Here is a 142,009-nt window from a genome sequence, read left to right as displayed (position 1 = left end):
CTGTATCTATCCTATACTCGTGGGACCTACCTATCTATCCTATACTGCAGGCACCTACCTATCTATCCTATACTGCAGGCACCTACCTATCTATCCTATACTGCAGGCACCTATCTAAAGTATCTATCTAACCTATACTCAGGGCACCTACCTCTGTATCTATCCTATACTCGGGGGACCTACTTATCTATCGTATACTGAGGGCACCTACTTATTTATCCTATACTGGGGGCACCTACCAATCTATCATATACTTGGGGCACCTACCTATCTTTCCTATATTGGGGGCACCTACCTATCTAATACTGGGGGGCACCCACCTATCTAACCTATACTCGGGGCACCTACCTATCTATCTTATACTGAGGGCACCTACTTATTTATCCTATACTGGGGCACCTACCAATCTATCCTATACTCGGGGCACCTACCTATCTTTCCTATATTGGGGGAACCTACCTATGTATCCTATACTAGGGGCACCTACCTATCTAACCTATACTGGGGGCACCTATCTATCCTATACTCGAGGCACCTACCTATCTAACCTATACTGGGGGCACCTACCTATCTAACCTATACTGGGGGCACCTACCTATCTAACCTATACTGGAGGCACCTACCTATCTAACCTATACTGGGGGCACCTACCTATCTAACCTATACTGGGGGCACCTACCTATCTAACCTATACTGGAGGCACCTACCTATCTAACCTATACTGGAGGCACCGACCTATCTAACCTATACTGGGGGCACCTACCTATCTAACCTATACTGGGGGCACCTACCTATCTAACCTATACTGGGGGCACCTACCTATCTAACCTATACTTGGGGCACCTACCTATCTATCCTATCCTCGGGGGACCTACCTATCTATCGTATACTGAGGGCACCTACTTATCTATCTTATATTGGGGGCACCTACCTATCTATCCTATACTGGGGGCACTTACCAAACTATCCCATACTCGGGGCACCTACCTATCTTTCCTATACTGGGGCACCTACCAATCTATCCTATACTCGGGGCACCTACCTATCTTTCCTATATTGGGGGAACCTACCTATGTATCCTATACTAGGGGCACCTACCTATCTAACCTATACTGGGGGCACCTATCTATCCTATACTCGAGGCACCTACCTATCTAACCTATACTGGGGGCACCTACCTATCTAACCTATACTGGGGGCACCTACCTATCTAACCTATACTGGAGGCACCTACCTATCTAACCTATACTGGGGGCACCTACCTATCTAACCTATACTGGGGGCACCTACCTATCTAACCTATACTGGAGGCACCTACCTATCTAACCTATACTGGAGGCACCGACCTATCTAACCTATACTGGGGGCACCTACCTATCTAACCTATACTGGGGGCACCTACCTATCTAACCTATACTGGGGGCACCTACCTATCTAACCTATACTTGGGGCACCTACCTATCTATCCTATCCTCGGGGGACCTACCTATCTATCGTATACTGAGGGCACCTACTTATCTATCTTATATTGGGGGCACCTACCTATCTATCCTATACTGGGGGCACTTACCAAACTATCCCATACTCGGGGCACCTACCTATCTTTCCTATACTGGGGCACCTACCTATCTATCCTATACTCGGGGCACCTACCTATCTAAACTATACTGGGGGCACCTACCTATCTAACCTATACTGGAGGCACCTCCCTATCTGCCCTATACTCAGGGCACCTATCTATCTAACCTATACTGCATGCACCTACCTATCTAACCTATACTGGAGCCATCTACATATCTAACCTATACTGGAGGCACCTACCTATCTAACCTATACTGGAGGCACCTCCCTATCTGCCCTATACTCAGGGCACCTACCTATCTAACCTATACTGGAGGCACCTACCTATCTGACCTATACTGGGGGGCACCTACCTATCTAACCTATACTGGGGGGGCATCTACCTATCTAACCTATACTGGGGGCACCTACCTATCTAACCTATATTTGAGGCACCTATCTATCTAACCTATACTCAGGGCACCTACCTCTGTATCTATCCTATACTCGGGGGGACCTACCTATCTATCGTATATACCGAGGGCACCTACTTATTTATCCTATACTGGGGGCACCTACCAATCTATCCTATACTCGGGGCACCTACCTATCTTTCCTATATTGGGGGGAACCTACCTATCTATCCTATACTAGGGGCACCTACCTATCTAACCTATTACTGGAGGCACCCTACCTATCAAACCTACACTGGAAGCAACTATATGGGCTACCCTATACTGGAGACATTTTTTAACAAGTGTAGGTTATGTGGGTGGGGCTGTGTGTGGGGTGTTGCTTGAGGATGGGAGGGTGTGGCTTGCAGGGTGTACGGAGCCCCATAATCTCCTATTGCCTGTGAATTGCATTTGTTTGAACATTTGCATGCGAGAGTGCGAAGGGTTAATAGATTTTTTGCTGTTTTCTAGCCACACCCCCTTCAGCACCTCCCTTTCCTTAATAACTTATTTAATGTCCTAACTAGAGGCGATGTGCCTTGGATATATGTATTTTTTTCTTGTTACTGACCCCCTGTGGCTAGGGTCTAATTTGGTGCACTCCCTCCTTCCCCTGTAGGTGTTTGTCAGCATGCACACAGCTTGTGCTGGTGTATGTGCATGGTTGCACATGGACACATAACGTTAGCTCCCTTGTGCGATTGGTAGGATGCACTATCTGTCCCAGGAGAGGACGTCGGGATGTGTGCTCCTAACCCATTGATAGGTTTGATGCAAATGAATGTGTTTGCATGTCCTGCACTATGCATGTTACAGGGGCCAGAGTTAGGACACCTATGTTTACCTGGGTACTTCTGCGCAGTGTAGGTGACTAAGCATAAGAATACATTCTTCTGTGAACTAAAGCCTCGGCTTTTAACTTTTAAGCTGTAGGGATAACAGTTGTGCCTGGATGAATGAATCTGTGAATGCCATTTGTTTGAACATTTGCATGTGAGAGTGCGAAGGGTTAATAGATTTTTGCTGCTCAAGATGTAGGCTAGATTGTTTTTAGTATTTTCCCGTTAATAATTCCAAATAGATGGTAGTAGATTATGTTAGAGGAAGGACGGGGGTTAAAGTTAGGAGCAAGTATACAACATTAGGAAAAAGCAAGGCATTTGAAGTTCAGAATAAGTAGGAAAGGGTCAGATTAGTTTTACCAATTGGGAAAAAAGAGTGGTTAGCTTGTGAGCTCCTCTGGAGGACAGTCAGTGACATGGACTATGTACTCTGTAATGTGCTGCAGGAAGATGTCAGTGCTATATAAATACATAATAATAATATGATAGGACATTAGACTATGGACTATGGGAGGATTAGAGTGTGAGCTCCTCTGAGGACAGTCCAGTGACATGACTATGTACTCTGTAAAGTGCTGCAGAAGATGGACAGTGCTCTATAAAATACATAATAATAATATGGTAGGACATTAGACTATGACTATGGTAGGGATTCGATTGTGAGCTCCTCTGAGGACAGTCAGTGACATGACTATGTACTCTGTAATGTGCTGCAGAAGATGTCAGTGCTATATAAATACATAATAATAATATGGTAGGACATTAGACTATGACAGGATTAGATTGTGAGCTCCTCTGAGGACAGTTAGTGACATGGACTATGTACTCTGTAAAGTGCTTCAGAAGATGCCAGTGCTCTATAAATACATAATAATAATATGGTAGGACATTAGACTATGACTATGGGCAGGATTAGATTGTGAGCTCCTCTGAGGACAGTCAGTGACGTGACTATGTACTCTGTAATGTTGCTGCAGAAGATGTCAAGTGCTATATAAATACATAATAATAATATGGTAGGACATTAGTCTATGACTGTGGCAGGATTAGATTGTGAGCTCCTCTGAGGACAGTCAGTGGACATGACTATGTACTCTGTAATGTGCTGCAGAAGATGTCAGTGCTATATAAATACATACTAATAATAATATGGTAGGGACATTAGACTATGAGTGCGTAAAATGCCCCCCCCCCCCCATGTGGAGACAGGTATAGGTGCCCCCTGTATAGGTAGCCTGTATAGTTGCCCCCAGTATAGGTTAGATAGGTAGGTACCCCTCAGTATAGGTTAGATAGGTAAATACCACCAGTATAGGTTAGATTAGGTAGGTGTACACAGTGTAGGTTAGATAGGTAAGTACTCCTCAGTATAGGTTACATAGATAGATGCTCCCAGTATAGATTAGATAGGTAGATTCCCCCCCAGTATAGATTACATAGGTAAGTGCCTCCAGTGTAGGTTAGATAGGTAGATGCCTCCAGTATAGATTAGATAGGTAGGTACCCCTCAGTATATTTTAGATTAGGTAGATGCCCCTAGTATAGGTTAGATAGGTAGGTGCCCACCGTATAGGTTGGATAGGTATGTACCCCTCAGTATAGGTTAGATAGGTAAATGCCCCCAGTATAGGTAAGATAGGTAGGTGTACACAGTGTAGGTTAGATACGTAAGTACCCCTCAGTATAGGTTACATAGATAGATGCTCCCCAGTATAGATTAGATAGGTAGATTCCCCCAGTATAGATTAGATAGGTAAGTGCCTCCAGTGTAGTTAGATAGGTAGATGCCCCCAGTATGGATTATATAGGTAGGTACCCCTCAGTATAGGTTAGATAGGTAGATGCCCCTAGTATAGGTTAGATAGGTAGGTGGCCCACCGTATAGGTTAGATAGGTAGGTACCCCTCAGTATAGGTTAGATAGGTAGGATTGCCCCCAGTAAAGGTTAGATAGGTAGATGCCCACAGTATAGGATAGATAGGTAGGTGAGGGTGCATGCAGTATAGGGGCAGGGGGAGCGGACCAGAGCGAAGTTTCAACTCACCTGTCCACGGCGTCTGTCACATCGGTAAGAGCTCCCCCTGTGATGACATGTGGTTACATCATCACAGGGGGCGCTGTTACCATCGCGACAGACACCACACGCCGGCCCGGGACAGGATGAAGATAGAGGCTGTGCATGGGGATCGAGGTAGGTGAGTTGAAACTTCGCTCTGCTCGCACCCTCACCTCTGCGCACACCCTCGCTCTGAGTCCACCGCCAGCAGCAGAGCGAGGCCCCCCTTAGTGTTAAGCCCCAAGTGGGGCGTGGCTCGGCCTGTATGCTGCGGCAAGCCTGACAGAAGAGACAGGAGAGTGAGCTATCTTACCAGGACTCAGTCTGCTGCACCAGTCCCGTTCGGCAGGGACATGAGAAACACACAAGATAGACAGAGGAGAGCACATTGTAGGAGGGGGGAAAGAACACAGACAGACCAGAAACTCCAGCAATCAAGGGCTGGATCAGACGGACGTCTGTGTGACATCTGCGTTTCTGTGCTTTCAAGCGCTGAACACCAATCACTGGAAAACCACATGTCGTTTAGTAAAGTCATTTGTAAGCGGTTATTGGCATTTGAAAGCTTAGAAGACTCTTAAAGAGGAAGTAGTAATAAAAGGGGCAGTACTATACTGTTCAAGGAACAGGAAATACATCACAGCTTTGTACTTCCTGTAAGTGATAGAGACATATTGTCTTTGTGCTCTGGTAGTTTTCTCCTGGAATTGCATTTTGTGTATTGAGAATGGATCAGCGTGAGGTTTGTCTGCTGCAGCTGAAGCTTCTTTCTTTGCGGATGCTTTTGATGAAGCGTCCATCAGGTCAGAGTGGTGTTCGCCGCCGCAGATGGGTGCATCCCATAACAGCACAAAAGGTCTAGTAAGGGTGTCTTTATGGCCCTTTACAGAGACCTTAGGAGGACATCCTGTGAAGTTTCACCAGTATGTGCGGATGTCAGTGGGGTCTTTTGATGAATTGTTGATCCTGGTGTCGCCTCTTATCTGTAGACAGCTAACCAACATGAGGATGCCTGTTAGTCCAGCTGAAAGACTACTGGTGACTTTACGGTGAGTCATGACAATATTTATTTTTATCCGTTTTTTTTTTTTATATCATTTTTGCATTTTTTTCTTTTCTTATTTATTATTTTATGATATATATTAAAATAGTGTACATGCACGGTCTTGGTGACTTAATCAACTCATTCGGGTTTCAATACTACCTGTATGCAGACGGTACACAACTTTACCTCTTGGCCCCAGACCTTAAAGAGAACCGAGGTGGGGTTCTAAGAATGTTATCAGCACACAGAGGCTGGGTCTGGCATATACTGCCCAGCCTCTGTTGCTATACCGCTCCCCCCCAAAAGCCCCCCCCTGCACTCTGCTGTCCCCCATAAATCACCCAGCTGTGCTATCGACACACATCGTGTCACAGTCGGCTGTTTACCTTATCCAGTGTCAGTCTCGCCGCTCCCCCGCCTCCTCCATAGCATCAATCCCTGCTCGTGTCCCTTCCCTCCAATCAGCAGGCGGGGATTGGTGCTATGGAGGAGGCGGGGGAGCGGCGAGACTGACACTGGATAAGGTAAACAGCCGGCTGTGACACGCCGTGTGTCGATAGCACCGCTGGGTGATTTATGAGGGCAAGCAGAGCGCAGAGGGGGCCTGGGGGGGAGCGGTATAGCAACAGAGGCTGGGCAGTATATGCAGACCCAGCCTCTGTGTGCTGATAACATTCTTAGAACCCACCTTGGGTTTCTCTATAGAGGGAACCTAAACTGAGAGGGATATGGATGTTTCCTTTTAAACAATACCAGTTGCCTGGCAGTCCTGCTGATCTCTGTGGTTGCAGTAGTGTGTGTTTCACAGACCTGAAACAAGCATGCAGCTAATCCAGTCTGACTTCAGTCAGATCACCTGATCTGCATGCTTGTTCAGGGGCTGTGGCTGAAAGTATTAGAGACACAGGATCAGCAGGAGAGTCAGGCAACTGGTATTATTTTAAAAAGAAAAATCCATATCCTTCTCAGTTTAGGTTCCCTTTAACTCCCTCCTCAAACATGTTCCTGACTGCTTGTCTGCTATATCCTCTTTCATGTCCTCCCGCTTCTTAAAACTTAATATGAGTAAAACAGAACTAATCATTTTTCCACCGTCTCTGTCCACCTCTCTGCCTGAAGTAACAATAAATGTTAATAACACTCCCATAACTTCAGTTCCCAAAGCACAGTGCTTGGGGGTAATATTCGACTCATCTCTCTCTTTTACTCCTCATGTTCACTCTCTAACCAGCTCTTATCTCCAACTCAAAAATATATCTCGCATCCCACCTTTTCTCACTCAAGACACAACGAAAATGTTAATACATGCTCTTATAATATCTCGTCTGGACTACTGCAACATACTACTTTGTGGACTACCGTCTAACAGACTGGCACCTCTCCAGTCGGTACTGAACTCAGCTGCTCGTCTCATTCATCTTTCTTCTCGATCTTCCTCTGCTTACCCTCTCTGTCAAGCTCTTCACTGGCTGCCAATTAACCAGAGGATCCAGTTCAAACTCCTAACCCTAATCTACAAAGCTCTCCACAATCTCTCTCCCCGGTACATATCCTCACTAATTTCCAGATACAAACCCAATCGCAATCTCAGATCGGCACATGATCTTCTGTTGTCCTCCTCTAGAATCACCTCCTCACATTCACGTTTACAAGATTTTGCATGCACTTCACCCCTCCTCTGGAATGCCCTCCCCCAACACATACATCACTCGCCAACCTCTTACTTTTGCTACCTTTAACCTTCCTGACGGTAAGCCCGAGCTGAGCTCGGGCTATGCCGCGCAGGAGGATTTTTTCAGGCCCTGCTGGGCCGATTTGCATAACTTTTTTTTGTACACGCAGCTAGCACTTTGCTAGCTGCGTGTCCTGCTCGATCGCCGCCACTCCGCGCCAATTCGCCGCTACCCCGCTACCCGCCGTGCCGCCCCCCCCCCCCCCCAGACCCCATGCGCTGCCTGGCCAATCAGTGCCAGGCAGCGCTGAGGGGTGGATCGGGACTCCTTTTGACGTCACGACGCCATGGCGACGGGGCAAACCCTACTGGAAATCACGTTCAGAACGGGATCGAAGAGGGTGGGGGGATGCAGCTGCACAGCCGCTGTCATGTAGCTAGCGCTAGGCTAGCTACATGATTTAAAAAAAAAAAATAGTGCTGTGCTGACCCCTGGCGGTTTTAATTGACCGCCAGGGAGGTTAAACATTCTCTAAAACTAATTTGTTTTGACAAGCATATGCGCTACCTTAGGCCACTTCCCTTTATCCTAAGACCAAATTGCACTCCTACTAGGTATCCTAAAACACACTGCCTCTATATATTTGCTGCATACTACCCCTCCTCCTGTTCCCCCCCCCCCCCATTCCCTTTAGGAAGCTCACAAGGGCAGGGCTCTCTCCCCCATTTGTGTCCTGGAAATCCTTATACATTTATTTATCATGTTACTTTTATCGCTGTCATTACCACTTCTGTATTTTTGTATTCTGTATTTTGTATCATTCTTGTATTTTGTCACTAATTATGTATCTTGTATATTGGTATACACCATTGTCTGTATTGTTATGCACCCCATGTTTGTTTCTTACTTTGTACAGCGCCACGGAATATGTTGGCGCTTTATAAATCAATAATAATAGTGTTTTTCTCCTCCTCAGATTTCTTGCTACTGGTGAGTCTTTTGCATCACTGCACTACCAGTTTCGTCTGGGAAGGTCAACAATACAGAGTGTTGTGCACGATACGTGCCGTCAGATTTGGGAGGTGCTGCAGCCACTGTATATGCCGGAACCAACGGAGGAGGTTTGGAAGGAAGCAGCCCAAGTCTTCCAAGCAAAAGCCAATTTCCCAAACTGTGTTGGTGCCGTCGATGGAAAGCACATCCGTATCCAACTCCCTGCAGGATCAGGTTCTCGTTATATCAATTACAAGAAATATTTTTCACTAGTACTCATGGCGGTAGTAGATGCACAGTACAGGTTTTTAGCAGTGGATCTGGGGTCCTACGGGAGTACCGCGGGCTCCAACATTTTCCGGTTGTCCAATATGGGTAAAAAACTCTATGCTGGACAGTTGAATCTGCCGGGACCCTGTCCCATTATTGAGGGTGGTGATCCTTTTCCACATGTGCTAGTTGGGGACGAGGCCTTTGCTTTGCATACTAACCTTATGAAGCCATTTCCTCGTACAGATCTGGACATATCCAAGCGTATTTTTAATTATCGGCTCAGCAGAGCTAGAAGGTATGTGGAATGTGCCTTTGGGATCCTATCTAACAAATGGAGGGTATTCCACACCACCCTAGTGATGACACCAGACAATGTGGAGAATGTTGTGAAGGCCGCATGCGTTCTTCACAATTTTGTACGCATGAAGGAAGGTGTAAATTCTGATGAGATCCCTGATCATGCTTTCACAGATACCCACAGCACTGCTGTGAGCAGAAACAATGAAGCTGGAGATGTGCGCACAAGGTTTGCAAACTATTTTGTGTCTCGAGAAGGCGCAATTCCATTCCAATACGAACAAATTTAAAGTGGATTCGAGGTGAACTTTTTACTCATTGCATTGCATTGATTGGTTGTTTCAAATTTTTCAATAAAAAAAACAAAGTTGTACAGTTGTTTCTAAACCATTTGACATGATGAAGTTTTCCAAAAGAATACCATTGCCTTCCGTTCTACTTTTAAAAGGATATGTATTTATTATGGAGGCTTACAGGTTTTATTGTGTATGTCCCATTGTCAGGTAGACACCTTCTAATGTTATCATCTTCTAAGAGGCACTAAATTGTGAAAGCTTCCATGGAGAATAACACACCAAGAATATAGAGCTGAACATATCTGTAGTTATTCAGGATTACATGCAAGACTTAAAGCTAATGGGAACCGCATTTAAAAAACAATGAAGCAAATGCTTACCTAAGGAGAGGGTAGGCTCTGGGTCATATAGAGCCTTCCGGCTCCTCTCTCGGTGCCCTCTATCCTGTGCTGGCTCCACCCCCTCCATTTCAATCCCCCACCGAAAGGATATTTGGAAGTCTTCAGGAGCCGTGTCCTCCCAAAGACGTGCGGCTCCATACTGCACAGGCGTGAGCGTGCAAGAGAGCGTGCATGCACAGGCACAGTACAGGGCCGCCCTTCTTCAGGAGCACTCGGGCTCCCTGAAGAGACTTCTGAAGCCTCCTTCGGCCGGGTAAAGCAGTATTTGACTAATTTAGTCACATACTGCTACCGGGCGAGCCAGCACTGGACCGAGGGGACCAGGAGAGGAGCGGGAAGGTTCTATAGGACCCAGAGCCTTCCCTCTCCTTGGGTAAGTATCTGTCTCATGTTTTTAAATGCGGTTCCCATTCACTTTAAAGTCAACTGTTATGGCAGCCTCCATATCTTTCTCTTCCTAGCTTACTTTTAGCTCCATTTTTTTGTTTTCTTAAACACTATAAAATATTAATATGTAATATATACATTTTAAGGAACTGTCTGAGTTGAAAAAAATATATACTTACCTTGGGCTTCCTTCACCCCCTAGCAGCTGAACCTCGCCACGGAGAGGAAATCCCGGGACACTGCAGCAGTAGCGAGGGACAGATCAGCTGTTAGGGTGTAGAGAGGAAGCCCCAGTCAAGTACATGTCATTTTTTTCAACTGTGACATTTTCTTTAAGTTTGCACCTGGACAAATAGTAAAGAAGAAATGGAAACCTTGGAGGGTATGGGTGTATGCCTATGAATTGCACTCATGTGTAGGAAAAGTAATTAGCATTATGGACACTATATATGATAATAAAGTACAGTATTCTGTCATTTGTACTACGTTAACCAAGCAGGAGTGTACTAATAGTGTATGCTTACGTTAACTATGGTTCAAGTATCATTAAACCGTTGTATATATACTTGGATGTACTAGTACAGTGATCTGCAAACTCTGCTCTCCAGCTGTTAAAGAGGAAGCGACACCCATGCTAACCAAAAAATAAAAAACACATATATAAGTAGATAATTACTAGTTCTACTTACATAACAGATGTATTGCGCTAGACACATTATGATTTCTGTGTATTTTATAAAGGAAAAGCAGAAAATCCTTTCCCAGGCAGTGGCCATCTTGCTTAGATAATGCTGACATCATATCCACCCTGACTCTGGTTTTCCCCCCTCCCTCCTCTTGCTCATTGTTTATTCATTAGCTACCCTCCTCCCAGAGTCTTCAGACACTCCCACTGGGGTGTATACTAGGAACTGCACTGTCTTATGTCATCATTGTGCGACTCAGTACAGCTGTGTTTACATCACAAAAGCAGGGTGATTTCAGAGCACACATTTTGTGTCTGCAGAGATCGGATTTCTGCTGTAGCTGCAGACAGGAAAAAGTAGCCAAAATGTTTCTAATGTTTGCAAAAGTTTATCTAATTTCTTGCATTACTGCTTGTTTTTTTTCTCTTTTTCAGAGAAAAAAAGGTACAGACCTGGCTACACTTATGCTAGCGGGGGTACAGACCTGGCTACACTTATACTAGTGGGGGTACAGACCTGGCTGCACTTATACTAGTGGGGGTACAGACCTGGCTACACTTATACTAGTGGGGGGGGGGGGGGTACAGACCTGGCTACACTTATACTAGTGGGGGTACAGACCTGGCTGCACTTATACTAGTGGGGGTACAGACCTGGCTACACTTATACTAGTGGGGGGGGGGGGGGTACAGACCTGGCTACACTTATACTAGTGGGGGTACAGACCTGGCTGCACTTATACTAGTGGGGGTACAGACCTGGCTACACTTATACTAGTGGGGGTACAGACCTGGCTACGCTTATACTAGTGGGGGGGGGGGGAACAGACCTGGCTACACTTATACTAGTGGGGGTACAGACCTGGCTGCACTTATACTAGTGGGGGTACAGACCTGGCTACACTTGTACTAGTGGGGGGTACAGACCTGTCTACACATACTATTGGGGGGGGAACAGACCAGGCTACACTTATACTAGTGGGGGTACAGACCTGGCTACACTTATACTAGTGGGGGTACAGACCTGGCTACGCTTATACTAGTGGGGGGGGGGGAACAGACCTGGCTACACTTATACTAGTGGGGGTACAGACCTGGCTGCACTTATACTAGTGGGGGTACAGGCCTGGCTACACTTGTACTAGTGGGGGGTACAGACCTGTCTACACATACTATTGGGGGGGGAACAGACCTGGCTACACTTATACTAGTGGGGGTACAGACCTGGCTACACTTATACTAGTGGGGCGGTACAGACCTGGCTACACTTATACTAGTGGGGGTACAGACCTGGCTGCACTTATACTAGTGGGGGTACAGACCTGGCTACACTTATACTAGTGGGGGTACAGACCTGGCTACGCTTATACTAGTGGGGGTACAGACCTGGCTACACATACTATTGGGGGGGGGGGACAGACCTGGCTACACTTATACTAGTGGGGGTACAGACCTGGCTACACATACTATTGGGGGGGGAACAGACCTGGCTACACTTATACTAGTGGGGGTACAGACCTGGCTACACTCATACTAGTGGGGGTACAGACCTGGCTACACTTATACTAGTGGGGGTACAGACCTGGCTACACTTATACTAGTGGAGGAACAGACCTGGCTACACTTATACTAGTGGGGGTACAGACCTGGCTACACTTATACTAGTGGGGGGACAGACCAGGCTACACTTATACTAGTGGGGGGGGGGTACAGACCTGGCTACACTTATACTAGTGGGGGAACAGACCTGGCTACACTTATACTAGTGGGGGTACAGACCTGGCTACACTTATACTAGTGGGGGTACAGACCTGCTTACGCTTATACTAGTGGGGGAACAGACCTGGCTACGCTTATACTAGTGGGGGGGGGGGGTACAGACCTGGCTACACTTATACTAGTGGGGGTACAGACCTGGCTACACTTATACTAGTGGGGGTACAGACCTGGCAACGCTTATACTAGTGGGGGTACAGTCCTGGCTACACTTATACTAGTGGGGGAACAGACCTGGCTACACTTATACTAGTGGGGGTACAGACCTGGCTACACTTATACTAGTGGGGGTACAGACCTGGCTACGCTTATACTAGTGGGGGAACAGACCTGGCTACGCTTATACTAGTGGGGGGGGTACAGACCTGGCTACACTTATACTAGTGGGGGTACAGACCTGGCTACACTTATACTAGTGGGGGTACAGACCTGGCAACGCTTATACTAGTGGGGGTACAGACCTGGCTACACTTATACTAGTGGGGGTACAGACCTGGCTACACTTATACTAGCGGGGGTACAGACCTGGCTACACTTATACTAGTGGGGGGGTACAGACCTGGCTACACTTATACTAGTGGGGGGACAGACCTGGCTACGCTTATACTAGTGGGGGGACAGACCAGGCTACACTTATACTAGTGGGGGGGTACAGACCTGGCTACACTTATACTAGTGGGGGTACAGACCTGGCTACACTTATACTAGTGGGGGAACAGACCTGGCTACACTTATACTAGTGGGGGTACAGACCTGGCTACACTTATACTAGTGGGGGTACAGACCTGGCTACACTTATACTAGTGGGGGTACAGACCTGGCAACGCTTATACTAGTGGGGGTACAGACCTGGCTACACTTATACTAGTGGGGGAACAGACCTGGCTACACTTATACTAGTGGGGGTACAGACCTGGCTACACTTATACTAGTGGGGGTACAGACCTGGCTACGCTTATACTAGTGGGGGAACAGACCTGGCTACGCTTATACTAGTGGGGGGGGGTACAGACCTGGCTACACTTATACTAGTGGGGGTACAGACCTGGCTACACTTATACTAGTGGGGGAACAGACCTGGCTACACTTATACTAGTGGGGGTACAGACCTGGCAACGCTTATACTAGTGGGGGAACAGACCTGGCTACACTTATACTAGGGGGGGTACAGACCTGGCTACACTTATACTAGCGGGGGTACAGACCTGGCTACACTTATACTAGTGGGGGTACAGACCTGGCTACACTTATACTAGTGGGGGTACAGACCTGGCTACGCTTATACTAGTGGGGGTACAGACCTGGCTACACATACTGTTGGGGGAACAGACCTGGCTACACTTATACTAGTGGGGGTACAGAAACAGAAGGTGCAGGAACCTTCAGTATAGTTAGCCAGGTATAGTGTAGTTAGGTGCAGGAACCTTCAGTATAGTTAGCCAGGTATAGTGTAGTTAGGTGTGGGTGCCTTCAGTATAGTTAGCCAGGTATAGTGTAGTTAGGTGCAGGAACCTTCAGTATAGTTAGCCAGGTTTAGTGTAGTTAGGTGCAGGAACCTTCAGTATAGTTAGCCAGGTATAGTGTAGTTAGGTGTGGGTGCCTTCAGTATAGTTAGCCAGGTATAGTGTAGTTAGGTGTGGGTGCCTTCAGTATAGTTAGCCAGGTATAGTGTAGTTAGGTGCAGGAACCTTCAGTATAGTTAGCCAGGTTTAGTGTAGTTAGGTGCAGGAACCTTCAGTATAGTTAGCCAGGTATAGTGTAGTTAGGTGTGGGTGCCTTCAGTATAGTTAGCCAGGTATAGTGTAGTTAGGTGCAGGAACCTTCAGTATAGTTAGCCAGGTATAGTGTAGTTAGGTGTGGGTGCCTTCAGTATAGTTAGCCAGGTATAGTGTAGTTAGGTGCAGGGACCTGCAGTATAGTTAGCCAGGTATAGTGTAGGTCGGTGCAGGGACCTTCAGTATAGTTAGCCAGGTATGGAGCAGTTAGGTGCAGGGACCTTCAGTATAGTTAGCCAGGTATAGTGCAGTTAGGTGCAGGGACCTTCAGTATAGTTAGCCAGGTATAGTGTAGTTAGGTGTGGGTGCCTTCAGTATAGTTAGCCAGGTATAGTGTAGTTAGGTGCAGGGACCTTCAGTATAGTTAGCCAGGTATGGAGCAGTTAGGTGCAGGGACCTTCAGTATAGTTAGCCAGGTATAGTGCAGTTAGGTGCAGGGACCTTCAGTATAGTTAGCCAGGTATAGTGTAGTTAGGTGCAGGGACCTGCAGTATAGTTAGCCAGGTATAGTGTAGGTCGGTGCAGGGACCTTCAGTATAGTTAGCCAGGTATGGAGCAGTTAGGTGCAGGGACCTTCAGTATAGTTAGCCAGGTATAGTGCAGTTAGGTGCAGGGACCTTCAGTATAGTTAGCCAGGTATAGTGTAGTTAGGTGTGGGTGCCTTCAGTATAGTTAGCCAGGTATAGTGTAGTTAGGTGCAGGGACCTTCAGTATAGTTAGCCAGGTATGGAGCAGTTAGGTGCAGGGACCTTCAGTATAGTTAGCCAGGTATGGAGCAGTTAGGTGCAGGGACCTTCAGTATAGTTAGCCAGGTATAGTGTAGTTAGGTGCAGGGACCTTCAGTATAGTTAGCCAGGTATAGTGTAGGTAGATTCTGACAGCCGCAAAATGTTACATGACGCAAGCTACCAAATAGGCGGTCGCGATCTACCGGTAGATCGCGATCAACTTATTGGGCACCCCTGGTGTAGCCAGTAGGAGGCCGCAGCATAGGTAGCCAGGGATAGGTGTAGCCAGTAGTAAGTGGCCGCAGCATAGGTAGCCAGGGATAGGTGTAGCCAGTAGTAGGTGACCACAGCATAGGTAGCCAGGGATAGGTGTAGCCAGTAGTAAGTGGCCGCAGCATAGGTAGTCAGGGATAGGTGTAGCCAGTAGTAGGTGGCCACAGCATAGGTAGACAGGGATAGGTGTAGCCAGTAGTAGGTGGCCACAGCATAGGTAGACAGGGATAGGTGAAGCTAGTAATAGGTGGCCGGAGCATAGGTAGACAGGGATAGGTGTAGCCAGTAGAAGGCCGCAGCATAGGTAGCCAGCATTAGGTGGCTGCAGCATAGGTAGCCAGTATTAGGTGGCTGCAGCATAGGTAGCCAGGAATAGGTGTAGCCAGTAGTAGGAGGCCGCAGCATAGGTAGCCAGGGATACCCAACCCTACCTCTGGTTGCACATCATCACCTACATTTGCTGTATAACAAGCATTGAACAGTTGTTGCATAAAACCAAAGGTATATGCTTTCAAAGTCAGTGTCCAATTTTACAAAGTTAATTATTGTTCATTGACGACATAGTTTTCCTGTTTCTACAGGTTGTGTAAGAAATAAAATTTATTAAAAAATATTTCAGCACAAAAGTTTTTACATTAAGTTTAAAAAAAAAAAATACAGATCATTTACATTTTCATGGGAACAAGGAGACATTCAACTACAACATGAGGATTTTGCGCAAGAGTTTGTATCCACAAAATCTACCATGAAGTAAGAGGTCACTTTTTATCCTCATCCAACCTAATCAAATCCTAAGGTGGCTGCGTCCACCGGTGTCCGTGTTTTCTTCAGTGCCCAGGCATCTCAGTGTCCGCACCTGTGCACTTAGTTCCTCTGTGCCGCCACACCATCCCCTTCCGATGCCGGTCTTGCTCTGTGACCCCTCCAATGTGACCAGTGCTAATGTCCACTGCTGCCGACATTCAACTTTTTCCCACTCCATACTCTAAAATACATACATAGCTCTCTTCCACTTATCTTTTTTTTTTTTTTTTTAACAAAAGACAGGATTAGTGTTAGACCTTACTGACAGTTATGAATATTTGAAAAGGATTATGGGAAGCAGCAGGGGGGGTCCCTACAGTATAAGTATAGGCAGGTAGGTCCCCCCAGTATAAGTATAGGCAGGTAGGTCCCCCCAGTATGAGTATAGGCAGGTAGGTCCCCCCAGTATAAGTAAAGGCAGGATGGCCCCCCCAGTATGAGTGTAGGCAGGATGGTCCCCCCAGTATGAGTACAGGCAGGTAGGTCCCCCCCAGTATAAGTATAGGCAGGTAGGTCCCCCCCAGTATAAGTATAGGCAGGTAGGTCCCCCCAGTATAAGTATAGGCAGGATGGTCCCCCCCAGTATGAGTATAGACAGGTAGGTCCCCCCCAGTATAGGCAGGTAGGTCCCCCCAGTATGAGTGTAGGCAGGATGGTCCCCCCAGTATAAGTAAAGGCAGGATGGTCCCCCCAGTATGAGTGTAGGCAGGATGGTCCCCCCAGTATGAGTACAGGCAGGTAGGTCCCACCCAGTATAAGTATAGGCAGGTAGGTCCCCCCCAGTATAAGTATAGGCAGGTAGGTCCCCCCCAGTATAAGTATAGGCAGGTAGGTCCCCCCCAGTATAAGTATAGGCAGGTAGGTCCCCCCTTGTATAAGTATAGGCAGGATGGTCCCCCCCAGTATGAGTATAGACAGGTAGGTCCCCCCCAGTATAGGCAGGTAGGTCCCCCCAGTATGAGTGTAGGCAGGATGGTCCCCCCCAGTATAAGTAGGCAGGTAGGTCCCCCCAGTATGAGTATAGGCAGGATGGTCCCCCCAGTATGAGTGTAGGCAGGTAGGTCCCCCCAGTATGAGTGTAGGCAGGATGGTCCCCCCAGTATGAGTATAGGCAGGTAGGTCCCCCCAGTATAAGTATAGGCAGGATGGTCCCCCCAGTATGAGTGTAGGCAGGTAGGTCCCCCCCAGTATGAGTGTAGGCAGGTAGGTCCCCCCAGTATGAGTATAGGCAGGTAGGTCCCCCCAGTATGAGTGTAGGCAGGATGGTCCCCCCCAGTATGAGTGTAGGCAGGTAGGTTCCCCCAGTATGAGTGTAGGCAGGTAGGTCCCCCCAGTATGAGTGTAGGCAGGTAGGTCCCCCCAGTATGAGTGTAGGCAGGTAGGTCCCCCCCAGTATGAGTGTAGGCAGGTAGGTCCCCCCCAGTATGAGTGTAGGCAGGTAGGTCCCCCCAGTATGAGTGTAGGCAGGATGGTGCCCCCCAGTATGAGTGTAGGCAGGTAGGTCCCCCCAGTATGAGTGTAGGCAGGATGGTGTGTGTGTGTGTGTGTGTGTGTGTGTGTGTGTGTGTGTGTGTGTGTGTGTGTGTGTGTGTGTGTGTGTGTGACAGAGAGTGTGTGTGAGAGAGAGACAGAGAGTGTGTGTGAGAGAGAGACAGAGAGTGTGTGTGAGAGAGAGACAGAGAGTGTGTGTGTGAGAGAGACAGAGAGTGTGTGTGAGAGAGAGATAGAGAGTGTGTGTGTGAGAGAGAGACAGAGAGTGTGTGTGTGAGAGAGAGACAGAGAGTGTGTGTGTGAGAGAGACAGAGAGTGTGTGTGAGAGAGAGACAGAGAGTGTGTGTGTGAGAGAGACAGAGAGTGTGTGTGAGAGAGAGACAGAGAGTGTGTGTGTGAGAGAGAGACAGAGAGTGTGTGTGAGAGAGAGACAGAGAGTGTGTGTGAGAGAGAGACAGAGAGTGTGTGTGTGAGAGAGTGAGTGTGTGAGAGAGTGAGTGTGTGTGTGAGAGAGTGAGTGTGTGAGAGTGAGAGAGTGTGTGTGTGTGTGAGTGAGTGAGAGAGGGCGTGTGAGTGTGGGCGTGTGAGTGTGCGCGTAAGAATGTGTACGCGTAAGAGAGTGTGTGCGCGTAAGAGAGTGAGAGAGAGTGAGTGTGAGAGAAAGAGTGAGTGTGAGAGAAAGAGTGAGTGTGAGAGAGTGAGTGTGAGAGAAAGAGTGTGTGTGAGAGTAAGCGAGTGTGAGAGTAAGCGAGTGTGAGAGTAAGCGAGTGTGAGAGTAAGCGAGTGTGAGAGTGAGTGTGAGAGTAAGCGAGTGTGAGAGAGTGAGTGTGAGAGTAAGCGAGTGTGAGAGAGTGAGTGTGTGAGGATGTGAGAGAGAGTGTGAGGATGTGAGAAAGTGAGAGAGAGTGAGTGTGAGAGAGTGAGTGTGAGAGAGTGTGAGAGTGAGTGAGAGAGTGTGAGAGTGAGTGAGAGAGAGTGTGAGAGTGAGTGAGAGAGAGTGTGAGAGTGAGTCAGAGTGTGAGAGTGAGTGTGAGTGAGAGTGAGTGAGAGAGAGTGTGAGAGAGTGTGAGAGTGAGTGAGAGAGAGTGTGAGAGTGAGTGAGAGTGTGAGGATGTGAGAGAGAGTGTGAGGATGTGAGAGAGAGTGTGAGGATGTGAGAGAGAGTGTGAGAGTGAGTGTGTGAGAGTGAGTGAGAGAGAGTGTGAGAGTGAGTGAGAGTGTGAGTTAGAGAGTGAGAGAGTGTGAGTGAGAGAGTGTGAGTGAGAGAGTGTGAGTGTAAGTGTGTGTGTGTGTGTGTGTGTGTGTGTGTGTGTGTGTGTGTGTGTGTGTGTGTGTGTGTGTGTGTGTGTGTGTGTGTGTGTGTGTGTGTGTGTGTGTGTGTGTGTGTGTGTGTAAGTGTGTGTGTGTGTGTGTGTGAGAGAGGGCGTGTGAGTGTGCGCATGTGAGTGTGCGCGTAAGAAAGTGTGTGCGCGTAAGAGAGTGTGTGCGCGTGTGAGAGAAAGAGTGAGTGTGAGAGAAAGAGTGAGTGTGAGAGAAAGAGTGAGTGTGAGAGAAAGAGTGAGTGAAAGAGTGAGTGTGAGAGAAAGAGTGAGTGTGAGAGAAAGAGTGAGTGTGAGAGAAAGAGTGAGTGTGAGAGAAAGAGTGAGTGTGAGAGTGAGAGAAAGAGTGAGTGTGAGTGTAAGCGAGTGAGAGAGTGAGTGTGAGAGTAAGCGAGTGTGAGAGTAAGCGAGTGTGAGAGAGTGAGTGTGAGAGAGTGAGTGTGTGAGGATGTGAGAGAGAGTGTGAGGATGTGAGAGAGTGAGAGAGAGTGAGTGTGAGAGAGTGAGTGTGAGAGAGTGTGAGAGTGAGTGTGAGAGAGTGTGAGAGAGAGTGTGAGAGTGAGTGAGAGAGAGTGTGAGAGTGAGTGAGAGAGAGAGAGTGAGTGAGAGAGAGTGTGAGAGTGAGTGAGAGAGAGTGTGAGAGTGAGTGAGAGAGAGTGTGAGAGTGAGTGAGAGAGAGTGTGAGAGTGAGTGAGAGAGAGTGTGAGGATGTGAGAGAGAGTGTGGATGTGAGAGAGAGTGTGAGGATGTGAGAGAGAGTGTGAGGATGTGAGAGAGAGTGTGAGGATGTGAGAGAGAGTGTGAGAGTGAGTGAGAGAGAGTGAGAGTGTGAGTGAGAGAGTGTGAGTGAGAGAGTGAGAGAGTGTGAGTGAGAGAGTGTGAGTGAGAGAGTGTGAGTGTGTGTGTGTGTGTGTGTGTGTGTGTGTGTGTGTGTGTGTGTGTGTGTGTGTGTGTGTGTGTGTGTGTGTGTGTGTGTAAGTGTGTGTGTGTGTGAGAGAGGGCGTGTGAGTGTGCGCATGTGAGTGTGCGCGTAAGAAAGTATGTGCGCGTAAGAGAGTGTGTGCGCGTGTGAGTGTGAGAGAAAGAGTGAGTGTGAGAGAAAGAGTGAGTGTGAGAGAAAGAGTGAGTGTGAGAGAAAGAGTGAGTGTGAGAGAAAGAGTGAGTGTGAGAGTGAGAGAAAGAGTGAGTGTGAGTGTAAGCGAGTGAGAGAGTTGAGAGAGTGAGTGTGAGAGTAAGCGAGTGTGAGAGTAAGCGAGTGTGAGAGAGTGAGTGTGAGAGTAAGCGAGTGTGAGAGAGTAAGTGAGTGTGAGAGAGTAAGTGAGTGTGAGAGAGTGAGTGTGAGAGTAAGCGAGTGTGAGAGAGTGAGTGTGAGAGTAAGCGAGTGTGAGAGAGTGAGTGTGAGAGTAAGCGAGTGTGAGAGAGTGAGTGTGAGAGTTTGTGAGAGTGTGAGTGAAAGTAAGTGTGAGAGTGAGTGTGTGAGGATGTGAGAGAGTGTGAGGATGTGAGAGAGAGTGAGGATGTGAGAGAGAGTGTGAGGATGTGAGGGAGTGAAAGTAAGTGTGAGTTTGAGTGTGTGAGTGAGAGTGTGTGTGTGAGAGTCAGAGTGTGTGTGTGAGAGGGTGTGTAAGTAAGTGAGTGAGAGAGTGTGTGTGTGTGAAAGAGAGAGTGTGAGGGAGTGAGAGTGTGTGTGAGAGGGAGTGAGTGAGTGTGTGTGAGAGAGGGAGTGAGTGTGTGTGAGAGGGAGGAAGTGAGTGAGTGTGTGTGAGAGGGAGTGAGTGAGTGTGTGTGAGAGGGAGTGAGTGAGTGTGTGTGTGTAAGAGAGAGGGAGTGAGAGTCAGAGTGTGAGTGAGTGTGAGAGTATGAGAGAGTGTGTGTGAAAGAGAGTGTGAGGGAGTGAGAGTGTGTGTGAGAGAGAGAGTCAGTGTGAGGATGACCCTTACCTTACAGCTCCTCTTTTCCCTGCAGGCTTCCCTCTGGCGGCTCCTCTTCTCCCTGCAGTGAGAGTGAAAGTAAATGTGAGAGTGAGTTTCAGTGTGAGTGAGTGTGCGACAGTGCGAGTGAGGAAGTGTGAGGGAGAGAGTATGAGGGAGGGAGTATCACAGTGTGAGATTGAGTGTGAGATTGTGTGTGTGAGAGTGAGAGTGTGTGAGGGAGTGAGAGTCAGAGTGTGAGAGTAAGAGATTGTGTGAGTGTGTGTGAGCTTTACCTTACAGCTCCGGCGGCTCTTCTTCTCCCCGCAGGCTTCAGGCTTCCCTCCGGCGTCGCCTCTTCTCCCCGCAGGCTTCCCTCCAGCGGCTCCTATGCTCCCTGCAGGCTTCCCTCCGGCGGCTCCCCTTCTATCCCCGCAGGCTTCCCTCCGGCGGCTCCTCTTCTATCCCCGCAGGCTTCCCTCCGGCGGCTCCTCTTCTATCCCCGCAGGCTTCCCTCCGGCGGCTCCCCTTCTATCCCCGCAGGCTTCCCTCCGGCGGCTCCTCTTCTACCCCCGCAGGCTTCCCTCCAGCGGCTCCTCTTCTACCCCCGCAGGCTTCCCTCCAGCGGCTCCTCTTCTACCCCCGCAGGCTTCCCTCCGGCGGCTCCTCTGCTCCCGCAGGCTTCCCTCCGGCGGCTCCTCTGCTCCCGCAGGCTTCCCTCCGGCGGCTCCTCTGCTCCCCGCAGGCTTCCCTCCGGCGGCTCCTCTGCTCCCCGCAGGCTTCCCTCCGGCGGCTCCTCTGCTCCCCGCAGGCTTCCCTCCGGCGGCTCCTCTGCTCCCCGCAGGCTTCCCTCCGGCGGCTACTCTTCTCTCTGCAGCGAGTGTGAGAGTGAGTGAGAGTGTGAGTTGTGAAATAGTGTGAGAGAGAGTGTGAGGGAGTGAGTCAGAGTGTGAGTGTAAGTGTGAGGGAGTGAGAGTCAGAGTGTGAGAGTGAGTGTGCGTGAGATGGTGAGAGTGAGAGAATTAGAGAGAGTGAGGGAGTGAGTCAGAGTGTAAGTGTGAGAGAGAGAGTGTGAGGGAGTGAGAGTGAGTGAGATAGTGAGTGAGAGTCAGAATGTGAGAGTGAGTTTGAGGATGTGAGTGTGCATGAAATAGTGAGAGTGAGTGAGTGTGAGGGCGTGAGTCAGAGTGTGAGAGAGTGCAAGGATGTGAGAGAGTGTGAGGGAGTGAGTCAGAGTGTGAGAGTGAGTGTAAGTGTGAGAGAGTGCAAGGATGTGAGAGAGTGTGAGGGAGTGAGTCAGAGTGTGAGAGTGAGTGTAAGTGTGAGAGTGTGCAAGGATGTGAGAGAGTGTGAGGGAGTGAGTCAGAGTGTGAGAGTGAGAGAGAGTGTGTGTGAGAGCAGTGTCCAAGGGATCTTCCCCCTCCAGAGCTCCACTTCTCCCCGCGGTTGCCAGGCTTCCATCCGGGTGGCGGCTATACCGGTGTTCCAACACTTTAGCATACCCGACAAATGCTACTGAGCATGTTGGAACACCGGCTCCTCGGCCTGCTGGCGGCGGCGGCAGGTACGTGTCCTGTCCTCTTCCTCCAGCGGCTATGGGGCTCCACTTCTCCCCTGGTGGCTGCACAGGCTCCGGGCAGCGGCGGTGATGTGGGCAGCGGCGGTCATGTGGGCAGCGGCTGAGCGGCGGTCATGTGGGCAGCGGCAGTCATGTGGGCAGCGGCGGAGCGGCGGTCATGTGGGCAGCGGCGTGATGTGGGCAGCGGCGGTCATGTGGGCAGCGGCGGTCATGTGGGCGGCGGGCAGCGGCAGGCTTCCTCCAGCTCCTCTTCCCATGGTGGCTGGCGACTAGTATAGACATCACATGCGGTGTCAGCCAACCAGGGAAGAGGACAGATGTGGGTGGGGAAGCAAGGAAGGGGTGGGTGGGTTAGAAGGAGGGGAAATGGGTGAATATATTATAGATAGGAGAGCGCCGGCAAGCAAAAGTCCGGCGATTTCGAAATAAATGTCCAGTAATGCAATACCCCCAAACAATACCTGCAGACATATTTTTTAAAATTTTGAATACAGCATAAGGATCTATATTGCACAAAAGACTCAGACCAGTTGCTGTTGAAATTTGATTTTTATGGTGACAATACCGCTTTAAGGAACTACAAGTCCCACAATGCATTGCAGGAGTTTAACAGCCACAGTCATGATTCATAAAGGCAATTGCACTGTGAGACTCCTTAACAGCTGGCGAGCCAAGTTTGCAGATCATTTTGTGAACAGTCACAAAAATAATCAAAAATACTTGTACAGATTATATATCTGTTCATTTTGGTATGTACGTCAGGTTGTATAAATGTGTATATTTCTGTGGCTTATAGAATAAACATCTCATATACATATATTTTCTATTATATAGAAAATATTATTTAATGGACAGATGTGCAGATTTGGGTAAGGACACTGCAATATTTATTTTCTTTTATGCTATACCAGTTGTCTTTTTAACCACTTAAAGAGAACCCGAGGTGGGTTTGAAGAATATTATCTGCATACAGAGGCTGGATCTGCCTATACAGCCCAGCCTCTGTTGCTATCCCAAACCCCCCTAAGGTCCCCCTGCACTCTGCAATCCCTCATAAATCACAGCCACGCTGCTGACAAACAGCTTGTCAGAGCTGGCTGTGTTTATCTCTATAGTGTCAGTCTGCTGCTCTCCCCGCCTCCTGCAGAACTCCAGTCCCCGCCTGCATCCCTTCCCTCCCTGCTGATTGGAGGGAAGGGACAGGGGCAGGGACCGGAGCTATGCAGGAGGCGGGGGAGCAGCTGAGACTGACACTACAGATGTAAACACAGCCTCACAGCACGGCTGTGATTTATGAGGGATTGCAGAGTGCAGGGGGGCCTTAGTGGGGTTTGGGATAGCAACAGAGGCTGGGCTGTATAGGCAGATCCAGCCTCTGTATGCAGATAACATTCTTTAAACACACCTCGGGTTCTCTTTAAGTACCAGCGGCCTCTGCACCCTTAAGGACCAGAGACTGCTGGTACAGAAAAGGCGGAATCCCAACGATCGTCGCACATACCTGCCGCAACCGCCGTCACCACCACACATCGGGAACCTGGGCTACCCCCTCTGCCATCTCTATGGCAACAAAGTTCCTGTGAGCCGGTCAGGAGCCGCTTTCATTGGCTCCGGACACTGTCTAACAATGTAAGCCAATGGGCGTTGCTTCCATTGAAAGACAGGGCCAGGAGCCAATGAAATCGGCTCCTGATCCACTCACAGGGCTCTGCCGTCATAGAGACCGGCAAAGTGAGTGAGATGCAGAGGAAGACGATTTAGTGGTGAGATCAGCAGGAGCGATGAAAACGATGGATGCGTGCCGCGGCGGTGAGTTGAAATCTACGCCCTGGCAGCCAGATAGCCAACAAAACAGCATAGATTTAAACTAGCGCAGTCCTTAAGTAGTTAATGTATGTCACTACTGTTGTATCAGAATAATTCCAGAGAGAAGCATGGAGGAAATCTGTGCATATTGTACAATAGTGGCTGAAACGCCTGATCTGCAAATTGCTGTCCAACAGACAATGGCCTCAATTCTTTAAGCTTAACTCCTGTCTTTAATAACTCTTCTGAGCTGTTTTACAGTTATCACAATTATATCACTATGGTGATAACTGTAAAACAGCTCAGCAGAGTTATTAAAGACAGGAGTTAAGCTTAGTGAATTGAGGCCATAGGATTAATAAGAAAGGCAGGCAAAAGTATGGGTGAGATGAATATAAATATGGCAGTCTCCATATCCCTCTCGTTACAGCTGTCCTATCAAAGACAGCCAGGGCCGGTTCTAGACTTTTTGCTGCCTGAGGCAAACTTGCACAGCACCAGACAATTTACTCTTCTTCATTTAATGTTCTCACATGACATGCTGCAGCTCAACACAATAGCTTTTCCCTAAAGATGCTCTCCTGCCTCCCCCCTCCTCACTCACTGTCAGACTCCTCACACAGCACAACAAGCTGCTTTTCCCCAATGATGACCTCTTCACTTTGCTTACTCTCCTCTCGCTTCTCCTCCTACTCTGACTGCATGCTGTTAGTGTATACATAGTACAAACATGCTGTCCCTGTAATCTCTGCCGCCTGATGCAAATGTTTCACATTGCTTCATGAGAGAACCGGCGCTGAAGACAGCTGAAGTCACAGGGCAATGTTAGCTCCAATATTTGTTTACACAGTTGCCTGCCTATGCTCCTCATCCTGTACCTCTAATAACAGCAAGCAGCAGATGACGTGTTTCTAACATTTTTGGGGGGCCAATTTTGTCAAGATTATCTGCATGCTTGTTTCTGGTATCACTCAGACACTACTGCAGCCAAATACATGAACAAGGTCTCCCAGGTCACTGGTGTTGTGTTAAGGAAATAATTATATGAAAGAAAAATATGTCAACCTCCACATTCCTGTCACTCATTGGTCCTTTAAAAGGACAAGTGAAGCGAGCGTGCTATGGAGGCTGCCATATTTTTTTACCTCTTAAACAATACCAGTTGCCTGGCAGCCCTGCTGATCTATTTGGCTGCGGTAACACCAGGAGGAAGGAGGGGGGTGGAGATGAGTGACGCAGGGCTGCAAAGAGAGGAAGCCAAGCAGCCCTGCTTTCTTTACATGCCCGGCAGTATGAAGCAGGGCGAGCAGGTTGGCGAATTGCCATGGGAACATGTACAAAGCTGTGTGGCCACGGTTCCCAAGCTGATATTGGTTGGGAGTCAGTCGCCCCGCGCTCCAGGCGCCCTAGACACTGGCCTATGTGGCCTGTGCAGAAATCCAGCCATGATTCTGTGGGGTGGTCTCTTCTATGTAGTCCCCCATATATTAGTAATAATAGAAATGTATCGTCTTAAAACAGAAGGTAATTGTGATTATTCAAGTTCGAGTGAGCTCTGAGGTATCCGTGTCCCACGATGCATCACTGGTGAATATGCAAATAATCCTTTGTTGTCCCTGAAAGCTAGCCAAACCTCCAGGTCCGCTGGAATGCAATGATGTGCCCGCTTGTTAATTGTACAGAGCCCCAATAATACAACATGCATATAGACTGCTTCGGATTGGTTGATCCTCATCAGTGCATGGCATGGATTAGTGTGGCTCTATGGACAAGGGCTTGAAGCACCCAGAGTTACATATTACCCAGCAAGCTCATGGTGAAGTTGAATCAGAACTCCTAGGACTGTGTAATAGGCTACAAAGAACCTAAAAGCCCTTTTACTAAAATGCTATGCAGAGCAGAAGTTTGCCTTCTTAAAACAGAAGGTGTTTGTGTGATTATTCAGAGTGGAGTGAGCACTGAGATGTCTCCCACAATGCACGATAGTGGTGGTCTCTGACATGTAACCCCCACATTAGTAATACAATAACTGATAGTGGTGATCTGTGCTATGTAATCCACTATATTATTACATTTATTGGATTTATATGTTGGCAACATATTACGCATATATTGGCAATACAATCATTGATGTTGGTGGCCTCTGATACAGATACATACTCTATACAGGATGAGCTTCCTCTACCATAGTTCCTGCACCCTCTCTGTAAATAATACCTATAGGTATCATTACTGGGGAAGAAAGATCATTGGAAAAGCCTCTAATTGTTCCATCTCCAAACTACTGGAGGCTGCAATTACCACTTTCACCACAAGATGGAGACGTCGTAACACTGAGCAGCAGTCAGGAGGTGATGCTGGAACGCACAGAGAAGACGAGGTGGAACGCATAGGCCGGAAATGGTGTGTCCCTCACATAGGTAGTCCCGGTGAGAGGCAGTAGATGTAGAGAGCAGATAATGTGGCTGCTGTATAAGCGATAATGGCTGACATTCCTCACCAGCAGGTAAGTCCCCTCCAGGCACAGATGTGATTCTAGCCTATGATAGGTCAGCAAGTCCAGAGATCCCCCATGTAAAGAGGTCCTGTCACCCTCACACCTGAGCTGTGTACATTATAAAGGAGGGGGACCACTAGACACCAGGGAACTGTATAGTGGAGGGAGGGGACCACTGGACACCAGCAAACTGTACAGGGGGAAGATGGTGTCCAGTGAACAGGGCCATGCAGATGGGTCCTTACGTGAGGGGTGCTCAAATTAAAAAAGGGGCCTCGCAACGCCCTCCTCCACACCCCCCTCCTCGTTTCTGGCTAGGGGGTATTGGTTGCCATGTGGGTGCTGAATGCAGATGCTGGGTGCCATGTGGGTTCTGGTTATGGGTGGGTATCGAGTGTCATTCGGGTGTTGATTGCAAGTACTTAGTGCCATGTGAGAATGAGATCTGGGTGCAGGTACTGGATGTCGTACTTGGTGTGACATGGGTGCGAATACTTGGCGCCATGCCTGTACTGGGTGCTAGTGATGGGAATTTCGGCTCTTCTCAGAGAATCGGCTCTTCTGAATCGGCTCCCATGAAAGAGCCGTCTTTTACGGCTCTGAATCGGCTCTTCATTAAATATCACTAGACACCACTCAGAACCGGAGTAAAAGCCCCGCACCCGTCTCCATGACAACGCCAGACTGCTTATCTGACTGGGGCAATCCCTCCTGCTACTGCTCTGCTCCGCCCCATACACTCCTACACGCTGAAAGAGCAGGACTACATCTCCCAGCATGCCTCAGCGCCCTTTATCACAGAGCAAAGCAGAGCTGTGTGGGGCGGCTGAGGCATCGGCTCTTTTAAAACTGAGAACCGGCTCTTGTCGTTCGCAGCAAAGAGCCGGCTCTTAGAGCCGGCTCGTTCGCGAACGACCCATCACTACTGGGTGCTGGCTATGGGTGGGTTTTGGGCGTAACATGGGTTTTGAATGCAGATACTTTGGGTATGGGTACTGGTTAAGTGAGTACTTAGTGCATATAGTGGGGCCCATGTGGAGGTTGTGTGCAGGTACTGTACTGGGTGCAATGTCAGGCCTGGGTGCAGGAACTTAGTGTAACTATCCCCACAGCTGTTCCTGCACCCAGGCCTGACATTGCACCCAGCACACCTGCAAACAGCCTCCACATGGGCCCCACTATATGCACCAAGCACTCACTAAACCAGTACCCGTACCCATGTGAGCATGAGTATTGGGTGCCAGATATGGGGGGGAGTAGTGGATGTTGGGAGAAGTAGAGGTCAGTGTGGGCGCTGCAGGATGGGGAAGTCATTGGGGGAGGGAGAGGTCAGTTTAGGTGCTGGAGGAGGTCACTATGGGTGCTGCTGGGGACAGGAAGGGTACTGCTGGGGAAAGGAAGGGTGCTTCTGGGAGAGGGAAAAATCAATGTAGGTGCTGGAGGAGGGAGGGGGTCAGTGTGAGTGCTGGGGGAGGCAGGATCACTGCAGTGCTAATGCTGGGGAGGGAGAGGTCAGTATGGATGCTGGGGGAACTGCATAAAGGAGAGGGACCACTAGACACTCACACCAGGAAACTGTATAGGGGAGGGAAGGGACCACTGGACACCAGGGAACTGGACAACAGAATGCTATGTGTATATGAGGGAGTGGGGCCACTAGACACCAGGAAACTATGGGGAAAGAAGGATGGCTATTAGACTCCAGGGGACTGTATATGGGATGCAGTGAAGGAACTGGACACCAGGAAACTGTGTAAGGGATTCCAGGAGTTCACTAGACACCAGGGAATGCTGTATAGCGAAGGTGGACCATTAGACATCAGGGAACATTGTGCAGGGGGGAGGGGGTGACACCTAGACTACCAGAGAACTGTATAGGGGAAGGGAGGGGTAGGACACTAGACACCAGGGATCTGTATGGGGAGAGGGAGGACCACTAGACACCAGGGAACTGTATGGGGACAGGGAGGACCACTAGACACCAGGGAACTGTATATGTGAGGGGGGACCACTAGACACCAGGGAACTGTATAGGTGAGGGAGGAGGCATTATACACCAGGGAACTGTATAGAGTAAGGGGGCATTAGACACCAGGAAACAGTATAGGGGAGGGAGGGGGCCACCAGACACCAGGAAACTATATAGGGTAGGGAGGTGGGCAATAGACATCGGAGAACTGTGCTGCATCTATAGGAGACCTCTAGTCTTCCCCCATTCTGTAAACCCACAATATAAGAAACCACAAATATCTCCAGATCTCGTGTACTGTAGCCAGTGACCACCCTGGTTTTATGCAGCCATTTATTCATAACCCGACAGCAAAGATGGCTTCTCATTGGATCCTGTGACTGCAGATCTGACCTCCTCTACCTGCTGCTTTCCACTACATAATTCTCACATTATTTCCATCTACAGGCAGCAAGGGGGGCTTATCGAGATCACATGACCACATCATTGAGGATGTCCGAGGACCAGAGTCACCTGACTGAGAGGATATTCCACCTCACCCTGGAGATCATCTGCCTGCTGACCGGAGAGGTGAGGAGGATTCTGGGAGGTCACATGACGTCACTCTTAGGTCTATTAATAAAACACATCCCTAACTAGAGAGGTGAGGGGGATTCTGGGAGGTCACATGACATCACTCTTATCTCCATTAATAAAACACACAGGTGACTGGAGAGGTGAGAGGGATTCTGGGAGGTCACATGACATCACTCTTATCTCTAGTAATATAACATACAGGTGGCTGGAGAGGTGAGGGGGATTCTGGGAGGTCACATAACATCACTCCTATCTCTAGTAATATAACACACAGGTGACTGGAGAGGTGAGGGTGCATTCTGGGAGGTCACATGACGTCACTCTTATCTCTAGTAATATAACACAGGTGACTGGAGAGGTGAGGGGGATTCTGGGAGGTCACATAACATCACTCCTATCTCTAGTAATATAACACACAGGTGACTGGAGAGGTGAGGGTGTATTCTGGGAGGTCACATGACATCACTCTTATCTCTAGTAATAAAACACACAGGTGACTGGAGAGGTGAGGGGGATTCTGGGAGGTCACATGACATCACTCTTATCTCTAGTAATATAACATACAGGTGACTGGAGAGGTGAGGGGGATTCTGGGAGGTCACATAACATCACTCCTATCTCTAGTAATATAACACAGGTGACTGGAGAGGTGAGGGTGTATTCTGGGAGGTCACATGACGTCACTCTTATCTCTAGTAATAAAACACACAGGTGACTGGAGAGGTGTGGGGGATTCTGGGAGGTCACATTACATCACTCTTATCTCTAGTAATATAACACACATGTGACTGGAGAGGTGAGGGGGATTCTGGGAGGTCACATGACATCACTCTTATCTCTAGTAATATAACACACAGGTGACTGGAGAGGTGAGGAGGATTCTGGGAGGTCACATGACGTCACTCTTATCTCTAGTAATATAACACACAGGTGACTGAAGAGGTGAGGGGGATTCTGGGAGGTCACATGACGTCACTCTTATTTCTATTAAAGGATCACTATCAGGAAAAACTAACATTTCAAATATGTGAAAACACATACAAATAGGAAGTACGTTTCTTCCAGGGTGAGATGAGCCATAAATTACTTTTCTCCTATGCTGCTGTCAATTACAGTGGTTAGTAGAAATCAGACAGAACTGACACGTTTTGGGCTAGTCCATCTGTTCATGGGGGACTCGCAGCATGGCTTTTATTCTTTATAAAGACATTCCTGAAAAAAAGATTTATACAGAGATGCTGGCCAGCCTACCTGCTCACTGCACACATTTTTGGCAGTTAGGCGGAGCAATTGCCATTCACTAGGTGCTTCTGAAAATAAAACCCTGAGGTCCCCCATGAGGAGATGAGCTAGTCCAAAACTTGTCGGTTCTTTCAGATTTCTACTACCTACTGTAAGTGACAGCAATGCAGGAGAAACTTAATTTATGGCTCGTTTTCCTCTGGAAGAAATGTACTGCTTATTTGTACGTGTTTACCTGTATATTAAATTTTAATAAGACACACAGGTGACCGGAGAGGTGAGGAAGATTCCGGGGAATTACTTAACATCACTCTTATCTCCATTAATAAAACACAGCTGACCAGAGAGGTGAGGAGGATTCTGGGATGGTCATGTGACATTATTGTTGGTCTTTCCATACAGAGTTTTCCTCCAGTGAAGTCTGGTGATCATGTGACCATCACGGTGCCCCCACTTCACTCCCTGATATCTGAGGGACACAACAAGCAGAAGATTATGGAAATTACCAGGAAGATGATGGAGCTGCTGACAGGAGAGGTGAGCCGTGCTGGCAATTATGGGACATTATCCAGTAACAGCAAGGGGTATATCAGGGTGGTGACTGTATCATTGTGTGCGTCAGGTTCCCATTTGTCAGGATGTCAACATCTACTTCTCTCTGGAAAAGGAGATGTCTTTAGAGGGACATAAGGACCTTTACAAGGACGTCATGATGGAGAATCAGCCGCCCCTCAAACCACGGGGTAAGAGGAGACTTTAATTTCTTGTACAGGAGAGAGCAGTATGCAGGGTCCACCTAGATCCCTTATCATCTGATAAACACATAGAGACAATGTATTCAGTCAGTGTGTGTGTTTCCTACAGATGTATCCAGTAACAGAAACCCACCAAAGAGATGTACAGGTCCTCTTTATTTCCAGGATTGTCCATCTAGATCCCTCATCATCTGATAAACGCATTGAGACAATGGGCCTGATTCACAAAGTGGTGCTAACAGTTAGCACGCTGGTGAAAAGCCCTTTATCACGCCTAAACTCAGTTTAGGCATGATAAGTTTAGGTGTGATAAGTTTAGGCATGATAAGTTTAAGCACCAACTGCGTTAGCACCGCAGTGCACAGCTGATCAAAAGTTTTGCGCTAGCAAAGTCTGGTGCACTTCGCATAGAGTTTAATGGCGCTGCTTTGCGTGCGGGACTTTGCGCACGATCTAAACTTATCTAAACTTATCACACCTAAACTTATCACACCTAAACTGGCTTTTTAACCAGCGTGGTGCAATGGTTATCACGCCTAAAGTCTCTAACTGGGTTAGCACCGCTTTGTGAATCGAGCCCAATGTATTCAGTCAGTGTGTGTGTTTCCTGCAGATGTATCCAGTAACAGAAACCCACCAGAGAGATGCACAGGTCCTCTTTATTCCCGGGATTACCCACAGGAAGATCCCCCTACCCCCCACCATTGTCAGGTAGGTGGCACTGAAGGTCACCAGAGACCCCAAACTTTGTGACATTATGTTCTGCCATTTAACCCTTTTTTATTTGTGCTAACATATCATCTTTTATTATGTTGGCTTAGAAAGAAAAATTGCCTGATATAAAAGTAGACGGGGAGGAGGAGGAACCTACGTGTATAAAGGGTGATCAGCAGTCTATGGAGGAGGGGGACATAATGAGAATAATTAAAGAGGAAGAAGGAGAGACGTATGTGAGGAGTGATCAGCAGTCTATGGAGGAGAGTGACATGATGAGGACCAATAAAGAGGAAGATCTTGTTCCAGAAGGTAGAACAGGTTAGTGCCCAAGAGGAAAAGTGTTTATACCTCATTACAGGCACACTGTGCAGTCACATTACACACCACACCCCTATTACTTCTCACATTCCCTGTGTACATAGTGTGTTTATACCTCATTACAGGTACACTGTGCAGTCACATTACACACCACACCCCTATTACTTCTCACATTCCCTGTGTACATAGTGTGTTTATACCTCATTACAGGCACACTGTGCAGTCACATTACACACATCACACCCCTATTACTTCTCACATTCCCTGTGTACATAGTGTGTTTATACCTCATTACAGGCACACTGTGCAGTCACATTACACACATAACACCCTTATTACTTCTCACATTCCCTGTGTACATAGTGTGTTTATACCTCATTACAGGCACACTGTGCAGTCACATTACACACATCACACCCCTATTACTTCTCACATTCCCTGTGTACATAGTGTGTTTATACCTCATTACAGGCACACTGTGCAGCCACATTACACACATCACACCCCTATTACTTCTCACATTCCCTGTGTACATAGTGTGTTTATACCTCATTACAGGTACACTGTGCAGTCACATTACACACATCCCACCCCTATTACTTCTTACATTCCCTGTGTACATAGTGTGTTTATACCTCATTACAGGCACACTGTGCAGTCACATTACACATCACACCCCTATTACTTCTCACATTTTCTGTGTACATAGTGTGTTTATACCTCATTACAGGAACATTGTGCAGCCACATTACACACATCACACCCCTATTACTGCTCACATTCCCTGTGTACATAGTGTGTTTATACCTCATTACAGGCACACTGTGCAGTCACATTACACACATCACACCCCTATTACTTCTCACATTCCCTGTGTACATAGTGTGTTTATACCTCATTACAGGCACACTGTGCAGTCACATTACACACATCACACCCCTATTACTCCTCACATTCCCAGTGTACATAGTGTGTTTATACCTCATTACAGGCACACTGTGCAGTCCCATTACACACATCACACCCCTATTACTTCTCACATTCCCTGTGTACATAGTGTGTTTATACCTCATTACAGGCACACTGTGCAGTCACATTACACACATCACACCCCTATTACTCCTCACATTCCCTGTGTACATAGTGTGTTTATACCTCATTACAGGCACACTGTGCAGTCACATTACACACATCACACCCCTATTACTTCTCACATTCCCTGTGTACATAGTGTGTTTATACCTCATTACAGGCACACTGTGCAGTCACATTACACACATCACACCCCTATTACTCCTCACATTCCCTGTGTACATAGTGTGTTTATACCACATTACAGGAACACTGTGCAGTCACATTACACATCACACCCCTATTACTTCTCACATTCCCTGTGTACATAGTGTGTTTATACCTTATTACAGGAACACTGTGCAGTCACATTACACACATCACACCCCTATTACTTCTCACATTCCCTGTGTACATAGTGTGTTTATACCTCATTACAGGAACACTGTGCAGTCACATTACACACATCACACCCCTATTACTCCTCACATTCCCTGTGTACATAGTGTGTTTATACCTCATTCCAGGCACACTGTGCAGTCACATTACACACATCACACCCCTATTACTCCTCACATTCCCTGTGTACATAGTGTGTTTATACCTCATTACAGGCACACTGTGCAGTAAAATTACACACATCACACCCCTATTACTCCTCACATTCCCTGTGTACATAGTGTGTTTATACCTCATTACAGGAACACTGTGCAGTCACATTACACACATCACACCCCTATTACTCCTCACATTCCCTGTGTACATAGTGTGTTTATACCTCATTCCAGGCACACTGTGCAGTCACATTACACACATCACACCCCTATTACTCCTCACATTCCCTGTGTACATAGTGTGTTTATACCTCATTACAGGCACACTGTGCAGTCACATTACACACATCACACCCCTATTACTCCTCACATTCCCTGTGTACATAGTGTGTTTATACCTCATTACAGGCACACTGTGCAGTCACATTACACACATCACACCCCTATTACTTCTCATATCCCTTGTGTACATAGTGTGTTTATACCTCATTACAGGCACACTGTGCAGTCACATTACACACATCACACCTCTATTGCTTCTCACATTCCCTGTGTACATAGTGTGTTTATACCTCATTACAGGCACACTGTGCAGTCACATTACACACATCACACCCCTATTACTCCTCACATTCCCTGTGTACATAGTGTGTTTATACCTCATTACAGGCACACTGTGCAGTCACATTACACATCACACCCCTATTACTCCTCACATTCCCTGTGTACATAGTGTGTTTATACCACATTACAGGAACACTGTGCAGTCACATTACACATCACACCCCTATTACTTCTCACATTCCCTGTGTACATAGTGTGTTTATACCTTATTACAGGAACACTGTGCAGTCACATTACACACATCACACCCCTATTACTTCTCACATTCCCTGTGTACATAGTGTGTTTATACCTCATTACAGGAACACTGTGCAGTCACATTACACACATCACATCCCTATTACTTCTCACATTCCCTGTGTACATAGTGTGTTTATACCACATTACAGGCACACTGTGCAGTCACATTACACACATCACACCCCTATTACTCCTTACATTCCCTGTGTACATAGTGTGTTTATACCTCATTACAGGCACACTGTGCAGTCACATTACACACATCACACCCCTATTACTCCTCACATTCCCTGTGTACATAGTGTGTTTATACCTCATTACAGGCACACTGTGCAGTCACATTACACACATCACACCCCTATTACTTCTCATATCCCTTGTGTACATAGTGTGTTTATACCTCATTACAGGCACACTGTGCAGTCACATTACACACATCACACCTCTATTGCTTCTCACATTCCCTGTGTACATAGTGTGTTTATACCTCATTACAGGCACACTGTGCAGTCACATTACACATCACACCCCTATTACTTCTCACATTCCCTGTGTACATAGTGTGTTTATACCTCATTACAGGCACACTGTGCAGCCACATTACAAACATCACACCCCTATTACTTCTCACATCCCCTGTGTACATAGTGTGTTTATACCTCATTACAGGCACACTGTGCAGTCACATTACACACATCACACCCCTATTACTCCTCACATTCCCTGTGTACATAGTGTGTTTATATCTCATTACAGGCACACTGTGCAGTCACATTACACATCACACCCCTATTACTTCTCACATTCTCTGTGTACATAGTGTGTTTATACCTCATTACAGGCACACTGTGCAGTCACATTACACACATCACACCCCTATTACTTCTCACATTCCCTGTGTACATAGTGTGTTTATACCTCATTACAGGCACACTGTGCAGTCACATTACACACATCACACCCCTATTACTTCTCACATTCCCTGTGTACATAGTGTGTTTATACCTCATTACAGGCACACTGTGAAGTCACATTACACACATCACACCCCTATTACTTCTCACATTCCCTGTGTACATAGTGTGTTTATACCACATTACAGGACACTGTGCAGTCACATTTCACACATCACACCCCTATTACTTCTCACATTCCCTGTGTACATAGTGTGTTTATACCACATTACAGGACACTGTGCAGTCACATTACACACATCACACCCCTATTACTCCTCACATTCCCTGTGTACATAGTGTGTTTATACCACATTACAGGACACTGTGCAGTCACATTACACACATCACACCCCTATTACTTCTCACATTCCCTGTGTACATAGTGTGTTTATACCACATTACAGGACACTGTGCAGTCACATTACACACATCACACCCCTATTACTTCTCACATTCCCTGTGTACATAGTGTGTTTATATCTCATTACAGGCACACTGTGCAGTCACATTACACATCACACCGCTATTACTTCTCATATTCCCTGTGTACATAGTGTGTTTATACCTCATTACAGGCACACTGTGCAGTCACATTACACACATCACACCCCTATTACTTCTCACATTCCCTGTGTACATAGTGTGTTTATATCTCATTACAGGCACACTGTGCAGTCACATTACACATCACACCGCTATTACTTCTCATATTCCCTGTGTACATAGTGTGTTTATACCTCATTACAGGCACACTGTGCAGTCACATTACACACATCACACCCCTATTACTTCTCACATTCCCTGTGTACATAGTGTGTTTATACCTCATTACAGGCACTGTGCAGTCACATTACACACATCACACCCCTATTACTTCTCACATTCCCTGTGTACATAGTGTGTTTATACGTCATTACAGGCACACTGTGCAGTCACATTACACGCATCACACCCCTATTACTTCTCACATTCCCTGTGTACATAGTGTGTTTATACCTCATTACAGGCACACTGTGAAGTCACATTACACACATCACACCCCTATTACTTCTCACATTCCCTGTGTACATAGTGTGTTTATACCTCATTACAGGCACACTGTGCAGTCACATTACACACATAACACCCCTATTACTCCTCACATTCCCTGTGAATATAGTGTGTTTATACCTCATTACAGGTACATTGTGCAGTCACATTACCCATCACACCCCTATTACTTCTCACATTCCCTGTGTACATACCTCATTACAGGCACACTGTGCAGTCACATTACACACATCACACCCCTATTACTTCTCACATTCCCTGTGTACACAGTGTGTTTATACCTCATTACAGGCACACTGTGCAGTCACATTACACACATCACACCCCTATTACTTCTCACATCCCCTGTGTACATAGTGTGTTTATACCTCATTACAGGAACACTGTGCAGTCACATTACACACATCACACCCCTATTACTTCTCACATTCCCTGTGTACATAGTGTGTTTATACCTCATTACAGGCACACTGTGAAGTCACATTACACACATCACACCCCTATTACTTCTCACATTCCCTGTGTACATAGTGTGTTTATACCTCATTACAGGCACACTGTGCAGTCACATTACACACATAACACCCCTATTACTCCTCACATTCCCTGTGAATATAGTGTGTTTATACCTCATTACAGGTACATTGTGCAGTCACATTACCCATCACACCCCTATTACTTCTCACATTCCCTGTGTACATACCTCATTACAGGCACACTGTGCAGTCACATTACACACATCACACCCCTATTACTTCTCACATTCCCTGTGTACACAGTGTGTTTATACCTCATTACAGGCACACTGTGCAGTCACATTACACACATCACACCCCTATTACTTCTCACATCCCCTGTGTACATAGTGTGTTTATACCTCATTACAGGAACACTGTGCAGTCACATTACACACATCACACCCCTATTACTTCTCACATTCCCTGTGTACATAGTGTGTTTATACCTCATTACAGGCACACTGTGCAGTCACATTACACATCACACCCCTATTTCTTCTCCCATTCCCTGTGTACATAGCGTGTTTATACCTCATTACAGGCAAACTGTGCAGTCACATTACACACATCACACCCCTATTACTTCTCACATTCCCTGTGTACATAGTGTGTTTATACCTCATTACAGGCACACTGTGCAGTCACATTACACACATCACACCCCTATTACTTCTCACATTCCCTGTGTACATAGTGTGTTTATACCTCATTACAGGCACACTGTGCAGTCACATTACACACATCACACCCCTATTACTCCTCACATTCCCTGTGTTCACAGTGTGTTTATACCTCATTACAGGCACACTGTGCAGTCACATTACACACATCACACCCCTATTACTTCTCACATTCCCTGTGTACATAGTGTGTTTATACCTCATTACAGGCACAGTGTGCAGTCACATTACACATCACACCCCTATTTCTTCTCCCATTCCCTGTGTACATAGCGTGTTTATACCTCATTACAGGCAAACTGTGCAGTCACATTACACCCCTATTACTCCTCACATTCCCTGTGTACACAGTGTGTTTATACCTCATTACAGGCACACTGTGCAGTCACATTACACATCACACCCCTATTACTCCTCACATTCCCTGTGTACATAGTGTGTTTATACCTCATTACAGGCACACTGTGCAGTCACATTACACATCACACCCCTATTTCTTCTCACATTCCCTGTGTACATAGTGTGTGTATACCTCATTACAGGCACACCGTGCAGTCACATTACACATATATCACACCCGTATTACTCCTCACATTCCCTGTGTACATAGTGTGTTTATACCTCATTACAGGCACACTGTGCAGTCACATTATACACATCACACCCCTATTACTCCTCACATTCCCTGTGTACATAGTGTGTTTATACCTCATTACAGGCACACTGTGCAGTCACATTACACACAGCCCACCCCTATTACCTCTCACATTCCCTGTGTACACAGTGTGTTTATACCTCATTACAGGCACACTGTGCAGTCACATTACACATCACACCCCTATTTCTTCTCACATTCCCTGTGTACATAGTGTGTTTATACCTCAGTACAGGCACACCGTGCAGTCACATAACACACATCACACCCCTATTACTCCTCACATTCCCTGTGTACATAGTGTGTTTATACCTCATTACAGGCACACTGTGCAGTCACATTACACACATAACACCCCTATTACTCCTCACATTCCCTGTGAATATAGTGTGTTTATACCTCATTACAGGTACATTGTGCAGTCACATTACCCATCACACCCCTATTACTTCTCACATTCCCTGTGTACATACCTCATTACAGGCACACTGTGCAGTCACATTACACACATCACACCCCTATTACTTCTCACATTCCCTGTGTACACAGTGTGTTTATACCTCATTACAGGCACACTGTGCAGTCACATTACACACATCACACCCCTATTACTTCTCACATCCCCTGTGTACATAGTGTGTTTATACCTCATTACAGGAACACTGTGCAGTCACATTACACACATCACACCCCTATTACTTCTCACATTCCCTGTGTACATAGTGTGTTTATACCTCATTACAGGCACACTGTGAAGTCACATTACACACATCACACCCCTATTACTTCTCACATTCCCTGTGTACATAGTGTGTTTATACCTCATTACAGGCACACTGTGCAGTCACATTACACACATAACACCCCTATTACTCCTCACATTCCCTGTGAATATAGTGTGTTTATACCTCATTACAGGTACATTGTGCAGTCACATTACCCATCACACCCCTATTACTTCTCACATTCCCTGTGTACATACCTCATTACAGGCACACTGTGCAGTCACATTACACACATCACACCCCTATTACTTCTCACATTCCCTGTGTACACAGTGTGTTTATACCTCATTACAGGCACACTGTGCAGTCACATTACACACATCACACCCCTATTACTTCTCACATCCCCTGTGTACATAGTGTGTTTATACCTCATTACAGGAACACTGTGCAGTCACATTACACACATCACACCCCTATTACTTCTCACATTCCCTGTGTACATAGTGTGTTTATACCTCATTACAGGCACACTGTGCAGTCACATTACACATCACACCCCTATTTCTTCTCCCATTCCCTGTGTACATAGCGTGTTTATACCTCATTACAGGCAAACTGTGCAGTCACATTACACACATCACACCCCTATTACTTCTCACATTCCCTGTGTACATAGTGTGTTTATACCTCATTACAGGCACACTGTGCAGTCACATTACACACATCACACCCCTATTACTTCTCACATTCCCTGTGTACATAGTGTGTTTATACCTCATTACAGGCACACTGTGCAGTCACATTACACACATAACACCCCTATTACTCCTCACATTCCCTGTGTTCACAGTGTGTTTATACCTCATTACAGGCACACTGTGCAGTCACATTACACACATCACACCCCTATTACTTCTCACATTCCCTGTGTACATAGTGTGTTTATACCTCATTACAGGCACAGTGTGCAGTCACATTACACATCACACCCCTATTTCTTCTCCCATTCCCTGTGTACATAGCGTGTTTATACCTCATTACAGGCAAACTGTGCAGTCACATTACACCCCTATTACTCCTCACATTCCCTGTGTACACAGTGTGTTTATACCTCATTACAGGCACACTGTGCAGTCACATTACACATCACACCCCTATTACTCCTCACATTCCCTGTGTACATAGTGTGTTTATACCTCATTACAGGCACACTGTGCAGTCACATTACACATCACACCCCTATTTCTTCTCACATTCCCTGTGTACATAGTGTGTGTATACCTCATTACAGGCACACCGTGCAGTCACATTACACATATATCACACCCGTATTACTCCTCACATTCCCTGTGTACATAGTGTGTTTATACCTCATTACAGGCACACTGTGCAGTCACATTATACACATCACACCCCTATTACTCCTCACATTCCCTGTGTACATAGTGTGTTTATACCTCATTACAGGCACACTGTGCAGTCACATTACACACAGCACACCCCTATTACCTCTCACATTCCCTGTGTACACAGTGTGTTTATACCTCATTACAGGCACACTGTGCAGTCACATTACACATCACACCCCTATTTCTTCTCACATTCCCTGTGTACATAGTGTGTTTATACCTCAGTACAGGCACACCGTGCAGTCACATAACACACATCACACCCCTATTACTCCTCACATTCCCTGTGTACATAGTGTGTTTATACCTCATTACAGGCACACTGTGCAGTCACATTATACACATCACACCCCTATTACTCCTCACATTCCCTGTGTACATAGTGTGTTTATACCTCATTACAGGCACACTGTGCAGTCACATTACACATCACACCCCTATTACTTCTCACATTCCCTGTGTATATAGTGTGTTTATACCTCATTACAGGCACACTGTGCAGTCACATTACACATCACACCCCTATTACTTCTCACATTCCCTGTGTACATAGTGTGTTTATACCTCATTACAGGCACACCGTGCAGTCACATTACACACATCACACCCCTATTACTTCTCACATTCCCTGTGTACATAGTGTGTTTATACCTCATTACAGGCACACCGTGCAGTCACATTACACACATCACACCCCTATTACTCCTCACATTCCCTGTGTACATAGTGTGTTTATACCTCATTATAGGCACACCGTGCAGTCACATTATACACATCACACCCCTATTACTTCTCTCATTCCCTGTGTACATAGTGTGTTTATACCTCCATTACAGGGACACTGTGCAGTCACATTACACATCACATCCCCATTACTCCTCACATTCCCTGTGTACATAGTGTTTATACCTCATTACAGGCACACTTTGCAGTTAAATTACACATTACACCCCTATTACTTCTCACATTTCCTGTGTGCATAGTGTGTTTATACCTCATTACAGGCACACTATGCAGTCACATTACACATCACACCCCTATAACTTCCCACATCCCCTGTGTACATAGTGTGTATATACCTTATTACAGGCACAATGTGCAGTCACATTACACACATCGCACCCCAATTACTTCTCACATTCCCTGTGTACAAAGTGTGTTTATACCTCATTACAGGCACACTGTGCAGTCACATTACACATCACACCCCTATAACTTCCCACATCCCCTGTGTACATAGTGTGTATATACCTTATTACAGGCACACTGTGCAGTCACATTACACACATCGCACCCCTATTACTCCTCACATTCCCTGTGTACATCGTGTGTTTATACCTCATTACAGGCACACTGTGCAGTCACATTACACACATCACACCCCTATTACTTCTCACATCCCTATGTACATAGTGTGTTTATACCTCATTACAGGCACACCGTGCAGTCACATTACACATCACACCCCTATTACTTCTCACATTCCCTGTGTACATAGTGTGTTTATACCTCATTACAGGCACACTCTGCAGTCATATCACACACATCACACCCCTATTGCTTCTCACATTCCCTGTGTACATACCTCATTACAGGCACACTGTGCAGTCACATTACACACATCACACCCCTATTACTTCTCACATTCCCTGTGTACATAGTGTGTTTATACCTCATTACAGGCACACTGTGCAGCCACATTACACACATCACACCCCTATTACTCCTCACATTCTCTGTGTACACAGTGTGTTTATACCTCATTACAGGTACACCGTGCAGCCACATTACACATCACACCCCTATTACTTCTCACATTCCCTGTGTACATAGTGTATTTATACCTCATTACAGGCACACTGTGCAGTCACATTACACACATCACACCCTATTACTCCTCACATTCCCTGTGTACATAGTGTGTTTATACCTCATTACAGGCACACTGTGCAGTCACATTACACACATCACACCCCTATTACTTCTCACATTCCCTGTGTACATAGTGTGTTTATACCACATTACAGGCACACTGTGCAGCCACATTACACACATCACACCCCTATTAACTCTCACATTCCCTGTGTACATAGTGTGTTTATACCTCATTACAGGCACACTGTGCAGTCACATTACACACATCACACCCCTGTTCTTTCTCACATTCCCTGTGTACATAGTGTGTTTATACTTCATTACAGGCACACTGTGCAGTCACATTACACACATCACACCCCTATTACTTCTCACATTCCCTGTGTACATAGTGTGTTTATACATCATTACAGGCACACTGTGCAGTCACATTACATACATCACACCCCTATTACTTCTCACATTCCCAGTGTACATAGTGTATTTATACCTCATTACAGGCACACTGTGCAGTCACATTACACATCACACCCCTAATACTTCTCACATTCCTTGTGTACATAGTGTGTTTATACCTCATTACAGGCACACTGTGCAGTCACATTACACACATCACACCCCTATTACTTCTCACATTCCCTGTGTACATAGTGTGTTTATACCTCATTACAGGCACACTGTGCAGTCACATTACACATCACACCCCTATTACTTCTCACATTCCCTGTGTACATAGTGTGTTTATACCTCATTACAGGCACACTGTGCAGTCACATTACACATCACATCCCTATTACTTCTCACATTCCATGTGTATATACTGTGTTTATACCACATTACAGGCACACTGTGCAGTCACATTACACACATCACACCCCTATTACTTCTCACATTCCCTGTGTACAGAGTGTGTTTATACCCCATTACAGGCACACTGTGCAGTCACATTACACACATCACACCCCTATTACTTCTCACATCCCCTGTGTACATAGTGTGTTTATACCTCATTACAGGCACACTGTGCAGTCACATTACACACATCACACCCCTATTACAACTCACATTCCCTTTGTACATAGTGTGTATATACCTCATTACAGGCACACTGTGCAGTCACATTATGCACATCACACCCCTATTACTACTCACATTCCTTATGTGCTGTTTGCCTGTGTACAGTGCTATACAGTCTTTGTACAACCTGTATAGCATGTGTGTGTGTCTGTACAGTATGTTTAGTGTGTGTGTGTGTGTGTGTGTGTGTGTGTGTGTGTGTGTGTGTGTACAGTGTGCGTGTGTGTGCACGCGCATACATTGTGTCGATATAGTGTGAGTGTCTTTGTGTACTGTGTGTGTGTGTGTTTGCATGCAGTGTGTGCATGTCTCTACAGTGTATGTATGTGCAGTGTGTGTGTATAGTGTAGTGTGTGTATGTTATGGTCAGAACTCTAATTCTGGCCACTTCGGGTTGTGGCCGGACAGAATGCGAAGTGGCTGTGTTGCAGTGGCCAATGTTAGGAATTAAATTGATGGCGGCTCCTCCCCCTGCCTCCCTCCTCTCACTCGACTGTCTTGCAGCCAGTGGCAATCCAGCTCCTTTTTCTCCTCGATGGCTCCGGCTCCTCCCCCCTGCCGACTCCTATAACCTCCAGGCAGCTGCTATCCCCTAGCCACCTTCTATCTCCCCTCGCACACCCGAGTCATTCGTCACTGCAGGCAGCAAGCACTTGCGGTACTTCCCTGCAGTGACGAACGGTAGCGGGGAAGTGGGTGAGGGGGGAAGATACAGGGTGGGTAGGGATACCAGCAGCCAGTGGTGAGAGGAGGGGGCGGGGGGAAGAGCTGGAGCTGCAGGACTCTATGGACAGACTAGTGAGAGGAGGGAGGCAGGGGGAGGAGCCAGAGCCGGCATCAATTTCATTTCTAACATTGGCCGCTGTAACTCGGCCAGTGGTGAGAAGAGGGAGGCAGGGGAGGAGCCAGAGCTGCTGCAATAAATTAATTTCTAACACTGGCCGCTGTAACACTGCCAGTGGTGAGAGGAGGGAGGCAGGGGGAGGAGCCAGAGCTGCTGCAATAAATTAATTCCTAGCATTGCCGCTGTAACACGGCCAGTGGTGAGAGGAGGGAGGCAGGGGAGGAGCCAGAGCCGGCATAAATTTCATTTCTAACCTTGGCCGCTGTAACACGGCCAGTGGTGAGAGGAGGGAGGCAGGGGAGGAGTCAGAGCTGCTGCAATAAATTAATTCTAACCTTGGCCGCTGTAACACGGCCAGTGGTGAGAGGAGGGAGGCAGGGGGAGGAGCCAGAGCTGCTGCAATAAATTAATTCCTAACATTGACCGCTGTAACACGGCCAGTGGTGAGAGGAGGGAGGCAGGGGGAGGAGTCAGAGCCGGCATCAATTTCATTTGTAACCTTGGCCGCTGTAACACGGCCAGTGGTGAGAGGAGGGAGGCAGGGGAGGAGCCAGAGCTGCTGCAATAAATTAATTCCTAACATTGACCGCTGTAACACGGCCAGTGGTGAGAGGAGGGAGGCAGGGGAGGAGCCAGAGCCGGCATCAATTTCATTTCTAACCTTGGCCGCTGTAAAACGGCCAGTGGTGAGAGGAGGGAGGCAGGGGAGGAGTCAGAGCTGCTGCAATAAATTAATTCTAACCTTGGCCGCTGTAACACGGCCAGTGGTGAGAGGAGGGAGGCAGGGGGAGGAGTCAGAGCTGCTGCAATAAATTAATTTCTAACCTTGGCCGCTGTAACACGGCCAGTGGTGAGAGGAGGGAGGCAGGGGGAGGAGTCAGAGCTGCTGCAATAAATTCATTTCTAACCTTGGCCGCTGTAACACGGCCACTTCACATTCTGGCTGAGCAGAACCTGTGGTCAGACTTTGGGTACTGGTTGTAACATATACATGATGTGTATTGCATTCTGTATATATAGTCTGTGTGTGTGTGGAGGCATAGCTAGATGTTTCAGCGCCCGAGGACAAAGACAGTTATGCCCCATAGTGTAACGCCGGGCACCAGGCCGGAAAAGGGACAAGGCCATGTAACAGAATGTGGGGATGGTCCTACATGGAGCAAATCTACATGGCCTTCGCAGCAGGGTACATAGGCCTGCCCAGCAGAATGTCTGATGAAGCCCCTCCCCTTTAATACACATGCCTGGCACATGTAAACCAATGAATACCGATATTGGGCCATTATCACAGCGCCCCTAGAGGTGGTCATGAACAATACAATTTTCCGAATGATCGTTTAGAAATGATTATTCATATGATCGATCGCAAATGATGCTTTGGAGCCTCTAACAGACAAAAAGTCTGCTAGCCATTCCAGTCAGATTAATGAGATTGATCCAGTCAATCTGTATCGATTTTGTCCATTAGTGGTCCCAAACAATCATTCATACAAATAATCGTTTGTAAATGATGGCCCGGCAAATTGCATCAGTAGTGGCCACCTTGACATATTACCAATTAAGAGGGGGCAGCAGAAGAACAGATTAGTATCTATTTACTGCCATCTCCATTTGACATCCTGGTTTTTAAAAATAATACAATTTAATAGGTATTTGTGAATCTTGTGACATGCTTATTACAGCAATAGCCTCCTGCACCAGGTCATCTGCCTGTACTAGTTTGTAGCATTTTCAGAAAGCTCTATTAAGGACACTTTCTGTTAAGCAGATTTTTTCAAGTCCAAATAATAAATAACACCACAATGTAGCCAGGCAAAAGCATCTGTCAATGCATCAGACTACATGTCCTCCACCATACCTCCTTCCTTGCAGTTGCTGTTTCTATCACTGCAATCCTCCTGACACAAGACAGAGAGATGGAGAAGAGGGGTGACATTTTTTACGAGAACTGCGGCAGCGAAGCCACCAGCACATCAACTCCGATCCTCTCCTCTTCTTATCAATGAAGGTCAGGTCCGGCACATTACCGAGGAACATAACTAGCAGAGAGATGCAGACAGGCAGAAAGCCAGCTGAATTTGCACCTGACAATTGTTTTGAGAAGCAGGAAGGGGCAGATCTTCTTCCCTGCTCCCTCATGCTTTCTGCCTGTTCTCCGCCCACTCTCCACCCACTCTCCGCCTCCTTACAGCCCTCTTCTCCTCGATGATTATGAAAGGGGGACTGGTTGTTGGCGGGGAATAGGCGGGGATATAGCTGAAAGCATGAGGGAGAAGGAGAGACGATCTGCTCGTGCAGGCATGAGAGGATGTTGCGGTCTGATCCAGCGCCTACCCAGAGACTGAGTACAATATGGGTGTATGTGTGACACAACCTGCTGTTCTGTATCAGGCTGATGACTAGAGACTGCTGTAACAGGAAGTGATGATGTTTCTCTATTTGCAGCGCGGAGTCCCGGCATCAGGAACCTCTCAGAGACTCATCTCTCTGTATCCACAGACTGTACAACGGATGATGTCGTCAGGAGATATTCTGCAGGAGGAAACCTCATTGCACCAAATATCCAGCCCTCCCTCCTTCCTTTCTCCCCCCACCCCTCCAACCCTGGAGGGCCTGGAGCCTGGGTGCAGGGGGAGAGATTCTGCTGTTCTGTGTGTGGGAAACGTTTTAAAAATAAGTCCGTTTTTGTAACACATGAGAGATCGCACAAGGGCGAGAAACCATATTTATGTTCAGATTGTGGGAAATGTTTTGTAAGTAGAATACAACTTATGTTACACAAGAGATCTCACACTGGAGAGAAACCGTATTCTTGTACTGAGTGTGGGAAAAGTTTTGCACGGAAACCAGATCTTACCAGACATGTAAAATGTCATATGGGGGAGATGCCATATTGCTGTACTGAGTGTGGGAAATTATTTCAGGACAAAACAGTCTTTGAAATACATAAGAGATCTCATACAGGGGAGAAGCCATATTGCTGTACTGAGTGTGGTAAATGTTTTCGGGACAATTCAATCCTTGGCAGGCACAAGAAATCTCACACTGGTGAGAAGCCATATTCCTGTACAGAGTGTGGGAAATGTTTTATGTTCAAATCAGACCTTAGCAGACACCAGAGATCTCATACAGGTGAGATGCCATATTATTGTACTGAGTGTGAGAAATGTTTTATAAGTAGAACACAACTACAGTTACATCAGAGATCACACACTGGTGAGAGGCCTTTTTCCTGTACTGAATGTGGGAAATGTTTTATGCAGAAATCCCATCTTTCCAGCCATGTAAAATCTCATCTGGGGGTGAGGCCGTATTCCTGTACTGAGTGTGGGAAAGGTTTTATGCAGAAATCACATCTTGCCAGACATGTGGAATCTCATACGGGAGAGAGTCTGTATTCCTGTGCCGAGTGTGGGAAATGTTTTCTGTGGAAATCACATCTTACTAGACATGTGATTTCCCACACCGGAGAGAGGCCATTTTCTTGTACTGAGTGTGGGAAATGCTTTTTGAGGAAATCGCACCTTACGAGACATCTAACATCTCATGTAGGGAGTGGCCATATTCCTGTACCGAGTGTGGAGAATGAGTTTTGTTTAAACGAGACCTTGGCATACACCAGAGATTGCACACAGGTGACAGGTGATGTTGCTGTGCTGAGTGTGGGAAGTGATTTGAACGGAAATCAATTTTTGTTCAACATCTGACATCTCATATAGGAGAGAAGCCAGCTTGCTGTACTGAGTGTGGGAAATGTTTTGCGTAGAGAATGCTGCTGAAATCCCACAATGGAGAGAAAGTGTTTTCGTAGAGAGTGTGGGAAATGATATTGTAAGAAGTCGTTCTTCCTCAGTATTCCTTTCAGGATAAATTATTCAGGACTAGCTCCTCCCCAGATACAGGGACCGCCCCATAATCACATGGTTAGTTCCCCCTCAGGTGCTGTTACTTCCTGGGTGCGGGGGGTGTTGGGACCTGCTGTTAGCCAGCTCTAGCCCCTCCCCTTTGATCCCGCCTCCTTCTGGCTCATTGGATGAGACATCTATAAAGCAGGAAGTTCTGGGAGGCGGGGAAGCCATTGCACACACAGAGCAGCTGGAGGTTTCAGGGTAAGAGTGCTTTGCATACCGAATGTTCTGCATGTTCATCTGATTCAGGATGTTGTTATTATTTTTTAATGATTTATATAGTGCCAACATCTTCTGTAGTGCTGTACAAAAACAAATAGTGGGGAGCATAGATACATGAGATGTTGAAAACTCTGTAATATCAGCACTTCCAGCAATACAAACACATACATTCCACCAAACCCACCATAGTCCCTTTCTCTTATCCTAACAACTATACCAACCCCTGCTATGCCACCAATCCCACCATATACATCCAGAATGGTCTCCTCTTACCCCAAGCACTATACCGGACCCCCACCATGCTACCAATCCCACCACACACATCCAGAATGGTCTCCTCTTACCCCAAGCACTATACCGGACCCCCACCATGCTACCAATCCCACCATATACATCCAGAATGGTCTCCTCTTACCCCAAGCACTATACCGGACCCCCACCATGCCACCAATCCCACCATATACATGCAGAATGGTCTCCTCTTACCCCAAGCACTATACCGGACCCCCACCATGCTACCAATCCCACCATATACATCCAGAATGGTCTCCTCTTACCCCAAGCACTATACCGGACCCCCACCATGCCACCAATCCCACCATATACATGCAGAATGGTCTCCTCTTACCCCAAGCACTATACCGGACCCCCACCATGCTACCAATCCCACCATATACATCCAGAATGGTCTCCTCTTACCCCAAGCACTATACCGGACCCCCACCATGCCACCAATCCCACCATATACATGCAGAATGGTCTCCTCTTACCCCAAGCACTATACCGGACCCCCATCATGCCACCAATCCCACCATATACATGCAGAATGGTCTCCTCTTACCCCAAGCACTATACCGGACCCCCACCATGCTACCAATCCCACCATATACATCCAGAATGGTCTCCTCTTACCCCAACCACTATACCGGACCCCCACCATGCTACCAATCCCACCATATACATCCAGAATGGTCTCCTCTTACCCCAAGCACTATACCGGACCCCCACCATGCCACCAATCCCACCATATACATGCAGAATGGTCTCCTCTTACCCCAAGCACTATACCGGACCCCCACCATGCTACCAATCCCACCATATACATCCAGAATGGTCTCCTCTTACCCCAAGCACTATACCGGACCCCCACCATGCCACCAATCCCACCATATACATGCAGAATGGTCTCCTCTTACCCCAAGCACTATACCGGACCCCCACCATGCTACCAATCCCACCATATACATCCAGAATGGTCTCCTCTTACCCCAAGCACTATACCGGACCCCCACCATGCCACCAATCCCACCATATACATGCAGAATGGTCTCCTCTTACCCCAAGCACTATACCGGACCCCCACCATGCCACCAATCCCACCATATACATGCAGAATGGTCTCCTCTTACCCCAAGCACTATACCGGACCCCCACCATGCTACCAATCCCACCATATACATCCAGAATGGTCTCCTCTTACCCCAGGCACTATACCGGACCCCTACCATGTTACCAATCCCACCACACACATCCAGAATGGTCTCCTCTTACCCCAAGCACTATACCGGACCCCCACCATGCCACCAATCCCACCATATACATGCAGAATGGTCTCCTCTTACCCCAAGCACTATACCGGACCCCCACCATGCCACCAATCCCACCATATACATGCAGAATGGTCTCCTCTTACCCCAAGCACTATACCGGACCCCCACCATGCTACCAATCCCACAACATACATCCAGAATAGTCTCCTCTTACCCCAAGCACTATACCGGACCCCCACCATGCCACCAATCCCACCATATACATCCAGAATGGTCTCCTCTTACCCCAAGCACTATACCGGACCCCCACCATGCTACCAATCCCACCATATACATGCAGAATGGTCTCCTCTTACCCCAAGCACTATACCGGACCCCCACCATGCTACCAATCCCACCATATACATCCAGAATGGTCTCCTCTTACCCCAAGCACTATACCGGACCCCCACCATGCTACCAATCCCACCATATACATGCAGAATGGTCTCCTCTTACCCCAAGCACTATACCGGACCCCCACCATGCTACCAATCCCACAACATACATCCAGAATAGTCTCCTCTTACCCCAAGCACTATACCGGACCCCCACCATGCCACCAATCCCACCATATACATCCAGAATGGTCTCCTCTTACCCCAAGCACTATACCGGACCCCACCATGCCACCAATCCCACCATATACATGCAGAATGGTCTCCTCTTACCCCAAGCACTATACCGGACCCCCACCATGCTACCAATCCCACCATATACATCCAGAATGGTCTCCTCTTACCCCAAGCACTATACCGGACCCCCACCATGCTACCAATCCCACCATATACATGCAGAATGGTCTCCTCTTACCCCAAGCACTATACCGGACCCCCACCATGCTACCAATCCCACCATATACATGCAGAATGGTCTCCTCTTACCCCAAGCACTATACCGGACCCCCACCATGCTACCAATCCCACCATATACATCCAGAATGGTCTCCTCTTACCCCAAGCACTATACCGGACCCCCACCATGCCACCAATCCCACCATATACATGCAGAATGGTCTCCTCTTACCCCAAGCACTATACCGGACCCCCACCATTCCACCAATCCCACCATATACATGCAGAATGGTCTCCTTTTACCCCAAGCACTATACCGGACCCCCACCATGCCACCAATCCCACCATATACATGCAGAATGGTCTCCTCTTACCCCAAGCACTATACCGGACCCCCACCATGCCACCAATCCCACCATATACATGCAGAATGGTCTCCTCTTACCCCAAGCACTATACCGGACCCCCACCATGCTACCAATCCCACCATATACATCCAGAATGGTCTCCTCTTACCCCAAGCACTATACCGGACCCCCACCATGCTACCAATCCCACCATATACATGCAGAATGGTCTCCTCTTACCCCAAGCACTATACCGGACCCCCACCATGCTACCAATCCCACCATATACATGCAGAATGGTCTCCTCTTACCCCAAGCACTATACCGGACCCCCACCATGCTACCAATCCCACCATATACATCCAGAATGGTCTCCTCTTACCCCAAGCACTATACCGGACCCCCACCATGCCACCAATCCCACCATATACATGCAGAATGGTCTCCTCTTACCCCAAGCACTATACCGGACCCCCACCATTCCACCAATCCCACCATATACATGCAGAATGGTCTCCTTTTACCCCAAGCACTATACCGGACCCCCACCATGCCACCAATCCCACCATATACATGCAGAATGGTCTCCTCTTACCCCAAGCACTATACCGGACCCCCACCATGCCACCAATCCCACCATATACATGCAGAATGGTCTCCTCTTACCCCAAGCACTATACCGGACCCCCACCATGCCACCAATCCCACCATATACATGCAGAATGGTCTCCTCTTACCCCAAGCACTATACCGGACCCCCACCATGCCACCAATCCCACCATATACATGCAGAATGGTCTCCTCTTACCCCAAGCACTATACCGGACCCCCACCATGCCACCAATCCCACCATATACATGCAGAATGGTCTCCTCTTACCCCAAGCACTATACCGGACCCCCACCATGCCACCAATCCCACCATATACATGCAGAATGGTCTCCTCTTACCCCAAGCACTATACCGGACCCCCACCATGCTACCAATCCCACAACATACATCCAGAATAGTCTCCTCTTACCCCAAGCACTATACCGGACCCCCACCATGCCACCAATCCCACCATATACATCCAGAATGGTCTCCTCTTACCCCAAGCACTATACCGGACCCCACCATGCCACCAATCCCACCATATACATGCAGAATGGTCTCCTCTTACCCCAAGCACTATACCGGACCCCCACCATGCTACCAATCCCACCATATACATCCAGAATGGTCTCCTCTTACCCCAAGCACTATACCGGACCCCCACCATGCTACCAATCCCACCATATACATGCAGAATGGTCTCCTCTTACCCCAAGCACTATACCGGACCCCCACCATGCTACCAATCCCACCATATACATGCAGAATGGTCTCCTCTTACCCCAAGCACTATACCGGACCCCCACCATGCTACCAATCCCACCATATACATCCAGAATGGTCTCCTCTTACCCCAAGCACTATACCGGACCCCCACCATGCCACCAATCCCACCATATACATGCAGAATGGTCTCCTCTTACCCCAAGCACTATACCGGACCCCCACCATTCCACCAATCCCACCATATACATGCAGAATGGTCTCCTTTTACCCCAAGCACTATACCGGACCCCCACCATGCCACCAATCCCACCATATACATGCAGAATGGTCTCCTCTTACCCCAAGCACTATACCGGACCCCCACCATGCCACCAATCCCACCATATACATGCAGAATGGTCTCCTCTTACCCCAAGCACTATACCGGACCCCCACCATGCTACCAATCCCACCATATACATCCAGAATGGTCTCCTCTTACCCCAAGCACTATACCGGACCCCCACCATGCTACCAATCCCACCATATACATGCAGAATGGTCTCCTCTTACCCCAAGCACTATACCGGACCCCCACCATGCTACCAATCCCACCATATACATGCAGAATGGTCTCCTCTTACCCCAAGCACTATACCGGACCCCCACCATGCTACCAATCCCACCATATACATCCAGAATGGTCTCCTCTTACCCCAAGCACTATACCGGACCCCCACCATGCCACCAATCCCACCATATACATGCAGAATGGTCTCCTCTTACCCCAAGCACTATACCGGACCCCCACCATTCCACCAATCCCACCATATACATGCAGAATGGTCTCCTTTTACCCCAAGCACTATACCGGACCCCCACCATGCCACCAATCCCACCATATACATGCAGAATGGTCTCCTCTTACCCCAAGCACTATACCGGACCCCCACCATGCCACCAATCCCACCATATACATGCAGAATGGTCTCCTCTTACCCCAAGCACTATACCGGACCCCCACCATGCCACCAATCCCACCATATACATGCAGAATGGTCTCCTCTTACCCCAAGCACTATACCGGACCCCCACCATGCCACCAATCCCACCATATACATGCAGAATGGTCTCCTTTTACCCCAAGCACTATACCGGACCCCCACCATGCCACCAATCCCACCATATACATGCAGAATGGTCTCCTCTTACCCCAAGCACTATACCGGACCCCCACCATGCTACCAATCCCACAACATACATCCAGAATGGTCTCCTCCTATTACAGATTACTGAGGTTATACTTTCCTTTTTGGTCACATCATTTAGTTTTATTTTCTCATCAATACTCAGAGATAAGTTTTATGTTATATTTATTATCTATATGTCTTTTTCTGCACCTGGTTATGTTTGGTTGAATGTTACTACTGATAACTGCAGACTTTATTGCTTATGACTATTTGTTATGAAACAAAAAACAATAAAAATATTGTTTAAGAAAAGAAGTTTTGAATTACGTGTAGTTTTCCATCCTCTAGAGATCTTGTTTTTGTTGAAATGCGCTGATCTGCTTTGGCCAGCCTTTCACAGAATAGTAAACTGTTCCTTACAAGCAGGTACGTTTCCTACTTTTTGAATTGGGATATGTGCAGGGGCGGACTGACCATTAGGGCACTCTGGCATGGGCCGAGGGCCCGTGGCCAGTAGGGGGCCCGCCCCTGGCATGATTGAGAGGCAGCGGTGGAGGGAGCAGGCATAGTAGTTACAACTCGGTTTCCGCTTCCAATCCCCCACAGCCTCTATCTCCTTCCTCTCCCCCAGGCGTCCATCACATTGGTAACAGCAACTCCCTGTGATGACATGACCACATGTCATCATAGCGGGCACTGTTACCAATGCGACAGATGCTGGGAGAGGAATGGGATAGAGGCTGCGGAAGGTGAGTTGTAACTACTGTGCCCGTTCCCTCCGCCGCTGTGGGGCACCTACCTATCTAACCTATACTGTGAGCACCTACCTATCTAGCTTATACTGGGGGAACCTACCTATCTAACCTATACTGGGGGCACCTACCTATCTAACCTATACGGGGGGCACCTACCTCTCTAACCTATACTGGGGGAACCTACCTATGTAACCTATACTGTGGGCACCTACCTATCTCGCTTATACTGGAGGCACCTACCTATCTAATCTATACTGGGGGCACCTACCTATCTAACCTATACTGGAGGCACCTACCTATCTAACCTATACTGGGGGAACCTACCTATCTAACCTATACTAGAGGCACCTACCTATCTAACCTATACGGGGGCACCTACCTATCTAACCTATACTGGAGGCACCTACCTATCTAACCTATACTGAGGGAACCTACCTATCTAACCTATACTAGAGGCACCTACCTATCTAACCTATACTGGGGGCACCTACCTATCTAACCTATACTGGGGGCACCTACCTATCTAACCTATACTGGGGAAACCTATCTAACATATACTGGGGGCATCTAGCTTATACTGAGGGGTACTTGCCTATCTAATCTATACTGGGGGCACCTACCTATCTAACCTATACTTGGGAAACTTCCTATCTAATCTATACTGGGTGCACCTACCTATGTAACCTATACTGGGGGAACCTACCTATCTAACCTATACTGGGGGAACCTACCTATCTAACCTATGCTGTGGGCACCTACCTCTCTAACCTATACTGAGGCTACTGTACTGTGGCTACCTATATTGGAGGCATCTACGCCTCTGCCGCGCAAGCAAGTGTGGCTTGCAGGTGTACGGGGCCCAATAATATGCTATTGCCGGGGGGCCCCATGAGGTGTAAGTCTGCCCCTGGATATGTGTCCTATTACAATTGGATTGAATTGTGGCAGGGTCCATTTAGTTTCTAGTTGGAATGTGACTGACGTTATCATCTGATGATTTAGCTGCCAGTGCAATCTGTACTACGACAACTGTTGGGGCGACGACCCCATGTGTGTGCAATTGAAGTGTGTGGTGCGGGTGTGGTGATCTGCGGGGAAGGGGGGGGGGAGTTTGGGCATAGGGAGGAGAGGGGTGCTGTTATTATACAGATAGTTTATTTTGTCCACATTGCTGCCCGGTCACTCCGTTAATCAATATACTCAATTATTATCCACCAATTGGTGAGTTGTGCAACAGCCACCAAACAAACTCTTTGTAATGACACTGTTTTTCATGTGGACGCCTCCGCGCGGGATGTGGAAGTTAATATCAGTTATGGATGCTGAAACATCTTTGGTGAATTACTGAGCGTTTGGGAAATATTGAATTAAGGGGATTCCTCAATTGAACCAATTGGTTCTAGTTGTATCTATATGGATGGATGCAACTCCTGGTAAATTCATTTAATTTGCTTTATTTACATATATATGTGACCTTTGAATCCTTAATTAAGACAAAATAAACTTCTGGCAGTTGAACGGCATATGCTAACTATAATCAGAGAAAAAGCATGTGTGCATCAACCAAGTGAACCTGACAAATCCGGCTTTGCAAATTTGGCCTATTGGCTAATCACGAGACATTGCTCATGCAACTAAGCATTTGCTTTCGCATGCCTAAATATGCAGGGTCAAAACCAAAAACCGCAAAACAATCGCCCTGCGGGAATTAGTTCATGCTATACAGCACTATCCAGGGGCGCCACGAGGAGGCTTCCCATTTGCGCCTGTCCGCCCCTTATGTGTCGCGCCCAGGTTATGCGCATATAGCAGAACGCAATGGACGTTGAGGTAAGTGCCTGTTTTTAATCCTGGGAGGTGTGTGCGGGCGGCTCTTCCCGGCGCTGGCCACGCTGGGGAGATCGCCTGCACCCCCTGGCCTCCACCTCCGGGGTGCCGCTGTGTGGGTTCCAGGCGGTGAGAGTGCCTGGGACCCCCGCGGCCCCCCGGTTGTATGGGGGCAATGGGAAGCCTCCTCGTGGCGCCCCTGGATAGTGCTGTATAGCATGAACTAATTCCCGCAGGGCGATTGTTTTGCGGTTTTTGGTTTTGACCCTGCATATTTAGGCATGCGAAAGCAAATGCTTATTTGCATGAGCAATGTCTTGTGATTAGCCAATAGGCCAAATTTGCAAAGCCAGATTTGTCAGGTTCACTTGGTTGATGCACACATGCTTTTTCTCTGATTATAGTTAGCATTGCATTTCTTTCTTCTGAGGGCAGGTAGTGAGTGGCTTGTTTTAGGAGGTGAGAGCCCTGGAGCAGGCTATTTGCGCCTGTCCGCCCCTTATGTGTCGCGCCCAGGTTATGCGCATATAGCAGAACGCAATGGACGTTGAGGTAAGTGCCTGTTTTTAATCCTGGGAGGTGTGTGCGGGCGGCTCTTCCCGGCGCTGGCCACGCTGGGGAGATCGCCTGCACCCCCTGGCCTCCACCTCCGGGGTGCCGCTGCGTGGGTTCCAGGCGGTGAGAGTGCCTGGGACCCCCGAGGCCCCCCGGTTGTATGGGGGCAATGGGAAGCCTCCTCGTGGCGCCCCTGGATAGTGCTGTATAGCATGAACTAATTCCCGCAGGGCGATTGTTTTGCGGTTTTTGGTTTTGACCCTGCATATTTAGGCATGCGAAAGCAAATGCTTATTTGCATGAGCAATGTCTCGTGATTAGCCAATAGGCCAAATTTGCAAAGCCAGATTTGTCAGGTTCACTTGGTTGATGCACACATGCTTTTTCTCTGATTATAGTTGAACGGCATATACTGGTAGTGTTTGGTGTTTTTAATAAGTTTCCTACTTGTCTGAAAGAAGCAATCATCAGGCCACTACTCAAGAAACCATCCCTGGATCCGGATATTCTGAGCAGCTACAGCCCTGTCTCCAATTTCCTCTTTCTGGGAAAAGTTATTAAGAAGGATGCATATCTCCAGCTTTAAACCAGGCTCTCAACAAACAACATCTTTGACCCCCTACAATCTGGCTTTCACAAACATCACAGCTGTGAAACAGCCCTCACCTAGATCTGCAACGATCTGCTCAGCCAGACAGAGGCCAGTGTTCCATCCTGATACTGCTGATCTCTCAGCAGCTTTTGAAACAGTAGATCATGAAATCTTGCTTAACAGGCTACAAGAGTACTGTGGCATAGATGGCTTAGTTCTCTGGTGGTTCAACTCCTTCCTGGCTGGCAAAACACAAAGGGTGGTTTTGGGCCCCTTCCTCTCCAACCCTGTACCACTAAAATACGGTGTACCCCAGGGCAGGATACTGTTCCCTTTGTTGTTCATCATATACATGCTATTACTTGGAAAAAATATGGTCTGACATACCACTGCTATGCTGATGACACCCAGCTATGGAGCAGTGCTTTTCGGCACTGCTAGATTTGGGCGCAGCCGGGGCCACCATAGACTATTATAGGAATCACATCTACAGCGGCGCTCAGTGAGTAACGTCGGTGCCGTCAGAAGACGGAGCCGAAGTTGCTTAAAAAACACAATAATTCGGCCTCCAGCAATAGCTGGACGCCGAATTATATCATTTCCCCACTATCCATGGCGGCCTGGAGGGGGAATAGTATTTAACACGGCCCGGACTTGTGCAGCAGCAGGATCAGCCTTATACCGGCTGTATCCTGCGCCCAAGTCTACCGGCGCTGATTTTAAATGTATGTCCCAGCTATATTTATCATACAGACCCTATTCCCAAAATAAACACATGCTTAGCTGAGCTTCAGGAGTGGATGAATGAAAACTGGCTTAAACTAAATTACAAAACACTTTCCTGTCATCTGAGGTCAGCTATCCATAAAATAGAGAATCATCTTCAAAATTGACATACTAACATTCAAATCTCGAAGTGAATTGGGCTACGGATACCTGAAGGATTTGTTGCAACAGTGTCACACCACCCACAACCTCAGATCAACTCATCTAACCACTTGTTCTTTTGCTTCTATTCCCTCCCATCTCATCCTACAGCTGTTCTCATTCTTCATACAGTGGCTTGCAAAAGTATTCGGCCCCCTTGAAGTTTTCCACATTTTGTCATATTACTGCCACAAACATGAATCAATTTTATTGGAATTCCACGTGAAAGACAAACACAAAGTGGTGTACACGTGAGAAGTGGAACGAAAATCATACATGATTCCAAACATGTTTTACTAATCAATAACTGCAAAGTGGGGTGTGCGTAATTATTCAGCCCCCTTTGGTCTGAGTGCAGTCAGTTGCCCATAGACATTGCCTGATGAGTGCTAATGACTAAATAGAGTGCACCTGTGTGTAATCTAATGTCAGTACAAATACAGCTGCTCTGTGATGGCCTCAGAGGTTGTCTAAGAGAATATTGGGAGCAACAACACCATGAAGTCCAAAGAACACACCAGACAGGTCAGGGATTAAGTTATTGAGAAATTTAAAGCAGGCTTAGGCTACAAAAAGATTTCCAAAGCCTTGAACATCCCACGGAGCACTGTTCAAGCAATCATTCAGAAATGGAAGGAGTATGGCACAATTGTAAACCTACCAAGACAAGGCCATCCACCTAAACTCACAGGCCGAAAAAGGAGAGCGCTGATCAGAAATACAGTCAAGAGGCCCATGGTGACTCTGGACGAGCTGCAGAGATCTACAGCTCAGGTGGGAGACTCTGTCCTTAGGACAACTATTAGTCATGCACTGCACAAAGTTGGCTCATATGGAAGAGTGACAAGAAGAAAGTAATTGTTAACAGAAAAGCATAAGAAGTCCCATTTGCAGTTTGCCATAAGCCATGTGGGGGACACAGCAACCATGTGGAAAAAGGTGCTCTGGTCAGATGAGACCAAAATGGAATTTTTTGGCCAAAATGCAAAACGCTGTGTGGCAGAAAACTAACACTGCACATCAATACCAACACACCATCCCCACTGTCAAATGTGGAGGCAGCATCATGCTCAGGGGGTGCTTCTCTTCAGCAGGGACAGGGAAGCTGGTCAGAGTTGATGGGAAGATGGATGGAGCCAAATACAGGGCAAACTTGGAAGAAAACCTCTTGGAGACTGCAAAAGACTTGAGACTGGGGCGGAGGTTCACCTTCCAGCAGGACAATGACCTAAACATAAAGCCAGGACAACAATGGAATGGTTTAAAACAAAACATATCCATGTGTTAGAATGGCCCAGTCAAAGTCCAGATCTAAATCCAATCGAGAATCTGTGGCAAGATCTGAAAACTGCTGTTCACAAACGCTGTCCATCTAATCTGACTGAGCTGGAGCTGTTTTGCAAAGAAGAATGGGCAAGGATTTCAGTCTCTAGATGTGCAAAGCTGGTAGAGACATACCCTAAAAGACTGGCAGCTGTAATTGCAGCAAAAGGTGGTTCTACAAAGTATTGACTCAGGGGGCCGAATAATTATTCACACCCCACTTTGCAGTTATTGATTTGTAAAAAAATGTTTGGAATGATGTATGATTTTCGTTCCACTTCCCCACCTGTACACCACTTTGTGTTGGTCTTTCACGTGGAATTCCAATAACATTGATTCATGTTTGTGGCAGTAATGTGACAACATGTGGAAAACTTCAAGGGGGCCGAATACTTTTGCAAGCCACTGTACATGTGCTAACATTACTATTTAAGCTATCCCTCTCCACTGGCATCTTTCTATCATCACTCAAAAAGGCTGTTGTGACACCACTACTTAAAAAAACATCTCTAGATTCCCTCCATCTTTTCAATCTACATGCATGGTCTTTGCAACTTAATCAACTCATTTGGTTTTCAATACCACTTATATGCAGATGATACACAACTGTTCCTCTCAGCTCCATTGATTGGCAGAAATCAAAGGAGCTGTGGATGACACAGGCTGCGGAGGTCAGTAGGGATTGGCAGAGAGGGGCTGCGTCAGAGGAGTGGGAAGAGAGGTGGAAGAGATGGGCAGCAGAGGTCAGTAGAGATTGGCAGAGAGGGGCAGCATCAGAGGAGTGGGAAGAGAGGTGGATGACACAGGCAGCAAAGATCAGTAGGGATTGGCAGAGAGGGGCAGCATCAGAGGAGTGGGAGGAGAGGTGGATGAGATGGGCAGCAGAGGTCAGTAGGGATTGGCAGAGAGAGGCAGCATCAGAGGAGTGTGAGGAGAGGTAAATGAGATGGGCAGCAGAGGTCAGTAGGGATTGGCAGAGAGGGGCAGCATCAGAGGAGTGGGAAGAGAGGTGGATGAGATGGGCAGCAGAGGTCAGTAGGGATTGGCAGAGAGGGGCAGCATCAGAGGAGTGGGAGGAGAGGTGGAAGAGATGGGCAGCAGAGGTCAGTAGGGATTGGCAGAGAGGGGCAGCATCAGAGGAGTGGGAGGAGAGTTGGGCAGCAGAGGTCAGTAGGGATTGGCAGAGAGGGGCTGCGTCAGAGGAGTGGGAATAGAGGTGGATGACACAGGCTGCAGAGGTCAGTAGGGATTGGCAGAAAGAGGCAGCATCAGAGGAGCGGGAGGACAGGCGGATGAGACGGGCAGCAGAGGTCAGTAGGGATTGGCAGAGAGGGGCAGCATCAGAGGAGTGGGAGGAGAGGTGGATGCAGTGTTGCCAACTTAGCGACTTTGTCGCTATATTTAGCGTTTTTTCAAATCCCTCTAGCGACAATTTTTTAAAAAAGCGACTAGCCACAAATCTGGCGACTTTTTCTTGTGTTACTGGAGACTTTTGATCTACTTGCTCAGCTCTGCATACAGTGACAACTAAAGGGAGATGGGTGACAGGGAATCCCCTGCACTAGGTCCCATGTCAACTTAGTATTGCTACACCCATATCAATTAGCATAGGATGCAGCAGCATCTGCCTTCTGTGTCTGAAGAAAAAAAAAGTAATCCTTTAAGGATCAATTAAAGCCTAATCTACACTCTCCTGTAAATGCACAGGAGTTCCCAGCATTCACACCGGGGCACCTGTACTTGTGCTGCTGTGCTGCTCTGCAAAAAAATCTGTGCAATGTGCAGCTGCCAGGTAGACTTCAGCTGACAGCATAAGTGTCATGTAACTTTATTAACACCAGTGGCTTAGCTAAGAAGCTGTGGGCCCCGATGCAAGTTTTACAATGGGGCCCCCAAGCACTCTCTACATAACATAACAATTGATACGACGCACCAAAACCTGCCAATGGCAACTACAGTGTCAGAGGTGCAAGACGGGGATGGGGAGCAGCTTGTTAATGATTACCACAATTCAAAGTATCTACAGAAGTGATTATTACCAGCACAGGACCAATAGAGAGATAATACTGTAGTTGAGGGAGGGCCCTTCTGCAAACCCTAGTGCTACGCCCCTGATTAACACTAACACACTGCATTGTATTTTCACCTTAAAGCACAACTGTAGTGAGAGGGATATGGAGGCTGTTATATTTATTTCCTTTTAAACAATACTAGTTGCCTGGCAGCTCTGCTGATCTCTCTGGCTGCAGTAGTGTCCGAATCACACCAGAAACAAGCATGCAGCTAGTCTTGTCAGATCTAATAATAATGCAAGAAACGCCTGATCTGCTGCATGCTTGTTCAGGGGCTATGGCTAAAAGTATTAGAGGTATAGGATCAGCAGGGCTGCCAGGCAACTGGCATTGTTTAAAAGGAAATAAATATGGCAGCCTCAGTAGCTCACTTGCTACAATTGTCCTTTAATTGCTCTAATCATCATAATCATTACCTCTTCTGCTAACAGCAATATATCCACACTTCATTCTTTCCAAAGCTTCAGCCCTGGCAGAGGTAAGGGGGGGGGGAAGAGGCCATCTTGTGGTGAATATCCTAACTGCAGCCTCCATTACGAATCCTCGCCATTCATCGAACTGTTATTGACTGCTGAGGAGAGGAGACGGCTAATAAATCACTGATAGTCACATCTCCATATGCACACTACAGGAGGCTGCAGTTGCTTAATTATCCACAAGATGGAGACCTCACACATATTAGCTGGAACGCACGGGGGGAGGTGGAACGCACAGACCGGAAGTGGTGTGTCCTTAGGCAGCTCTGGTGGTAAGAGGCAGGAGGAACATGGCTGCTGGGGATGTAACCATTTGTGTAACTCCTCACCAGGAGAAGGTGCAGCAGGTAAGACCCCTCCAGGCACACATGTGATTCCATCTGATAGGTCAGCCAGCCCAAAGACCCCCCCCCCCCCCCCCCCTGTGTAAAGAGACCCTGTCACTCCTCACACCAGGGCTGTGCAGCTCACATTAGGTATAGTCAGGCCTGGCAAATCCTTCTCTCCTGGGATCTCCCATGTAAAGAGGCCCTGTTGCTCCTCACATTAGGTATAGTCAGGTCAGGCAGCTCCTCCTCTCCTGGGATTGGTGCAGAGGGCAGAAGTTCTGTAGCAGCCAAGAGCATGAAGATGCCATCATGTCTCAGCAGGAAGGCGGGGTCAAGAGGGGGTTGAGGTGCTCAATAAAGGGGGGCACAGGGGCAGTGCATTTCCCCTCCCTGTATTCCAGCAGCCACTGTCCCGTGTTGCTTTTGTAGTAGACAGCTATAGCCTCCTCCATAACCACAAATATCTCCAGATCTCATACTGTAGCCAGTGACCACCCTGGCTTCATGCAGCCATATGTATTCATAAACCCGACAGCAGAGATGGCTTCTCACTGGATCCGGTGACTGCGGAGCTGACCTCAACTACCTGCTGCTTTCCACCACATCATCCTCTCATTATTTCCATCTACAGGCAGGCGGGGCTTATCCAGATCACATGACCACATCACTGAGGATGTCCGAGGACCAGAGTCACCTGACTGAGAGGATTTTCCACCTCACCCTGGAGATCATCTGCCTGCTGACCGGAGAGGTGAGGAGGATTCTGGGAGGTCACATGACATCACTCTTATCTCTATTAATAAGACACATGGCTGACCAGAGAGGTGAAGGGGATTCTGGGAGGTCACATGACATCACTCTTATCTCTATTAATAAAATGCACAGATGACAGGAAACATGAGGGGTGTTCTGGGGGGGTCACATGACATCACTCATCTATATTATTAAAACACACAGCTGACAGGAGACATGAGGAGGATTCTGGGAGGTCACATGATATCCTTCTTATCTCTATTAATAATAAAATACAATACCATTTCTATAGCGCTTTTCTCCCATAGGACTCCAGACTGGAGTGCAGACAATTCACTATGTAATAAAAACTTGTAGTATACTGTAACATGATATATAAACATAACTTCCTAATTAGCGGCCATGTTTTTTGTTTGTAAACACTGCCTAAAACTGGTGATTAAAAGCCAGGATCGCGGCGGGGAGCGGTGGAAATGGCAAAGAGGGATCCAGGAGATCACAGTGGCTCAATTGGTATGTTTTTTATTGTAGAAATTGGACAGTACAGATTCTCTTTAAGAAAACACACAGCTGACTGGAGAGGTGAGGAGGATTCTGAGAGGTCACATGACTTCACTCTTATCTCTAATAATAAAACATTCATCTGACCAGAGAGGTGAGGAGGATTCTGGGAGGTCACATGACTTCACTCTTATCTCCAATAATAAAACACTCACCTGAGCAGAGAGGTGAGGAGGATTCTGGGAGGTTACATAACTGCATAGTTTGTATGTTTTTGCCATGTTTGCTTGGGTTTCCTCAGAGTAATCCAGTTTCCTCCCATTTACAATTGGTTAATTGGCTCCCTCCATAAAAATGGTTTTAGACTGCAAAAAAAGAACATAACCCCATGACTGGATATGGTAGGGATTAGATTATGAGCTGCTTTAAGGGACAGTTAGTGAAATTTCTAAGTGCACTACATAAAAGTGCTGCAGAAGATGTTGGCACAATAATAACTTTTATCTCTATTAATAAAACACAAAACTAACCTGAGCGGTGAGGAGGATTCTGGGAGGTCATGTGATGTTAGTGTTGGTCTTTTCATACAGAGTTTTCCTCCAGTAAAGTCTGGTGATCATGTGACCATCACTGTGCCCCCAACTCACTCCCTGATATCTGAGGGACACAACAAGCAGAAGATTCTGGAAATCACCAGGAAGATGATGGAGCTGCTGATAGGAGAGGTGAGCGGTGCTGGGAATTATGGGACATTATCCAATAACAGCAAGGGGGGTGTCTGAATGGTGACTGTATCATTGTGTGCTTTAGGTCTCTAAAAGGAGTCCGGATGTCTCTATCTACTTCACTAACAGAAACCCTCCAGAGAGATGTACAGGTCCTCTTTATTCCTGGGATTTTCTACAGGAACATACCACCATCCCCCACGATGACAAGGTAAGTGACACTGAGGGTCCCCAGAGACTCCAGCTTCGTGACCTGATATTCTGCCATTTCACTTGCTTATTTGTGCTAACATATCTAATATCATTATATTGGCTTAGGAAGAAGAATTGGCTAATATAAAATTAGAGGGGGAAGAGGAGGAACCTACGTGTATAAAGGGAGACCGACAGTGTCTTGAGGAAGGAGAAGAGACGTATGTGAGGAGTGATCAGCAGTCTATGGAGGAGGGTGACATGATGAGGACAAGTAAAGAGGAAGAAGAGACGTATGTGAGGAGTGATCAGCAGTCTATGGAGGGGGGAGACATGATGAGGACAAGTAAAGAGGAAGAAGAAGAGACATATGTGAGGAGTGATCAGCAGTGTATGGAGAAGGGTGACATGATGAGGACAAGTAAAGAGGAAGAAGAAGAGACGTATGTGAGGAGTGATCAGCAGTCTATGGAGGAGGGTGACATGATGAGGACAAGTAAAGAGGAAGAAGAAGAGACGTATGTGAGGAGTGATCAGCAGTGTATGGAGGAGGGTGACATGATGAGGACAAGTAAAGAGGAAGAAGAAGAGACGTATGTGAGGAGTGATCAGCAGTCTATGGAGGAGGGGGACATGATGAGCACAAGTAAAGAGGAAGAAGAAGAGACGTATGTGAGGAGTGATCAGCAGTCTATGGAGGAGGGGGACATGATGAGCACAAGTAAAGAGGAAGAAGAAGAGGCGTATGTGAGGAGTGATCAGCAGTCTATGGAGAAGGGTGACATGATGAGGACATATAAAGAGGAAGAAGAAGAGACGTATGTGAGGAGTGATCAGCAGTCTATAGAGGAGGGTGACATAATGAGGACAACTAAAGTGGTGGACATTCTTTCAGAAGGTAGAACAGGTTAGTAACTAAGGGAACAAAATTTGAATTAAGTGTGTGTCTATAATATATATTGTTATTATTGCAATTTCTCTGCTCACAACTTGTCCATATTGTAAAGTTAACCATATATGTCCAGTGTAGTTGTGGAGAGTGCACCACCAGTCTGTTACTAAAGGAGGCACATGTGGTATCTTTATAATCGTGAGGAGTTGTAGAATACATTTTTTGTGTGTTTTAAAGCTTGGACGCACGTCACACAAAAAGTAGGTAGGGACAAACTCAATCCAACATAAAAAGTCATTTTTCAAATTATAATCAAACTTAGGAAAGTTTTATCAAAATTACAAGAGACATATGTGGTAGTATTTTAACCATGATAAGTAGCAGAATAGCTTTTAGGGTTGAGGCCCATGTCTTGTGTATTCTTTTTAGTGACAAACTGAATCAAAAGCAGTCAAATATTTGCATACTCTGTACCAAAATTAAATACTTGTGAAATAAAAACAAAGTGGGTGTGTGGCTCATCTTAAGTATCAAAAAAGTTAGCTGGTGGTCTACTTTGAACAAAAAAAGTCTTCTCTACCCTGCTGCACCTTGCACTGTATAGTGCGACTGTTGCCTAGACGTGTGCTCCGCTCATTGGAGAGGAAAATCACATAAACAATATTGTAAACCAGAGGAAAGGAAAAGCGTGCATCTCCCGTCAATCAAACTTTACTGGCGTGTTGTAACAGTCTGTATACATGCATCCATGGCGAACACGTTATATGTGAAACAAGTGTGCCATTGGTGCTATGCCAGGCATCTCTTACATGTCCAGACCGTGCAGGGTGAGCGGTGCAGGAGGTGGGTGGAGGCCCAGAGCGGTGGAGCGATGGCCGTTTCGCGTCTAAGCTGACGCTCGGTCACGCGTACCACTGTGACAGGAGGGGAAAACTTCAGGTCTAAAACGGAGCTAAGCTCCGCCTCTTCTGGAGGTTTCACTTCCCGTGGAACGTGGGACTGGTTGTCCTGGAGATTCGGATGCTGCAGTGGATGCGTAGGGGATGGAAGAAGTAAAGTTCCGCCCACCATTGCCAGGGCTACAAGTGTAAATAAACACAAGCCGTACCATAAATATATCAACAGTATGTACAAACCTATTTAAGCCGTGCTGCGTTGCATATCCACAAAAAATGTATGTACATGTGGTGATGCTCCATTATAACGCTGCACTGAGCTAAAAAAAAGGGATCTGGCAATCAATACAGTACGCCATGCAGTGTCACTACATGCATAGGACAAACATAAGTGAATTTAAAGTGACAGTGAGTGCAATAATGAAAACTTTAAAATTCACTAGGAAGGTTAACGGGGGGCCAGTTGAAGATATTGCTAAGGTATCTAGCTACAGGGCTTTACATAAGAATCCCTTACAAATTACCTATAAGAACAGCACATAGATTGTAACCTGTTCTGCCATACAATTATGGTGGGTGAATAAAGGGAGCAATTCCTGATTATAGAGCATACCACTTCCCCACATTACATTTCGCATCAAATCAGAATCACCTTTATTCGCCAAGTGTGGCAGGGACCGCACCCGGAATTTTTTGTGGACACACGGCAATTTGCATACAACATCGTCATGGTACAGATACTAGCTACATAGACACAACAGCAATTTGACAGACAGTACAGCAGATGGCATATATCGGTAGTGCAGAAATAGCAACCTCAACTTCAACATGGTACATAGAATGATTAGGGGATGACAGTTGGGAGATTACATGAATTAAGTAGGACAACCGCTAGGGGGAAGAAGGTGTTTTTATGTCTGGTGGTTTTGGTGAGAATGGTCCTATAACGGCGGCCTAATGGAAGGGGGTCAAAGAAGCAACTGCCCGGGTGAGAGGGGTCTTGAGTGATCCTGATTGCCCTAGACCTCATTCTAGATGAATGAAGGATGTCCAGGGGTGGCAGGGGTGACCCTATAATCCTCTCAGCAGCGCTGATTACCCTCTGTAGTTTGTGCTTGTCCCTTGCATTAGCCCCGGAGTACCAGACAATGATGGAGGAGCAAAGGACAGTCTCAATGGTGGAAACATATATAAATCCATATACACTCCTGCACCAGCCCGGAATTAAAATACTTATTACATTAACACAGCAAGATAAATAAGCCACAGTGTAAACTACGATACAATTATGAATATAATAATAGCAAAAACACCTAAAGTGAAGCTTTAAAGCTTCGTTCATAGAGGGATTAAGGGTCTAGCATACAAGACAACTCAATTTTGTCGTTTAGGCCTAAAGGGCCCATCGCCTCGGTTTTCAAGATCAATCTTGTTTCTTTTCTCAATAAAAGTCTTTCTCTGTCTCCTCCCCTTCGGGGTATTTCCTGTTTCTCCAGGCCTGCAAATTGTATGCAATCACCATTGCCTTTGTGTACCTCTCGCATATGTGCGATAAAGCGTGTGCAACCCTTCCCTAATTTGATAGAATTTACATGTTCACCTATTCTAACCTTCATCGGTCTAGTAGTCTGTCCAATATAGAAACGTTCACAGGGGCAGAGCATCGCATAGGCCACAAAATCTGTTTGACATGTAAAAGAATCTCCAGGACAACCAGTTCCACGGGAAGTGAAACCTCTGGAACCTGAAGTTTTCCCCTCCTGTCACAGTGGTACGCGTGACCGAGCGTCAGCTTAGACGCGAAACGGCCGTCGCTCCACCGCTCTGAGCCTCCACCCACCTCCTGCACCGCTCACCCTGCACGTTCTGGACACGGAAGAGATGCCTGGCATCGCACCAATGGCACACTTGTTTCACATATAACGTGTTCACCATGGATGCATGTATACAGACTGTTACAATACGCCAGTAAAATTTGATTGACGGAAGGTGCACGCTTTTCCTTTCCTCTGGTTTACAATATAGAATATAAGAAAATAGATATTGTTACTTTAGGAACTTGGCTTTTTAATCATGTATGCCATGAGGGTATTTTACTGTTATTTTTTGCAAATAAGGTCTTGTAATCATGGATAGAGTACAATGAGAAATAACAAAACAGAAAAAAGACACCTTTTATTTCCAAATAAAGTATTGTCATCATACATTGAATTAGGAATTTAATCTAAACATTGTAATAACCAGGAAGGATAAACAAATAAAATGTGTGGTTTTAATTTATAGTTAGCACTGTTTATTGTAAAGCTTTAATGGATGTAAATGGAGAAATTGTATTTTTTCTTTTATTTTCCCTTTAAAATGCACAGAAAATAAGGTAATTACTAAACAAAAATATCACCCACTAAAAGGCTAATTTGTCCTGAAAAAAAAATTAGATCATTTAGGGGTGATAAGTAGTAATTAAGTTATTGGTGAATGAATGGGAGCAGTGCTGACATGTGAACATTTCTTGGGTGCTGAAGTAAAGGATATGTGAAGTAAAATACCAAAGTTAAGTTTCACTTACCTGGGGTTTCTCCCGGCCTCTAGAAGTGTATCTGGTCCAGCGCTGCAGTTCTGTTGTTTTTCAGGCTGCCTCTGTCCTCTCTGTAATATCGATGACCCCCGGCTGGGGCACAGGCTACCGTACAGACATGCACCTCCTGTGATCGGGCACTCATGACTGGGAGCATTCTGCGCTTGGGCAGCTCAAGTCTTTGTGAACTGCGCAAGTGCAGAGCTATAGGTGTACGATCAGGAGTGTAGTATCCTGCGCCACAGCCGGGGGTCAGTGATCTTACAGAGAGGGCAGCGGCAGCCTGGAGGAAATGCAGCGCTGGACCAGATAGACTTCTAGGGGCCAGAAGAGGCAAGCGCAGCAGATTTGGGAGTAGCCGGCGCCACCATAGACCGTAATAGGAATTACGACTATAGCAGCGCTCAGCGACTCAGAAGACAGAACCCAATACTGTATTTTGGCCGCCAGCAATAGCTGGAAGTCGAATTACACCTTATCGCCACTATGGAGGAGTTATAGTAATTAACATTGCCGGGAGTTGTGTAGGGTGAGCCATTTACCAGCTTTACTCTGCGCCCAAATATCCATCGGCTGCTGGAGAGATACGTAGAGGGCACACTTCTCTTACGCCTGACTGGCTCCGACTGATGGAAGTACTGGAACCCGGTACCGGTGCTGCAGACATCAGAGGACAGCAGCATAGGAGCAAATGGAGCGCATGGGGCTGGAGGAAGCCCAAGGTATGTATAAATGTTTAACCTCCTGGGCGATAATCCCGAGCTCAGCTCGAGCTATACCGCCGCAGAGGATTTCTCAGGCCCCGCTGGGCCGATTTGCATATTTTTTTTTTTTCGTTACACGCAGCTAGCACTTTGCTAGCTGCATGTAACAACCGATCGCCGCCGCTCACGGCTGAACCACCGCTACCCGACGCGTTATAGGGCCCCCCCCCGCGCCAAGACCCCGTGCGCAGCCTGGCCAATCAGTGCCAGGCAGCGCTGAGGGGTGGATCGGGACTCCCTTTGACATCATCGCCATGGCGACGGGGGAAGCCAAACAGGAAATCCCGTTCTGAATGGGATTTCCTGTTTGCTCTGATCGCCGGAGGCGATCGGAAGGGGTGGGGGGAATGCCGCTGCACAGCTGCTATCATGTAGGTAGCGCTAGGCTGACATGATTAAATAAAAAAACATTAAAAAAAAGTGCTGCCCCGCCCCCCTGGCGATGTTCATGTATCGCCCAGGAGGTTAATGTAATCCAGCTCTGAGTCTCTTTAAGTGCACATGAGTAGGAGAACAATGCATTCGGGGGGGGGGGGGGGGGGGGGGTATAACAGAATGCAAGCGATGAAATGAACAACAAATTCCAAGACACAAAAGGGTGAGAGAACCCTGCCCTTGCGAGCTTGCAATCTATAGGAATGAGCTCATGATCTTTAGATTGTCAGAGGAAGAAACCATTCAATGTAATAGTTTCACCACCTGAAGGGAGCACATTGCCTCATTGCCTGGAAGGATCTGCATGGACCGGATCTGCCTGGAAGGATCTGCATGGAAGGATCTGCATGGACCGGATCTGCCTGGGAGGATCTGCCTGGAAGGATCTGCATGGACCGGATCGCTGCTCGAGCTCATGCTTCCTGTATTGGATGAGAGAAGACAGATTGGGAACCCTGTGATAAGAAGCTTCCTGTTACATACATGTGGTGTGACATTTATTATATGTAATGTGGTGCTGATACTTCATTAGGTTTAGAATTATTATATACATTTTATTGATTATAAATATTTATGAGCGTTCACAAACAAGGAGAGACGTCTTATAGATTAATGGGATGTTCCTTTTATTTTCGTTTAGCAACCTTCTGAAGTTCTATATCAGGCTATTAACTGTTGCACTCCATGGAATCCTCTAACAGGAAGTGATGATGTTTCTCTATTTGCAGGGCAGAGTCCCGGCATCAGGAACCCCTCAGAGACTCGTCTCTCTGTATCCACAGACTGTACAGCGGATGATGGTGTCATCATGCAAGATTCTTCAGGAGAAAAAAATGTTACTCCAAATATCCCCCCAGACTCCTCCAATCCTTTCAACCCCAGGAGGCACCATCCCATGCCGCAGCAGCAAAGAATATATTCCTGTACAGAGTGTGGGAAATGTTTTGGACACAAGTCAGACCTTGCCAGGCATGGGAGGTCTCATACAGGAGAGAAGCCTTATTCCTGTGCTGAGTGTGGGAAATGTTTTGGGTATAAATCATATCTTGTCACACATGAGCGATCTCACACTGGTGAGAAGCCCTATTCGTGTGCTGAGTGTGGGAAATGTTTTGGGTATAAATCATGCCTTATCAGCCACGAGAGATCTCACACTGAGAAGAAGCCCTATTCCTGTACTGAGTGTGGGGCATATTTTGTGAAGGAGTCACAGCTTGTCATACACATGAGATCTCACACGGGGGAGAAGCCATATTATTGTGCTGTGTGTGGGAAATGTTTTGGATATAAATCAGAATTCGTTCGACATCAGAGATCTCACACAGGGGAGAAGCCGTACTCCTGCACCGAGTGTGGGAAACAATTCAGGCAGAAATCTCACCTTGTCGGACACGAGAAATCTCACACAGGAGAGAAGCCACATTCCTGTGCTGAGTGTGGGAAATGTTTTAGACAGAAAACACACCTTGGTGCACACATGAAATCGCACACCGGTGAGAAGCCCTATTCCTGTCCTGAGTGCGAGAGATGTTTTGCACGAAAATCCCACCTGGTGGAACATGTGAAATCTCACACAGGAGAAAAGCTGTATTCCTGTGCTGAGTGTGGGAAATGCTTTGCACGGAAATCGCGACTACTCACTCACATGAGCACTCACCGTGTGGAGCAGATCTATTCCCATATTGAGTGTGGTTAATGTTCTGGTCAGATAATAGGGCTTGTGAGAGATTTAGAATTAAAGACTCTATTTGGTCCTCTGGCTTCCATTTGTCTTGATCCAAAATGACATTTGCTTGCTGGAAAAATGCAGATGCAGAATCGCCAGTAGGGGGCGTACATATGCAGAATCGCCAGCAGGGGGGTGCAGATGCCGAATCGCCAGCAGGGGGTGTGCAGATGCTGAATCGCCAGCAGGGGGTGTGCAGATGCAGAATCACCGGCAGGGGGTGTGCAGACACAGAATCGCCAGTAGGGGGTGCGCAGATACAAAATCGCCTGCAGGGGGTGTGCAGACGCACAATCGCCTGCAGAGAGAGGGGGTGCGCAGATGCAGAATCGCCAGCAGGGGGTGTGCAGATACAGAATCGCCTGCAGGGGGTGGGCAGATGCAGAATCGCCAGCAGGGGGTGTGCAGAGGCACAATCGCCTGCAGAGAGAGGGGGTGCGCAGATACACAGTCGCCAGCAGGGGGTGTGCAGAGGCACAATCGCCTGCAGAGGGGGTGCGCAGATACAGAATCGCCTGCAGGGGGTGTGCAGATACAGAATCGCCTGCAGAGGACGTGCGCAGATACAGAATCGCCTGCAGAGGGGGTGCGCAGATACAGAATCGCCTGCAGAGGGGGTGCGCAGATACAGAATCGCCTGCAGGGGGTGTGCAGATACAGAATCGCCTGCAGAGGGGGTGCAGATGCAGAATCGCCAGCAGGGGGTGTGCAGATACAGAATCGCCAGCAGGGGGTGTGCAAATGGAGAATCGCCTGCAGAGGGGGTGCGCAGATGCAGAATCGCCAGCAGGGGGCGTGCAGATACAGAATCGCCTGCAGAGGGGGTGCGCAGATACAGAATCACCTGCAGAGGGGGTGCGCAGATGCAGAATCGCCAGCAGGGGGTGTGCAGATACAGAATCGCCTGCAGGGGGTGTGCAAATGCAGAATCGCCTGCAGAGGGGGTGCGCAGATGCAGAATCACCAGCAGGGGGTGTGCAGATGCAGAATTGCCAGCAGAAGGGGGGTGCAGATACAGAATCAGCAGCAGGGGGTGTGCAGATACAGAATCAGCAGCAGGGGGTGTGCAGGTGCAGAATCGCCAGCAGGGGGTGTGCAGATGCAGAATCGCCAGCAGGGGGTGTGCAGATGCAGAATCGCCAGCAGGGGGTGTGCAGATGCAGAATTGCCAGCAGGGGGTGTGCAGATACAGAATCGCCTGCAGGGGGCGTGCAGATACAGAATCGCCTGCAGGGGGTGTGCAGATCCAGAATCGCCAGCAGGGGGTGTGCAGGTGCAGAATCGCCAGCAGGGGGTGTGTGTGCAGATGCAGAATCGCCAGCAGGGGGTGTGCAGATGCAGAATCGCCAGCAGGGGGCGTGCAGATACAGAATCGCCAGCAGGGGGCGTGCAGATACAGAATCGCCTGCAGGGGGCGTGCAGATACAGAATCGCCTGCAGGGGGTGTGCAGATCCAGAATCGCCAGCAGGGGGTGTGCAGGTGCAGAATCGCCAGCAGGGGGTGTGCAGAGGCAGAATCGCCAGCAGGAGGTGTGCAGTCACAGAATCGCCTGCAGGGGGTGTGCAGATACAGAATCGCCAGCAGGGGGTGTGCAGTCACAGAATCGCCTGCAGGGGGTGTGCAGAGGAAGAATCGCCAGCAGGGGGTGTGCAGTCACAGAATCGCCTGCAGGGGGTGTGCAGAGGCAGAATCGCCTGCAGGGGGTGTGCAGAGGCAGAATCGCCAGCAGGGGGTGTGCAGAGGCAGAATCGCCAGCAGGGGGTGTGCAGATGCAGAATCGCCAGCAGGGGGTGTGCAGATGCAGAATCGCCAGCAGGGGGTGTGCAGATGCAGAATCGCCAGCAGGGGGTGTACAGATGCAGAATCGCCAGCAGGGGGTGTGCAGATACAAAATCGCCAGCAGGGGGTGTGCAGATGCAGAATCGCCAGCAGGGGGTGTGCAGATGCAGAATCACCAGCAGGGGGTGTGCAGGTGCAGAATCGCCAGCAGGGGGTGTGCAGATACAGAATCAGCAGCAGGGGGTGTGCAGATACAGAATCAGCAGCAGGGGGTGTGCAGGTGCAGAATCGCCTGCAGGGGGTGTGCAGAGGCAGAATCGCCAGCAGGGGGTGTGCAGAGGCAGAATCGCCAGCAGGGGGTGTGCAGATGCAGAATCGCCAGCAGGGGGTGTGCAGATGCAGAATCGCCAGCAGGGGGTGTGCAGATGCAGAATCGCCAGCAGGGGGTGTACAGATGCAGAATCGCCAGCAGGGGGTGTACAGATGCAGAATCGCCAGCAGGGGGTGTGCAGATACAGAATCGCCAGCAGGGGGTGTGCAGATGCAGAATCGCCAGCAGGGGGTGTGCAGATGCAGAATCGCCAGCAGGGGGTGTGCAGATGCAGAATCGCCAGCAGGGGGTGTGCAGATGCAGAATCGCCAGCAGGGGGTGTGCAGATACAGAATCAGCAGCAGGGGGTGTGCAGATACAGAATCAGCAGCAGGGGGTGTGCAGGTGCAGAATCGCCAGCAGGGGGTGTGCAGATGCAGAATCGCCAGCAGGGGGTGTGCAGATGCAGAATTGCCAGCAGGGGGTGTGCAGATCCAGAATCGCCTGCAGGGGGCGTGCAGATACAGAATCGCCTGCAGGGGGTGTGCAGATCCAGAATCGCCAGCAGGGGGTGTGCAGGTGCAGAATCGCCAGCAGGGGGTGTGCAGATGCAGAATCGCCAGCAGGGGGTGTGCAGATGCAGAATCGCCAGCAGGGGGTGTGCAGATACAGAATCGCCAGCAGGGGGCGTGCAGATACAGAATCGCCTGCAGGGGGCGTGCAGATACAGAATCGCCTGCAGGGGGTGTGCAGATCCAGAATCGCCAGCAGGGGGTGTGCAGGTGCAGAATCGCCAGCAGGGGGTGTGCAGAGGCAGAATCGCCTGCAGGGGGTGTGCAGAGGCAGAATCGCCAGCAGGGGGTGTGCAGAGGCAGAATTGTCTGCAGGGGGTGTGCAGAGGAAGAATCGCCAGCAGGGGGTGTGCAGTCACAGAATCGCCTGCAGGGGGTGTGCAGTCACAGAATCGCCTGCAGGGGGTGTGCAGAGGAAGAATCGCCAGCAGGGGGTGTGCAGAGGCAGAATCGCCAGCCTGTGGGCTGGGAAATTTTTGTCTATGTGGTGACCAAATCAGTAATTTTTTTTTTTCTTGCTAATTTTCTCATAAGAGCTGGTCCACACTAGGTCCGGAAATGTATCCGTGGCTGCGTTTTTCAAACCTGATGAAAAACGGAGTCCCGGATACTAATGTTTAAAATAGCAGCCAGCCTCACCCAAGTAAAAAACGGATCCGTCTGCATTTGCGGGGACCCGTTTTCAAAACCTGAACGGAAGGTCCGGACCTGCTGCATTTTCACGCAACGGATCAGGACCACGGATACACGCAGGGGTAGTGAAAAGCAATGAGAAAACGCAACTCCAGCTCCACAGGCAAAAAACTGATGTGAAAACGGATAGCCTGAGCTTTATGATTGGCCCAAAAAAATCCTCCCACTCCTTCCTAATGATAGAGACGTTTTCTGTCAGGGAAAAACTGAACGGAAACTGATGCAAAACTGATGCACCTTCATCAGTTTGCAGTACAGAGGTACTTCCCCTAATCTTCCCCTGATCCGGACTGCAGTGTCCGTCCTGCAACTGTGTCTAGTGTGGACCTAGCCTTAAAGTTTTTTCTTTTTTAAACAAATCTGTGTATTGATATAATTCCGATTATCACTGACAATTTCTCTCTGCAAATGTTGTAACCCGCAGATTGGAGATAATGAGGTGAATTCTCAATGTTTTCCTTATGAATTATGTCCCCACGTCTTTTTTTCATCTTAAAGCAAGTAAGCGGGATATGGAGGTTGTGTTTTATTTATTTCCTTTTAAACAATGCATATTGCCTGGCTGTCCTGCTGATCATCTGCCTCTCATACATTTATCCATAGCCCCTGAACAAGCATGCAGCAGATCAGGTGCTCTGACTGAAGTGTGACTGAATTAGCTGCATGCTTGTTTCAGGTGCATGATTCAGACACTACTGCAGCCAAAGAGATCAGCAGCCAGGTAAGTGGTGTTTTTTTTAAGTAATGAGTACTGTATTTTCATTTTCTTTAACAAAATAAATGGCCTAGGGCTAAACTGTTAATGTACTCTAGAGAGAGGGGAGGGTTGGGTGTCCCTCAGCTAGCCACCTTTTATAAGGCTTCTCAACTACCTCAATTGTCTCAGGTTAATGCTCTCGACTCCTGCCTGGCTATGTATAGAATTGGACCTTTTATTACCACTAAGTATGAAAGTGATCATGCAGGCCCATAATATAGACTTACCTGCTATAAAAGCCATATCGGCCCACTCGTTCCTGCTATGGAAGTCCTGCTGGTTTAAATATGCCCTACAAACTCATCCATCATTCATAACTGTATTATTTTACAACCCTCATTTCATTCCAGGTTGTGACTCTTAAGCATTTGCCTGGTTGACTAGCAAGCATTTATATAAGACTGGCAAGTTTATTAGACATCACAAATGAATATCAACATCACAGTTTTTGGAAGAATTTTACCCTCCGCTATTCCAGAATCCAGCCGGTCGTCCATTTTCTTAGGTCATTTAAAATTGAAAAGTTTCCTACTCCCACTTTGAGGCACGCTGTAAAGATCGTCCCTTGGACAGCGGGTTTATCGCAGAACTCCATGCCATCATCCTGAAAGGATACCCGAGGTGACATGTGACATGATGAGATAAACATGTGTATGTACAGTGCCTAGCACACAAATAACTAGGCTGTGTTCCTTTTTTTCTTTCTCTGCCTGAAAGGTTTAAAAATCAGGTATGTCAGTGGCAGTTCCCGTCTGAGTCAGACTACAGTGTAACCCTCAGTGATAAGGAATTACAGTCATAAAACACTTTCCTAACAGAACATGGCTTCTGTGCACAGGAAAGAAATAAAAAGGGTCAATAGTTCATAGATGTTAGCTCTGGCATACTTCAATGAATGTGTCATTGACCAAAAACAATAAAACTGTAAAAACTTAAAAAGCAGATTTAAATATAAAATACAACTGTGGGATATCTAAAAAAAGAAAGTCATTTCTAGGAGGAGGACAGATACAATTGTTTATCTTATTGGTTTATTTTCACCTCGGGTGTCCTTTAATGACCCTTTGCCTGAGATGATACCTCCCTCTAGGCATAGATGGGAGTTGGACATTAACCTCAACATTTCTGAAAAGCATTGGGCCCGCTGCTGCTCAACTGCAAGGGAAAATAGTATGTACTATTCAACGTTGGAATCATCTATTAACCACTTCACATCAAGACCTTGTTGGAGATATATATCAATTTTTCAAGACAAACTGGGCTTTCATTGTATGGACAATTTATTTTTCCCTCACACACTTGTTTTCTAGGCATTTTGATGGGAAAAAAAGAGGTAAAAAATAATAAAAAAAAACATTATTTCTCAGTTTTACCCATTCCAGTTTAAAAAATACAACACTACTGTAAATAAAAACACAAATTTTGTTTGGCTCTATAGTTTTATCACAAAACTTAGAATATATTCCTGACACAATTTATGGTGAGGATATTTGATTCTGAAATAATGCTACAGTGTGTTTTTTTTCACTATGAACTGGGAAACATTTTTCAATGATAAAAATCAATCTTATTGGCTCAAGGAACAGATATTCCCTTTCACCAATTAGTGCTGCATCAGATAGTGCCAGAAATGTGCACAGGAGCAAGCCCAATCCTGCACAGCACTGCTTCAGCTACAATACGTATATCTACTGACTCGTGGCTTAGATGAAGTCACAGAGGACATAGATATACTGCAGTGGTGGGTAAAGTGGTTAAGCTACTTTATCGTTTCTATATTACTCCCGATAGACTTTGCAAAATTGATAACACATTATGGGGTTGATTCACTAAGAGAAATAATGCGAATAACCTCCTGTTACTTGTGCTATTGGCCGCGTGATCAACCCCACTGTCAGAAGAGCATGCTATGCTGCTGTATTGCAGCATAGCGAGTGCCAGTAGCTTAATGCCGCTCCACTCCTCCTGCCCTGAGCCTCTTGACAAGCAGCCTATTGGGCCAATCAGAGTGCGGGGATCAGGCCCTTGATTGCCTTGCACCGCCTGTCTCCATATATGGTGAAGTAAAGGAGGCTGTACTGTCCCATAATAGGACAGCCCCAGAAACCTCTCACCAGGCGTTCCGTGACCAATGCAGAGACCACCGGGCCCTCATACAGAGTCTGGAGTTTCGTTACACCTGCACACATATCTAGGAGGATGTGCCTCATCCAATTACATCTTATCCACGTGTATAGCTCCACCCCTTGTTGCTGCTGTTACTCCAGGTTCTGATCATCATTTGTAACTCATGAGAATATCCCTGAAAAAAGTTAAAAAGAAACCGTGACCATGAATTGAACTTCATCCCAATCACTGATACCCCCTTTCCCATGAGAACTCTATTCCTTTTCTCATACAGATCATCAGGGGGCTCTGTATGGCTGATATTGTGGTGAAGCCCCTCCCACAGGAAACTGTGAGGACCATGGTCCTGGCAGTTTCCTGTCTGTGAACCTAGTTGGATTGTGGGAAATAGCGGTTTATAGTTGTTTCCAACTGCCAAAAAAGCAAGCAGCATCTCCTTCCAGTGACATCACCTGCCAGCAGTAAAAATGTCACCATGTGACAATTGTCAGAATGTAAATCAGAGAGAGGAAAGATTTTACAATGGGCAAACACTGACTAAATAGATTTTACAAAATAAATACTATACCTGGTATTTTTGCCGATCAGGAGTGCTGTTTTTTTTACAGTTCATCAGAAAAACATTATTTAGTGGGCTTTGTGCAAAATGAAATCACCTTTTCTAAAAACCTCTTATGACTAACAAATATAGATAAAAAATAAATAATAATCTTTCAATATACCATAGCTCCTTCCTCGGCAGCAGCAGCTCCTCCCATCTCATCACAGCTCTCTGTGATGCTGCAAATATACAGAACAGAAAAGCAGAGCCAGAAGGGGGCAGGCTTGGGCTTGAAAAGACATCAGAGAAGACAGACTCAGCTATAATGATTCCTGAGCAAAGCCAGACTGAATGCTCAGTTGGGGATTTTATCAGCTGATAACAAGCAGACTGAGCAGTGAAGAATGAAGCAGAGAGCAGGGTGGGTGTTTTACCATATATACCAGTGGGAACATTAGAGAAAATACATGAGGGTGCTTCATCTCTGGTTCACTTTAATCCTGCTTTAAGTGGAAATTGCATGGTGTTTGCCCAGCTTTAGCCTGGTACATGCATCCAATGTTTTCACTAAGCCATATAGTGTTAATTTTATTATTTAGTACTTATACGGCGCCAACATCTTACACAGCACTGTACAGATTATATAGTCTTGTTTCTGACTGTCCCTCTTAGTTATATGATCATTTTTGTCTAGGCCCAGTTTTAGGGAGAAGCCAATTAACTGATCTGTATGCTTTCAGGATGTGGGAGGAAACCGGAGTGCCCGGAGGAAACCCACACAGACACCAGGATAACATACAAACTCCATGCAAATAGTACCCTGGCTGGGATTCGAACCGCACCACCGTGCTGCCCATGATGTTTGAGAGCTCATCCATTTCTAGAAGGCAGCACCACACAATGCAAGGAATGTCTCTGTGCAGTTATAGCCTGGATAGGAGGTAGCCACACCCACTGTCTGCTGACTCACCGCCGTGCTGCCCATGATGTATGAGAGCTCATCCATTTCTAGAAGGCAGCACCACACAATGCAAGGAATGTCTCTGTGCAGTTATAGCCTGGATAGGAGGTAGCCACTCCCACTGTCTGCTGACTCACCGCCGTGCTGCCCATGATGTATGAGAGCTCATCCATTTCTAGAAGGCAGCACCACACAATGCAAGGAATGTCTCTGTGCAGTTATAGCCTGGATAGGAGGTAGCCACTCCCACTGTGTGCTGACTCACCACCGTGCTGCCCATGATGTATGAGAGCTCATCCATTTCTAGAAGGCAGCACCACACAATGCAAGGAATATCTCTGTGCAGTTATAGCCTGGATAGGAGGTAGCCACTCCCACTGTCTGCTGACTCACCACCGTGCTGCCCATGATGTATGAGAGCTCATCCATTTCTAGAAGGCAGCACCACACAATGCAAGGAATGTCTCTGTGCAGTTATAGCCTGGATAGGAGGTAGCCACTCCCACTGTCTGCTGACTCACCACCGTGCTGCCCATGATGTATGAGAGCTCATCCATTTATAGAAGGCAGCACCACACAATGCAAGGAATGTCTCTGTGCAGTTATAGCCTGGATAGGAGGTAGCCACACCCACTGTCTGCTGACTCACCGCGCGCCGTGCTGCCCATGATGTATGAGAGCTCATCCATTTCTAGAAGGCAGCGCCACACAATGCAAGGAATGTCTCTGTGCAGTTATAGCCTGGATAGGAGGTAGCCACACCCACTGTCTGCTGACTCACCCACTGTGCTGCCCATGATGTATGAGAGCTCATCCATTTCTAGAAGGCAGCACCACACAATGCAAGGAATGTCTCTGTGCAGTTATAGCCTGGATAGGAGGTAGCCACTCCCACTGTCTGCTGACTCACCACCGTGCTGCCCATGATGTATGGGAGCTCATCCATTTCTAGAAGGCAGCACCACACAATGCAAGGAATGTCTCTGCAGTTATAGCCTGGATAGGAGGTAGCCACACCCACTGTCTGCTGACTCACCGCGCGCCGTGCTGCCCATGATGTATGAGAGCTCATCCATTTCTAGAAGGCAGCACCACACAATGCAAGGAATGTCTCTGTGCAGTTATAGCCTGGATAGGAGGTAGCCACTCCCACTGTCTGCTGACTCACCACCGTGCTGCCCATGATGTATGAGAGCTCATCCATTTCTAGAAGGCAGCACCACACAATGCAAGGAATGTCTCTGTGCAGTTATAGCCTGGATAGGAGGTAGCCACACCCACTGTCTGCTGACTCACCACCGTGCTGCCCATGATGTATGGGAGCTCATCCATTTCTAGAAGGCAGCACCACACAATGCAAGGAATGTCTCTGTGCAGTTATAGCCTGGATAGGAGGTAGCCACACCCACTGTCTGCTGACTCACCGCCGTGCTGCCCATGATGTATGAGAGCTCATCCATTTCTAGAAGGCAGCACCACACAATGCAAGGAATGTCTCTGCAGTTATAGCCTGGATAGGAGGTAGCCACACCCACTGTCTGCTGACTCACCACCGTGCTGCCCATGATGTATGAGAGCTCATCCATTTCTAGAAGGCAGCGCCACACAATGCAAGGAATGTCTCTGTGCAGTTATAGCCTGGATAGGAGGTAGCCACACCCACTGTCTGCTGACTCACCGCTGTGCTGCCCATGATGTATGAGAGCTCATCCATTTCTAGAAGGCAGCACCACACAATGCAAGGAATGTCTCTGCAGTTATAGCCTGGATAGGAGGTAGCCACACCCACTGTCTGCTGACTCACCACCGTGCTGCCCATGATGTATGAGAGCTCATCCATTTCTAGAAGGCAGCGCCACACAATGCAAGGAATGTCTCTGTGCAGTTATAGCCTGGATAGGAGGTAGCCACACCCACTGTCTGCTGACTCACCACCGTGCTGCCCATGATGTATGAGAGCTCATCCATTTCTAGAAGGCAGCGCCACACAATGCAAGGAATGTCTCTGTGCAGTTATAGCCTGGATAGGAGGTAGCCACACCCACTGTCTGCTGACTCACCGCCGTGCTGCCCATGATGTATGAGAGCTCATCCATTTCTAGAAGGCAGCACCACACAATGCAAGGAATGTCTCTGTGCAGTTATAGCCTGGATAGGAGGTAGCCACACCCACTGTCTGCTGACTCACCGCCGTGCTGCCCATGATGTATGAGAGCTCATCCATTTCTAGAAGGCAGCACCACACAATGCAAGGAATGTCTCTGTGCAGTTATAGCCTGGATAGGAGGTAGCCACTCCCACTGTCTGCTGACTCACCACCGTGCTGCCCATGATGTATGAGAGCTCATCCATTTCTAGAAGGCAGCACCACACAATGCAAGGAATGTCTCTGTGCAGTTATAGCCTGGATAGGAGGTAGCCACACCCACTGTCTGCTGACTCACCACCGTGCTGCCCATGATGTATGAGAGCTCATCCATTTCTAGAAGGCAGCACCACACAATGCAAGGAATGTCTCTGCAGTTATAGCCTGGATAGGAGGTAGCCACACCCACTGTCTGCTGACTCACCGCCGTGCTGCCCATGATGTATGAGAGCTCATCCATTTCTAGAAGGCAGCACCACACAATGCAAGGAATGTCTCTGCAGTTATAGCCTGGATAGGAGGTAGCCACACCCACTGTCTGCTGACTCACCACCGTGCTGCCCATGATGTATGAGAGCTCATCCATTTCTAGAAGGCAGCACCACACAATGCAAGGAATGTCTCTGCAGTTATAGCCTGGATAGGAGGTAGCCACACCCACTGTCTGCTGACTCACCACCGTGCTGCCCATGATGTATGAGAGCTCATCCATTTCTAGAAGGCAGCACCACACAATGCAAGGAATGTCTCTGTGCAGTTATAGCCTGGATAGGAGGTAGCCACACCCACTGTCTGCTGACTCACCGCTGTGCTGCCCATGATGTATGGGAGCTCATCCATTTCTAGAAGGCAGCACCACACAATGCAAGGAATGTCTCTGCAGTTATAGCCTGGATAGGAGGTAGCCACACCCACTGTCTGCTGACTCACCACCGTGCTGCCCATGATGTATGAGAGCTCATCCATTTCTAGAAGGCAGCGCCACACAATGCAAGGAATGTCTCTGTGCAGTTATAGCCTGGATAGGAGGTAGCCACACCCACTGTCTGCTGACTCACCGCTGTGCTGCCTATGATGTATGGGAGCTCATCCATTTCTAGAAGGCAGCACCACACGATGCAAGGAATGTCTCTGTGCAGTTATAGCCTGGATAGGAGGTAGCCACACCCACTGTCTGCTGACTCACCACCGTGCTGCCCATGATGTATGAGAGCTCATCCATTTCTAGAAGGCAGCACCACACAATGCAAGGAAAGTCTCTGCAGTTATAGCCTGGATAGGAGGTAGCCACTCCCACTGTCTGCTGACTCACCGCCGTGCTGCCCATGATGTATGAGAGCTCATCCATTTCTAGAAGGCAGCACCACACAATGCAAGGAATGTCTCTGCAGTTATAGCCTGGATAGGAGGTAGCCACACCCACTGTCTGCTGACTCACCACCGTGCTGCCCATGATGTATGAGAGCTCATCCATTTCTAGAAGGCAGCGCCACACAATGCAAGGAATGTCTCTGTGCAGTTATAGCCTGGATAGGAGGTAGCCACACCCACTGTCTGCTGACTCACCGCTGTGCTGCCCATGATGTATGGGAGCTCATCCATTTCTAGAAGGCAGCACCACACAATGCAAGGAATGTCTCTGTGCAGTTATAGCCTGGATAGGAGGTAGCCACACCCACTGTCTGCTGACTCACCACCGTGCTGCCCATGATGTATGAGAGCTCATCCATTTCTAGAAGGCAGCGCCACACAATGCAAGGAATGTCTCTGTGCAGTTATAGCCTGGATAGGAGGTAGCCACTCCCACTGTCTGCTGACTCACCGCCGTGCTGCCCATGATGTATGAGAGCTCATCCATTTATAGAAGGCAGCACCACACAATGCAAGGAATGTCTCTGTGCAGTTATAGCCTGGATAGGAGGTAGCCACTCCCACTGTCTGCTGACTCACCACCGTGCTGCCCATGATGTATGAGAGCTCATCCATTTCTAGAAGGCAGCACCACACAATGCAAGGAATGTCTCTGTGCAGTTATAGCCTGGATAGGAGGTAGCCACTCCCACTGTCTGCTGACTCACCACCGTGCTGCCCATGATGTATGGGAGCTCATCCATTTCTAGAAGGCAGCACCACACAATGCAAGGAATGTCTCTGTGCAGTTATAGCCTGGATAGGAGGTAGCCACACCCACTGTCTGCTGACTCACCGCGCGCCGTGCTGCCCATGATGTATGAGAGCTCATCCATTTCTAGAAGGCAGCGCCACACAATGCAAGGAATGTCTCTGTGCAGTTATAGCCTGGATAGGAGGTAGCCACTCCCACTGTCTGCTGACTCACCACCGTGCTGCCCATGATGTATGAGAGCTCATCCATTTCTAGAAGGCAGCACCACACAATGCAAGGAATGTCTCTGTGCAGTTATAGCCTGGATAGGAGGTAGCCACACCCACTGTCTGCTGACTCACCACCGTGCTGCCCATGATGTATGGGAGCTCATCCATTTCTAGAAGGCAGCACCACACAATGCAAGGAATGTCTCTGTGCAGTTATAGCCTGGATAGGAGGTAGCCACTCCCACTGTCAGCTGACTCACCACCGTGCTGCCCATGATGTATGAGAGCTCATCCATTATGTATGAGAGCTCATCCATTTCTAGAAGGCAGCACCACACAATGCAAGGAATGTCTCTGTGCAGTTATAGCCTGGATAGGAGGTAGCCACACCCACTGTCTGCTGACTCACCACCGTGCTGCCCATGATGTATGGGAGCTCATCCATTTCTAGAAGGCAGCACCACACAATGCAAGGAATGTCTCTGTGCAGTTATAGCCTGGATAGGAGGTAGCCACTCCCACTGTCTGCTGACTCACCGCCGTGCTGCCCATGATGTATGAGAGCTCATCCATTTCTAGAAGGCAGCACCACACAATGCAAGGAATGTCTCTGTGCAGTTATAGCCTGGATAGGAGGTAGCCACACCCACTGTCTGCTGACTCACCGCCGTGCTGCCCATGATGTATGAGAGCTCATCCATTTCTAGAAGGCAGCACCACACAATGCAAGGAATGTCTCTGCAGTTATAGCCTGGATAGGAGGTAGCCACACCCACTGTCTGCTGACTCACCACCGTGCTGCCCATGATGTATGAGAGCTCATCCATTTCTAGAAGGCAGCACCACACAATGCAAGGAATGTCTCTGTGCAGTTATAGCCTGGATAGGAGGTAGCCACTCCCACTGTCTGCTGACTCACCACCGTGCTGCCCATGATGTATGAGAGCTCATCCATTTCTAGAAGGCAGCACCACACAATGCAAGGAATGTCTCTGTGCAGTTATAGCCTGGATAGGAGGTAGCCACACCCACTGTCTGCTGACTCACCGCGCGCCGTGCTGCCCATGATGTATGAGAGCTCATCCATTTCTAGAAGGCAGCACCACACAATGCAAGGAATGTCACTGTGCAGTTATAGCCTGGATAGGAGGTAGCCACTCCCACTGTCTGCTGACTCACCACCGTGCTGCCCATGATGTATGAGAGCTCATCCATTTCTAGAAGGCAGCACCACACAATGCAAGGAATGTCTCTGTGCAGTTATAGCCTGGATAGAAGGTAGCCACTCCCACTGTCTGCTGACTCACCGCGCGCCGTGCTGCCCATGATGTATGAGAGCTCATCCATTTCTAGAAGGCAGCACCACACAATGCAAGGAATGTCTCTGTGCAGTTATAGCCTGGATAGGAGGTAGCCACACCCACTGTCTGCTGACTCACCGCCGTGCTGCCCATGATGTATGAGAGCTCATCCATTTCTAGAAGGCAGCGCCACACAATGCAAGGAATGTCTCTGTGCAGTTATAGCCTGGATAGGAGGTAGCCACTCCCACTGTCTGCTGACTCACCGCCGTGCTGCCCATGATGTATGAGAGCTCATTCATTTCTAGAAGGCAGCACCACACAATGCAAGGAATGTCGCTGTGCGGTTATAGCCTGGATAGGAGGTAGCCACTCCCACTGTCTGCTGACTCACCACCGTGCTGCCCACGATGTATGATTTCCATCCATTTCTAGAAGGCAGCACCACACAATGCAAGGAATGTCTCTGCAGTTATAGCCTGGATAGGAGGTAGCCACTCCCACTGTCTGCTGACTCACCACCGTGCTGCCCATGATGTATGAGAGCTCATCCATTTCTAGAAGGCAGCGCCACACAATGCAAGGAATGTCTCTGTGCAGTTATAGCCTGGATAGGAGGTAGCCACTCCCACTGTGTGCTGACTCACCACCGTGCTGCCCATGATGTTTGAGAGCTCATCCATTTCTAGAAGGCAGCACCACACAATGCAAGGAATGTCTCTGTGCAGTTATAGCCTGGATAGGAGGTAGCCACACCCATTGTCTGCTGACTCACCGCCGTGCTGCCCATGATGTATGAGAGCTCATCCATTTCTAGAAGGCAGCACCACACAATGCAAGGGATGTCTCTGCAGTTATAGCGGAAAATTGTATACTTACCTGTCGGTAATTTTCCTTTCCTGATGCATCCATGGCAGCACATTGGGTAGTGGCTCCGCCCCCCCTACCCCATAGGACCGGTCAGTATTTAAATAGAGATTAGAGCAGGTGCTCGCTGTCTTTTGTAACTATGATCCTCACCGAATAGCCGGGTGGGATCCATGTGCTGCCATGGATGCATCAGGAAAGGAAAATTACCGACAGGTAAGTATACAATTTTCCGCTTTCCTTATGCCTCCATGGCAGCACATTGGGATCTAACTATTTATAAATAAGGGAGGGAGGCTAAATATGCTGCATAACAAAAGAAAATTTATTCATGACAATATACAGAAGAGGAGATTACAGCTCTCCCAAATTCTACTGGAGTGTTTACAGAAACATCTACTTTGTAGTGACTAATAAACGTGTCTATAGTAGACCAATTTGCGGCCTGGCAGATTTTGGCTGCTGAAACATTAGAGTATGCCGCCCATGAGGATGAAATTCCCCTGGTCGAGTGCGCCCGTATAGTCTCTGGAGGTTGCAAACCGACAGCCCTATATGCTGCTTGAATGGTTTTGATTAACCAAGAGGCTATGGTTCTTGCCGATGCCGCATGACCCTTTCTGTACCCTGAGGGCACTATGAACAGATGGTCTGATGTTCTGAAAGGTTCGGTAGCTTCTAGATAAGCTTTTAGAGTCCTCGAGACGTCTAGGGTGTGTAGGATGGTACTAGAATCCTCATGAAATGCGGGTAAAGACCAATCTTGATTAATGTGGTATGATTTGACCACTTTGGGAAGGAAGGAATCTGCTGGTTTCAGTTGTACCCTATCGTGGAAGAAGGTGAGATGAGGCTCTTTACATCCCAAGGAACTCAGTTCCGAAACCCTCCGGGCAGAGGTAATTGCCACTAAAAAGACGGATTTAAGGGTCAAGTTCCATAATGAGCAGGACTGCAATGGTTCGAAAGGAATCCCTGATAGAAAGTTCAATACTAAAGGAAGATCCCATTTTGCATAAGATTGCTTCCTTGGTGGTCTGATTTTTATTAAGGCCAACAAAAACTGCTTGATCAGGGGATGTAAGGCCCATTTGAAGTCCGATAAAGCCGAGATTGCAGAGATTTGCACTTTGATGGCATTGTAGCTGAGGCCTGTCTAATCCGGACTGGAGGAAGGCCAGCACATGCTGAGGTAGCGGCTGATGAGGATTGAAGGATGATGCTGTGGCGAATGATGTGAACTTTTCCCAAATTTTGTAGTACGTCCTGTTCGTGGACGGTTTTCTTGCTTGAAGGAGGGTGTGTATTACGTCCGCAGAACATCCTAGCTGTTCAAGCTTCTCCCTCTCAACAGCCATGCCGCTAAATTCAAACGACCTGGGTTCGGATGGAGTATTGGCCCCTGCGTCAGCAGGTCTCTCCTCAGAGGAAGCATCATTGGCTCTGCTACTGTCAGGGTTAGGAGTAGAGGATACCATGGACGTCTCGGCCATTTGGGTATCACTGATATGACGGATACAGATTCCTGTTGTATCCTCCTCAGCAGGGTGTAGATCATAGGCGTTGGGGGAAATGCATAGGCTTTCGAAAAGTTCCACGGGGCGGTTATTGCATCCACTGCTTCCGCTTGCCTGAATGGATACCTGGCCATGAATCTTTTGCATTTCGTGTTGTTGGATGTTGCCATGAGGTCTAATTCCGGCTGGCCCCAACAGCTGCAGATTAGGTTGAATGTTTCCTGATGTAGAGACCACTCGTTGTTGTCCAGCGAGTTTCGACTTAGGTAGTCCGCTTGTGTGTTTAAGGTTCCTGGAATGTAAACCGCTCTGAGGGATAAGAGGTTCTGTTCCGCCAGATGGAAAATCCGATTGGCTATTTCCAGAAGGCAATGGCTCCTCGTCCCTCCTTGTCTCTGAATATATGCCACTGCCGTCCTGTTGTCGATGCGAATGAGACAATTTTTGTTCACAATGTATTTCAGGAAATGAAGTAGTGCATGGTATACTGCTTGGAGCTCCAACGAGTTTGATGATTGTTCTGTTACATCCTCCTGCCAGGAACCCTGGGCTGCCAGCTGATGACATGTCGCACCCCATCCCTTCTTGCTGGCGTCCGTCGTTATGATCACTGGAGCATCTGGTGTCAACTGGACTTGGCGATAGATTTTGTGATCTAAGAGCCACCACGTAAGGCTGTCTGTCATTGACTTGTGAAGTACAATCCGCTGATTTAAGCTCACTCTGTCCCACTGGTCGAGGAATCCGACTTGAAAGTCCCGTATATGCCAGTGGGCCCAAGGTAGCATAAGTATGGTCGCCGAGAGGGTACCAAGAAGTCTGAGGCAGTGCCTGGCAGATGCCGTGGAGGAGGTTATGATGGTTGAGATCCTTTGTTGAATGACAGGGACTTTTTCCAGCGGAATCGATATTGCATTTCTGTTGGTCTGGAAACGTGCTCCGAGGAAGACAAGGTCTTGGGTTGGTGTTAACTGGCTTTTGTCTGGGTTGATTAGCCACCCGAACTGCCGTAGAGTGTCCAATAGAATATGTCTGTGGTGCAAGATTATGTCCCGGCTGGTTCCCAGAAGCAGTATATCGTCCAGGTAATGGTAAACTCGGAGTCCCTGGATTCTGAGAAGGGCAATGATGGAGACGAGCACCTTTGTAAATGTTCGGGGAGCGGTCGAAATCCCGAAGGGGAGACATGTGAACTGATAATGATGCTCCTGTACTGCAAACCTTAGGAACTTTTGGTAATCCCTTCGTATCGGTATGTGCAGATAGGCATCCTGCAGGTCTGCTGACAGCATCCAATCGTTCTTGAGTATAGCTTGACTGATTGATTGGAGTGACTCCATTTTGAATGTTTCCAGGTTTATATATTGATTCAATTTTTTTAGGTCGAGCACAGGTCGAAGTTTTCCCGACTTCTTCTTTACCAGGAAAAGAGGGGAGTAGAAACCCTCTCCTCTTTGATCGAAGGGAACCAATGATATCGCCTGTTTTTGGATTAGTTCTTGTATATAAGAGAATAGGATGTCCTTCTTTCTCTGCGTTACTGGAATCTTTGTTGGAATAAAACGGAATTCCGGGGTTTTTTTGAATGTCCAGGAGTGACCTGTGGAAATGGTTTTGTTGACCCAATGAGATTTTATTTCCCTCTTCCAGATCTGTCGGAAGGAGCTTAGTCTGGCACCGACAGGTACATCCTGGACTTGGACACCGTCAAAAGGACTTCTTCTGAGTAGAGGGTACGTCAGAGGTCCTTTGCTTTGTATTCCTTTGTGAAGTAGCCTGTGTCCCCTTCCAGTCTTTTCTATAATTTTTTCCAGGTCGGTAAGCCCTTGCATTCCTATATCTATTCTGGGTCTGCGAAGGAGTAAAGTTCTGCTTGGTGGACCTTCTATCCTGGGGTAAGAGGCCAGACTTGCCCCCCGTGACTCTCGATATTGCTGTATCCATCTTCTCCCCGAATAAGGACTTGCCATCATATGGTATCTTACACCAGGCCTGCCTGGAATTAATATCTGCCGACCACGATCTGAGCCAGAGAGCTCTCTTGGCCGTGACGGAATAGAGCATGGCCCGAGCTGCTCCTCTGACCACATCGAAAGAAGCTTCGCCTATGAAGTCGGCCGAGAGTTTTAAGTCCTCGAGTGCTGCAATTATTGTGTCTTTATCAGCCTCAGCTCTCACAGCTGCTTCAATATTTTCCGTCCAAGACCTCACCGCTTTTCCCACTGCCGCTAATGTGATAGCTGGCTTGCATGCCCCTCCAGCCGAGGTGTAGACTTTCTTCAGGTCTAGGTCGGCCTTCCTTAATAGTACATCTTTAAAGGAAATGCAATCTTCCAACGGGAGCGTCATATGTTTGACGAGGCGGGTTATGGAGGCGTCAACAATTGGGGAATTTTCCAATGGTTTGGATTCTTCCGCTGGTAAGGGATACAGTTTTGATAATCGATTTGCTAGTGGCGGTTTTTTCTCTAGCCTTTGCCATTCGTCTTTAATCACTTCCTCGATCTCTATTAGGTAAGGAAAGGTATCCTTTGTCTTTTTAAGGTGGGTGTAATATCGTTTCTTCTCTTTCTTTTTGGAATTACCTTCCTCCATTTCATCTTCGGACTCCCACTCGATTGCCTCTCTAACCGATTTGACAAAGGAAGGTACGAGAGTGAAGTCAAAGCCACCTGCAGTAATACTGTCCGAAGTTGGGTCCTCAGCTGAAGTAAGCGGTTGAGACTGGTCTGCGACTCCTAAGGACGGAAGACTTGCAATGTATGTGTCCATAGACTCTTGAACAGCTTTCTTAATTAGTGCAGATACGTCTACCGACGATTGTTCCGTTTCTTCCGACTTCTGTATAAAACATGATTTGCAGACTAACTTTCCGGGCATCACCGGGTCACCACACGCCCAGCAGCTCTTGTGATGAGAATAGTAATCCGGAGTTTCGCCCCTTGGTGCATAACTTCTGGGTGGTGGGCTCCTTCTTCTTCGATAGGTGTAATAATCGTCATAGTAGTCGTGATAGTCCCTTCTGGGCGGAGAACGACTCCTTGAATGATATCTTGCACGAGAGGATGAATAGTATTTATCAGGAGAAGATTTTCTTGGTGCCTTCCTAGGGCTTGAGTCTCGTCGTCTTCTCGGGCTGCAATGAAACAGCCATAGTTGCTATTAGAATATGCACTCCCCAAAAGGAAAGGTAACCTACCTGAAATGCACCTACCTATCGGTTATTTGCTGGTCTCTGAGAGGCGCATTTGTGTCCGAAGATGAGGAGGAAGAGAGGTAGCTGAAAGGAAGAGTTAGCATTGTAAGCAATAGATAAAGAGACACAGGCAAAAAAATCCAAGCATGAAACAAAATGCACACACAGCGCATGACACGCTGGATAAAACTTTGCAGGGTCTTGAAAAAGGAAGAAAACTTACTCATCCGCCACAATGGATACTTCTGCTGCTATAGCAGAACGATCTCCATGATGTCCCTCCACTGCACGCCAAACGTGGTGAAGATGCGGAAAAAACGCTGCCGCCCCTCTCTGTTTAAGTTACTTCCTGGAGGGGCAGCAGCCGGAGGACAGAGGAGGAGTAAGTCGCGTCACCGCGCGAACACTGTGCGCGGTGACGTCATGGGCCGAGAGCGAGAGGACGCTTCCGCATCTAACCCCGCCCCCCCCGTGCGTTCCAGGAAGGAGAAGGCTTGGAGCGCACGCCGCCCGGAGACAGCGAGACTTAGAAAGGAGGCGGACACGCGCCGGGACAGACTCGTTTAGAGTCGCACAGGCATGGGTAGGTAGGTAGCAATATGATGCAGGCAAAAACTCCGCATATGCACTGACGGCCAGAGCAGATTAGTGCCCTATATCGTGCCCAGTGACACCTAACCCATAGCCAAGCCCCCAAGGCCAGCAGAACGGGGCATCCACCACAGCCCTAATTTATAGGACATAAAAGGGGGATCTTCACACAGGGAGGCAAATGTGTGGGGACTGCAAGATACAGTCAGATAGGTGCAAAAAAAAAAGAAATTTTCTGCCGGATTGCAGCCTTTCTGGTCCTATGAGGTGAGGACAGAAAAAAAAGACAGCGAGCACCTGCTCTAATCTCTATTTAAATACTGACCGGTCCTATGGGGTAGGGGGGGCGGAGCCACTACCCAATGTGCTGCCATGGAGGCATAAGGAAAGCCTGGATAGGAGGTAGCCACACCCACTGTCTTCTGACTCACCACCGTGCTGCCCATGATGTATGAGAGCTCATCCATTTCTAGAAGGCAGCACCACACAATGCAAGGAATGTCTCTGCAGTTATAGCCTGGATAGGAGGTAGCCACACCCACTGTCTGCTGACTCACCACCGTGCTGCCCATGATGTATGAGAGCTCATCCATTTCTAGAAGGCAGCACCACACAATGCAAGGAATGTCTCTGCAGTTATAGCCTGGATAGGAGGTAGCCACACCCACTGTCTGCTGACTCACAGCCGTGCTGCCCATGATGTATGAGAGCTCATCCATTTCTAGAAGGCAGCACCACACAATGCAAGGAATGTTTCTGTGCAGTTATAGCCTGGATAGGAGGTAGCCACTCCCACTGTCTGCTGACTCACCACCGTGCTGCCCATGATGTATGAGAGCTCATCCATTTCTAGAAGGCAGCGCCACACAATGCAAGGAATGTCTCTGTGCGGTTTTAGCCTGGATAGGAGGTAGCCACTCCCACTGTCTGCTGACTCACCGCCATGCTGCCCATGATGTATGAGAGCTCATCCATTTCTAGAAGGCAGCACCACACAATGCAAGGAATGTCTCTGCAGTTATAGCCTGGATAGGAGGTAGCCACACCCACTGTCTGCTGACTCACCACCGTGCTGCCCATGATGTATGAGAGCTCATCCATTTCTAGAAGGCAGCACCACACAATGCAAGGAATGTCTCTGCAGTTATAGCCTGGATAGGAGGTAGCCACTCCCACTGTCTGCTGACTCACCACCGTGCTGCCCATGATGTATGAGAGCTCATCCATTTCTAGAAGGCAGCACCACACAATGCAAGGAATGTCTCTGCAGTTATAGCCTGGATAGGAGGTAGCCACACCCACTGTCTGCTGACTCACCACCGTGCTGCCCATGATGTATGAGAGCTCATCCATTTCTAGAAGGCAGCACCACACAATGCAAGGAATGTCTCTGCAGTTATAGCCTGGATAGGAGGTAGCCACACCCACTGTCTGCTGACTCACCACCGTGCTGCCCATGATGTATGAGAGCTCATCCATTTCTAGAAGGCAGCACCACACAATGCAAGGAATGTCTCTGCAGTTATAGCCTGGATAGGAGGTAGCCACTCCCACTGTCTGCTGACTCACCACCGTGCTGCCCATGATGTATGAGAGCTCATCCATTTCTAGAAGGCAGCACCACACAATGCAAGGAATGTCTCTGTGCAGTTATAGCCTGGATAGGAGGTAGCCACTCCCACTGTCTGCTGACTCACCACCGTGCTGCCCATGATGTATGAGAGCTCATCCATTTCTAGAAGGCAGCGCCACACAATGCAAGGAATGTCTCTGTGCAGTTATAGCCTGGATAGGAGGTAGCCACTCCCACTGTGTGCTGACTCACCACCGTGCTGCCCATGATGTTTGAGAGCTCATCCATTTCTAGAAGGCAGCACCACACAATGCAAGGAATGTCTCTGTGCAGTTATAGCCTGGATAGGAGGTAGCCACACCCATTGTCTGCTGACTCACCGCCGTGCTGCCCATGATGTATGAGAGCTCATCCATTTCTAGAAGGCAGCACCACACAATGCAAGGAATGTCTCTGCAGTTATAGCGGAAAATTGTATACTTACCTGTCGGTAATTTTCCTTTCCTGATGCATCCATGGCAGCACATTGGGTAGTGGCTCCGCCCCCCCTACCCCATAGGACCGGTCAGTATTTAAATAGAGATTAGAGCAGGTGCTCGCTGTCTTTTGTAACTATGATCCTCACCGAATAGCCGGGTGGGATCCATGTGCTGCCATGGATGCATCAGGAAAGGAAAATTACCGACAGGTAAGTATACAATTTTCCGCTTTCCTTATGCCTCCATGGCAGCACATTGGGATCTAACTATTTATAAATAAGGGAGGGAGGCTAAATATGCTGCATAACAAAAGAAAATTTATTCATGACAATATACAGAAGAGGAGATTACAGCTCTCCCAAATTCTACTGGAGTGTTTACAGAAACATCTACTTTGTAGTGACTAATAAACGTGTCTATAGTAGACCAATTTGCGGCCTGGCAGATTTTGGCTGCTGAAACATTAGAGTATGCCGCCCATGAGGATGAAATTCCCCTGGTCGAGTGCGCCCGTATAGTCTCTGGAGGTTGCAAACCGACAGCCCTATATGCTGCTTGAATGGTTTTGATTAACCAAGAGGCTATGGTTCTTGCCGATGCCGCATGACCCTTTCTGTACCCTGAGGGCACTATGAACAGATGGTCTGATGTTCTGAAAGGTTCGGTAGCTTCTAGATAAGCTTTTAGAGTCCTCGAGACGTCTAGGGTGTGTAGGATGGTACTAGAATCCTCATGAAATGCGGGTAAAGACCAATCTTGATTAATGTGGTATGATTTGACCACTTTGGGAAGGAAGGAATCTGCTGGTTTCAGTTGTACCCTATCGTGGAAGAAGGTGAGATGAGGCTCTTTACATCCCAAGGAACTCAGTTCCGAAACCCTCCGGGCAGAGGTAATTGCCACTAAAAAGACGGATTTAAGGGTCAAGTTCCATAATGAGCAGGACTGCAATGGTTCGAAAGGAATCCCTGATAGAAAGTTCAATACTAAAGGAAGATCCCATTTTGCATAAGATTGCTTCCTTGGTGGTCTGATTTTTATTAAGGCCAACAAAAACTGCTTGATCAGGGGATGTAAGGCCCATTTGAAGTCCGATAAAGCCGAGATTGCAGAGATTTGCACTTTGATGGCATTGTAGCTGAGGCCTGTCTAATCCGGACTGGAGGAAGGCCAGCACATGCTGAGGTAGCGGCTGATGAGGATTGAAGGATGATGCTGTGGCGAATGATGTGAACTTTTCCCAAATTTTGTAGTACGTCCTGTTCGTGGACGGTTTTCTTGCTTGAAGGAGGGTGTGTATTACGTCCGCAGAACATCCTAGCTGTTCAAGCTTCTCCCTCTCAACAGCCATGCCGCTAAATTCAAACGACCTGGGTTCGGATGGAGTATTGGCCCCTGCGTCAGCAGGTCTCTCCTCAGAGGAAGCATCATTGGCTCTGCTACTGTCAGGGTTAGGAGTAGAGGATACCATGGACGTCTCGGCCATTTGGGTATCACTGATATGACGGATACAGATTCCTGTTGTATCCTCCTCAGCAGGGTGTAGATCATAGGCGTTGGGGGAAATGCATAGGCTTTCGAAAAGTTCCACGGGGCGGTTATTGCATCCACTGCTTCCGCTTGCCTGAATGGATACCTGGCCATGAATCTTTTGCATTTCGTGTTGTTGGATGTTGCCATGAGGTCTAATTCCGGCTGGCCCCAACAGCTGCAGATTAGGTTGAATGTTTCCTGATGTAGAGACCACTCGTTGTTGTCCAGCGAGTTTCGACTTAGGTAGTCCGCTTGTGTGTTTAAGGTTCCTGGAATGTAAACCGCTCTGAGGGATAAGAGGTTCTGTTCCGCCAGATGGAAAATCCGATTGGCTATTTCCAGAAGGCAATGGCTCCTCGTCCCTCCTTGTCTCTGAATATATGCCACTGCCGTCCTGTTGTCGATGCGAATGAGACAATTTTTGTTCACAATGTATTTCAGGAAATGAAGTAGTGCATGGTATACTGCTTGGAGCTCCAACGAGTTTGATGATTGTTCTGTTACATCCTCCTGCCAGGAACCCTGGGCTGCCAGCTGATGACATGTCGCACCCCATCCCTTCTTGCTGGCGTCCGTCGTTATGATCACTGGAGCATCTGGTGTCAACTGGACTTGGCGATAGATTTTGTGATCTAAGAGCCACCACGTAAGGCTGTCTGTCATTGACTTGTGAAGTACAATCCGCTGATTTAAGCTCACTCTGTCCCACTGGTCGAGGAATCCGACTTGAAAGTCCCGTATATGCCAGTGGGCCCAAGGTAGCATAAGTATGGTCGCCGAGAGGGTACCAAGAAGTCTGAGGCAGTGCCTGGCAGATGCCGTGGAGGAGGTTATGATGGTTGAGATCCTTTGTTGAATGACAGGGACTTTTTCCAGCGGAATCGATATTGCATTTCTGTTGGTCTGGAAACGTGCTCCGAGGAAGACAAGGTCTTGGGTTGGTGTTAACTGGCTTTTGTCTGGGTTGATTAGCCACCCGAACTGCCGTAGAGTGTCCAATAGAATATGTCTGTGGTGCAAGATTATGTCCCGGCTGGTTCCCAGAAGCAGTATATCGTCCAGGTAATGGTAAACTCGGAGTCCCTGGATTCTGAGAAGGGCAATGATGGAGACGAGCACCTTTGTAAATGTTCGGGGAGCAGTCGAAATCCCAAAGGGGAGACATGTGAACTGATAATGATGCTCCTGTACTGCAAACCTTAGGAACTTTTGGTAATCCCTTCGTATCGGTATGTGCAGATAGGCATCCTGCAGGTCTGCTGACAGCATCCAATCGTTCTTGAGTATAGCTTGACTGATTGATTGGAGTGACTCCATTTTGAATGTTTCCAGGTTTATATATTGATTCAATTTTTTTAGGTCGAGCACAGGTCGAAGTTTTCCCGACTTCTTCTTTACCAGGAAAAGAGGGGAGTAGAAACCCTCTCCTCTTTGATCGAAGGGAACCAATGATATCGCCTGTTTTTGGATTAGTTCTTGTATATAAGAGAATAGGATGTCCTTCTTTCTCTGCGTTACTGGAATCTTTGTTGGAATAAAACGGAATTCCGGGGTTTTTTTGAATGTCCAGGAGTGACCTGTGGAAATGGTTTTGTTGACCCAATGAGATTTTATTTCCCTCTTCCAGATCTGTCGGAAGGAGCTTAGTCTGGCACCGACAGGTACATCCTGGACTTGGACACCGTCAAAAGGACTTCTTCTGAGTAGAGGGTACGTCAGAGGTCCTTTGCTTTGTATTCCTTTGTGAAGTAGCCTGTGTCCCCTTCCAGTCTTTTCTATAATTTTTTCCAGGTCGGTAAGCCCTTGCATTCCTATATCTATTCTGGGTCTGCGAAGGAGTAAAGTTCTGCTTGGTGGACCTTCTATCCTGGGGTAAGAGGCCAGACTTGCCCCCCGTGACTCTCGATATTGCTGTATCCATCTTCTCCCCGAATAAGGACTTGCCATCATATGGTATCTTACACCAGGCCTGCCTGGAATTAATATCTGCCGACCACGATCTGAGCCAGAGAGCTCTCTTGGCCGTGACGGAATAGAGCATGGCCCGAGCTGCTCCTCTGACCACATCGAAAGAAGCTTCGCCTATGAAGTCGGCCGAGAGTTTTAAGTCCTCGAGTGCTGCAATTATTGTGTCTTTATCAGCCTCAGCTCTCACAGCTGCTTCAATATTTTCCGTCCAAGACCTCACCGCTTTTCCCACTGCCGCTAATGTGATAGCTGGCTTGCATGCCCCTCCAGCCGAGGTGTAGACTTTCTTCAGGTCTAGGTCGGCCTTCCTTAATAGTACATCTTTAAAGGAAATGCAATCTTCCAACGGGAGCGTCATATGTTTGACGAGGCGGGTTATGGAGGCGTCAACAATTGGGGAATTTTCCAATGGTTTGGATTCTTCCGCTGGTAAGGGATACAGTTTTGATAATCGATTTGCTAGTGGCGGTTTTTTCTCTAGCCTTTGCCATTCGTCTTTAATCACTTCCTCGATCTCTATTAGGTAAGGAAAGGTATCCTTTGTCTTTTTAAGGTGGGTGTAATATCGTTTCTTCTCTTTCTTTTTGGAATTACCTTCCTCCATTTCATCTTCGGACTCCCACTCGATTGCCTCTCTAACCGATTTGACAAAGGAAGGTACGAGAGTGAAGTCAAAGCCACCTGCAGTAATACTGTCCGAAGTTGGGTCCTCAGCTGAAGTAAGCGGTTGAGACTGGTCTGCGACTCCTAAGGACGGAAGACTTGCAATGTATGTGTCCATAGACTCTTGAACAGCTTTCTTAATTAGTGCAGATACGTCTACCGACGATTGTTCCGTTTCTTCCGACTTCTGTATAAAACATGATTTGCAGACTAACTTTCCGGGCATCACCGGGTCACCACACGCCCAGCAGCTCTTGTGATGAGAATAGTAATCCGGAGTTTCGCCCCTTGGTGCATAACTTCTGGGTGGTGGGCTCCTTCTTCTTCGATAGGTGTAATAATCGTCATAGTAGTCGTGATAGTCCCTTCTGGGCGGAGAACGACTCCTTGAATGATATCTTGCACGAGAGGATGAATAGTATTTATCAGGAGAAGATTTTCTTGGTGCCTTCCTAGGGTTTGAGTCTCGTCGTCTTCTCGGGCTGCAATGAAACAGCCATAGTTGCTATTAGAATATGCACTCCCCAAAAGGAAAGGTAACCTACCTGAAATGCACCTACCTATCGGTTATTTGCTGGTCTCTGAGAGGCGCATTTGTGTCCGAAGATGAGGAGGAAGAGAGGTAGCTGAAAGGAAGAGTTAGCATTGTAAGCAATAGATAAAGAGACACAGGCAAAAAAATCCAAGCATGAAACAAAATGCACACACAGCGCATGACACGCTGGATAAAACTTTGCAGGGTCTTGAAAAAGGAAGAAAACTTACTCATCCGCCACAATGGATACTTCTGCTGCTATAGCAGAACGATCAGGGTCCATGATGTCCCTCCACTGCACGCCAAACGTGGTGAAGATGCGGAAAAAACGCTGCCGCCCCTCTCTGTTTAAGTTACTTCCTGGAGGGGCAGCAGCCGGAGGACAGAGGAGGAGTAAGTCGCGTCACCGCGCGAACACTGTGCGCGGTGACGTCATGGGCCGAGAGCGAGAGGACGCTTCCGCATCTAACCCCGCCCCCCCCGTGCGTTCCAGGAAGGAGAAGGCTTGGAGCGCACGCCGCCCGGAGACAGCGAGACTTAGAAAGGAGGCGGACACGCGCCGGGACAGACTCGTTTAGAGTCGCACAGGCATGGGTAGGTAGGTAGCAATATGATGCAGGCAAAAACTCCGCATATGCACTGACGGCCAGAGCAGATTAGTGCCCTATATCGTGCCCAGTGACACCTAACCCATAGCCAAGCCCCCAAGGCCAGCAGAACGGGGCATCCACCACAGCCCTAATTTATAGGACATAAAAGGGGGATCTTCACACAGGGAGGCAAATGTGTGGGGACTGCAAGATACAGTCAGATAGGTGCAAAAAAAAAAGAAATTTTCTGCCGGATTGCAGCCTTTCTGGTCCTATGAGGTGAGGACAGAAAAAAAAGACAGCGAGCACCTGCTCTAATCTCTATTTAAATACTGACCGGTCCTATGGGGTAGGGGGGGCGGAGCCACTACCCAATGTGCTGCCATGGAGGCATAAGGAAAGCCTGGATAGGAGGTAGCCACACCCACTGTCTTCTGACTCACCACCGTGCTGCCCATGATGTATGAGAGCTCATCCATTTCTAGAAGGCAGCACCACACAATGCAAGGAATGTCTCTGCAGTTATAGCCTGGATAGGAGGTAGCCACACCCACTGTCTGCTGACTCACCACCGTGCTGCCCATGATGTATGAGAGCTCATCCATTTCTAGAAGGCAGCACCACACAATGCAAGGAATGTCTCTGCAGTTATAGCCTGGATAGGAGGTAGCCACACCCACTGTCTGCTGACTCACAGCCGTGCTGCCCATGATGTATGAGAGCTCATCCATTTCTAGAAGGCAGCACCACACAATGCAAGGAATGTTTCTGTGCAGTTATAGCCTGGATAGGAGGTAGCCACTCCCACTGTCTGCTGACTCACCACCGTGCTGCCCATGATGTATGAGAGCTCATCCATTTCTAGAAGGCAGCGCCACACAATGCAAGGAATGTCTCTGTGCGGTTTTAGCCTGGATAGGAGGTAGCCACTCCCACTGTCTGCTGACTCACCGCCATGCTGCCCATGATGTATGAGAGCTCATCCATTTCTAGAAGGCAGCACCACACAATGCAAGGAATGTCTCTGCAGTTATAGCCTGGATAGGAGGTAGCCACACCCACTGTCTGCTGACTCACCACCGTGCTGCCCATGATGTATGAGAGCTCATCCATTTCTAGAAGGCAGCACCACACAATGCAAGGAATGTCTCTGCAGTTATAGCCTGGATAGGAGGTAGCCACTCCCACTGTCTGCTGACTCACCACCGTGCTGCCCATGATGTATGAGAGCTCATCCATTTCTAGAAGGCAGCACCACACAATGCAAGGAATGTCTCTGCAGTTATAGCCTGGATAGGAGGTAGCCACACCCACTGTCTGCTGACTCACCACCGTGCTGCCCATGATGTATGAGAGCTCATCCATTTCTAGAAGGCAGCACCACACAATGCAAGGAATGTCTCTGCAGTTATAGCCTGGATAGGAGGTAGCCACACCCACTGTCTGCTGACTCACCACCGTGCTGCCCATGATGTATGAGAGCTCATCCATTTCTAGAAGGCAGCACCACACAATGCAAGGAATGTCTCTGCAGTTATAGCCTGGATAGGAGGTAGCCACTCCCACTGTCTGCTGACTCACCACCGTGCTGCCCATGATGTATGAGAGCTCATCCATTTCTAGAAGGCAGCACCACACAATGCAAGGAATGTCTCTGTGCAGTTATAGCCTGGATAGGAGGTAGCCACTCCCACTGTCTGCTGACTCACCACCGTGCTGCCCATGATGTATGAGAGCTCATCCATTTCTAGAAGGCAGCGCCACACAATGCAAGGAATGTCTCTGTGCAGTTATAGCCTGGATAGGAGGTAGCCACTCCCACTGTGTGCTGACTCACCACCGTGCTGCCCATGATGTTTGAGAGCTCATCCATTTCTAGAAGGCAGCACCACACAATGCAAGGAATGTCTCTGTGCAGTTATAGCCTGGATAGGAGGTAGCCACACCCATTGTCTGCTGACTCACCGCCGTGCTGCCCATGATGTATGAGAGCTCATCCATTTCTAGAAGGCAGCACCACACAATGCAAGGAATGTCTCTGCAGTTATAGCGGAAAATTGTATACTTACCTGTCGGTAATTTTCCTTTCCTGATGCATCCATGGCAGCACATTGGGTAGTGGCTCCGCCCCCCCTACCCCATAGGACCGGTCAGTATTTAAATAGAGATTAGAGCAGGTGCTCGCTGTCTTTTGTAACTATGATCCTCACCGAATAGCCGGGTGGGATCCATGTGCTGCCATGGATGCATCAGGAAAGGAAAATTACCGACAGGTAAGTATACAATTTTCCGCTTTCCTTATGCCTCCATGGCAGCACATTGGGATCTAACTATTTATAAATAAGGGAGGGAGGCTAAATATGCTGCATAACAAAAGAAAATTTATTCATGACAATATACAGAAGAGGAGATTACAGCTCTCCCAAATTCTACTGGAGTGTTTACAGAAACATCTACTTTGTAGTGACTAATAAACGTGTCTATAGTAGACCAATTTGCGGCCTGGCAGATTTTGGCTGCTGAAACATTAGAGTATGCCGCCCATGAGGATGAAATTCCCCTGGTCGAGTGCGCCCGTATAGTCTCTGGAGGTTGCAAACCGACAGCCCTATATGCTGCTTGAATGGTTTTGATTAACCAAGAGGCTATGGTTCTTGCCGATGCCGCATGACCCTTTCTGTACCCTGAGGGCACTATGAACAGATGGTCTGATGTTCTGAAAGGTTCGGTAGCTTCTAGATAAGCTTTTAGAGTCCTCGAGACGTCTAGGGTGTGTAGGATGGTACTAGAATCCTCATGAAATGCGGGTAAAGACCAATCTTGATTAATGTGGTATGATTTGACCACTTTGGGAAGGAAGGAATCTGCTGGTTTCAGTTGTACCCTATCGTGGAAGAAGGTGAGATGAGGCTCTTTACATCCCAAGGAACTCAGTTCCGAAACCCTCCGGGCAGAGGTAATTGCCACTAAAAAGACGGATTTAAGGGTCAAGTTCCATAATGAGCAGGACTGCAATGGTTCGAAAGGAATCCCTGATAGAAAGTTCAATACTAAAGGAAGATCCCATTTTGCATAAGATTGCTTCCTTGGTGGTCTGATTTTTATTAAGGCCAACAAAAACTGCTTGATCAGGGGATGTAAGGCCCATTTGAAGTCCGATAAAGCCGAGATTGCAGAGATTTGCACTTTGATGGCATTGTAGCTGAGGCCTGTCTAATCCGGACTGGAGGAAGGCCAGCACATGCTGAGGTAGCGGCTGATGAGGATTGAAGGATGATGCTGTGGCGAATGATGTGAACTTTTCCCAAATTTTGTAGTACGTCCTGTTCGTGGACGGTTTTCTTGCTTGAAGGAGGGTGTGTATTACGTCCGCAGAACATCCTAGCTGTTCAAGCTTCTCCCTCTCAACAGCCATGCCGCTAAATTCAAACGACCTGGGTTCGGATGGAGTATTGGCCCCTGCGTCAGCAGGTCTCTCCTCAGAGGAAGCATCATTGGCTCTGCTACTGTCAGGGTTAGGAGTAGAGGATACCATGGACGTCTCGGCCATTTGGGTATCACTGATATGACGGATACAGATTCCTGTTGTATCCTCCTCAGCAGGGTGTAGATCATAGGCGTTGGGGGAAATGCATAGGCTTTCGAAAAGTTCCACGGGGCGGTTATTGCATCCACTGCTTCCGCTTGCCTGAATGGATACCTGGCCATGAATCTTTTGCATTTCGTGTTGTTGGATGTTGCCATGAGGTCTAATTCCGGCTGGCCCCAACAGCTGCAGATTAGGTTGAATGTTTCCTGATGTAGAGACCACTCGTTGTTGTCCAGCGAGTTTCGACTTAGGTAGTCCGCTTGTGTGTTTAAGGTTCCTGGAATGTAAACCGCTCTGAGGGATAAGAGGTTCTGTTCCGCCAGATGGAAAATCCGATTGGCTATTTCCAGAAGGCAATGGCTCCTCGTCCCTCCTTGTCTCTGAATATATGCCACTGCCGTCCTGTTGTCGATGCGAATGAGACAATTTTTGTTCACAATGTATTTCAGGAAATGAAGTAGTGCATGGTATACTGCTTGGAGCTCCAACGAGTTTGATGATTGTTCTGTTACATCCTCCTGCCAGGAACCCTGGGCTGCCAGCTGATGACATGTCGCACCCCATCCCTTCTTGCTGGCGTCCGTCGTTATGATCACTGGAGCATCTGGTGTCAACTGGACTTGGCGATAGATTTTGTGATCTAAGAGCCACCACGTAAGGCTGTCTGTCATTGACTTGTGAAGTACAATCCGCTGATTTAAGCTCACTCTGTCCCACTGGTCGAGGAATCCGACTTGAAAGTCCCGTATATGCCAGTGGGCCCAAGGTAGCATAAGTATGGTCGCCGAGAGGGTACCAAGAAGTCTGAGGCAGTGCCTGGCAGATGCCGTGGAGGAGGTTATGATGGTTGAGATCCTTTGTTGAATGACAGGGACTTTTTCCAGCGGAATCGATATTGCATTTCTGTTGGTCTGGAAACGTGCTCCGAAGAAGACAAGGTCTTGGGTTGGTGTTAACTGGCTTTTGTCTGGGTTGATTAGCCACCCGAACTGCCGTAGAGTGTCCAATAGAATATGTCTGTGGTGCAAGATTATGTCCCGGCTGGTTCCCAGAAGCAGTATATCGTCCAGGTAATGGTAAACTCGGAGTCCCTGGATTCTGAGAAGGGCAATGATGGAGACGAGCACCTTTGTAAATGTTCGGGGAGCGGTCGAAATCCCGAAGGGGAGACATGTGAACTGATAATGATGCTCCTGTACTGCAAACCTTAGGAACTTTTGGTAATCCCTTCGTATCGGTATGTGCAGATAGGCATCCTGCAGGTCTGCTGACAGCATCCAATCGTTCTTGAGTATAGCTTGACTGATTGATTGGAGTGACTCCATTTTGAATGTTTCCAGGTTTATATATTGATTCAATTTTTTTAGGTCGAGCACAGGTCGAAGTTTTCCCGACTTCTTCTTTACCAGGAAAAGAGGGGAGTAGAAACCCTCTCCTCTTTGATCGAAGGGAACCAATGATATCGCCTGTTTTTGGATTAGTTCTTGTATATAAGAGAATAGGATGTCCTTCTTTCTCTGCGTTACTGGAATCTTTGTTGGAATAAAACGGAATTCCGGGGTTTTTTTGAATGTCCAGGAGTGACCTGTGGAAATGGTTTTGTTGACCCAATGAGATTTTATTTCCCTCTTCCAGATCTGTCGGAAGGAGCTTAGTCTGGCACCGACAGGTACATCCTGGACTTGGACACCGTCAAAAGGACTTCTTCTGAGTAGAGGGTACGTCAGAGGTCCTTTGCTTTGTATTCCTTTGTGAAGTAGCCTGTGTCCCCTTCCAGTCTTTTCTATAATTTTTTCCAGGTCGGTAAGCCCTTGCATTCCTATATCTATTCTGGGTCTGCGAAGGAGTAAAGTTCTGCTTGGTGGACCTTCTATCCTGGGGTAAGAGGCCAGACTTGCCCCCCGTGACTCTCGATATTGCTGTATCCATCTTCTCCCCGAATAAGGACTTGCCATCATATGGTATCTTACACCAGGCCTGCCTGGAATTAATATCTGCCGACCACGATCTGAGCCAGAGAGCTCTCTTGGCCGTGACGGAATAGAGCATGGCCCGAGCTGCTCCTCTGACCACATCGAAAGAAGCTTCGCCTATGAAGTCGGCCGAGAGTTTTAAGTCCTCGAGTGCTGCAATTATTGTGTCTTTATCAGCCTCAGCTCTCACAGCTGCTTCAATATTTTCCGTCCAAGACCTCACCGCTTTTCCCACTGCCGCTAATGTGATAGCTGGCTTGCATGCCCCTCCAGCCGAGGTGTAGACTTTCTTCAGGTCTAGGTCGGCCTTCCTTAATAGTACATCTTTAAAGGAAATGCAATCTTCCAACGGGAGCGTCATATGTTTGACGAGGCGGGTTATGGAGGCGTCAACAATTGGGGAATTTTCCAATGGTTTGGATTCTTCCGCTGGTAAGGGATACAGTTTTGATAATCGATTTGCTAGTGGCGGTTTTTTCTCTAGCCTTTGCCATTCGTCTTTAATCACTTCCTCGATCTCTATTAGGTAAGGAAAGGTATCCTTTGTCTTTTTAAGGTGGGTGTAATATCGTTTCTTCTCTTTCTTTTTGGAATTACCTTCCTCCATTTCATCTTCGGACTCCCACTCGATTGCCTCTCTAACCGATTTGACAAAGGAAGGTACGAGAGTGAAGTCAAAGCCACCTGCAGTAATACTGTCCGAAGTTGGGTCCTCAGCTGAAGTAAGCGGTTGAGACTGGTCTGCGACTCCTAAGGACGGAAGACTTGCAATGTATGTGTCCATAGACTCTTGAACAGCTTTCTTAATTAGTGCAGATACGTCTACCGACGATTGTTCCGTTTCTTCCGACTTCTGTATAAAACATGATTTGCAGACTAACTTTCCGGGCATCACCGGGTCACCACACGCCCAGCAGCTCTTGTGATGAGAATAGTAATCCGGAGTTTCGCCCCTTGGTGCATAACTTCTGGGTGGTGGGCTCCTTCTTCTTCGATAGGTGTAATAATCGTCATAGTAGTCGTGATAGTCCCTTCTGGGCGGAGAACGACTCCTTGAATGATATCTTGCACGAGAGGATGAATAGTATTTATCAGGAGAAGATTTTCTTGGTGCCTTCCTAGGGCTTGAGTCTCGTCGTCTTCTCGGGCTGCAATGAAACAGCCATAGTTGCTATTAGAATATGCACTCCCCAAAAGGAAAGGTAACCTACCTGAAATGCACCTACCTATCGGTTATTTGCTGGTCTCTGAGAGGCGCATTTGTGTCCGAAGATGAGGAGGAAGAGAGGTAGCTGAAAGGAAGAGTTAGCATTGTAAGCAATAGATAAAGAGACACAGGCAAAAAAATCCAAGCATGAAACAAAATGCACACACAGCGCATGACACGCTGGATAAAACTTTGCAGGGTCTTGAAAAAGGAAGAAAACTTACTCATCCGCCACAATGGATACTTCTGCTGCTATAGCAGAACGATCTCCATGATGTCCCTCCACTGCACGCCAAACGTGGTGAAGATGCGGAAAAAACGCTGCCGCCCCTCTCTGTTTAAGTTACTTCCTGGAGGGGCAGCAGCCGGAGGACAGAGGAGGAGTAAGTCGCGTCACCGCGCGAACACTGTGCGCGGTGACGTCATGGGCCGAGAGCGAGAGGACGCTTCCGCATCTAACCCCGCCCCCCCCGTGCGTTCCAGGAAGGAGAAGGCTTGGAGCGCACGCCGCCCGGAGACAGCGAGACTTAGAAAGGAGGCGGACACGCGCCGGGACAGACTCGTTTAGAGTCGCACAGGCATGGGTAGGTAGGTAGCAATATGATGCAGGCAAAAACTCCGCATATGCACTGACGGCCAGAGCAGATTAGTGCCCTATATCGTGCCCAGTGACACCTAACCCATAGCCAAGCCCCCAAGGCCAGCAGAACGGGGCATCCACCACAGCCCTAATTTATAGGACATAAAAGGGGGATCTTCACACAGGGAGGCAAATGTGTGGGGACTGCAAGATACAGTCAGATAGGTGCAAAAAAAAAAGAAATTTTCTGCCGGATTGCAGCCTTTCTGGTCCTATGAGGTGAGGACAGAAAAAAAAGACAGCGAGCACCTGCTCTAATCTCTATTTAAATACTGACCGGTCCTATGGGGTAGGGGGGGCGGAGCCACTACCCAATGTGCTGCCATGGAGGCATAAGGAAAGCCTGGATAGGAGGTAGCCACACCCACTGTCTTCTGACTCACCACCGTGCTGCCCATGATGTATGAGAGCTCATCCATTTCTAGAAGGCAGCACCACACAATGCAAGGAATGTCTCTGCAGTTATAGCCTGGATAGGAGGTAGCCACACCCACTGTCTGCTGACTCACCACCGTGCTGCCCATGATGTATGAGAGCTCATCCATTTCTAGAAGGCAGCACCACACAATGCAAGGAATGTCTCTGCAGTTATAGCCTGGATAGGAGGTAGCCACACCCACTGTCTGCTGACTCACAGCCGTGCTGCCCATGATGTATGAGAGCTCATCCATTTCTAGAAGGCAGCACCACACAATGCAAGGAATGTTTCTGTGCAGTTATAGCCTGGATAGGAGGTAGCCACTCCCACTGTCTGCTGACTCACCACCGTGCTGCCCATGATGTATGAGAGCTCATCCATTTCTAGAAGGCAGCGCCACACAATGCAAGGAATGTCTCTGTGCGGTTTTAGCCTGGATAGGAGGTAGCCACTCCCACTGTCTGCTGACTCACCGCCATGCTGCCCATGATGTATGAGAGCTCATCCATTTCTAGAAGGCAGCACCACACAATGCAAGGAATGTCTCTGCAGTTATAGCCTGGATAGGAGGTAGCCACACCCACTGTCTGCTGACTCACCACCGTGCTGCCCATGATGTATGAGAGCTCATCCATTTCTAGAAGGCAGCACCACACAATGCAAGGAATGTCTCTGCAGTTATAGCCTGGATAGGAGGTAGCCACTCCCACTGTCTGCTGACTCACTACCGTGCTGCCCATGATGTATGAGAGCTCATCCATTTCTAGAAGGCAGCACCACACAATGCAAGGAATGTCTCTGCAGTTATAGCCTGGATAGGAGGTAGCCACACCCACTGTCTGCTGACTCACCACCGTGCTGCCCATGATGTATGAGAGCTCATCCATTTCTAGAAGGCAGCACCACACAATGCAAGGAATGTCTCTGCAGTTATAGCCTGGATAGGAGGTAGCCACACCCACTGTCTGCTGACTCACCACCGTGCTGCCCATGATGTATGAGAGCTCATCCATTTCTAGAAGGCAGCACCACACAATGCAAGGAATGTCTCTGCAGTTATAGCCTGGATAGGAGGTAGCCACTCCCACTGTCTGCTGACTCACCACCGTGCTGCCCATGATGTATGAGAGCTCATCCATTTCTAGAAGGCAGCACCACACAATGCAAGGAATGTCTCTGTGCAGTTATAGCCTGGATAGGAGGTAGCCACTCCCACTGTCTGCTGACTCACCACCGTGCTGCCCATGATGTATGAGAGCTCATCCATTTCTAGAAGGCAGCACCACACAATGCAAGGAATGTCTCTGTGCAGTTATAGCCTGGATAGGAGGTAGCCACACCCACTGTCTGCTGACTCACCACCGTGCTGCCCATGATGTATGAGAGCTCATCCATTTCTAGAAGGCAGCACCACACAATGCAAGGAATGTCTCTGCAGTTATAGCCTGGATAGGAGGTAGCCACTCCCACTGTCTGCTGACTCACCACCGTGCTGCCCATGATGTATGAGAGCTCATCCATTTCTAGAAGGCAGCACCACACAATGCAAGGAATGTCTCTGTGCAGTTATAGCCTGGATAGGAGGTAGCCACTCCCACTGTCTGCTGACTCACCACCGTGCTGCCCATGATGTATGAGAGCTCATCCATTTCTAGAAGGCAGCACCACACAATGCAAGGAATGTCTCTGTGCAGTTATAACGGAAAATTGTATACTTACCTAACGGTAATTTTCCTTTCCCGATGCCTACATGTCAACACCTGTGGGTAGATGCCCCGCCCACTCTACCCTGGAGGACCAATATCTATAAAAGTTGCTACCTGAGCCACCTCCCCAGTCTTATGTGAACCTCGGACTCGCCGAAGTTGAAGGGAGGGAATCCCTGTGTTGACATGTAGGCATCGGGAAAGGAAAATTACCGTTAGGTAAGTATACAATTTTCCGTTTTCCCTATGCCTCCATGTCAACACCTGTGGGATATAACTAGTAACCTAAAGAAGGGAGGGAGACTGTAGGCTTTGTGCAGAAAATAATCTTTTTAATTCAAGAATGTTGTCCAGTTAATACAACTTTTCCAAAGTTAAGTGAGGAGTTGGCCGCCATGTCTACTCTATAATGATGCATAAACGTATTTATCGTCGTCCAGCTTGCTGCCTGGCAGATGGTATCTGCTGAAACTCTGTTCATGGCTGCCCAGGATGTAGAAATGCTTCTAGTGGAGTGCGCCGTCAGCTGTCCTGGAGGTTCCAGGTTGAGAGCCTTGTAGCAATCCTGTATTATTCTCACTAGCCAGGATGATATTGTTCTGGTGGTAGCGGCTTGCCCCTTTCTGTATCCAAGAGGAATTATCCATAATCTCTCCGTTTTACGGATTTCCCTCGTCATGTCTATGTATGCCCTTAATGCTTGGGCTACATCCAGTGGGTGAACTGATTCTGAACCTGGATCTGTTAGAGTGGGTAGCGTCAAGTCCTGGTTTAGATGATATGTGGAAGCGACCTTCGGTATGAACTGCTGTATAGGTCTTAGTACTACCCTGTCGGGGTAAAACGTTAGATATGGTTCTGCTGAACCTAGTGCCTGGAGTTCCGAGACTCTTCTGGCGGATGAGACTGCGACCAGGAATAAAGTTTTTAACGTTAAATCCCATAGTGTACAGTTCTGTAATGGATGATATGGTGCCTTAGATAATGTCTCCAGTACTAGGGAAAGGTCCCACTTGGGGAACATCGCCTTTTTAGGAGGTTTTAGCTTCAATACTCCCTTGATGAACTGTTTGATAACTGGGAGTGAGGCCCAGTCTGTTCCTGTAAAGGCCGCCAAGGCTGAAATCTGTCCCTTTATTGAATAATAACTTAATCCTTTTTCAACTCCTGTCTGCAAGAATCCCAGTATATGTGGCTGTTCTGGTTTTAAAGGATCGAAGTTCTGTAGTGTGGAGTACTCTATGAACCGTTGCCAAATATTATTATACTTGGTATTGGTGCTCTGCTTTCTTGCCTTCATAATCGTACCAATGACTGCTTCTGAGCATCCCAGTTCTTTTAGCCTTTGCCCTTCAACCTCCAGGCCGTCAGTCTTAGTCTGTGCGGGTTGGGATGGTAAATCATTCCTTGGCTCAGCAAATCCGGTCTGTCTGGTAATGGTATTGGAGGATGGGTCCTCATTTCCCAGAGTAACGGGAACCAAGGCCGTCGTGGCCAATGGGGAATGATCGCTATTAGTGACACTTTCTCCCTCAGTAATCTGCACAAGATGCGGTGTATCATAGGAGTCGGAGGGAAAACATACCCAAGCGTGAACTCCCAGTGAGTTGTGATCGCATCCACTGCCTCCGATTGATGAAATCGGTACCTGGAATAGAATCGGTTGCACTTCTTGTTGTAAGGGGTTGCCATCAGATCTAGGACTGGTTTCCCCAACTTGTTGCAGACCATCTGGAAAACCTCCTGGTTCAGACTCCATTCGTTGTTGTTGACAGTATGGCGACTTAAGTAGTCTGCTCTGAGATTCTGTTGACCTGGAATATAAGAGGCACTGATGTTCCACAGATTCTGTTCCGCAAATTGAAATATCTTTGACACTTCCTGCAGCAGGGAGAGACTCCTCGTGCCTCCTTGTCTCCGAACATATGAGACGGCTGTCTTGTTGTCCATCATTAGTAAGACGTTCTTCCCTAAGATGATGTGTCGAAAACTGCATAACGCCATGTATGCTGCCCTGATCTCCAGGATGTTGGCGGGAGTATTGCATTGCTCTGTATCCCAAGTCCCTTGGGCTGTTAAATGTCCACAGTGGGCTCCCCACCCTCTGCCGCTTGCGTCCGTTGTCATGGTAAGGGGAGGGTCTGGCTGGATCTGGAGGTGTCTTTCTAGATTGGCTGCCTCCGTCCACCATTCTAGACTGTTCTTCATTAAGAATGTTAATTCTATCCATTGGTGCATGCTCGAGTTGTCCCACTGGTTGAGGAAGCCCCACTGGAAGGGTCTGGAGTGCCAGTGGGCCCATCTCACCATTGGAAAGGTTGAGGAAAACGTCCCCAGGATACTGAGACACTGCTTGGCCCGTAGGTGACTCACCGACTGAATTTGACGAACTTTGTTGATTATTAGTTGTATCTTCTGTATTGGAAGTCTCAATACGTTGTTCGCCGTCTGGATCTGTGCCCCTAGGTATATTAGGTCCTGAGTTGGAGTTAAATTGCTCTTGGCTAGATTTATTATCCACCCAAAGTCCTGAAGAGTGGTGATCAGAATCTGTCTGTGTTCCTCTAGAGTTTGAACATCCTCTGCTAGAAGCAGAAGATCGTCTAGGTACTGGAATAATCTTAGGTTCTTTAATCGCAATAACTCCACTACTGCCACCAATACCTTCGTGAAGGTTCTGGGTGCTGTTGAAATTCCGAATGGTAAACAGGTGAACTGAAGATGTGTCTGGTCTATTGCGAAACGGAGGTACTTCTGGAACTGTCTGTGTATCGGAATGTGCAAGTACGCGTCTTCCAGGTCCAGGGAAAGCATATAATCGAACCTTCTTATACACTGTGTTACTGTTTGAAGGGTCTCCATCTTGAACTTCTGTAACTTTATTGAGCAATTTAGGTTTCTTAAATCCATCACCGGTCTCCAGTCCCCCGTCTTCTTTAGTACGAAAAATAATGGGGAGTAGACTCCCCTTCCTCTTTCTCTTTGAGGTACTAGTGTAACTGCTCTCTTCTGAAACAGAGTGTTCACATAGTCGTACAGGATCTGTCTCTTCTCTGCATGTTGCGGAATTCTTGTCTGTATGAATTGATCTGGGGGTGGACCATCTTTGAACTTCCAACGATGTCCGCGAGTCACAGTGTTGGCTACCCATGGGTTGTGAATGTGTTCCGTCCAAACCTGACTGAAAGACCGAAGCCTTCCGCCAACTGGCCAGGTCCGAACGGACACACCCTCAAAAGGGCTTTTGTTGGCTCGAGGAAGCATTGGAAGTCTTTTGCTTAGTTAGTCTCTGAAGATTGTTCTGGGAACTCTGCCAGTTTCTCTTATAATCTCGCCCTGGCCTATAAGACTTGGCGTTCTTGAAGCGGTTATGTTGGAACCTAGTATTCTGTTGAGGAGTCTGTCTTCTCGATCTTCTCTCTTGGGGAATTAACCCCGATTTTCCCCCTGTGACTCTCCTTATAGCTGAGTCCATTTCATCGCCGAAAAGATGTCTCCCATCGAATGGTATCTTGCACCAGTCTTGACGTGAAGCTAAATCAGCCGCCCATCCTCTCAACCATAGGGCTCTTTTAGCGACAACAGAGAAAATCATGTTTCTGGCTGAGCATCTTACTATGTCCACTGCTGCCTCGCCGATAAAATCGGCTGTAATCTTTAAATCTTGTAATGCTGAAAGAATAGCTTCCTTATCCGTGTCGGCGAGGATGGCCTCTTCTATATTTAGCGTCCAGGCATGTAGGGCCTTGGCAACTGCTGTTAGGGCCACTGCTGGTCTAACTGAGCCTCCTGACGTTGTGAAAATCTTCTTCAATTCACTGTCAACCCTCCTTTCCAAAGGATCTTTAAAGTTTGTAGAGTTCTCTCTAGGCAAAGTCATATGACGTGCCAACCTGACTACTGAAGCGTCAACTGTTGGGGAATTATCTAGATTCTTCACTTCCTCTTCTTCTAATGGATAGAGTTTTGAGAATCTGTTTCCTAGGGGGGGTTTCTTTTCCACCTTCTCCCATTCCTCCTTTATTATGCCTTTGATTTCATCCATAAATGGAAATGATATCGTCTTTCTCTTAAGATGCGTGTAATATTCCCTTCTTTTCTTTCCTCTTTCATCCGTCTGTTCTTGGTCATCTTCCCATTCCAATGCTTCTCGCACTGCCCTGACATAAGGCTGAACCAGTGCGAAGTCGAACCCTACTGCCAGTTGATCAGGTTCTGGTTCGATTTTCTGCTGTGATGCTGTTATACCCGTAGATGTTCCTTCTCCTGGAGGAAGTGACTCCATATATTCTTTCATGGAGTCCTGAACTGCTTGTCTTATCATTTCTGAAACATCCATTGGCTGTTGAGCGGCTTCTGTAGGCATCTCTCCAAAGCACTGGCTGCATACAAGCTTTCCAGGAAGAACCTCCTTTCCACAAGCCCAACATTTCTTCGGGATCTGGTATGAAGTTACATGTTGGTCTATAGGTGATCTGCTCCTCTCCCGGCCTTGGCTGGTGGAAGCATGTCTTTTAGATTCCGACTTGTCCCGGGATGATTTCTTCTTGTGAGATTTTCTGTGGCTGTCAAAAGAAAATAATGTGATTACTCTTCAGCTCTTTCAGGCATTCAGATAAGAACCTACCTATGAGCCCCCTACCTCTCAACCTGTTGCTGGTCTGTATCAGGCGCTTTGGGATCCATAGTGCAGCCAAAACAAGGCTGTGGAATGAAAGAAAAAGGATAGAAAGAGTGAAGTGTACCAGCAGGCAAAGTCACATTGATAAAGGTTCTTACAGGCATACTCTAACTCAAAACCACTTACTTTGTAAGTTTGGTTAATTATGTATCCGTCCGGTAAGGGAGTCAGGAAGCCTGCTGCCGCGCGTGACTACTGCTGCGGAGACCGGCGCTGTTCTAAATACAGCACCGGCTCTTATAGGGGAGTAGCTCCGCCCACTCCTGGCGTCATGGCTACCCAGCGTCTGGAACGCAGCGCTCCGGCAGCCCTATAGCATGCTGGAGCGCACGCCAGACCACCCGGAAGTGTCCTGCACGCTGGGACGCCGGTCCCCTAGTACACGGAGGAGAAAGACACAGGGAGGAAGGATCCTGGCGCAAACACTACACGCATTTAGCGTGAGAAAACCGGAGCTCCAGGAACGGACACTTCAGTGCGTGCACTGATACCCCCAAGACCAGCAGAATGGGGTAAGAATTAGGTTAATTTATAACCTGTAAACATCGCTAGGAGAGCCAACCTAGCGGGGGGCTGGAAGAGCCAGCCGAGGTAGGGGAAAAATAAAAAGTCCTGAGCACAAAGGCTCCATAGGTCCATAGGTCTTCCTGAGGCGAGTACGAGGACAGAAAAAAGACTGGGGAGGTGGCTCAGGTAGCAACTTTTATAGATATTGGTCCTCCAGGGTAGAGTGGGCGGGGCATCTACCCACAGGTGTTGACATGGAGGCATAGGGAAAGCCTGGATAGGAGGTAGCCACACCCACTGTCTGCTGACTCACCACCGTGCTGCCCATGATGTATGAGAGCTCATCCATTTCTAGAAGGCAGCACCACACAATGCAAGGAATGTCTCTGTGCAGTTATAGCCTGGATAGGAGGTAGCCACTCCCACTGTCTGCTGACTCACCACCGTGCTGCCCATGATGTATGAGAGCTCATCCATTTATAGAAGGCAGCACCACACAATGCAAGGAATGTCTCTGTGCAGTTATAGCCTGGATAGGAGGTAGCCACTCCCACTGTCTGCTAACTCACCGGATGTTGAGACCTCCAATTAGGTCTATTAGGGCTCTGAGACACTTAGGCTCGCCTCCCTCCTCTAAGGCAATCAGCCGGCATCACTTCACCAAAGACACTCCTCTTCATACAACTTACCGTATCCATACAGTACATTGATTTCCCATCGATATACAGCAGATGCGATCACGATGATTGAATCTGCTGTGAAATCGTTAACGCAAATGTTGACCGATCAACCAATTTTCACCCAAAATCAATCGATTCAGTCAATCTGTTCAGGTGGAAAATTTCGCTTGATCGCCGGCGGGTCGGGAGCGCATCGGAAGCGGCGTTCGATTTGGCAACGACCGACGCAGCAGTGATATCACCTGTCCGCCGGCGCGAGTCCCCGGGTCCCTGCTGTCTCTCATTTCTTCTGGCATCTTCTCTTCGCTGCCTGTCCCGTCCTGTGAGAAGACAAAGTTCAAACAGTAGAGGGCACTTTACTGTTTGAACTCCCGCTTGTCACAGGACGGTACAGGAAGTGAAGAGGAGGAGGATGCTGGAAGAAGGGACAGCACAGACCCGGGGACTCTCGCTGGCCGGTCAGGTGATATAAATGCTGGTGGCTGGGAGAGCCCAAAAGGAGGCCGGAGGGCAGCGAGGCAGGCGGCATGCTGAAATCGATTCAAAATCTGTGTGCAGTGTATGGGCAGCCAATAGATCCCTCTCTGATCAGATTAGATAAGAGAGGGATCTATCGGGGCCAATACACTGGTCGATTTCAGCCATTGATCGATTCAATAGAGTCGATCAATCAGAAATCGATTCTTTCAGATCGATCAATCGATCGAGGTGTTGCCGATTTCGATGGATTTGATCCATCTGACAGGATGGAAGATCTGGGTCGATCTGCTGCTGGTAGCAGATCGATGGCCCATAGAGTTGCATTGGATCTAATGGTCCTATAATGCATTTAGATTAATTTCATTCTGAAATCTATTGGAAATCTGTTCCTAGTGTGTGGTACACATCAGATAGATTCCTGTCAGATTTAACTTCACAGGCATCTGACAGGAATCTATCTGATGGTCGAATCTGCTGCAAATCTATCAGTGTATGGCCACCTTATCTCTTGGTTGATCTGGTGGCAGTCGACCAGTGTATGGCAGCCTTTATGATCTTTTCCTCCAGTGTTATGCAATAACCTCAAGAGAAAAGCTTCTCATGGTGTAAAACCGTATGCTTTATTCAAACAATAAAAAGCTTTTACACTTACATGCTCTGCAATAAGGAGTAGCGCATAGAGTTTTATCAAAATGGGCTCTTCCCTGTATATGGGCACTGACTGCTCCGCCTCCACTCACTCCAATCCTCCGTCTTACTACACGTGGGCTTTCTCACTTCCGCCTCAGGCTCCGCCCGATTGCCTTAGGGGTGGGAGGCAGCCCTAAGTGTCTCAGAGCCCTAATAGACCTAATTGGAGGTCTCAACATCCGGTGAGTCAGCAGACAATGGGTGTGGCTACCTCCTATCCAGGCTTTAACTGCACAGAGACATTCCTTGCATTGTGTGGCGCTGCCTTCTAGAAATGGATGAGCTCTCATACATCATGGGCAGCACGGTGGTGAGTCAGCAGACAGTGGGAGTGGCTACCTCCTATCCAGGCTATAACTGCACAGAGACATTCCTTGCATTGTGTGGTGCTGCCTTCTAGAAATGGATGAGCTCTCATACATCATGGGCAGCACGGTGGTGAGTCAGCAGACAGTGGGAGTGGCTACCTCCTATCCAGGCTATAACTGCACAGAGACATTCCTTGCATTGTGTGGCGCTGCCTTCTAGAAATGGATGAGCTCTCATACATCATGGGCAGCACGGCACGCGGTGAGTCAGCAGACAGTGGGAGTGGCTACCTCCTATCCAGGCTATAACTGCACAGAGACATTCCTTGCATTGTGTGGCGCTGCCTTCTAGAAATGGATGAGCTCTCATACATCATGGGCAGCACGGTGGTGAGTCAGCAGACAGTGGGAGTGGCTACCTCCTATCCAGGCTATAACTGCACAGAGACATTCCTTGCATTGTGTGGCGCTGCCTTCTAGAAATGGATGAGCTCTCATACATCATGGGCAGCACGGCGCGCGGTGAGTCAGCAGACAGTGGGTGTGGCTGCCTCCTATCCAGGCTATAACTGCACAGAGACATTCCTTGCATTGTGTGGTGCTGCCTTCTAGAAATGGATGAGCTCTCATACATCATGGGCAGCACGGTGGTGAGTCAGCAGACAGTGGGAGTGGCTACCTCCTATCCAGGCTATAACTGCACAGAGACATTCCTTGCATTGTGTGGCGCTGCCTTCTAGAAATGGATGAGCTCTCATACATCATGGGCAGCACGGCGCGCGGTGAGTCAGCAGACAGTGGGTGTGGCTGCCTCCTATCCAGGCTATAACTGCACAGAGACATTCCTTGCATTGTGTGGTGCTGCCTTCTAGAAATGGATGAGCTCTCATACATCATGGGCAGCACGGTGGTGAGTCAGCAGACAGTGGGAGTGGCTACCTCCTATCCAGGCTATAACTGCAGAGACATTCCTTGCATTGTGTGGTGCTGCCTTCTAGAAATGGATGAGCTCTCATACATCATGGGCAGCACGGTGGTGAGTCAGCAGACAGTGGGAGTGGCTACCTCCTATCCAGGCTATAACTGCACAGAGACATTCCTTGCATTGTGTGGCGCTGCCTTCTAGAAATGGATGAGCTCTCATACATCATGGGCAGCACGGCGCGCGGTGAGTCAGCAGACAGTGGGTGTGGCTGCCTCCTATCCAGGCTATAACTGCACAGAGACATTCCTTGCATTGTGTGGTGCTGCCTTCTAGAAATGGATGAGCTCTCATACATCATGGGCAGCACGGCACGCGGTGAGTCAGCAGACAGTGGGTGTGGCTGCCTCCTATCCAGGCTATAACTGCACAGAGACATTCCTTGCATTGTGTGGTGCTGCCTTCTAGAAATGGATGAGCTCTCATACATCATGGGCAGCACAGTGGTGAGTCAGCAGACAGTGGGTGTGGCTACCTCCTATCCAGGCTATAACCGCACAGAGACATTCCTTGCATTGTGTGCTGCTGCCTTCTAGAAATGGATGAGCTCTCATACATCATGGGCAGCACGGTGGTGAGTCAGCAGACAGTGGGAGTGGCTACCTCCTATCCAGGCTATAACTGCACAGTGACATTCCTTGCATTGTGTGGTGCTGCCTTCTAGAAATGGATGAGCTCTCATACATCATGGGCAGCACGGTGGTGAGTCAGCAGACAATAGGTGTGTCTACCTCCTATCCAGGCTATAACTGCACAAGGCAAAGGCCTTCTAGAAATGGATAACTTTGATTGAAAAATGAAGTAAGCAAGCCAATGATTTGATGTGTGTGGACTGTGCTGCGCCAATTCTTCTTTGAATTGTTACATGCATGAGAGCTTACCTTACCTACACAATCTGTTCATTGTATTCAAAATCTTTCAGCTTTCATACTGCATTTGCCATTCAAAATTGGATGTGTGTACCTTTCCTTAGAAAGCATCATAACTCAGTAAAATATATTTCTAAACTAGATATCCGCTAAGTTAAAGCGGTATAAAACCCTGACATAATATTCAATAAAAACATGTTTTCCTACTTTTTATATGCCATACGGTTATCATATTTGCTTTTGTGCATAAGTATTATTATTCATTTAGAAATTATACGTTCCCAAAGTAAACTTATTTTACTCTGAGAGCTGACTTTGCATTTTATTCATAACTGCTTTATTCATCATCTAACTTAAGCATAAATGCTTTCTGATCCTCTCACTGTCTTTAAGAGACCCGGCAGTGTCAGAGAAGGCTTTGTTTACATTCCTCACTTGATGCAATTAAACACAAGATAACATTATCTACAAGTTCGGAAGCGGCCAGCTCTACTGGCGGGGAAGCTTCTAAAGGTGCGTACACATGCACTACAAAAGGAAACGACGGGTCCGCCGGACCCTCCCGCTGGGCGGTCTTTAGCCGAACAGTATGAGCGTGTGTACGCACTGTCGGCGGACTGATAAGGCTGTTTCTGAACGATCCGCCGAGTGGGAGGGTCCGTCGTTTCCTTTTGTAGTGCGTGTGTATGCACCTTAAGGCCTGTTAACCCTTTGAATGCAGTTCTAGTAAAAAAAAATACTGGTTGTATATAATATGCTGTAAATAATCTATTAGAGCAAAGTAGAAATGCCGGGTTTCATTCCGCTTTAATACAAAATATCACATCAGGGCAATAGCTCTTCTATGACTTTTACCAAATAATACATTGATAATGGCAAAATGTGCTTTATTATAATCCAATGTCGGGGTTACACGTCTGTGACACAGATCTGGATAAGAACGATTGTACTGAAAATGACATCATTAGAGCGTTCTCACAGCTCACCACACAGAGTTCTGTGACAAGTAATATTACACAATGTAACTCTATGTACAGGAATTTTATTTTTACAAAACATTCTTTCTCATTGATACAACAAACAAACATCTTCATATCACCCTCTATTTACTCTACACAGAACCGATTTCTGACCGACTTTCATTATTTTATCTGCTTATTCTTATTAAAGTGGAGCTGAACTCTTGCACAGGACAGAAGGGAAAACATAGAGAAATGCACCCTGTATGTATTTAGAGAGTTTAGCCTGTCTAACTCCCCCTTATATGTGTCTAATCACAAATGTAATTTGATCTCTCAGCTGTGTCAGTTCAGGAATTTCCTTTGCCATGGCAAAACAGATCATTTGTAAACACAGGATGTTAACAATATGTCTGCTTCCATGAAAGCAGGAAGTAGACACACTGCAGATTTATTGCAGGATTTGTATCAGCTGTAACAAAGATTTTTTTTTCTGTAAAGGTTATGATGCTGTTGCTTAACATTTAGAGCACAGAGGAAGTTCTGAGTTCCCATCCACTTTAACCTCCTTAGCGGTAACCCCGTGCTGGACACGGGGTAAGCCGCGCAAGAGGATTTCTCAGGCCCCGCTGGGCCAATTTGCATAATTTTTTTTTATACACGCAGCTAGCACTTTGCTAGCTGCATGTTACTTACGATCACCGCCGCTCTGCGCCGATTCGCCACTCTGCACCGATTCGCCACTACTAGCTGCGTCAGAGGATGCCCCCCCGAGACATGTGCGCTGCCTGGCCAATCAGTGCCAGGCAGCACTGAGGGGTGGATCAGGATTCCCTCTGACGTCACGACGGGGGAAGCCCTCATGGAAATCCCGTTCAGAACGGGATTTCCGGACGGGCTTGATCGCCAGAGGCGATCGGAGGGGGTGGGGGGATGCCGCTGCGCAGCGGCTATCATGTAGCTAGCTACATGACTTAAAAAAAAAAAAAAAATAGTGCTGCGCCGCCTCCCTGGCGGATTTCATTGACCGCCAGGGAGGTTAAAGATTTACAAACTAGCTTTAAAGGATACCCGAAGTGGCATGTAACATGATGAGATAGACATGTGTATGTACAGTGCCTAGCACACAAATAACTAGGCTGTGTTCCTTTTTTTCATTCTCTTAAAAAAGTTAAACATCAGGCATGCAAGTAACAGTTTCTGTCCGGGTCGGGGCTGGGTCAGACTATAGCATGACCCTCACTGATAAGTAATTATAGCCATAAAACACTTTCCTGTCAGTAAATGGCTTCTGAGAGCAGGAAAGAGATAGAAAGGGTCAATCGTTCACAGATTTGAGCTCTGGCATACTTCAATGAAGGTACCATTGAGCAGAGACATTGAAACAGTAAAAACTTAAAAACTAGATTTAAATATACAATAAAACCATGGCATATGTAAACAAAAAGTCATTTTTAGGAGAGGGAGGATAGCTACAATTGTTTTTTTTTACCTCGGATGTCCATTACCTTTATAGCTATTGCTTTCTTTGCACATGTATATCACAGATCAACCTTCTGGAAGAGTGCATTGGAGATTAGTTGAAAGCTGCAATTCAAACACAAAATTTAAAGATAATCGAAAATCTACCACAATCAGAATAGACTTATTGAATGATGATCGCCACCCACTTACAGTCATGTGATATAAAACTGAGGGAGGGGCTAGATTTAAAGTGAAAGTCCACTTGTGTTATGCTGGGTGCTATGTACACATGATGCAATTTCCTGTCAGATCAACGGGCACACTGTGAGCACATGTCCTCCCGATCAATTACTAAATCATCTGCTGGTAACTTCCCAACACTGATTCTGCTATTGATCAGAAGCCAATCGGACGTGTTGGAGATAACCAGTTTGATCCCGTCGATCGGACAGGAAGTTGCATCATGTGTACCCAGCATCAGTCAGGTCAGATTTGTACAGCACAAGAAATGTATCAAGCATTACATCGGATTGATCACCTGACAGCACAGTGACTGTCAGACCGCTTATTACTCCTCCAGAGTTACACTGCCTCCTGCTCTGTGCAGCTCATGGCAGGAAGAGGTGTTACTGGGCAGAACGCACTTCACAAAGGTCACTAAAATATACAGATTTCATAACGATATGTTACAGAATTATTTTGTCTTCTCAGATATCTAGTAACTACAACGTCTTCACAGTTGCCCGACTTTCTCACCGAGCATGTCTGCAGAGGTGGGGGAGGAGTCAGCATTTCCCACAGGAAGAAAATTTCTGTCTCTGCATGTGATTACTGATGTCAGATCATATCTCAAAAACACATTTCCCACACTCAGAACAGGATTACAGTTTTTGGGTTCTCTGATGTATCAGCAGCTGGGATTTCACAGAGAAACATTTCCCACACTCAGGACAGGATTACAGTTTTTCACCTTTGTGGGATCTCTGATGTATCTTCAGCTGGGATTTCACATAGGAACATTTCCCATACTCAGCACAGGATTAAAGTTTCTCACCTTTGTGGGATCTCTGATGTATCTTCAGCTGGGATTTCACAGAGAAACATTTCCCACACTTAGAACATAAAAACGGCTTCTCACCCGTGTGAGACCTCTGATGTGTCCTAAGCCTGGATTTCTTGGAAAAACTTTCCCCACACTCAGAACACGAATGAGGCTTCTTGGCGATGTGGGATTTCTGATGTTTCTTTAAATTGCTTGTGATAGAGAAGCGTTTCCCACACTCAGCACATCCATACGGCCTTTCGCCTGTGTGCTGTCGGAGATGTGAATTGAGGTGCGAGGAATGCCTGAAACATTTCCCACACTCGGGACAGGAGTACGGCTTCTCGCCCGTATGAACCCTCTGATGGACTGTAAGATTGGATTTCACAGAGAAACATTTCCCACAGTCAGAACATGAGAACGGCTTCTCGCACGTGTGAGATCTCTCGTGACTAGTGAGTTCTGATTTCTGTGCAAAGCCTTGCCCACACTCAGAACATATAAACGGCCTCTCGCCATTGTGATATCGCTGGTGTACCACCAGCCTTTCCTTCACCACAAACGATTTCCCACATTCAGAACACACATATGGCTTTTCACCCCGGTGACATCGCTCGTGCACGATAAGCCTCTCCTTCACTGTAAAGCATTTCCCACACTCGGCACATAAATATGGCTTCTGTCCCATGTGAGTTCTCATGTGAGTCTCAAGTCTAGACTTCACTGGGAAACATTTCCCACACTCAGAACATGAAAATAGCTTCTCGCCTGTGTGGGACTTCTGATGAATAGTGAGTGCTGACTTGTGGGGGTAACCTTTCCCACACTCTGCACAAACATAAGGCTTCTCCCCGCTGTGACGCCTTTCGTGCACAATGAGCTTGGCTTTCTCTGTGAATGCTTTCCCACACTCAGAACACACAAAGGGCTTCTCTCCTGTGTGAGATCTCTGATGTATCTTTAGATTGGATTTTGAATAAAAACTTTTCCCACACTCAGTACAGGTCAGGGGGTTCTTCTCCAAGTGCTTTACTAGATGTTTAGTGAGGCTTGATCTGTGTGTAAAGCATTTCCCACACTCAGGACACAGGTACGGTTTCTCACCTGTGTGCTGGCGCAGGTGTGCACTGAAGTCCGAAGAATGTCCGAAGCATTTTCCACACTCAGGACAGGAATACGGCTTCACACCAGTGTGAGTCTGCTCGTGCCTCTGGAGATAGGATTTCACATTGAAGCCTTTCCCACACTCTGAGCACGAATACGGCTTCTGGTTTGTGTGAGTCTGCTGGTGTCTCAGAAGACTGGATTTAACAGTGAACCATTTCCCACACTCTGAACACATAAATGGCTTCTCCCCCGTGTGGGTTCGCTGATGCTCTATGAGGGGGGATTTATAGGCAAAGCATTTCCCACACTCAGTACAGGAAAACCTCCTCTGAGCTGCGGCTTCAGACCCTCCAGCATTAGGTATCTCGGGGGAAGGTGTCTTTGCAGTCTGCAGTCCTGGATGGACAACTGTATGAGATATTTCATCTGAAAAGTCCTCCGTAAATCCGTCGTTGTTTGCTGTACAGTCTGATGTGACAGAGAGGTTCCTGATGCCGGGACTCCGCGCTGCAAATAGAGAAACATCATCACTTCCTGATAGGTGAACAGTTATCACCTTAATAAGCTATAGGCTTAATATACACTGGCGGTTCTGGATGCTAGTCTGGCATAAAGAAATAATTTGCATATTCAGTATTGCAGTGCATTGTGGGTAACCACAGATGTTTACATAAAGGAGTTCGCTTGGGGGGGGGGGGGGGTTAAAATAAAAATGGAAACTTACCTGGGGCTTCTACCAACCCCTGAAGCTGTAAAGTCCCGCGCCGTCCTCCAACGATCTGCCGTTCACCCCCGCCGGTCCCGGTCTGATCGGCATCTGAGACCCACTGCGGCTGCGCGGCCTCGAATGTCATCAGAACCTTACTGTGCAGGCGCACATCGTACTGCGGTCGCGCAATAAGCTCCTGATGACGCGTGCGGAAGCGAGCATTACTCGTCTTGTTAGATGAATATATTACCGGGACAGGCGGTGGTGGGGAACCGAGGATCACAGGACGACGGCGCAGGACTTCTAGCATTATAGCTTCAGGGGGCTGGTAGAAGCCACAGGTAAGTGTCAGCTTTTATTTTCAAAAACCCTCAAGAGAACCCCTTCAAAGAGACACTGAAGCCTCAAAAATCCCATTTTTACTCCAGAGTACTCTTTAGCATGAATGCCCTACCTGAAACGCCGCATCCCCGCGGCTGAACTCGCAATTAATACCCCCGAAATCCCCGGGGGAAGATTAGGGAATCGCTTCCTGGTAGAGGCAGAGCTTTGAGCAGTAGCTCTGCCTCTTATCCAGTCAATCTGCTCGGATCTCCGCCTCCACCCGCCCCTCTCTTTTTTCCTTCACTGAGAGGGGCGGGGAGAGGCGGAGATCAGTGCAGATTGATGTGCATGGAGTCAGAGCTACAGCCCAAAGCTCTGCCTCCCCAGGGCAGCAAAATCCATAACCTAGAAAGTCGTGGATTTTTGCCCTGGGATTTCGGGCGTTTTAATTGCGAGTTCAGCCGCGGGGAGGCAGCGATTCAGGTAGGGCATTAATGCTAAAGAAGAATCTGAAGTAAAAACGGGTCTCTTTAAAGCTGAATTATCACAAGTAACATTATAGCAAATTCCTTCTGTTTTAAGAAGGCAAATTATACCAAGCATTGCTTTTTAGTAGGAGGGCTTTTTGGTCTCTTTTAATCCCCTATACTTTCCTAGTGGTTTGGGTCACCCCGAGCTGCTTGGTTACGCTCTTAATATGGAGTAATTTACACAGAAAAGGCTGGTTATTAGCCACCCAGGAGAGGGGCCTATAGGAAGATGTCCAGGGAGGGGCCCCTCAATATGTCTTATAAGGACTTGGGGCCCTCTGTTATAAATGAAAGAAAACAGATTTTCAAAGTAATGTCCATGTTTCCTTATGGCTCAGTTCCCATTTTATGCGTTTTAACTGAAAGCTTTTTCACAATGCACAGCCATGGAAAAAATGCATACCAGCGCACACTAATGCATACCAACGCACACTAATGCATACCAACGCACACTAATGCATACCAACGCACACTAATGCATACCAACGCACACTAATGCATACCAACGCACACTAATGCATACCAGCGCACACTAATGCATACCAACGCACACTAATGCATACCAGCGCACACTAATGCATACCAACGCACACTAATGCATACCAACGCACACTAATGCATACCAGCGCACACTAATGCATACCAACGCACACTAATGCATACCAGCGCACACTAATGCATACCAGCGCACACTAATGCATACCAACGCACACTAATGCATACCAGCGCACACTAATGCATACCAACGCACACTAATGCATACCAACACATTAAAGGGAACCTAAACTGAGAAGGAGAAGGATTTTTCCTTTTAAAATAATACCAGTTGCCTGACTCTCCTGCTGATCCTGTGTCTCTAATACTTTTAGCCACAGTCCCTCAACAAGCATGCAACAGATCAGGTGCTCTGACTGAAGTCAGACTGGATCAGCTGCATGCTTGTTGCAGGTTTGTGAATCCGCCCCTGTTGCAGCCAAAGAGGTCAGGACTGCCAGACAACTGGTATTGTTTAAAAGGAAACATCTGCATCCCTCTCAGTTAAGGTTTTAAGTTGAAAAGGGCCCTTAGAGTTCTTCAAACACCATGACTCAGTATTGCAGTAGCAAATGCCTAACCACTTCATCACAGACGGGTTTTTCCCCTAATAGACCGGAGCAATTTTCACATTTCAGCGCTCCTCTCATTCATTCGCTCAAATTTGGACTCATCAGACCAAAGCACAGATTTCCACTGGTCTAATGTCCATTCCTTGTGTTCTTTAGCCCAAACAAGTCTCCTCTGCTTGTTGCCTGTCCTTAGCAGTGGTCTCCTAGCAGATATTCTAACATGAAGGCCTGATTCACACAGTCTCCTCTTAACAGTTGTTCTAGAGATGTGTCTGCTGCTAGAACTCTGTGTGGCATTGACCTGGTCTCTAATCTGAGCTGCTGTTAACCTGCGATTTCTGAGGCTGGTGACTCGGATGAACTTATCCTCCGCAGCAGAGGTGACTCTTGGTCTTTATTTCCTGGGGCGGTTCGCATGTGAGCCAGTTTCTTTGTAGCGTTTGATGGTTTTTTAGACTGCACTTGGGGACTCTTTCAAAGTTTTTCCAATTTTTCGGACTGACTGACCTTCATTTCTTAAAGTAATGATGGCCACTCATTTTTCTTTACTTAGCTGCTTTTTTCTTGCCATAATACAAATTCTACAGTCCAAAGAGAAAGCAATCCGGGCACCAATAGTTTGCAATTCACCAATTTATTCCATCCCATCCATAGACAAACACAAGCAACAAGTAGCTGGTCTGACAGCCGTTTCGCAAGCAAAGCTGCCTGCTTCCTCAGAGACTCTCTGAGGTCTCTGAGGAAGCAAGCAGCTTTGCTTGCGAAACGGCTGTCAGACCAGCTACTTGTTGCTTGTGTTTGTCTATGGATGGGATGGAATAAATTGGTGAATTGCAAACTATTGGTGCCCGGATTGCTTTCTCTTTGGACTGTTGGATATCGCTGTATACTGGAGGCACATATAGGATTCATCAATAACCCCCTCCAAGTGTCTGCCGGTCTTTGTATTTGGTGACGATTTCTTCCTTTTTGCTCCTTTGAATGCGATAATACAAATTCTAACAGTCTCTTCAGTAGGACTATCAGCTGTGTATCCACCTGACTTCTCCACAACGCAACTGATGGTCCCGACCCCATTTGTAAGGCAAGAAATCCCACTTATTAAACCTGACAGGGCACACCTGTGAAGTGAAAACCATTTCAGGTGACTACCTCTTGAAGCTCATCAAGAGAATGCCAAGAGTGTGCAAAGCAGTAATCAAAGCAAAAGGTGGCTACTTTGAAGAACCTAGAATATGACATATTTTCAGTTGTTTCATACTTTTTGGTTATGTACTATACTTCCACATATGTTAATCCATAGTTTGGATGCCTTCAGTGTGAATCTACATTGTTCATAGTCACGCAAATAAAGAAAACTCTTTAAATGAGAAGGTGTGTCCAAACTTTTGGTCTGTACTGTATATATATATATATATATATATATATATAATTTTATTTTTATATTATATATATATATACACACACACACACACACACACATACGGGGGGGGGGGGGGGCAACAGGAACATGTCCAAGAAGAAGCCCCTAGAGAAACATGACCAGGGAGGGGACCCTTCAGGAACATATTGATGGAGGGGTCCCTGTAGGAACATGTCCAGGGTGGGGACTGTTGGAATTTAAGGATTATATTCCTGAATTCTGGGCCCTACTTTAGAGAACTGGTTTTAGTAAAAGACTTGATATGCAGAGTGTCTCTTTACATGACATTTCTAGAAGCACAACGCTGAGGGTTTTAGTAGAAAATTCTGTGTGTCTTCAACAAGGCTGCAGAAGCGATATCAGCTCATATGCCAGACTGGCCGACAGCAGCGATGGCTAAACAAATGCTTTGTTATGCTTTGAAAGGAAGACATTCTAACAGTACATTAAAAAATATTTTCCTGGAATTGGAGGGGTCATTTCCACCGGAAGCTCCAATTCTGCAGGAGGTCATCGGGCATGAGCAGTAAATATTGTGCTTGTCTCTCCATCACATGCTCCAACCAGCCAATGGCAGGCCTGGCATGTGACAGACAGTGGACTCCACCCCTTGAGGTGGGATCCAGCGTTAACCCTTGGTGGGATGGTTTATAACAGTAATATGCTGGCGCTTTATAAATACAATAAATAAAAGGCTGCCCAGCAAGAGTTGTCACTTGTAACTTCTTGTAACTTCCATAAACTTCCTGTATCTGTACATAGGCTTATATGCCATAGTGCCTGTACTTAGAGCATGGTAGCATAGATGTACTTAAGAGAAACCTGAGTTATTCACAAGGACTAGCTCAAGCTCCATGAAATGCATGAATGGACTTCAGATTCATGCTTTGCTGAGATAAGAAGATTGCTGATGAACGCACCTGTATGACTTTATTTGCCAAATAAATTATTTAAAGCTTGAGGCATCTGGAGTCCACTTTTGAGATGAGATATCCGCTGGCTGTGAAAATGTCAAGTTATCACAGTTCCTACGATATGGTGCCGAAAGAAGCTGATGTAACCCATAGCAACCACCAATTACATTCTAACAGAGATCCTACAGAAACATGTCCAGGGAGGGCACCCTACAGGAACATGCCCAGGGAGGGGACCCTACAGGAACATATCCAGGGAGAGGGCCCTACAGGAACATGTCCAGGAGGGGGGACCATACAGGAACATGCCCAGGGAGGGGACCCTACAGGAACAAGTCCAGGGAGGGGACCCTACAGGAACAAGTCCAGGGAGGGGACCCTACAGGAACATGTCCAGGGAGGGGACCCTACAGGAACATGTCCAGGGAGGGGACCCTACAGGAACATGTCCAGGGAGGGGACCCTACAGGAACATGTCCAGGGAGGAGACCCTACAGGAACATGTCCAGGGAGAGGACCCTACAGGAACATGCCCAGGGAGGAGACCCTACAGGAACATGTCCAGGGAGGAGACCCTACAGGAACATGTCCAGGGAGGAGACCCTACAGGAACATGCCCAGGGAGGGGATCCTACGGGAACATGTCCAGGGAGGGCACCCTACAGGAACATGTCCAGGGAGGGGACCCTACAGGAACATGTCCAGGGAGGGGACCCTACAGGAACATGTTCAGGGAGGGGACCCTACAGGAACATGTCCAGGGAGGGGACCCTACAGGAACATGTTCAGGGAGGGGACCCTACAGGAACATGTCCAGGGAGGGGACCCTACAGGAACATGTCCAGGGAGGGGATCCTACAGGAACATGTCCAGGGAGGGGACCCTACAGCAACATACCCAGGGAGAGGACCCTACAGGAACATGCCCAGGGAGGGGACCCTACAGGAACATGCCCAGGGAGGGGACCCTACAGGAACATGTTCAGGGAGGGGACCCTACAGGAACATGTCCAGGGAGGGGCCCCTACAGGAACATATCCAGGGAGAGGACCCTACAGGGACATGTGCAGGGAGGGGACCCTACAGAAACATGCCCAGGGAGGGGCCCCTACAGGAACATATCCAGGGAGAGGACCCTACAGGAACATGTCCAGGGAGGGGACCCTACAGGAACATGTCCAGGAAGGGGATCGTACAGGAACATGTCCAGGGAGGGGACCCTACAGCAACATACCCAGGGAGAGGACCCTACAGGAACATGCCCAGGGAGGGGACCCTACAGGAACATGTTCAAGGAGGGGACCCTACAGGAACATGTCCAGGGAGGGGACCCTACAGGAAGATGTCCAGGGAGGGGACCCTACAGGAACATGTCCAGGGAGAGGACCCTACAGGAACATGTCCAGGGAGAGGACCCTACAGGAACATGTCCAGGGAGGGGACCCTACAGGACATGTCCAGGGAGGAGACCCTACGGGAACATGTCCAGGGAGGGGACCCTACAGGAACATGGCCAGGGAGGGGACCCTACAGGAACATGCCCAGGGAGGGGACGCTACAGGAACATGTCCAGGGAGGGGACCCTACAGGAACATGTCCAGGGAGGAGACCCTACAGGAACATGTCCAGGGAGAGGACCCTACAGGAACATGTCCAGGGAGGGCACCCTACAGGAACATGCCCAGGGAGGGGACCCTACAGGAACATGTCCAGGGAGGGGACCCTACAGGAACATGTCCAGGGAGGAGATCCTACAGGAACATGCCCAGGGAGGGGACCCTACAGGAACATGTCCAGGGAGGAGACCCTACAGGAACATGCCCAGGGAGGGGACCCTACAGGAACATGTCCAGGGAGGGGACCCTACAGGAACATGCCCAGGGAGGAGACCCTACAGGAACATGCCCATGGAGGGGACCCTACAGGAACATGCCCAGGGAGGGGACCCTACAGGAACATGTCCAGGGAGGGGACCCTACAGGAACATGTCCAGGGAGGGGACCCTACAGGAACATGCCCAGGGAGAGGACCCTACAGGAACATGTTCAGGGAGGAGACCCTACAGGAACATGTCCAGGGAGGGGATCCTACAGGAACATGTCCAGGGAGGGGACCCTACAGGAACATGTCCAGGGAGGAGACCCTACAGGAACATGTCCAGGGAGGGGACCCTACAGGAACATGTCCAGGGAGGGGACCCAACAGGAACATGTCCAAAGAGGGGACCCTACAGGAACATGCCCAGGGAAGGGACCCTACAGGAACATGTCCAGGGAGAGGACCCTACAGGAACATGTCCAGGGATGCGACCCTACAGGAACATGTCCAGGGAGGGGACCCTACAGAAACATGCCCAGGGAGGGGACCCTACAGGAACATGTCCAGGGAGGGGACCCTACAGGAACATTCCCAGGGAGCAGACCCTACAGGAACATGTCCAGGGAGGGGACCCTACAGGAACATGTCCAGGGAGGGGACCCTACAGGAACATGTCCAGGGAGGGGATCCTACAGGAACATGCCCAGGGAGGGGACCCTACAGGAACATGTCCAGGGAGGGGCCCCTACAGGAACATGCCCAGGGAGGGGGCCCTACAGGAACATGCCCAGGGAGAGGACCCTACAGAAACATGTCCAGGGAGAGGACCCTACGGGAACATGCCCAGGGAGGGGCCCCTACAGGAACATGCCCAGGGAGGGGGCCCTACAGGAACATGCCCAGGGAGAGGACCCTACAGAAACATGCCCATGGAGGGGACCCTACAGGAACATGCCCAGGGAGGGGACCCTACAGGAACATGTCCAGGGAGGGGCCCTACAGGAACATGCCCAGGGAGGAGACCCTACAGGAACATGCCCAGGGAGGGGACCCTACAGGAACATGTCCAGGGAGGGGACCCAACAGGAACATGCCCAGGGAGGGGACCCTACAGGAACATGTCCAGGGAGGGGCCCTACAGGAACATGCCCAGGGAGGAGACCCTACGGGAACATGCCCAGGGAGGGGCCCCTACAGGAACATGCCCAGGGAGGGGGCCCTACAGGAACATGCCCAGGGAGAGGACCCTACAGAAACATGCCCAGGGAGGGGCCCTACAGGAACATGTCCATGGATTTGACCCTGAAGGAAAATGTCTAGGGAGAGGAACCTACAAGATCATGTCTCGGGAAGAGATCCATAGGAAGGGCCATAGAGGTGCAGGACAATGGATGACATTATAAGGTAGGCTTGGTTGAACAAAACAGCACTGCCACCATGAGTTAAAACATGGAAACTGCAGAACGATGCCCCTCTCACCCTCATATTTGTATGCCATTTCTCATACGGTGTACCCAATGGAAATATATTTGCCAGTATACAGACAGATCTATCAGCTTAGCGCAGACTGCGAGTGTTCATCTACCTCCTGAGGACTGATGTATGTTCACAATGGGGGGGTTTAAAATATACCACAAAAATTGTAAATACAAACCTGTGCTGACTTCCGTAAAAATGTCTCTTTCTCTAACTGTCCTCATCCTGTCATCCTTCTCCATAGACTGCTGATCACTCCTCACATCTGTCTCTTCTTCTTCCTCTTTGATTGTCCTCATGTCACCCTCCTCCATAGACAGCTGATCACGCCTCACATACAACTCTTCTTCTTCCTCTTTGATTGTCCTCAAGACAAACTCTTCCATAGATTGCTGACCACCCCTCACATATGTCTCTTCTTCTTCCTTTTTAATTGTTCTAATCATGTCACCATCTTCCATAGATTGCTGATCACTCCTCACATATGTCTCTTCTTCCTCTTTACTTGTCCTCAACAGGTCACCCTTTTTCATAGACTGCTGATCATTCCTCACATACATCTCTTCTTCTTCCAATTTAATTGTCCCCATCATGTCACCCTCCTCCATACACTGCTGATCACTCCTCACATACGTCTCTTCTTCTTCCTCTTTAATTGTCCCCATCATGTCACCCTCCTCCATATACTGCTGATCACTCCTCACATACGTCTCTCCTTCCTCTTTAATTGTCCTCATCATGTCACCCTCCTCCATAGACTGCTGATCACTCCTCACATATGTCTATTTTTCTTCCTCTTTACTTGTCCTCATCATGTCACCCTCCTCCACAGACTGCTGATCACTCCTCACAAATGTCTCTTGATCTCTGAGCTCAAATTTAAGTTCTTCACATTGAAGCTGTAAAATGAAAACATATACTTAAACTTTGATCAGGAATAAGCAGAACACACATAAGAACACATTCTGATAGGGGTGGATGATATGCCTGTAAGAGGTAAAACCTCTGCATTCGCTACTGCAGGGAGCTGTACCTTACTAGATACTCAGTTCAGGCATATACAGCTTTTATTCAGTAACGAGACAAATGGGCAAGCACCTTCCACTACACCATAGAATATGGATAAATAATAGGGAGTGTGCAGAAAGGAACCAAATAAGTAATACATATACTAAAAAGAGCAAGAAGTTCCCTGAAAAACTGCACCACTCAACCAATATATTCAAAAATATAAATCATCTTTATTAAGTACGAAAACACCAATAAAAACACTTAAAACCATAAACACAGGGGCACTCTGTAAAGCTAATTATATGTCATACAAAATTCACATGTAAACACAATGCCTGGTAATATTTCAACAGGTAATCGAGGTAGCAAAAATGTAAAGTCATGGAAAAAGTATAAAAGTACAATTCCCCCTGGAGAGACACCAGCTATAAGTGCATAAATACCAATAGTGCATTATGAACATCAGAGGATGGAAAAAATATATATATATGTAAGGAACCATCCACAGCAATGATGAATATGTATAGAGAAGACTAGAAAACTGGCAAACAAGTCACAGCAGTTATATAAAAGTCTCTTGTATAACAAGTACTTCAAGGGGGATTATCAGGGTAGTGACAGGAGTACTATGACCTCCTCTGTAACAAGGTATGTCCACCCCGACCTCTGCTCTGCTCAGTTTATAACAACAATCACACAATTACCTGCTCTGCCTCTCCCTGCACCTCCTTCTCTCCGTTTCCCATTTCTGTCTTAGTTTCCTGTCATTTTTTTTACATTGCTTCCTGTCTTTGGAATAATGTCTTCCTATATTTGCGTTCCACCTGGGAGCGATGATGTCGCCATCTTGTGGTAAAAAGGCTAACTGCCGCTTCTATTAGTGGACTAAGCTGAGCTAAACGGTAACGTATATTCTAATAAATCATTTGCAAAATGTGGTTCTCCATTGGGGAAGACTGGAGATAAATGTTTTTAAAAACGCTCTACAGGGCTTACAGCCCTATAAAAGGTCCTTACAGACATGATGAAGTGACCCCCCCCCCCCCCCTCCCAAATTTATGTCCTAAATGTAGTGATCCCAACCTTACCATACTCTTAATCATATGCTTTGGCTATGCCCTAATATACAGACATTTTAGCACACAGCAACTACCTTATTAAAATCTCTATACTGTACCCAGAGAATAGTTAATCCTTTATATTGCTTATTTGACAATTTGGGACAAACAGAAAATGAGAAACCGTCTTAAATTGCCATATGGGAACACCTGTTTTTGCTAGCGTCGAAAAAGGCAGTAATGAAAAAATGGTTAGATTCCTCTTCACCTACCACACAAGGGGAGACATTTATCAAAGCATTACCGACAGTTTTTTTCTTCTTAATCTGTTCTAACCAGCAGGGAGAACAGTTCTGCATGATAATAAGAACCTTCTCAAATCCTAGGTAATAGTGGCAGTTTAGCATGGATTTCTAGAGCTGCACTACAGTTAAGAAAAGTGCAACTCCATCCCTAAACTGGCACAGATTAAGAAGCGCTTGATAGCAGTTCTAAAGATGTAGAACTGCAGGCTAGACATGATTTGTGAGGTGCTCCTCCCCCTACTGAATTCCTCCTCAGAGCCTGCTGCTATCAATACAGCAGGTGTGTTGGTTACCTCAGCAACAAGAATTCCCCTCACACACTGCACTGTCTGAGAGACCTTCCTAGCTCCTCCTATTATACAACAGTTTTAGGAGGAATCTACACTATCTAATGATTTCTTAAGATGTCTGAGACAGTTCTGCAGGAATTTCTAAAAACCTACTAATATTTTGTCTCAGACACTCTTGATAAATGTCCCCCACCGTGTTCTAGAACTCCTTAAGCATATTCTTCATATGGAGAGGCTCAATATAGAGAGACGTAAAGAGACACAAAACCAAAACAGTCCAAAAATTCTTTAACACATCAACAACAACAACAAATAACATTTGTAGAATGCTTTTCTCCCATAGGACTCAAAGCGCATGACTCAGACCATCGTGGTACAGAGGAAGAATTTTATAAGTCCGGAAATGCCAGGCTAAACAGGTGGCTTTTCAATCTGGAGTGAATAGCTCCAGGGATGGTGCTGTCTTTTCTGGGTGTGGCAGGGAGTTCCAAAGAGTAGGAGCAGCATGACAGAAGGCTCTGTCTCCAGATTTTATGAGGTGCACTCTGGGAGTGACCAAGTTTATAGAACTTGCTGATCTGAGGTTGTGAGAGGTGTGGTGCAGCTTCAGCAAATCCTTCATGTATCCAGGGCCCAGACTGTGCAGGGATTTGAATGTCAGCAGTCCAATCTTGAAGAGTATTCTCCATTCTACTGGTAGACAGTGCAGTGAGCGAAGGATCGGTGTAATGTGACAGTGGCGAGGCTGGTTTGTAAGCAATCTGGCAGCAGCATTCTGCACTAATTGCAGGCGACGCAGGTCCTTTTTGGGGAGGCCAGCGTAAAAGGGCATTGCAATTATCCAGCCGTGATGTGATGAAGGCGTGAACTAGGGTTGGAAGATCCTCTGAAGGAATCAGATGTTTAATCTTTGCAATGTCCTTCAGATGAAAGTAGGAAGATTTAACTACAGATGAAATTTGGTTTCTGAAACTCAATTCCCCATCGATTAGTACGCCAAGGCTGCGCACAAGGTTGGAGCTGTTTGTCTGAATTCTCAATCCTGATTGGTGTTGCTTTAGGATAGAGCTGTTTTGAATGCGAGCGCTGGCTTTGGACAAAAAGGACCTTGGTTTTGTCAGCATTCAGTTTCAACTAGTTATTCATCCATGCCTGTAGCTCAGCTAAGCAATAATTTATTTTTGGAGTAGGGTCTGTTCCACCAGGTTTGAAGGACAGGTATAGCTGTGTGCCATCGGCGTAGCAGTGGTACGTCAGGCCATGTCGTTGGATAAGTGTACCGAGTGGCAACATGTAGATTGGAAACAGCAGAGGGGATAAGATTGATCCTTGTGGCACTCTGAATTGTAGAGGTGCAGGTTTGGACATTATAGGTCCTAGGGATACTCTCTGTGTTCTGTCAGTCCAGAATGATCTGAACCACTGGAGGACTGATCCACTGATGCCACAGTACTCCTGCAGTCTGTAAAGCAGGATTTCGTGGTCAACTGTATCAAAAGCCGCTGAGAGGTCCAACAGGGTTAGGATGGAGCATTCCCCTCTGTCGCTTGCCATGAGCAGATCGTTGCAGAATTGGATGAGGGCTGTTTCACAGCTGTGGTGTTTCTTAAAGCCAGATTGTAGAGGGTTCAGGATGTTATTTGCTGAGAGCCTGGTTTCAAGTTGCAGATAGACAGCATTTTCAATAACTTTACCTAATAAGGGGAGGTTGGAGACAGGTCTGTAGCTTCTCATAACATCTGGATCCATGGAAGGTTTTTTAAGAAGGGGCTTGATGATTCCTTCTTTTAGAGAGGTAGGAAACCTCCCCGCTTGCAGAGAGTAATTTACTATTTTGTGAAATGCTGGACCAAGCAGGTCAGGGCATTTCAGCATATGTTTAGTTGGTCCAGGGTCCAGGTCGCAGGTTGTCTGGCGGAGGCGATGGAGGATGTCTGAGATCTCTTCCTCACTAATACTTTTGAAGTCAGTCCAGGGTGTTAGGTTGTTCTTGCAACTATTTCCAGGAGTTGAACAAGTCTTAGGTGCTGTGGACTGAATGAGACACCGAATAGAGGATACTTTGTCAGCAAAGTAGAAAGCAAATTTCTCACATAGCTCCTTTGAGGGAGTTATAGTGGGCTTTAGGCAGGATGGGTTACATAGTCTATCAACTGTGTGGAATAGTTGGGCTGGCCTGTTGGCGGCCTTTGCGATCTCCTGTGATAGGTAGAAGGATTTTTTCTTGGTGATCGCATTTTGGTAGCTTTCCAGGTGAGAGACAAGGATGTGTTTATCTTTTGAATTCTGAGTTTTTTGCCACTTCCTTTCTAGTCTGCGCACTTCTTTCTTTAGGCCCTTTAGTGAGCTGTCAAACCACCGTGCATGGTGAAGTGGTGTAGATCGTTTGATGCGAACTGGAGCAAGGGCGTCATAGGCAGATGACACTGCATGGTTGTACATCAGGACCATGGAGTCTGGGTCTGCGCAATGATTGGTTAATGCGTCGAAGTTGAGGATGCTCTGAACGTGCTGGGGTGAGACATCTTTCAGAGAACGGTATTTTATGAGTTCTTTCCCTCTGTGTTTTATCGCTGGTGCTGTCAGAGAGAAGTGGATGGTGTGGTGGTCTGACCACACCACTGGGTTTATATCCATGTGTGATATTAAAAGTCCGGAATGGAATATAAGATCCAGGGTGTGCCCTTTCTTGTGGGTGGGGAGGTTGACAGCCTGAGAGAAACCCAGTTCACTCATTATGAGAAGTATTTCTCTTCCTAGGCGTGAGTCGTGATCATCCACTCATGCATTGAAATCTCCCAGGATGATCCATCTGGGGTGTTTCCTTAAGAAAGGCTGGACCATTACCAGGTGGACGGTATATGAGCAATATGTTGATGTTTATCTCTGTTGAAAGTTGGGCTGCCAGGCATTCAAAGCATTCAGTGGGGCCTATGGCCAGGGACCTTATGTTCAGAGAGGATCTGAAGCATATGGCAACCCCCCTCCCTTGCAGTCTTGTCTCTCACAGTACAAGACTGAATACATGGCAAACTTTTAATTGAAATTGAAAAGTGTCATACAAAAGAACAAATTGTTCAAATTATGAAACCATTTGAAGACACTGTGTGGTATCTGAAAGCTAAAATTGAGGGATATCTAGGGAGCCTGAAAATATAATTATTACTGAGAATAATGAGATTTGAGGTTGGGTCATATGGGGGAGTGGCGTTAGGGAGGGGGGTGTAATGATAACTGATTTGTGCTTGGTTATAAATGTTTAACTTAGGAGAATTGTATGCTGCTAGGACGGACTCCACCTGTATAATACCTTTGAGGTATATTATTTCACCCTTTGGAGATGGAACTGTTTTGATCCGAGGGGATGACTTATGTTGTAAATGGTCCCATACAATATACAGGTGGCACTTGGAACAGCGGCCATGCTTTTATAGGTAATCCCATATATCTCACTGATATTTTGCTTTGGTTGCTGCATTGTAAGTTTTATTCCCACTTGTTGCATTAATAAAAAAGATGTTATGAAAAAAAAATGTGGTTCTCCAAACTTTATGTATTTCTAAAATGCCCTTGCAGCCTATAGAATAGAATAGAATAGAAAATCTTTATTGTCATTGTAACAACCGAAATTGTACAACGAAATTCTTAAGTGCAATTTTCCAGCAAAAGCAAAACACACTCTGGCATCCCAACTCTGTCCTCATGTACCACCAGCAGTGTATGCTTTGCAGGAGGATTTCTAGGGCAAACTATGTGGGAAGTTTGTAGGCTTATCAGCGAATGCAGGAGCAACAGGTACAGTGACTCCCCCCACCCCATTGCTCGACATTTTATTGCTCTGAGCCATCACGTCTCTCATAGAAAATGACCTAATAGAGGGAAGTGTTCTGGATGTCCGGGGAAGGGGTCGGTGGAATGCCGCTCCAGGTCCCATGCCGTCTGACGCAAATGCATCGCTTGGCTTCATGCGCCAACTGCCCCTGGACAGAACTGAGGCATGCGGGAGGATGGCAAGTGACTCAGCGGTGCTTGATGAAGTCCCTGGTAAGTATCAAATCTTTCTTTATTCGTGTCTCAGGTACACTTTAAGAGGAAATAAATATGGCAGCCTCCATATTCTTCTCACTTCAGTTGTCCTTTAAATGAGGAAAATGATCTAAGTTACTTTTACATACGAATCTAGTATAAGCTCTGTTGTTGTAATAGTGCGAGGCCCGTTTAAAGGAACACTACAGCGAAAAAAGCAGGCCGTAAAAATCTGACAGAACCGACAGGTTTTGGACTAGTCCATCTTCTCATGGGGTATTCTCAGGGTTTTCTTTGTTTTCAAAAACATTTCCAAACTGCTTAAATGGTAAAATACCAGTCAGTCAGTCTCCCTACTTGGTTGCACACTATTTTGGCAGGTAGACTGAGCACCTGCTGTTCAGGAAAGGCTTTTGGAAAACAAATAAAACCCAGAAAATCCCCCATGAGGAGATGGTCTAGTCCAAAACCTGTTGGATCTGTCAGATTTTATTCGGGGTCAGATAGTTACGATGTATACACATGGAGAGAGTTAGCGCATTGGCACTGCTGCCTGGGAGCAAATGGCGAATGCTGCGTGTACTGACTGACCTGCAACCAGTGAAATTCAGCGTACTCGGGCAAACAGTCTGTGCGTTACAGGACACCCGAGGCGAAATTTAACTTATGAAATAAACGATTGTATCTATCCTCCTTTTCCTAAAAATTACTTTTGAAGCTATTTCACAGTTTTATTTTATGTTTAAAACTACTTTTTAAGTTTTAACTGTGTTATTGTTTTTGCTCAATGACACATTCATTGAAGTATGCCAGAGCTAACATCTATAAACTATTGACCTTTTTTATCTTTCCTGCTCTCAGAAGCCATTTTCTGCTAGGAAAGTGTTTTATAGTTGGAATTTCTTATCAGTGAGGGTCACACTGTAGTCACTTCCTGTCTGAGTCAGGACTGAGTCAGCCACTTACATACTTGATATTTAACTCTTTCAGGCAGAGAAAGAAAAAAACGGAACACAGCATAGTTATTTGTGTGCCTGGCACTGTACATACACATGTCTATCTCATCATGTCACATGTCACCTCGGGTATCCTTTAAGAAGGAGGAGGGTGAGAGCTGGCTCTGCCGACAGACCACTTTATTGTGCAATCTTCATATAAAACAAATCATCATCATGAGATGGAGAGGCACATAGCGTTGCAGGAGTGGAGACACAAGTGGGGGGTGCAGAGGACAGCAAGCCTGATGGCCGTTTCGTGTTATGCGCTTCTACAGAGGCTCTGGCGTGGGGGCGGGAGCTGCTTTCATATAAATATTTCAGAAAGCACTGACGTAGCATGACTGCACTAAGCTCCACCTCCACTGTCCTATGCCCTACCTCTGGCAGCCAATCGGGTCACCCCACTGACGTACTGTGCGTCCCAGCTAATATGGTAACCCCAGCCGCTACCGCTGTGTTAACACAACGCTACAGCGGTATTAGTAATGTGCATAATTGTGCTCAATGTGGGAATGTCACTGAGTGGTCCCTCACACTGCAATGGATAATCTGAAAAAATTTGCTGCACTCTCAGGATCCCTCTATCTTCTTCCCCCACTGTCTGATCCGGTCTAATTCCCGTAATTACCGCCGGCAAGGGGCAGCGCAGCACTTTTTTTTTTTTTAATCATGTAGCGAGCCCAGGGCTCGCTACATGATAGCCGCTCAGCAGCGGCATTCCCCCCACCCACTCCGATTGCCTTCGGCGATCAGAGTAAGCAGGAAATCCCGTTCAGAACGGGATTTCGTGCTGGGCTTCCCCGGTCGCCATGGCGACAGGGCGGGATGACGTCGCCGACGTCATGGACGTCAGAGGGAATCCCGATCCACCCCTCAGCGCTGCCTGGCACTGATTGGCCAGGCTGCGCAAGGGGTCTGGAGGGGGGGGGGCATCACGGCGTGGTGGATCGCGGCAGATCGGTGGCGAGTGGTGGCGAGCGGATGTTACAAGCAGCTAGTAAAGTGCTAGCTGCATGTAACAAAAAAAATTATGCAAATCGGCCCAGCGGGGCCTGAGAAATCCTCCTGCACAGGTTACCCCGAGCTGAGCTCGGGATAACCAGACAAGAGGTTAAGCCACCTACAAATAATAAAATACTCAAAATAAGGTTGATAGTACCCTTTCACTTCCTTTATGTTACTTTTTTAACTGCAAATTGCTGAAAAGTTATTTTAATGAGAGGATGAAAGATGATCACCTAAAAGTAGAGATGTCGGCGAACCCCTCACCCCGTACTACTTCCGGGTCGCAATGACCCGTAGTAGTACAGCTGCGCTGGGCCGGCAGTGCGCGTCCTTGATTGAGCGCCTGTTGCCGGGCACTTTCTGCGCATGTGCATGACGTCATGAGTAACGTCACGCTCATGCGCAGAGAGTGCCCAGCAACAGGCGCGCGATCAAAGATTCGCACCGCCGGCTCAGCGACCCGGTCATAGCGACCCGGAAGTAGTACTGCCACATAGTGATTCGATGGCGAATGGTTCGCCAACATCTCTACCTAGAAGAAAATTGCAATTGCATCTGTGCCTGAGACTCATATCTGTGCTGCTGTTCTGCTTCTTAGCTACACACACAATTCATTATTATTTCATAAGTTTATCTTTGTTTCCGGTTTGCTTGGACAAGGATCTTATCCAATGATAAGTCATCTGCTGCAGCTCCACCTCTACTGATGTCAATCACCGCAGATCGCCGCCTCTCCCCGCCCCTCTCAGTCTTCCTTCACAGAGAGGGGCGGGGAGAGGCAGAGATCCACACGGTGATTGACGTCAGTAGAGGCGGAGCTGCAGCTCAAAGCTCTGCCTCCCCGGGCTGCAAAATCCATGACTAAGAAAGTCGTGGATGTTTGCCCCGGGATTTGGGGGGTATAAACCCTTCCTTTTGACTCAGGGATGTGGCGGTTTACATCTACCAAGACTTGAAGCAAACTATCGGGTAAAAATAGCAATTTATGTTCGCTTCAGAGTCTCTTTAACCACTTGATGACCCAGCCTTTACCCCCCCTTAAGGACCAGCGCTGATTTTGCTGATCTGTGCTGGGTGGGCTCTACAGCCCCCAGCACAGATCAAACACCAGGCAGAGCGACCAGATCGCCCCCCTTTTTTCCCCACTAAGGGGATGATGTGCTGGGGGGGTCTGATCGCTCCTTCCTGCGTGTGGCTGGCGGGGGGGGGCACCTCAAAGCCCCCTCCACCGCAGGATTCCCCCTCTCCCTCTCCTCCCTCCTTTCCCCGGAGATCGGAGGCTGCACAGGAACGGATCTGTCCTGTGCAGCCTCTAACAGGCTCCTGCCTGTCATGTGACAGCGATCCCCGGCCGCTGATTGGCCGGGGATCACTGATCCAGTACAACGCTGCTACTGTTAGCAGCGTTGTACAAATGTAAACAAAGCGGATTATTTCTGCTTGTGTTTACATTTAGCCTGCGAGCCGCAATCGGCGGCCCGCAGGCTATTCACGGAGCCCCCCGCCGTGAATTGACAGGAAGCAGCCACTCGCGCGAGCGGCTGTTTCCTGATTAATTAGCCTGCAGCTGGCGACGCAGATCTGCGTCGCTGGTCCTGCAGCTGCCACTTTGCCGACGCGCGTTATGAGTGCGCGGTCGGCTAGTGGTTAAGGGCACCACCTTTAACATAGGAGACCAGGGTTCGAAGCCTGGCTAGGGTCAGTACCTATTCAGTAAGGAGTTCAAGTCAAGACTCCCTAACACTGCAGGGTGGCCTCCTGAGCGCGTCCCAGTGGCTGCAGCTCTTGAGCGCTTTGAGTCCGACAGGAGAAAAGCGCTATACAAATGTTGGGATTGTTCGCAATCTTCAGTGTATCTACTTCCTACTTTCATGGGAATAAACATATTACTAACATCCTGTGCTTTCAAATTAGCCTTTCTGCCGTGGCAGTCAGCTGACACAGTGGAAGGATCAAATTACAACTTGTGATTAGACACATATGAGAGGGAATTACACAGGCTAAACTCTCTAAACACAAACAGGGTGCATTTCTCTATGTTTTCCTTCTGTCCTGTGCAAGAGTTCAGGTCCACCACTTTAAGTACAATTAACCTCCTTGCCAGTCTAATTCCTGCCGGCAAGGGGGCGGCGCAGCACTTTTTTTTTTTTTGCAAATCATGTAGCGAGCCCAGGGCTCGCTACATGATAGCTGCTGATAGCCTCCGGCGATCAGAGTAAGCAGGAAATCCCGTTCAGA

General features: G+C 47.7%; 4 protein-coding genes across 4 annotated transcripts; 3 read left to right on the top strand and 1 right to left on the bottom strand.

Annotated features, from left to right (window-relative positions):
• Nucleotides 1-5,576: 5,576 nt before the first annotated feature.
• On the top strand, nt 5,577-9,526 carry LOC137536552 (uncharacterized). Its single transcript, XM_068258789.1, has 2 exons — nt 5,577-5,962; nt 8,608-9,526. The coding sequence occupies exons 1-2, from the start codon at nt 5,742-5,744 to the stop codon at nt 9,482-9,484; spliced, it is 1,098 nt and encodes a 365-aa protein (XP_068114890.1). The 5' UTR covers nt 5,577-5,741; the 3' UTR covers nt 9,485-9,526.
• Nucleotides 9,527-26,863: 17,337 nt separating this feature from the next.
• LOC137536550 (oocyte zinc finger protein XlCOF7.1-like) lies at nt 26,864-49,320 on the top strand. The gene is made up of 7 exons (XM_068258788.1): nt 26,864-26,930; nt 29,338-29,460; nt 31,111-31,245; nt 31,331-31,451; nt 32,077-32,174; nt 32,285-32,498; nt 47,225-49,320. The coding sequence occupies exons 1-7, from the start codon at nt 26,907-26,909 to the stop codon at nt 48,484-48,486; spliced, it is 1,977 nt and encodes a 658-aa protein (XP_068114889.1). The 5' UTR covers nt 26,864-26,906; the 3' UTR covers nt 48,487-49,320.
• Nucleotides 49,321-65,709: 16,389 nt separating this feature from the next.
• Nucleotides 65,710-72,471, top strand: LOC137536549 (gastrula zinc finger protein XlCGF57.1-like). The gene is made up of 2 exons (XM_068258787.1): nt 65,710-66,062; nt 71,446-72,471. The coding sequence occupies exons 1-2, from the start codon at nt 65,714-65,716 to the stop codon at nt 72,411-72,413; spliced, it is 1,317 nt and encodes a 438-aa protein (XP_068114888.1). The 5' UTR covers nt 65,710-65,713; the 3' UTR covers nt 72,414-72,471.
• A 46,606-nt stretch (nt 72,472-119,077) lies between these two features.
• Nucleotides 119,078-132,844, bottom strand: LOC137535518 (zinc finger protein 665-like). The gene is made up of 3 exons (XM_068257360.1): nt 132,794-132,844; nt 131,257-131,977; nt 119,078-123,286 (listed from the first exon to the last, which is right to left on the bottom strand). Exons 2-3 carry the CDS (start codon nt 131,831-131,833, stop codon nt 121,671-121,673), a joined length of 2,193 nt encoding a protein of 730 aa, XP_068113461.1. The 5' UTR covers nt 131,834-131,977; nt 132,794-132,844; the 3' UTR covers nt 119,078-121,670.
• Nucleotides 132,845-142,009: the final 9,165 nt, after the last annotated feature.

Source organism: Hyperolius riggenbachi, chromosome 10 (assembly GCF_040937935.1).
Source record: "Hyperolius riggenbachi isolate aHypRig1 chromosome 10, aHypRig1.pri, whole genome shotgun sequence".
NCBI classification, from domain to species: Eukaryota; Metazoa; Chordata; class Amphibia; order Anura; family Hyperoliidae; genus Hyperolius; species Hyperolius riggenbachi.
Note: the sequence above shows the minus strand (reverse complement) of the source record. Positions and strands in the feature narration are given on the sequence as shown.

Excerpts from the sequence above, each read along its gene's own strand:
- LOC137536552 (XM_068258789.1), top strand. The coding sequence starts at position 5,742 with ATGGGTGCATCCCATAACAGCACAAAAGGTCTAGTAAGGGTGTCTTTA. Across the intron at positions 5,963-8,607 it reads AGACTACTGGTGACTTTACG|ATTTCTTGCTACTGGTGAGT; the intron begins GTGAGTCATGAC and ends TCTCCTCCTCAG.
- LOC137536550 (XM_068258788.1), top strand. The coding sequence starts at position 26,907 with ATGGCTGACATTCCTCACCAGCAG. Across the intron at positions 31,452-32,076 it reads GCCGCCCCTCAAACCACGGG|ATGTATCCAGTAACAGAAAC; the intron begins GTAAGAGGAGAC and ends TGTTTCCTGCAG. Across the intron at positions 32,499-47,224 it reads TGTTCCAGAAGGTAGAACAG|CGCGGAGTCCCGGCATCAGG; the intron begins GTTAGTGCCCAA and ends CTCTATTTGCAG.
- LOC137536549 (XM_068258787.1), top strand. The coding sequence starts at position 65,714 with ATGATGAGGACAAGTAAAGAGGAAGAAGAAGAGACGTATGTGAGGAGT. Across the intron at positions 66,063-71,445 it reads TCTTTCAGAAGGTAGAACAG|GGCAGAGTCCCGGCATCAGG; the intron begins GTTAGTAACTAA and ends CTCTATTTGCAG.
- LOC137535518 (XM_068257360.1), bottom strand. The coding sequence starts at position 131,833 with ATGGAGGAGGGTGACATGATGAGGACAATTAAAGAGGAAGGAGAGACG. Across the intron at positions 123,287-131,256 it reads TTTTACGGAAGTCAGCACAG|CGCGGAGTCCCGGCATCAGG; the intron begins GTTTGTATTTAC and ends CTCTATTTGCAG.